Genomic DNA, 142338 nt, shown 5'->3' on the forward strand with positions numbered 1-142338 from the left:
AACTATTCCTCTGCCCCCCCCTTCGGTGAGCTGAGCCTCTGTGTGTGTGTGTGTGTATGTGTGTGTGTGTGTGTGTGTGTGTGTGTGTGATTGAAAGGGAGGGGCATGGGGTGTCTTTGGGGAATGAGGTGAGCACACTGGTGATGGGCGTGGCTTTGGAATGACACACATGAAAAGCCATCATCAATAATATTGTCAATCAAAAGAAAAGTTTTAAAATAATTTTTGTGCCAGGTATGAGTCGGTTGTGATGGGGCAACTGAAACCTCATGGGAAGGGGGGGCGTTCCCAGCTCGTCCTTCACGTCCTACCGAGGTCACAAGTTGACCCCCAAGAGCGGCTCTCTGGCACGGCCATGGCTCCAGAAGCACAAGGACTTAATGCAGAGCCCGGCAGCTTGTGGCAGAAAAGTGAATGGACTATGTGTTAATCTACGCCACCATGCCTGCCCGGAAGGGAAAGGGTGTTGCTCCCTTCCGACTTTTTCCCTCTGGAAAGCAAGATGGCGGCCACCTCAGAGCTTTTTGGAAAGCCAGGTATGAGCCGGTCGTGATGGGGCAACTGAAACCTCATGGGAAAGGGGGCGTTCCTGGCTCGTCCTTCACACCCTATTGAGGTCATGAGTTGCCCCCCACGAGCGGCTCTCCTGCATGGCCATGGCTCCAGAGCCACAGAAACCAATCTCATAGTTATCTGACTCTCAGCAGAAATACTTCCAGGCTTAATAAGTAAAATAACAGAAATCCAAAATCGCACCACCACTATCATTTGGTTCTTGTAACCAGCTGCAGAAAACAAGTTATTTCACAATGCCTTTTCAGCAGGTCTGATTTGGGCGTGTAAACTCTAAATAATAATGGTGCATCTTTTGTTGAAACAATGAATCTAATCAAAGTAGATAGAGTGTTAATTAGAATTCATCTGCCTCACGGGCATTGGGAGGGGCTGAAGGGAGGTATATTGGGGTTCTTGGTGGTGAAAAATAAGTACTGGTGCAGGGAAATGTGTTTGATGATTGCATGACTGAGATTTAAACCTGAAAGCTTCTCACGGTGATTCAATAAGTAAAGTAAGTAAGTAAAGGCCCTCCCGTTGATCGTCGATTTGCTCGAGCGGGCCCAGTAATGTCTCCATTGGAGACTTTGTTGTTACTGTGTCTGGCATATCGAATACGTCACGGGTAGCTTGCCAGGCTCTGCCGTGCGGGCGAGATACTCTCGGTAGCTTGCCGGGCTCTCCGAGAGAGGCGGAGGAATCGAACTCGGGTCGGCCATGTTGGCTGCGTGCAAGGCAGACGCCCTACCCGTTGTGGTGATTCAATTAATAATAATAAAAAAAAAAGAGTGAAAAAATTCAAAAAATCATTTGTGTGTGTGTGTGTGTGTGGCTGGAGTGACAGAACAGGGAGGAGAGCGTTTGCCTTGCACACAGACAGCGTAGGTTTCACAACTGGCATTCCATACGGCCCCCAAGCACTGCCAGGAGTGACCCTTGACCACAGAGCCAGGAGTCTGTCCTGAGCACCACTGGGTATGGCTCGAAGGTCCCCAAATTTTATTTGCGGTGATGCGGGAAGGGGTACTCAGGGGGAACAGACGTGAGGGAATGTATCGCTTCTACCAACACCCACCACTCTAAAGCCCCCTTCCCAAAACTGTGCCCCCTCTTTGCTTTTCCTATAATAGCTTCCAGTTGTCACGGTGCTGGCCCTGAGGACACGCGTCCACCATCTTCCTCCCTGCAGGTCCGTCACCCTAAAAACTTTTCCTCACCCCATCCCTTGATTGGCAGGAGTGGAACAGGACTTGCGTGGGATCCAGTTGATTGTCTCTGAGACACACAACAGTTTGCTCTCAGGGAAAAGAAGAAGTCATTCCATTCTTGTCGTGGGAGGCTCCCCCCATCATCGTCATTTTGGTTTTGGGGCCACACATGGCAGAGCTCAGGAGTTACTCCTAGCCCTGGACTCAGGAATTACTCTTTTTCTTTTCTTTTTTTGGGGGGAGGGCGGTCACACCCAGTGATGCACAGGGGTTACTTCTGGCTCTGCACTCAGGAATTACTCCTGGTGGTGCTTGGGGGAACCGTATGGGATGCTGAGAATCAAACCCGGATCAGCTGCATGCAAGGCAAACGCCCTACTCACTGTGCTATCGCTCCAATCCCATCCTCTGCCACTTTTCCCCTGCTTGACACTTTAGGTTCCTTGGCATGGAATATACATTCCTGGTTCAGTCCATTTAAATAAATCATTTGAAGCCCCATATAATAGTTATTTGCTCTGGGGACTGACAACCAAGTGGTGCTCAGGGCTGGCTCTTGGCTCTGTGCCTCAGGAATCACTCCTAGTGGGGATTGGGGGGACCCTGGGAGCTTCCGAGGATTGAACCCAGGTTGGCGCAAGCAAGGCAAGTGTTCTCCCCATTATTCTATCATTCTGCCTCCAAAGTCTCGGGATTTACAATATGGTTCATGATGGGGATTCAGGGGTGCAATGTCCCCAGATCAGCACCCCCCACAGGATGTCCCAGGATGCCCTCCACCATGTCCCAGGGGCCCCTCCACCCCCATTCTCACACTCCATCTTGCCCTTGGTAAGTTCAGTTCTGTAAACCTGTTCTCCATTCCTGTTGCCTTTGACCATTTGTTATTCCCTTACTATATTTATTTTTTTTTTCTTTTTGGGCTGGAGCGATAGCACAGCGGGTAGGGCGTTCGCCTTACAAGCGGCCAACATGGCCGACCCGAGTTCGATTCCTCCACCCCTCTCGGAGAGCCTGGCAAGCTACCGAGAGTATTCGATATGCCAGACACAGTAACAACAAAGTCTCCAATGGAGACGTTACTGGGCCCGCTCGAGCAAATCGACGATCAACGGGAGGGCCTTTACCTTTACCTTTACCTTTTGGGTCACACCCGGCAATGCACAGGGGTTACTCCTGGCTCTGCACTCAGGAACTACTCCGGGTCGGCTGTGTGCAAGGCCAACGCCCTACCTGCTGTGCCATCGCTCCATCCCCTCCTTACAATGTTTCTTTATGACCCACAGATGAGCAATCCCCCTGTGTCTGTTCCCCTCCTGATGTCACTCAGCCTGACGCTCTCAGATTCCACATGGGGATGAACGGCACCATCTCCTCTTTTCTCAGAGCTGAGTCAGATTCCACCAAGGATATAGACCACGATTTCTTCCTGCACTCCTCTGTTCTTGGACACCCGGCTTGCTTCCAGGTTTGGGTGCCATGAAGTGTTCCCATGAACACACTGTAGCACTGTCCTCCTGTTTATCTATTTGCTCAAGCGGGCACCAGTACTGTCTCCAATGTGAGACTTGTTATTGTTTTTGGCATATCAAATACATCACAGGGAGTTTGCTAGGCTTTGCCATGCGGGCATGATACTCTTGGTAGCTTGCCGGGTTCTCTGAGAGGGGCGGAGGAATTGAGGAATCGAACCCGGATCAGTCCAGGTCGGCCGCATGCAAGGCAAACGCCCTACTCACTGTGCTATTGCTCCAGCCCAGGAGCACAAAATTCATTTGGAGATCATGTTTAGGGGCCCTCCTTCAGAATATGAAGCCATCCCTGTTTGCATGTGGTAGGCGACCAACTTCATCCTCCTTTTTTGCTGGCCCTTAGGTCACAGGCTTGATTATTACACCAGTGAGTTGCTTCCCCCTGTTCCCAGGCTCCTTCTGACTTACCCTTTCTGTCTTGGATTCAGTCATACAACAAAAGATTGAATTAATTGCCTGACTATTTCATTCATTCAGGATGCTCCAGTCCTGGCTGTGTTTAAAGAACTTCCTGTTTACATTAGAAACAAGAGCCAGGAGGATTTGTCCATGGTTGGAAGCCTGCCTCAGGTGCTATGGGAGAGGGCAGTTAGGATAGAGAAGGGACCACTGTGACAATGTAGTTGGAAGTGATCACTCTGAACAAGAACTGTGTATTGAGAGTCAAGAAACCTGGCTGGCAGGCTCCACAACACCTGGAGAATTCTCCGGGCCCTGTACCAAGCCAATATCATCGGGAGGTCCCAGTTGGGGCAGGTGCTGTCTCCCTGCCTTCTCCAGATGGAATCCTGAAGACCATGAGCTTCTACAAGCATAGCTCCGGTATGTGGGCACCAGCACTATTCTTCTGAACTGTGCAACCACGTAAGCAGCCGCACGACCTTTCCTGATATGCAGAGTGAGCAATGGAAAGTAAATGAGCTAGCGTCTGTCCCTGGAAGGCAGGCTTGAATGGTGGTGAGAAAATTCGAGCAAAATATAATGCCCAACAGAAATGCATCTGGTCTTTGCATTAAACTAGGCACCATGCCTTCCCAAGAGGGGAAGGGTGTTTGTCCCTCTGCCTTTCCCCCCTGGCGGTGGTGACACGGTGGCTGCTATCTTTCAGAGCCTAATGGACAGCCAGGTATGAGACTGCAGTGACGAGGCACGTGGGGCCTCATGGCATGGGGGTTTGAACTGGCTCTGCTCCCCGCCCTGACAAGGCCCGAGTTGCCACCCATGAATGCCTCCTCCGGCTCCTGAACGACCATGATCCCACAGGCACAAAAACTGATCTCAGAATACAGCGGCTTTTGGCAATAATCCCTCTAGACTTATTACTGGGATATCAGAAATCCAAAATCATATGCTCTTCATAATCAACAATAGAAAACAAATTATCTAATGATGTCTTCTTGGCAGGCCTGATTGTTGGGGAAAATTTCAAATAATAATGGTGGGTCTTTTGTCGTAATATTGAATGTGATCAACATAGAGAGAGAGTAAAGTGGAAATCTGCCACACAGGGGGAGGGGTGGGAGGTGGGGTATACTGGGGTTCTTAGTGGTGGAAAATATGCACTGGTGAAGAGATGGGTGTTTGATCATTGTATGACTGACCAAGACTTAAACTGAAAGGCTTTGTGACTGTTTTCACGGTGATTCAATAAATAATAAAAAAGAACTATGTATTGAAAGTAGATAAAGGAACAGACATGATAACCTACTGAAATGCCTGATCATGAACAGCTTTGTATCTGTGTTCATGGTGATTCAGTAAATAGAAGAAAGGAAGAAAAGAAAGAAAGAAAGAAAGAAATGAAGGAAGGAAGGAGGAAGGAAGAGAGGAATGAAGGATGAAGGAAGGAAGAAAAGGAAAGAAAGAAAGAAAGAAAGAAAGAAAGAAAGAAAGGAAGGAAGGAGGAAGGGAGGAAGGAAGGAAGAAAAGGAAAGAAAGAGAGAAAGAAAGAAAGAAAGAAAGAAAGAAAGAAAGAAAGAACTTCCTGTTTTGCCTTAGAAGATCCCAGTGCAGGAAACTCCTACCAGACCAATTAAACTAAAGTCTCCAGTGGTTTGATCCAGGTAGAAGCATTTTTTTTTTTATTCCCCAAGGATCTTGTCTTCAACTGACATGGAGAATCATTGCTATCACCACTTCTGGAATTAAAGAAAAAATATAGACTCAATGGCTGTGATTCCCAAAGTTACAATGAGATTCCACAGGAGACAGACTTTCCATAGTGCAAAGTTTCAGTTGCCTGTGGATTTTAACTGATGATCTCAAAACAGTTGCTTCCAGCCTCCAGATTCTTTTTTTATCAGTCAAAGAGAAGACAAAACACAAAGGAAAAATTGGGCCCTGGGCTGGAGCAATTGCACAGCGGGGAGGACACTTGCCTTGTATGCTGCTGATCTGGGTTTGATCCCAGGCATGCGCTGGGTTCCCCGAGCACCCCCAAGTACAGGGTACAGAGTACAGAGTACAGAGCCAGGAGGAATCCCTGAGCATTGCCAGGTGTGTCCCCCAAACAAAACAAAACAGAGAGGCTGGAAGGATGATATAGCAGATAAGGCATTTGCCTTGCACACAGCTAACCTGGGTTCAATTCCCAGCATTCCATTGGATCTCCTGAACACCGCTGGGAATAATTCCTGAGTGCAGAGCCAAGAGTAACCCCTATGCATTGCTGGGTGTGGCCCCAACCCCCATTCCCCCAAATCACACAAGTGTATGTACTACTTGAATTTCACCACATAAAGTCCAGTTAAGAAAACTAAGTGGGGCTGGAGCGATAGTACAGCAGGGAGGGCTTTTGCCTTGCATGTGACTGACCAACCTGGGTTCGATCCCTGGCATCCCATAGGGTCCCCCGAGCACTGCCAGGAGTAATTTCTCAGTGCAGAGCCAGGACTAACCCCTGAGCACCACCAGGTGTGACCCAAAAAGTACAAAAAAATGTAGGTTTTTGTAATCCCCAGTAAGAAGCATATTGAGAATTGAATAAAGTCCGTAAAAACTGGGTGTAGATTCCAAACACAGACCTGTAGGGTATGAAACCAACGAGCTATGAGAAAGAATCAAAGCTATAGAAATGCAATTTCCACCAGGTGAAGTGACACTTAGGCTGGAGAGTGTTTGGATATCAGAGAAAACGCCCTCAAAGGGGAAAGGAAACCCAGACCCTGAACATGTCACTCTCCCTGCCAGCCCACTGAGCCACTCTCCTGGCCTGACCCCAAGATGGTATCGATAAATCAGTTCAAGCATCGTGGGAGTAGGTAATGCGGAACTCTGTGACCTTGCATTCTGGGCTCAAGTGGACCAGGAGCGGAGATCCTCTGCCCATTTCTCCCCAAGTCTCCAGTGACCCAGGGATCATGCCCATAAACCACCTCCTGCTAGCGCCAGATAATTTCATCATCAGCCACCATCCAGATCACACGGTTTTTTCTCCCCAAAGGGAGCAACATGATGCCCTCAATAGCCATACCACTGGACTCCACACCAGGCTGTTTCACTCAGGGTGCCCCAGAGGAGGGTGGGTGAGACCCCTCCCCACCCCAAGGGACCCAGCTTCGGCAACTGAAAACCTCCAGAACCCAACCGCTGCCATGCTCGAGGCTGCTCCCCACACACTCAGGCCAAGCCTCACGAATGAGTGAATGTATTCTTGGACCGTACGGCCATATTTGTGGCCATACGACACATCATAAAACACTCCCTATCCATTCTCCATGATTACCACACCACATTTGATGGGCTTCAAGTCACTGTCACCGTCACTGTCCTCCCATTGTTCATCAATTTGTTCATGCGGGCCCAGTAATGTCTCCATTGTGACTATTGTTACTGTGTTTGGCATATTGAATATGTCTTTGCCATGGGGGTGAGATACTCTCAGTAGCTTGCCGGGCTCTCCAAGAGGGGCAGAGGAATGGAACTCGAGTTGGCTATGTTGGCCACTTGCAAGGCAAACGCCCTACCAGCTGTGCTATCACTCCAGGTTCAAGTAGGAGTCAACAAATCATAAAGGTAAAGGTAAAGGTAAAGGTCCTCCCATTGATCGTCGATTTGCTCGAGCGGGCCCAGTAACGTCTCCATTGGAGACTTTGTTGTTACTGTGTCTGGCATATCAAATACTCTCGGTAGCTTGCCGGGCTCTCCGAGAGGGGCGGAGGAATCGAACTCGGGTCGGCCATGTTGGCCGCTTGTAAGGTGAACACCCTACCGCTGTGCTATCGCTCCAGGTTCAAGTAGGAGTCAACAAATCATAGAGGGAAATATATATAAATATATATGCATATATGGGCTGGAGAGATAGCACAGTGGGTAGGGCATTTGCCTTGCAAGCAGCCAACATGGCCGACCCGAGTTCCATTCCTCTGCCCCTCTCAGAGAGCCGGGCAAGCTACTGAGAGTACCTCGCCCACAGGGCAAAGCCTGGCAAGCTACCTGTGATGTATTCCACATGCCAAACACAGTAACAACTGTCACAATGGAGACGTTACTGGGTCCGCTCGAGCAAATCGATGAACAATGGGAGGACAGTGACAGTGATGCATATATACATATTTTCAGATATATATATACACATATACACACACATATATATATATATATACAAAAGCTCACATCACTCAAAATTTAATAAAATGTTAGTGATATCCTAAAGAATGTCTTAATGGTCCTGCCAAAATATAACAATCTTTACACTGTTTCCTCTATGGCTACTTTTTTTGTAGCATTTTCAGCAATTTTACATAACAGAGAATATAAAATATATTATTTCGGTTGTGCTTTGGGACAAGGCTTGGGGCTTGGGATGGAAACATTCTAAATTTGGTGGTGGGAAGGTGTAATGGTTGTGGGATTGGTGTTTGAATATTAAATGTAATCAAATATTGTGAATTACCTTATAAAATAAAAAAATGAAAAATAAAAGCATTCTGGGAGCTCAGCAAGGCCACCGAAGGAGGATTTTCAGGGATCTGCAGAACATCAGAATGGAGAAGGGCCTCCAAATGCTAACTGCCATGAAAGCTATAAGCGGCAGGCCACAGAGCTTGGGGTCCACGAAGATTGTGGATCTAAGGGGACTGCAGGGAGCCTCGTACTGGTTATAAGACAGAGCATTTGACAAGCCTGGAAAAAAAAAATGCAAGTGACGCAGAGCTGGCGAGGCAGCCTTTGAAGTGGATGGATTGGCTTCTCGTTAGGTTGTTCACAGCTGGAAACGATCTAAAAAGAGGCCAGTGTAGGCAGAGAGGAAAAGGGACAGGGGTCCCTCAGGAGAGTGTCAGAGCTGATTACACAGAGGGCAGAGGGGAGGGCGTTTGCTTTGCACACGGCTGACCCAGGTTCAATCTCCAGCACCCCATAGGGTCTTCTGGGTACTGCCAGGTGCAATTCCTGAGCACAGAGCCAGGAATCACTACTGAGCATCACCAAGTGTGCCCCTCTCCAAAAAAAAAAAAGAACAGAGCAGGGAAACCCAGGTTCAATTCCTGGAACAAAAAGCACCCTAAATACTCATGGGGGTTTCTCCCAAACTTATGTATTTTTCTTCTTTTTTGCATTTTGGGTCATACCCAGCAATGCTCAGGGGTTACCCCTGGCTCTGCACTCAGGAATTACTTCTGGTGGTGCTTGCGGGACCATATAGGATGCTGGGGATCGGACCTAGGTTGGCTGCATGCAAGGCAAATGCCTTATGCATTGTACTATCACTCCGGCCCGCAAATTAATTTTTTATTAAAAAATGTATTGAGTTAAAAAATGCACACAGTACTACCAATTTGAGTGTTTTTCTTTAAACACCCAATTAAAGAGCTTGTGTTTCCACAGTGAAAATTGGCTTCAGGCTTCATTTATCAATAATTCAAGGGTGATGGCTTTGAGGTAACTGGGTCTCACAGGGACAGACATGGGGGTTGGGGTGGGGGTGTGAGAGCAGGACGGTGATGTGTGGAGGAGCATAGACAGGTGCAGAGAAAAGTGGGGCCGCTCTGCTTAGTTGGGGTGTCATGAAGCATCTCTCCCAGAGCCCTTTGGTCCTTAAGGATTTGGAGCACTTGGGGCTTTTCGTCACATGGAAGTTCTGTCTGTTGAGGATCTCTGAGTGTTGATCCAGTGGGAAATGGAAACAGAACAATCAGCTTCTGATTGATCTAGTGGGAAATGGAGACAGAAGCATCAGCTGATGAGATCCTCGTCAGTAGGACTTGGTCTCAATAGCCAAACGCCTCCTTACTCCTTCCAGATATGCTCCCGCCCCAGCAGGGACCCTGGGCTGCCTTGGCTCTGCCGGCCCTTTCTCTCTTCCATACTCAGGCGCCAGGTCAAGCTTCTGTCCATGGTGATGCCCTCCAGGTAATGCCAGGTGCTGGTTAGCGTTCGGGAAAAGAAGGAAAGATGCAGGGGGCTGAGGCTCAGAGGTGAGGCCGCGAGGAGGGGAGCGTGTCCTGCATCTGAACCCCATGGCTGGGGCCCTCGTTCATGTATGAAAGGGCAAAACTCATTGGCTTTGGAGCAGAAATCGCCTCTTCTCAAACACAAGGCTCTGCCCGAAATCTTGGAGAGGGTGTAATTGAAAGGGGGTCTGGGCACTATTCTTGTTTTGGGTGGAGGGGATTGGACCATGCCTGGAGGTGCTCAGGCCTTACTACTGGCTCTGAGCTTAGGGATCACTCCTGGCCATGCTCAAGGAGGACTTAGGGGATGCTGGAGATTGAGCCTGGGTCGGCTTCATGAAAAGTGGATGCTTTACCCTCTGTACCATCACTCCAGCCCGCAGGACACTTTATCTTTAATTTCCCTCAAGTTTTCTTGGGTTGGAGCAATAGCACAGTGGGTAGGGCATTTGCCTTGCATGCAGCCAACCTGACTGATCCAGGTTCGATTCATCCACTCCCCTTCGGAGAGTCCGGCAAGCTACCAAGAGTATCTTGCTCACATGGCAAAGCCTGGCAAGCTCCCTGTGATGTATTCAATATGCCAAACACAGTAGCAAGTGTCACAATGGAGACGTTACTGGGCCCACTCGAGCAAATTGATAAACAACGGGAGGACAGTGACAGTGACAGTGACAAGTTTTTCTACATACACTGCCGTATAGAAGTGATTTCTTTTTTTGTTTGTTTGTTTTTTGTTTTTTGGGCCACACCCGGCAATGCACAGGGGTTACTCCTGGCTCTTGTACTCAGGAATTACTCCTGGTGATGCTCAGGGGACCATATGGGATGCTGGGAATCAAACCCGGTTAGGCCATGCGGAAGGCAAATGCCCTACCCACTGTACTATTGCTCCAGCCCCTTTTTTCTTTTTTGTGGGGGTTGTGGATGGGTTATATTATACCTGGGGATGCCTAGAGGTTGTTCCTGGTTCTGTACTCTGAAATCACTCCTGTCCATGCCTGGAGGACCAGATGGGATATGAGGGAATGGAACCCATGCTGGTTGTGTAATGTGCTATCACTCTGGGTCCTAGAAGTGATTTTCTATTATTGGTCTCTCTGGGCATGTGGACCCTGGGGAGGTGGTGAAGAGGGGGCAGCTGTTGCTTTTCTAGTAAGCTCATTGTTCTTCATAAAATAACTAAGGCTTTTTTAAATGCTATTTTTTTTCCTTTTTGGGTCACATCCAGCAATGCACAGGGGTTACTCCTGGCTCTGCACTCAGGAATTACTCCTGGAGGTTCTCAGGAGACCATATGGGGTGCCAGGGATCAAACCCTGGTTGGCCGTGTGCAAGGCAAACACCCTCCCCACTGGACTATTGCACCTGCCCAAATGGCCAGATTTTATAACAGACAGACATGAAGAGAAAATAATGAAAAGACTCAAGTCCTCTCTTTCACCCATCCCAGAATTAGGAAATACTAACATTCATTCCTCTGGATCTGTTTTGGGTCTCCTTGGTAACCTAACAGGATGAAATGCCGCTAAAGAATCCCCTCTTAAAAATTTTTTTTGGCTTTTTAGGTCATACCTGGCGATGCTCAGGGGTTACTCCTGGCTTTGCACTCAGGAATTACTCCTGAAAGTGCTTGGGGGACCCTATAGGTTGCCAGGAATTGAACCCAAGTCGACTGCATACAAGGCAAACACTAGCACTCCTGTTTCTGGCATTACTCAAGATGAATAGAGGAAAATTCCGAGCCATCATGATGGGATCTGGGCATTGCTTTGGGAATGCTAATTATGTCCTTGTGTGTGGCTGGCTATTCACTGGTCCAAGGAGGCAGCTCAGCCACCGTTTGAGATAAGGCTTACCCTGGTCTGCAGGTGGGTTCTGCATCCAAGCTTACTCTTGCCTTCCTTTAAGTATTCCCAGGGGTAAATAGGGCGATGGTATAATCTCACTTCTTGGAAAATGGCTGAGTGTTTCAGATGAGTCTGAGGCATGCGAACAGTTGGGAATCCTACTTCGTCCTGGTGATTTCAGAAGGAAATGAACCTCTTCTTTTTTGTTCTCATCACAGTACTTGGCATGAGGTGCCAAAGTGAGGGCACAATAAATATGTATGTCTGTGGGGCAGAGTGGTAGCACAGAGGGGAGGGCGTTTGCCTTGCACACGGCTGACCCGGGTTTGATCCCCGGCATCCCATATGGTCCCCCGAGCCCTGCCAGGAGTAATTCCTGAGTGCAGAGCCAGGAGTAAGCCCTGCCCATCACTGGGCATGCCCATCCCCACCATGGAGTGTGAACTTTGCTTCCTAGCAGACCCAAATCCAGTTCCTGACACCACATGGTCCTGTCTCCTAAACCCCACGAGGTGTAATACCCCCCGACCCCCAGTCAAGAGACAGTGAGATACGCAGATAAAATGTGTAAAGATTAATTTACTTTCACAGTACATGTGAAGAAACCGAACTTTCCCTTTCTTCTCAAAGCACTGGCTTTCTCGTTGCAGCTTTGGTCAGATTTCCCAGGAAAGCGTTTACTAAATCAAGGACCATCACTTTTAATTCTCAGCCTTTATAAGCAGCAACGTCTGCTGGGCTGTCTAACCACAACCAAGTTCTCATTCCTGGGATGCTGTTATTGTACCCCTAAGGGGGTGCTTGTTTTGATTCTTTTCACCCTGCCTTCCCCAGCAGGCCCGTTGGCAAGATGGAAGCCAGGAATCAAACAGACGTTTGGGGGTTCATTCTACTGGGCTTATCAGATGACCCGGACTTTCAGCCAGTCCTCTTCTGCCTCTTCCTGTCCATGTACCTGGTCACCATCACGGGGAACCTGCTCATCCTCCTAGCCGTGGTCTCAGACCCCCACCTGCACACCCCCATGTACTTCTTCCTCTCCCACCTCTCCTTCACCGACATCTGCATCAGCACCTGCACCATCCCCAAGATGCTGGCGAACATCCGTGCCCAGACACAGAGCATCACATATCTGAGCTGTCTCCTCCAGATTGGCTCCGTCTTCACTTTAGGTGCATTTGAGAACTTCCTCCTGGCCGCCATGGCCTATGACCGCTATGTGGCTATCTGCCATCCACTGAGGTACACGGCCATCATGAACCCCCGACTCTGCTGCCTGCTGGTTGGGGTCTCTCTGCTTCTGAGCATCGGGGATGCCTTGCTCCACACCCTGCTGGTGTTGCCCCTCTCCTTCTGCTCAGACTTGGAGATCCCCCACTTCTTCTGCGAATTCTCTCAGGTCATCAAGCTGGCGTGTTCTGACACTCTCACCAATAACGTCCTGTTCTATTTCATGACTTGTCTATTTGGTGTGGTCCCTGTGTCTGGCATCATTTTATCCTACACTCAGATTATCTCCTCTGTGTTGAAGATCCCATCAGTGGGGGGAAAGTTTAAGGTGTTTTCCACGTGTGGGCCTCACCTGGGAGTGGTCTTCCTGTTCTATGGGACGGCGTTTGGGGTGTACATCACCTCTGCTCTCCTGGAGTCTTCCACAAAGACAGCTGTGGCTTCTGTGATGTACATTATAGTCCCACAAATGATGAACCCCTTTATTTACAGCCTGAGAAACAAGGACATGAAGGGAGCCTTGAGGAAACTCACCAGGAGGAGAACTTTCTCGTGAGACCTTTGAGGACTTGGTTTTCAGAATTAGGGAAAGCAAAGCACTAAAAATAGGGGTGGAACTAAGGAGTTTCATTTGTTTATCACCCAATCTTCTTCTTCCCCTCCTCCTTCTAATCCTCCTCCTCCTCCTCCTCCTCCTTCTCCTCAACCTCCCCCTCCTCGTCCTCCTCTCCCCCTCCTCCTTCTTCCTTCTCCTTCTTCCTTCTTCTTCATCTTCCTCCCCATCTCTTGTTCTTTTTCTCTTCCTCCTCCTCCTTCCCCTCCAATTCTTCTTCTTGCTTCTTCTAAAACGACTAAATAATTTTATTTAACACAACAAGTTACTTTTTATTTGCTTGTTTTGGGTCACACCCAGTAATGCTCAGGGATTACTCCTGGCTCTGCACTCAGGAATTATTCCTGGCGGTGCTCGGAGGACATGTGGGATGCCCGGGGTTGAACTCAGGTCAGCCGCATGCAAGGCAGACACCCTACACACTGTACTATTGCTCTGGCCCTGACAAGTTACTTTTAGTATGAGATTGGAACCATGAGTTTACTTTTGTTGAGTTACATGATACTAGACGTATGAATTCAATGGCCAAATGCAGTTTCCATGGCTCTGGTGCCATAGAAGTAGCACCTAAAGCAGGAGTTATTCTTTTAGTCATTTTATTTTGTTAATATGCTCAGAAGATAAGGCAGAGGCTTGACACAAGTTCTTGTTAGATGTTTCTAGAGTTTAACTTCTTCCAACTACCATAGGCAGGGTAATACCAATGGGTCTCTGAAGATTGATGTGTAGTGTTATAAGATAGCTCATTTTCAATACCTCTGATAATAAACTAGATCATTCGGTGGTGAGCTAAATCCTTCTAAGAAATATTGACATCCACCATAACCAGTTTATTACATGTAAAATTTGTATGTTTCTATGATTTCACAGGACAGTCAAAGATAGGAAATCAACTCTCCTGGAGTCATATGCTCTTTGATGAGATCTCTGTGTGGGTTGACTATATTAGCTCTGAAAATCACATGGCCAACTAATGAATAAATTAATCACATCCTATTTCTCTTTATGTACTCATATTCCATGACCAAAAAAGGTGGGTATTAATTATTTGGAATTAGGATCTTTGTGGAAGATGAGCCTATCCAAAATTATTTTGGGGGAGCGAAGCAATATGTTGGGGATTGTACCTGACTTGGGTTCGTTCCCCAGTGTCTCGTATGGTCCACTGAGCACTGCCAGGGGTATTCCTGAGTGCAGAGCCAGGAGTGATGCCTGAGCATCACTGGGTGTGATCAAAAAGCTAAAAAAATACTTAGAGGGGAGTCTGAATATGGTTACTTGGATCTTTCTGAGATACAAGATACACTGATCTCTACAGGGTCAATGTAGAGATCATTGAGCCAGAAAAGATGGTAGAGTTTAACTAGGACACCTGGAGTTGCATTTGTATCGATCCCAAGATTTCATCACCAGTATTTTATTATTCTTTTAAATCTGTTGAAGTATATATGGTTGTGTATGACTTTGAGGTTAGAACATATTGATTAAATCCTCTTATATGGTGCAAATGCTTGCCATGCTGGGGTCGCCAACACCATGGTGCCACATAATTATAATCGGCTTTTGTGCTGAAAACATTTAAGATAGATTTGCTTCTCAACAGCCAATATAGAACATAGCTTTTACAACCACGTCTCTCTTTAGCTCCACTAACTTGATCATTGCATAGATCAAAGTTGTATCCTCTGGCCAACAGCCCTCAGTGATTTTCCTGGAAACCACTGTTGTGTTTTCTGTCCCCCTAAGTTGGCTGTTTCACACATTCCCTGTGTAAATCACAGCATATCAAATTTGTCTTTGTGTGTCTAACTCATTTCAAGTCATATAATACCTTTAAGCTTCATCAGGATTGTCAAAATAACAGGATTTTAGACCTTTAATGGCTGAATCATAGCCCATAACATATCATGTATGTTTTGGTTTAGTTTGTTTTGGTGCCACACCTGGCAGTGCTCAGGGCTACTCAGACCTCTGTGCTCAGGGATCACACATGGCTGGGTCCAGAGAACCCTTTGAGGTACCAGGGATTGAACCTGGGTTGCTTGCATGTAAGGCAAGTCCTATTTATCCATCCCTCAGATTTTCATTTGAATGGAAATAGATTGGTAGGAATTGGTTTTATAGTTGTTGCCTCTCTTTAGTAACTCAATAGTATGGTTTCTGGCATAAAAATAGAACTACTATAATCATTCAGTAATTCCAATGCTCTCAGTGGTCTCTTTCAAGAACACAAAGGCACTACATGAAAAGTGAACATGCCTGTGTTTATTGTGGTGTGTGGAGAGAAGTTGTGATTTCTGTGTACAATGGAATGTCATTCCTCTGTAAGAAGAGATGAAAGATTGCATTATACTACACCTGGTTAAACCTTTCTTTTCTTTTCTTTTTCTCTCTTTCTCCTTTCCCTCTTTCTTTCTTTCTTTCTTTCTTTCTTTCTTTCTTTCTTTCTTTCTTTCTTTCTTTCTTTCATTTGTGTGTGTATGTGTGTATGGGCTGGGCTGGAGTGGGCTGGAGTGATAGCACAGCGGTAGGGCGTTCGCCTTACAAGTGGCCAACATGGCCGACCCGAGTTCGATTCCTCCGCCCCTCTCGGAGAGCCCGGCAAGCTACCGAGAGTATTCGATATGCCAGACACAGTAACAACAAAGTCTCCAATGGAGACGTTACTGGGCCCGCTCGAGCAAATCGACGATCAACGGGAGGGCCTTTACCTTTTACCTTTACCTATGTGTGTATGGGAAGGGCACACCTGGTGATGATCAGGGCCTACTTCTGGCTCTGCACTCAGGAATCACTTCTGATGGTGCCCAGGGGACCCTGTAGGATGCTGGGGATTGAAGCTGGGTTGGCCACGTGCAAGGCAAATGCCCCCCAGTTGGACCATCACTCCAGCCTGGGGGCCCTGACTTAAACTTTCTCCACTCATCATCACTTCTCCCCCAAGAAATTTTTACGTGAACCTGGATTTAAAGTATTTAAGTTATAATTTAAGTATTTAAAATAGGTAAACAAGGTAAATATTTGCTAATAATAAATCACAAAGAAGTTTATTTCTTTTGGGGGAGGGGGACACACCTGACTCCTGGTGGGGTTCTGAGTACCATCTGGGCACTGCAGATCAAACCCAGGTCACTTTACAAGGCAAGAGCCTTACCCAACAAAATATTTTCAGACCCCATGGCCCCCATAAGGTTAAAAACATCCCCCCAAGGTCTCAAACTATTAAGACAATTGAATCATACCTACCAGAGGAATCGTGAAGCCTGGGAAGTTGCTTAAGTTTCTCAGGATGGTATAGCTCATGAGTGATACAGTAGCTCATATACTCAGAGGCCAGAAAAGGCCAAAGCAATCACTCCACATTAGACCTAATGCAGCTTCGCAAACTGATGGTTCTACCAGGGAATCAAGATGTTTGTCTCAAGCTGTGACACAGCCTCGCTACTGAACATGTCCTCTGCCTTCAAACTCTGCAGTTGCCTTCTCGAGGGCTGACCCACAACATGGAATCACTAACACAAGATGCTGCCTGAGGTGTTGTGTTTCTGAACACTGAGTTAAGGAAGTAAACAGCTGAAGGTGCCGGGGCAATAGCGCCACGGGCAGGGGCAGGGGGTTTGCCATGCACATAGTAGACCTGGGTTTGATGCCCAGCATCCCATGTGGTTCCCCAAGTCCAGCAGGAATGATTCTTGATCACAGAGCCAGGAGTAACCCCGGAGCTCTGTGCTGAGTGTGATGGAGAAGGAAGGAAGGAAGGAAGGAAGGAAGGAAGGAAGGAAGGAATGAAGGAAGGAAGGAAGGAAGGGAGAAAGAAGAAAGGAAATGAAGAAAGGATGGAAAGGGAAGGAAAGAAGGGAGAGGGAAGAAAGAAAGGTAAAAAAGAAAGAATGAAAAAGAGAAAGAAAGAAAGAAAGAGAGAAAGAGAGAGAAAGGAAGAAGAGAGCAACTGAAATTATGTTAAACATCTCAGAGACAGGTTAAAAACAGTTGATAATTTGCCCTGTCAATAACAACGAGGTCATTCTGTTGAGAGATTTTTCTAGAAACTTGGTGATACAGAATGACTCTTAATGCTTTGCCACATCATGGAAACTCAAGCCCAGGGCAGGCATCACCATCAGAGAATAGACCTTTTCCCGCTCAGGGGCTCCCTCATGGCCCCCTTCATGTCCTTGTTCCTCAGGCTGTAGATAAAGGGGTTCACCAGCTGTGGCACCACAATATACATCACAGAAGTGATGGCAGATGTTCTGGAAGATTCCGAGGATGCAGAGCTAATGTACACCCAAAATATCGTCCCATAGAACACAGCAACCACAGAGACGTGAGAGCTGCAGGTGGAAAAAGCTTTCGGCTTCCCCTGGGCTGAGGGCATTCTCAGAACCCAGGAGACAATCTGAGTGTAGGAGAAAATGATGCCGAGACTGGGATGCCCCCCAATATGGCAACCACCAGATAGATCAGCAGGTTATTGACAGAAGTGTCGGAGCGTGAGAGCTTGAGCAGCTGGGCAAGTTTGCATAAGAAGTGGGGAATGAGCACTTGGGAAGCGAAGGAGAGTCGCAGCATCATCAGCGTGTGGATCAGAGAGTTGGTAACGGCAATAGACATTGAGAAGACGATGAGCAGCATGCGGAGTGGCTGGTTCATGATGACCGTGTACCTCAGCGGGTGACCGATGGCCACGTAGTAGTCATAGGCCATGGCGGTCAGGAGACAGTTCTCTAAGCAGATGAAAGCAATGACAAAGATGAAAGCTCTGCATCTGGGTGCAGATGTTCACCAGCATCTTGGGGCTGGTGCATGTGCTGATGCAGATGTCGGTGAAGGAGAGGTGGGAGAGAAAGAAGTACATGGGGTGTGCAGGTGGGGGTCCGAGACCATAGCCAGGATGATGAGCAGGTTCCCTGTGATGGTGACCAGGTACATGGACAGGAAGAGGTAGAAGAGGACAGGCTGAAGGTCCAGGTCATCCGTTAATCCTAACTGGGTGTGACCAAAAAGCCAAAAAAAAAAGAATTCAAGTAACAATCAACATGACTTAACAGTATCATCATAATTTGAGATAACATGGGCAAATCTGGTGGAAAGTGAACAGATTCTGCCACATGCCAAGCATTGGGGGTCCAGGCTGAGAACCAGCCACGCGTTTATAGAATGGTGCTTGGGAACTTGCGAACAGGAGAGATTGGGGCTGGCATCCCTGCCACCCATTCCTGCCTCTCGTCTCCTCCTGGTTTCCCCTGCATGGACTGCAGGTGAGACACCTATCCTGTCACCAGGGAGCTGGGTTTTATAGTCTCTGTCTTGGCCAGATGGGATTGCACAGTGCCAGGGGGCCAGTTGGTAGGTGTGACCCCGGCCTACTGGAATTTGGAGGATCTGGGTGGAGAATGCTCAGCCCTGATCCGAGTAGGCTTGGAGATCTCAGTCCCGGGACCCGCATGCCTATGTTCCTCTGCCGGTACCTTCACGTGTGCGGAGAGTGGTCTCAGCATGGTGGTGGCTGGTTCAGGGGTTACTCCTGGCTCTGCACACAGGAATCACTCCTGGTGTGGTGCTCAGGAAACCATATTCCGGGGATCAAACTGGGGTCAGCTGCCTGAGAGGCAAACACCCTACCCACTGCTTCAGCCCCCCAGTTACTTGAATTCGTGTGGTGGCTTGTTTCATTTTCCCCTTCCTTCCCATTCCTGCATTTGATAGAGCCTTGAACAGGAGTGATGCTGGCTTCCTCTTAGCGGGGGCTGTTGAGGGCCCTGGGCACAGTGAAGAAGAGGTGAAGATGTGGAACTAGCTGACCCCCATTGAATACTCCTATTCAAACTCCAGTTCAAAGTCCCAGTCCTCTAATTCAAATTCTAAGTGTTTCCTATGACAATGGCAGAAATATGACAATAACAATTAGAAATGGTCACTCTGGACAAGAACTGAGTGTTGAAAGTAGGTAAAGGAATATACATGATAACCTTTTAGATTCTGTATTGAAACCATAATGCTTAAAAGGACAGAGAATATGTGTGTGTGAGAGAGAGATAGAGAAAGAGAGGGAGAGGGAGAGAGAGGGAGGGAGAGAAGAAAAGTGTCTGTCATAGAGGGTGCAGGGGAGCAGGAGGGAAACTGGGGACTTTGGCGGAGACGAGAGGCAGGAATGGGTGGCAGGGATGCCAGCCCCATTTTCTCTTGTTCGCAAGTTCTCTAGCACCATTCTATAAACGCGCGGCTGGTTCTCTGCCTGGACCCCCAAGGCTTGGCATGTGGCAGAATCTGTACACTGGTGAAGGGTGTTGGAACATTGTGTGACTGAAACCAATCATGAACATCTTTGTAACTGTATATCTCATGGTGATTCAATAAAAATTGAATTGAGAAAGAAAAAGAAAAAATTAAGAAAGAAAAAAAACAGATTGGCTGATATATATAATATATATACATATACAACATATATATATACAACGAAATATTATGCCTGTCAAAGGTACCGGATTTTGTTCCCTTCCTTTTCTGGTCGTCTCAAGATCATTTTAATTTTGATTCTAGTCTCTTCATGATTTTACGTTGCGTATGCATGAATAAATACTTAAAGACAAAAATCTCTACTTCTAATATATGTTAGGGAATTTGGTGTGATGATATAGTGCTAATTATTTGTTAAGGAAAATTAATAAGTTGCAATGGAATCTATCAAAACTCTCTCTCTCTCTCTCTCTCTCTCTCTCTCATCACACCCAGTGATGCTCAGAAGCTCAGGGGTTACTCCTGGCTCTGCATTCAGGAATGAATCTTGGCGGTGTTTGGAGGCCCATATGGGGTGCTGGGGATGAAATACAGGTCAGCTTCATGCAAGACAAGTCCAGATTTGTGTTTTTAAGTAACAAAAAGAATTCCAATGGTATAGGACTTGTAATTGTAGCTCCATTTACAGAAGCTTTCAGAGTGCAAAATGATGCACTTGCTGACAAAGAAATAGTGGTGCTGGCAGAGATCAAAAACAATTTTCCAAGTTAGAATAACGGTGCTTTATTCTGTGAATGAAAGAATTGAGATGATGCAAAAGCATGAGAGGGGTAGTCCACAGATAAGGAATTATTTGCTGCAATGAAAAATGGGGTGGAGCAATAGCACAGCGGGTAAGGCATTTGCCTTGCACGCAGCTGACCCAGGTTCAATTCCCAGCGTCCCATATGGTCCCCTGAGCACCACCAGGAGTAATTCCTGAGTGCATGAGCCAGGAGTAACACCTGTGCATCGCCGGGTGTGACCCAAAAAGAAAAAGAAAAGAAAATACCTACAATTGAGGGCCAGAAAGATTGTACAGTGGGTAAGGACAACCAACTATGTTCAATCCCTGGCGCCCCATGGGATCCACAAACAACTGCCAGGAGTGCTCATGAGCATGGAGTCAAGAGTCACCTCTGAGCACTGCTGGGTGTATCCCCCAAACAAACCAATGCCCCCAAACACATTTAAAAAAAAACAAAACCACATACAAGGAGAACAGAGAAGTGCCTCTATTTGATCTTGTTGATTGAAGAGAATACTGCGATGTTGCTTTTTTTTTTTCTTTTGGCGTCTCAGGTCAGGCCCGGAATTGCTCGGGGATTCCTCCTTCCTCTTCACTCAGGAATTGGTCCTGGAAGCGCTAGTGGATCTCTGTGGGATACCGGGGATCAACCCAGGTCATCTGCGTGCAGGACAAGTGCCCTCCCGCGGTTCCATCACTCTGGCCCCCTGAGGTTTTGCCTTTCTAACAAGGTTCCATTGGATGCTTTATTGGGACTCACCTGTGTCTCCCCTTCCTCCTGCTTTTTCATCAGATTTATCAGCAGTGGGGCCACCAGCAACCAGACGGGAGCTCCGGTGCTCCTCCTGTTAGGATTAACGGATGACCTGGACCTTCAGCATGTCCTCTTCTGCCTCTTCCTGTCCATGTACCTGGTCACCATCACAGGGAACCTGCTCATCATCCTGGCTATGGTCTCGGACCCCCACCTGCACACCCCATGTACTTCTTTCTCTCCCACCTCTCCTTCACCGACATCTGCATCAGCACATGCACCAGCCCCAAGATGCTGGTGAACATCTGCACCCAGATGCAGAGCTTTCATCTTTGTCATTGCTTTCATCTGCTTAGAGAACTGTCTCCTGACCGCCATGGCCTACGACCGCTACGTGGCCATCTGCCACCCGCTGAGGTACACGGTCATCATGAACCAGCCACTCCGCATGCTGCTCATCATCTTCTCATTGTCTATTGCCGTTACCAACTCTCTGATCCACACGCTGATGATGCTGCGACTCTCCTTCGCTTCCCAAGTGCTCATCCCCCACTTCTTATGCGAACTTGCCCAGCTGCTCAAGCTCTCATGCTCCGACACTTCTATCAATAACCTGCTGATCTATCTGGTGGCTACCATATTGGGGGGCATCCCAGTCTCGACATCATTTTCTCCTACACTCAGATTGTCTCCTGGGTTCTGAGAATGCCCTCAGCCCAGGGGAAGCAGAAAGCTTTTTCCACCTGCAGCTCTCACGTCTCTGTGGTTGCTGTGTTCTATGGGATGATATTTTGGGTGTACATTAGCTCTGCATCCTTGGAATCTTCCAGAACATCTGCCATCACTTCTGTGATGTATACTGTGGTGCCACCACTGGTGAACCCCTTTATCTACGGCCTGAGGAACAAGGACATGAAGGGGGCCATGAGGGAGCTCCTGAGCGGGAAAAGGTCTATTCTCTGATGGTGACGCCTGATCTGGGCTTGAGTTCCCTCATGGATGCAAAACAGTAGGAGACTCTAATACACCACCAAGTTTTAATTTTTATTTACTTATTTATTTTTGGTTTGATGAGGCTCAGAGATTATACTCTTAGTGCCATACTTAGGAATTACTCCTGGCAGTGCTTGGGGGACATATAGGATTTCAGGAATCGAATCTGGCTTCAAGAGAAGTCCATACCAGGTCTACTATGCCCCACCCCCATTGGTGTCTCATCTAGGCAGACAATGAGCAAATTTTCAATGACTCTCATTAGCATGCATCCACCTCCTAATTCACCTGATCTGTTGGATATTCTCTGAAGGTAGATTGTATTGTTTTGCTACGAATCAGTTCTTTGGGGTGGATGTATTTTTGCAGATGATCTATGTGGAGCCCCAATTGTCTTCTCTGATTTCCTATTTCTGGCCCCCCATTCTACCACAGATCTACCAGCAGCTTGTATGCCCGCAGTGAGAGTTTGTACCATCATCATCCCATAAATCAGATGAGGATGTACTAACAATTCTAATGCTTTCTCTTTTACAGGTTCATTTTTATTTATTTATTTTTAATTTTTTTTTTGTTTTTTGGGTCACACCCGGCGATGTATAGGGGTTACTCCTGTCTCTGCACTTAGGGGTTACTCCTGGCTCTACATGCAGCAATTTCTCCTGGCGGTGCTCAGGGGATCATATGGGATGCTGGGAATTGAACCCGAGTCGGCCACGTGCAAGGCAAACGCCCTACCTGCTGTGCTATCACTCCAGCCCCTACAGGTTCATTTTTAACTCCAGAAATCTTCATATATGTTTTTGGATTGGGGACCACACCTGGTGGTGCTCAGGGATTACTCCTAGTGATCTTGGGGGACCATATGGGATGCCCGGGTCAAATCTGTGTGATATTCAAGGCAAGCATTCCCCCACTGTGCTAGCTCGCGGGTCTCATAGGCAACCTCAATATTGTAACCCTAGGCCAGGGTTTATTATCACTGGATACTACTCATTCCATTGCTCATCAACACAGTGTTTTACAAAATGGCTACTTGATATGTCAACAGATATTTAATATTCACATTAAATTGGTAAAACATCAGTGAGTTGAAATCTTCAGTGTGTCCGACTGATTTCTACCCTTGCCTCTGAGCCTTATCTCACTGTCTTCCCTGTTGTGCCAATGTCATCCAGAGTTTTGTCTTGAGTTGGTCCACGAGTGACCATTACTTAAGATCCCCAGTGAGTAATTCCATGGATTCTGCTCTGGGCCTATTATGGGCTTTTCTCTTTGCTTTGGTTTTGTTTTGGGGCCACACCCAGCAATACTCAGAACTACACCTGACTCTGTATTCAGGAATCACTCCAGGTGATTGAATCACTCCAAGTGAGGCTCAAGGGATTGAACCCAAGTTGGCCAGTTGCAAGGCAAGTATACAACCCACTGTACTATCACACCAGCTCTTGGTCTATGTGTTAGAAACCGTCCAGCCCCCTGGACCCCAACTGAGGTCTTAGATCATGTGAAGAAATGATCACCATCATTTGAGAAGATGGTGAGATATTGAACTTCATCAATGAGTATCATCAAGCATCTCATATGCTCAAACATATGACTTTGTGTGTGTTCTAAGGGCTTCAGAAGTGGTTTCATCCTAGTAAGAGGGAAAGAGGAACTCTTTCAGACTGCCTGAACTGATCCATCATTGTAGAATAACAATAGTATACCCATTCTCCTCTGCCACAGAGAGCTTAGGTTTTTAGGGTGATACCCATCACAGTGTTCTGAAGCACCTCCATTCCTCTGTGTTTATTGGAATGTAGCTCTAAACATTTTAAGATGATATTGGTATGTCCTGTTTCCTTGCCACAAGGAACTCAGGTTTATTACAGTGCTCCTGTGGCACTCCCATTCCTTTGTTTATCTGTAACCACTTCTCTATGCTCTCTTCCCCAACCAGTTAATCAGCTTTTCCCCCTTATCAGACACTGTTAACTTGTAAGGTCAGATTCCTCAGAAATCTATGATTTTATATGTATGGGTGATATATTGTCTTTCTCCACTCCTTCTGTCTTTTGAATAGTTTATTTTAAAGCAATGTGCTTTTTGTATAGATACAAGAATACAGTTAATATTATGCTTTTGTAACTTGGGATTTAATTGGCTTCGAATATTATTCACTCCCGGCCATCTGCTTTCTTGACTTAAGCCTCAGTTGCCCTTAGTTCCTAGCATCCGAAAAGCAGTGTCCCGACGAGGGACTGAATGGACCCAGGGCAAGCTATGAGCTACCTGCCATCGAAATGGGCCAGGCCAAAGCATCACGATTCTTAACTCTAAGTTAAGAGCTTGATCATGGACAGATGCTGTCTGATCCAAAAGTAATAACAAGATTAGGACCCTGCTAGGGATAGGAAAGACTAATCTGGCCTGAGCACTGAGATCGAGATGACCCTAGGAAAGCAATTCTATAAGCTTAATGTACCTCTTATTGTGTTCATACAAAATGATTAATATTATGAATGCTTATATGTTTGCTGGACAAGGAGAGGAGAAACACACCCGTGGGATACCGCTCTTGGGTGGGTCATCCTGCTTAGAGAGTATCTATCGCTCCTGCATTGGGATTTAACTAGACTGTCAGAATGGGCTGTGGGATCCAGATTCCAGAGCCAGAAGGAGAACGAAGGGGAATCGAGAAGGAAAATGAAGTAGCATGGGGGAGCAAGAAGCAGGAGGAGAATCAGAGGAGAATGGAGATGGGAATGGAATAAACCGCAACTGACACAAACCAGCCTGACCCTCCTTCCTTACTTCGTCTGCCCATCGCCATTGACCTCTCTGGGGTGGGGGAAGCGGCCTGAGACTACTGAACTCGGGCAGCGGGAGAGATAGAGCTGCTGCCCCCCTTTTTGTGTTTACATACACCATCACTAATTCTGTTGAAGGGAGGGTTCTCTGGAGTTCCTCAGAGGGGGTGCCAGAGTAACTGCCAAACACCAAGCCCAGAGACAGTGACCTGATGCCCTTCCTGCAAACAAAAGCATTCGTCAGGAGCCAACTGAAGCCTGTATCAGTCCTAAGATTCACAGCAGACTGCAAAGCCATGTGTCTGCTTCCTATTTCTCCTGACTTGTTAACAAAAATTAATGTTACTCAGAACTCCCTCCCCAGAAACCTACATCAAAGACTGTCAAATAAAGATACAAATATTTACATCAAAACCTTGTCATAGCTTCACCCCCCTGCATCCATATTTCTAGAACTATCAATTTAAGTAACTACATGGGAGGACTTTTTACTCCCTCTCTGGGCACTTTTATGCCCTTTTGTGTTTTTTTTTAAAAAACGTTTTTTATAAAGTAGTTCACAATATTTGATTACATTACATATTCAAACAGCAATCTCACCACCATAAAACCTTCCCAGCACTATATTTGGGATGTTTCCACCCAATCTCCAAGCCCTGCCCCAAGGCAGAACCAAAATTATTTTGCATGGTTTGTTGTGAATAAACTGCTGAATCACTTGTCACTTAACTTCCCATTAGTCGTCGATTTGCTCGAGCGGGAGCCAGTAACGTCTCCATTTGTCCCTGTTGCGTGCTAGTGTAGCCCAATGGCATCTGTTGGCTCTGGGAACATGAAGAGCCTCAAATCGATCGTTCATGATCTTGATGAAGAAGTCTGACCATCTGGTAGGTGGGTGGCCACGCGGTCTTTTGACATCCCATGGAATCCAGTCGGTAACAGCTCTAGTCCAGCGGTCGTCTTTAAATCTCATTACGTGACCAGCCCATCTGATTTTTGACACCTTGGCAAATGAGACAGCGTCCCTGATTCTTGATCGTCGACGGATGTCGGAACTCCGGATTCTTTCTCTCATTTGAGTGAAACGTGATATTCCAAGCATAGCTCTTTCAATTCTTCTTTGGGAGACCTGAATAGCGTTCTCATCTTGTTTGCGTAGGGCCCAGGTCTCTGAGGCATATGTTAATGCAGGAAGAACAGTGGAATCAAAGAGATGTGCCTGGAGCTGGAGGTTCTTCGTCCTCTTAGCTCTTTCTTCGACGGGGTACCCTGAATGAAACAGCCAGGTGCGAGGTCTGGTGGCTTGGCTCTCCCCTTTTGTGTTTTTAGTTCACCAGTAAAGAGTGATGGGTCACACAACTCTAGATGCCCTTGCTCCACCCAGAGAGAAAAGGAACCTCAAGCCTTTGAGTTCTCTCTTCCCCTAGGGACTCCCTGTGCTGCCCTGGGTTTGCTGTGCAAAATTTCCAAGACCATGTAAAGGATAGGCCTTGATCATCCAAATTTTCTAATGGTTATTTCTAGAAGGCTTCCTGTAATGAGAACAAACATCAGAAGGTCTAGTCTAAGCACGGCTGAAGACAGATCCGCAAAACCCCAACCAGTCAGCTTAGAATTCTCCAGCACTTGGTTTGGGTGCTGAGTATTTCATCTCTCATACCCTTCCTCATGTTCAGAAAATGACACATAACCTAATAAAAGTGCCATTCTCAAGTCGAGCCATTGGCAGAAATCAATGTGTCAGGGAACGAGTACCCATTCTACCTTGAGATTTGAAACATCAGTTCAGGGTCCTGAGTTTGGCCTAGTTTGCATGTTGTCTCATAGATCATGCTTATTGCCCGCAGATGAGAGCACCTCCCAAATCCCAAAAACATACATGTGCAGCATTATCCAGGTGGAATTTCTTAAAAGGCAGTGGGGGGTCTGAAGGGATAGTACAGTGAGCAGGGCATTTGCAGGGTATTTGCCTTGCCATGCCTGAACTGCATTAGATCCCTGGCATCCTGGCATTCCACATGTCCTCCAAGCGCTGTCAGGAGTAATTTTAGAGTGTGATTTTATCTTTTCTTTCTTTCTCTTTCTCTATTTCTCATTTCTTTATTTACATCTTTCTTTCCTCTTTTTTCTTTCTTTCGGCCTTTCTTTCTTTCGTTCTTTCTTTCAAAACCTCTTGGCCCACAACTGACAGTGCTAAGGTGTACTCCTAGATCTACACTCAGAAATCACTTCTACTGTGCTCTGGGAATCTATAGTGCCAGGGATCAAATCCAGATTGTCCATGTACAAGGCAAGCACTCTCCCCCCTGTTCTATCATCTCTCCAGCTCCATTATTTCATCTTTTCTTAAAGCTGTATTCCTTTGGGCACAGAGACAGAAGGTTCTTTATCCACTCACATATTCATAGAAAATATATTTTATTGCTAAAACTGAATTTTTAAAATAAAATCTGTCATTTGTGGTGGGGGGGTAACATAGCTGTATACATGAATGCTAGGTAAAGAAAATAGATTGAAGTGTTTGCAGGTGAGGGAATGGAGGGCGTGCACCTGGTCTAACGTTGAGCCAGGGATCCACCATCATTAATTCTGTGAATCTGCAGTTTTGGTCTTTAGACCTAACCATGGATCAGACCTCATTAACATACCATCCTAATGAGGTCCTGTGGACATTGATTCCCTAGGAATGTGGAGGGTGGAGGGCATTGCCTAACAGGGACTTCCTTCATAGCTCTTGCCTCCTGAGAAGAAGCACACCTCATAGTCCACTGAGTGATGAGCCACCTGGCCAGGATCCCTTGGCCTCACTTCTCTGCCTTTGCTGAGGACACACCTGTCTTGTGTATCCTGATGTCTGATCCAGCATCCCTCCCTAGTGATGTCAACCAGGTAAATGAAATTTCCAAGTTAATAAACCCTAACACTGAAGAAGTGGATAAAAAAAATTCTTAACACTGTAATGATATCTTACTCCCTTTTCATCATTGCCATCTTATTCCCTGTCTCACGTATTTACTCCCTTACTCAGATAGATATCTTCCACTCTTCCTTGAATATCTTACCACCATTGCATTCATTCCAGCTCAATCTGTGATTTGAGTATCTTAATCCCTTACTCAGGTATTTTACTTCCGTTTCATCCATTCCATCTTACTCCCTTACTGGGTATCTGTTGGAGTACACGGAGCTTAGGTTTATCAGATTGTACCCATCACAGTGCTCCCGAGTCTCCCATTACTTTGTCTGTCTGTGACCTCTTCTATGCTCTCTTCCCCAACCAATTTGTAAGGTCTCATCCTGCTTAGACACTGAAGCTGTACTGTAAGTTAATATTGTCTTTCTCCTCTCCTTATGTCTTTTGAGCAGTTTACTTTAATGCAATGTCCTTTTGTATAGATACAGGAAGACAATTAATTAATTATTATGCTTTATAACTTAGGAATTAATTGGCTTTGGATATTATTCACTCCTGGGCATCTGCCTTCTCAACTTAAGCCTCAGTTGCCCTCACTTCCTAGCACCTCAAGGGCAGGGTCCCAACATGGGACTGGATGGAACCAGGGCAAGCCGGTAAGTTATGTGCTACCCTGGCATTGCAATGGGCCAGGCCAAGGTGCCACGATTCTTAACTATAAGTTAAGAGGTTGATCATAGGCATTATGTCATGATCCAATAGTAACGATGAGACTAGGGCCCTGCTGCTAGGAATAGGAAAGATATCTGGCCTGAGCACTGCAGTCTGAGATCGAGATGGCCCTAGGAGAGCAATTCTATAAGCTCAAAGTATTTCTTACTGTGTCCATACGAAATGATTAATATTATGTATGCTTATATGTTGGTTGGACAAGGAGAGGAGAAACGCGTCCTAGAAGCAGTTTCCTGTGTGTCCTGACTAGCTTGGATGAGATTGCTTTTTTGGAGATGTAGATTCCAAGCTCTAGCAGACTGGTCTTTGTTGTGCTAATCTAAGTGCTTATAGCTTGTGAAAAGGTGAGGCCAGGATTACTGGCCTGTGGATGTAAGGAAACAATGTATGTTTGCCGCCTCAATGTTCTTTCTGTAACTCCTTTTGATGACATCACTATATTGCACCCTTTAGAGGTACTATGATCTATATAAGGGAGATTTCAGGGCTCTCTGGGGGGACACGTGCATCAGAGAACCTGGGAAGATGGGGCTGAGGACAGAAGCGGAGAGAACAAGGGCGCACGTGCTCGAGGATTCCTGAGGCCTCCATGACATACATCTCTTTCATGTAATAAACGGCTACTAAGACCAACCAGCTTGGCCTCATTTCCTTCCTTCGCCTGACCATCGCCATCGACCTCCCTGGAGTGGGGAAACGGCCAGACCGCCGGCCGTTTATTTTTTGAGTATCTCACCCCCATTCCAGCGTGCCATCTTACTCCCTTGCTAGAATATCTTAAGCCCATTCCATCTATTTCATCTTACTCCCTTGCTGGGTATCTTACTCCTGTTCCATTCATTCCATCTTACACCCTTACTCTGGTATCTTACTTCCATCCCATCTGGGGTAAACTAGAAGGAGATGACAGGCATAAAGAATTGGAGGGATTTGGACAATCTGTCATCTTGTTGACAAGGACTTAGCTCTAAATGGTTCTCAGTCTGCTGGCCATCAAATGTCCTAGGATATGGCAGAGCCTGCTTCCTTCTGGCGTCCCTTTTCCCACAGTTGAATCCGAGCAAACATTCTAATTCTGACTTCTTGTGGTGGTTTGGGGGAAAGGTTCGTTTTCATCATTCCCCTTTATTGCTGTTCCTGGTTCTTGATTTAACAGTGTGTGTTCTTGTGTTGGGTTCTAAGAAAGACGAGAGAGAGAGAGAGAGAGAGAGAGAGAGAGAGAGAGAGAGAGAAAGAGAGGAGCTATCTGCCACTCCCAGTACTCCCATTCAATTTCAAGTATTTCCTGTAGCACGGTAGCACTGTCCTCCCGTTGTTCATTGATTTGCTCGAGCGGGCCCAATAACTTCTCCATTGTGAGACTTGTTGTTACTGTGTTTGGCATATCAATACATCACGGGTAGCTTTCCAGGCTTTGCCGTGCAGGCTAGGTACTTTCGGTAGCTTGCTGCGGTCTCCGAGAGGGGCAAAGGAATTGAACCCGGGTCCACTGGGTTGGCCGCATGCAAGGCAAATGCCTACCCTCTATGCTATCACTGCAGCCCTAAGTATTTCTTAATAGAATAAAAAATTAAAAAGATACACAAATACATTTAAAAGTTCACAGCTAAAAATAAAAACAAATTTCATGGCTTTTTGAGATATTCCAACATCAACAAATGTTGACTTGTTGATATATCAACTCCAACCATTTTTTGTCCAAAAAAAAAAAAGCAAAACTCAGAGACGGAACTGAATTTTATCCGCTTGATTTTCTGTTCTTTCCTTTGCAAAGACAAACTCTCTTGAATCTACAGTTATCTCGCAAGCTTGCTTTATTATATTTTTATTTTCACCCCTCTTCCTGCATTCCTGATGCAAGCTTGCTTTAAATAGCATATGTAGCCATAAAGATTTAGAAGATGACAATATTCTGTTTTTAATATATATCATGGTATGGAGAGGAAAACTATGACAACAATGATATCACACTCAACTCTGTAAACAAAGATGAATGAATCAGGACCAAATATACAAACATTAATTGCAAAATCACAAAATCATTCCAGTTGTAAAAGGCTTTGCATATGGGTTAGTTTGTATTAAGTTCTCCACATGCAAAAATTTTACTTTTTGGTTGGAGCAGTGTTATGAAATTGAGGGAGATGATTCCATACCTTTTCTAATGGGCACACTGCTTCTCCTGGGAAGGAAAGAAGTGAGACTGTGTAAACATAAGGGAGAAGAAAGGAACAAATTACAGATTATTTGCTGCAATGAAAAATATCTGTGATGTGAACGGTGAAATGTCTGGATTTTATAACATCATCCTAATCTCTTTATCTGTATCCTGTTCTTTTCTATAGTTTGAATAACAAATAATAAACAATCTCAATCAGAGTTTGCTTTGAAGAAACTGACAGTTCTTAATGAAGTGTCTCTTTCAGTTTCCTGTGTAACAACAGAAGTGCCACAGTGTTATAACACCTGTGAAATTTGAACAAGGTGTTCAGACAGTTCTGTGTTCATGCCAAATTTGGCAACCATTCTCTACAAGAGTGATTGAACAAACTCCTTCGTTTCCTTTTATTTGAAACATGAACTATATTTAAGTAAACTGTAAGTTGCCGATTCCTGTGGTTGTAGCACATGGCACTGGCCATAAACCAAACAGATGCTAAGTAAACATCTGACTCAATAGAAAGAGTTGGGAACCAGGGATTGTTGTATATTAACCCTAGTGTTTTAGGCTTCATTTGTGAATTGCCTCTTTTCCTTCTCCAAGAGAAGATCTTGTTAGCATCCCTAATTTAGTTAAAGTTTATCTTTAACCTTTCCTTTGTATTTTACCTCTCGTTGTCACAGTTCCCCAAGTCAGTCTTGATTACTTATAAGCCAAAACTTTCTGGTAATTCTGAACTTTGTATTTGTACAAATGTCTCCGGCCCCCGCGCCTGGCTGTCCTCACCGGTGCCCTTTGGAGGAGGCGGGTTGAGTTTCCCTCTCTGCCCTGAGCAGAGCCCCGACAGCTGAAGACCTTTAGGACCTAACCAAAGCCATGCTGAGACCACTCTCCACACACTTGGACGAGCCTCACGCATGAAGGAACCGGGAGAGGAACACAGGTGTGCGAGACCTGGGGCTAAGATCTCAAAGCCTGCTCAGTTCGGGACTGGGCCTCCTCCACCCAACTCCCTCACCTTCCAGTAGCTAGACAGTTACACCCACCAACTGCTGTGTAACCCCATCAACGGCCAGGATCCAAAGACTAACCAAGCTCCCTGAAGCGCATGGCTGCTAATGCCTCTTATTCTCTTGTTCTCGCTCTCAGAGAACCCAGCAGGCTACTGAGAGTATCATACCCACATATATGCCTGACTAGCAACACCTGTAAAGGTGATTAGAAGCTTCCCCCAAAGACTCCATCCCTCTCGGAGAGCCTGGCAAGCTACCGAGAGCATCCCACCCGCACGACAGAGCCTCGCAAGCTACTCATGGCATACTCGATATGCAAAAACAGTAACAATGAATGGTCCTCATTCCCCTGACCCTGAAGGAGCCCCCAATACGTCATCAAGCTCCACTAGCACGTGACAGGGACAAATGGAGATGTTACTGGCCCCCCTCGAGCGAATCGATGAACAACGGGGTAAAAGTGATAGTGATAGTGATAGTGATAGTATTTGTACTGCTTTGTACTTGAAGTGCTGTGCATTTGTACCTTCAATCGCTGTAGTTCCTAACATTCCAAAAGGGAAGTCCCTCGATGGGACTGGGATGGACACGGGGCAAGTGGCAAACTCTAGGAAGCATAAATGCATGGTCTTGATGGAAGCTATTATGACTTAAGAGACAGGACCCCCATGGGGAAGGGCAAGCTGAACTGGCCTGAGGACTTAGTGTGGGATTTACGGTAAAGCTTTCCTTGCCTTCAAAGCCCAGAGAACTAAGTGTTGGGATCTTTGTCTCTTACTGTGTTGATTCAAACAACTGCAAGTATTGATAACATATACAACTAGAGGGAAAGATCAAAGCAATGTAGATGCCCCCAGGAGACAGAAAGTTTCCTTGCATTAATCTCCCTAAGAGAATTTCCTATGCTAATGTCTTACCACATAAATCATCTATGTAAATTTCCAGGTGTCAATGCTCAAACACACCTAGGTACCTCAACCCCCTCAGATGTTCTATAAGCCTGTTAACAGCTCTGCATTAAACAGCCCATTTTCACCATCAGTCTGTGGTCCCTGTCTCTCTCCTTCTCTGCTGGGGAGGACTGGAGACAGCTCTCAGCCACCTAAGGGCTTCACAGCACCCACAATACTCTGTGAACTCACAGGAGTCATGTGATATGATAATAGAGGTAAAGGATCAGGAGCTGGAGCGATATTCCTGTGGGGATTGCCTTGTATGTGGCTGACTCTGGTTCGGTTCAATCCCCATCATCCATAGGGTCCCCTCCCAACGCCCTTCCAAGTCTCACCGGGAATACAGAGGCAGGAATAAACCCAGAGCATCATGGATATGCCCTCCCATCCCACAGAGGAAAATAAAATATCAGAACAGTCTTGAGTCTTTATATAAAGTCACTAATTACACGATTAGATCCTTTTCATTGAGACCCTGGATCTCAGGCAGAGTCTATCAAATTCTTACTGGAAGGAGGTTTGAACATTTCTGCATTTTAATCAGAGTGCACAGTGGGAACTTTGCAGAATGCCTGGCGCATACTTTTCTAACAAGGTACCATGGTCTCAAATGCCAAGGAGATGCTCATTCCCCCCCTCCCTTTCCTCTGACTCTTCCATCAGATTCATCAGCAGCCTTGCACCCGGAAACCTCACAGAAGCTCCCATCTTCCTGCTACTAGGATTGACAGATGACCCGGATCTGCAGCCTGTCCTCTTCTGGCTCTTCCTGACCATATACATTGTCACCATCCTGGGCAATCTGCTCATTGTCCTGGCCGTGGTCTCAGACCCCCACCTGCACACCCCCATGTACTTCTTCCTCTCCCACCTCTCCATCACTGACATCTGCATCAGCTCCTGCACCATCCCCAAGATGCTGGTGAACATCCAAACCCAGACACAGAGCATCACCTACGCATGCTGCCTGGCCCAGACCTTCTTTGTCATAGTTTTTACGAGTTTAGAAAACTGTCTCCTGGGCGTCATGGCTTATGACCGCTACGTGGCCATCTGCCACCCGCTGAGGTACACGGTCATCATGAATCAGTCTCTCTGCATGCTGCTCATTGCCCTCTCACTCTTGGGAAGTGTTGCAGTCTCCCTAATTCACACGCTGATGGTGCTGCGACTCTCCTACCCTCCTAAAGTGCTCATCTCCCACTTCTTCTGCGAACTCGCCCAGCTGCTCAAACTCACGTGCTCTGACACTTTCATCAATACCCTGATGATCTACCTGGTGGCTGCCCCTTTTGTTGGGATTCCATTCTCGGGCATCATTTTCTCCTACACTCAGATCTTCTCCTCGGTTCTGAGGATGCCCTCAGCCCAGGGGAAGCAGAAAGCTTTTTCCACCTGTGGTTCTCACTTGTCTGTGGTTCTCCTGTTCTATGTGACAACGGTGGGGATTTACATTAATTCTACAGTCGTGGAAACTTCCAGAACATCAGCCATCCCCTCGGTGATGTACCTTGTGGTGCCGCAGTTGATGAACCCCTTTATCTACAGCCTGAGGAACAAGGACATGAAGGGGGCCGTGAGGGAGCTCCTGAGTGGGAAACGGTCTATTTTCTGATGTTGAAGCCTGCTCTAGGCTTGAGTTCCCACAATGAGGTAAATCAGTAGCTCCTAGTTCATTTTTATTGATTTATTTAAGTTTAGGGTCCACACCCGATGTGGCTCAGGGGTTACTCCTGGCTCTGTGCTCAGGAATTATTTCTGGCAGTGCTCGGGGGACCATGCAGGATGCTGGGGATCGAATCTGGGTGCAAGAGAAGTCCCTACAGCTCTACTATAGCCCTGGCCCCATTGGCTTCTAGTCTAGACAAACAAGGAGCAAATTTCCATTGAACATCTGGCATAATGACTCTTGTTAGCTGCATCCACCTCTTCATTCACCTGAACTCTTAGAAAGTCTCTGAAGGCAGGATGAATTGTTTTGCTAAGAATCAGTCCTTTGAGGTGCATGGTTTATTGCAGATGATCTGGGTGGATCCCCAGTTATTCTCTTCGGTTTCCTTTTTCCAGCTCCCCATTTTACCACAGATATACCAACAGCTCGTGTGCGCGCAGTGAGAGCTTGTACCTTCGTCATCCCATAATTCAGATGAGGACACACTAGGTTTTCTCTTACACGCGTTCATTTTCATCCCAGGAATCTTCAAATCTTAAAAAATAAAAGCTCCCTATGGCATATTCAATATGCCAAAAGCAGTTACAACAAGTCTCACAATGGAGACGTTACTGATGCCCACTCGAGCAAATCAATTAGCAACGGGATGACAGTGCTACAGTGCTAATCTTCAAATATTTCATTTTATATTTTTGTTCTTGGGGCCACAGCTGGCAATGCTTAGGCCTTGTGCCTGGCAGACTTGGGGACCATATGGGATGCCCGGGGTCAAGCCTGTGTGTTGTGCCAGGCTTTCTCGCTTGTATCATTGGGAACCTCGATATTGTAACCATAGGCTCACAGTTTGTTATCATTCAGTACTACCCGTTCCCTTGCTTTTCCATAATAGCGTTTTACAAAATGGCCAATCACTATGTCAGTCGATATTTAACATTCACATTAAATTGGTAAAACTGATGGTAAAACATTAAGTTGGAATATTCTGTGTGGCTGACTGATTTCTCCCTGTGCCCCACCAACTGTACTCTACTATCCTGTCCTGTGCCAATGACACACCAGAGTTTGCCTAGAATGGATAAAGGGGTTGGTTTGATGTCCCCAGTGAGTAATAGCCTGGATTGTGCTCTTGGTCTTCATTTGTGAGGAGCTGCCCACCCCTCTGGACCTTTTACTCAGGGCTTAGGAAATGTGCAGATATGATCACCGTGGTTTGAGAAGATGGTGAGCTATTGAATTTCGTTAATGACTATCATCAAGAGTTTCATGGGCTCCAGTGATGAGCTCTTGTGTGTTCGTAGGCTTCAGAAGTGGGTTCATCCTAGTAACAGGGAAAGAGGAACTCTTTCAGACTGCCTGAGCTGATCTGCCTTCACTAATTCTGTTGGAGGGAGGGTTCTCAGGGAGTTCCTCAGAGGGGGATGCTAGAGTAACTGTCAACCCCCAAACCCAGAGACAGTGGTCATATGCCCTTCCTCCAATCAATGACAATAGAATCCTCAGGGAGCCAACTGGAGCCTGTATCTGTCCTGGGATTCAGAGCGGACTGCAAAGTCATGTGTCCACATTCTATTCCCCTGATCATAGCGTTATATAATAAAAAACTCACATTTCTCATACTTGCTGCCCAGAGACATACATTGAGATGGTCAAATAGGGATCTCAAATAAATACGTCCATAGCCCAGTGATAAGGTTCAAAAGCAGTCTTCATATTCCCCCACTTTTCTATGAGGCCTAAATTTTCAGAACTGTTGATTCATGTAACCACATGGGAGAACTTTTTACAACTTCTAGGAGCACTTTTTATGCCCTTTTATCTTTTTGTCTCACCAGTAATGAACACTTGAGCATATGATTCTAGACACCATGCCCCACTCAGAGAGAAGCAGAACCTCACGACTGTGAGGTCTCTTTCCCCCTGCAGCCTCCTGTACTGCCCCAAGTTTGCTGTGCGAAATTTTCAAGGCCTTGAACAAAACAGGCCTTGATCATCTGATATTTTCCTTTTTTTTAAAATCTTAATCCAATTTATTTATTTATTTATTTATTTAGTGAAACACCATGAGGTACAATTATAGACTTATAAATTTTTGTGCTTGGGTTTCAGTTATACAATGATCAAGTACCCATCCCTCCACCAGTGCCCATCCTCCCCCACCACGGGTCCCAGCATCCCTCCCACCCCCCGCCCCCCCCCATCTCACCCTGCCTCTGTGGCAGAGCATTCCCCCTTGTTCTCTCTCTCTTCTTTTGGGTACTGTGTTTTGCAAGAGAGGCATTGAGTGGCAATCATGTTTGGTCTATAGACTACTTTCAGCATGCTTATCCCACCCTGGGAGGATGTCCTCTCAACACCCTTTATTTGGTGCTCTCTTCTCTATCTGAGCTTCCTTTTCACCTAGCACGTGTGGCTGGCCTTCAGGTCATGGAGCAAAATTCTTGGTACTAATCTCAGCCATTCCTGGGTGTTAGTCTCCCGTTTTGTTGCTTTATGTTCCCCAGATGAATGCAATCTTTCTGTGTCTATCCCGCTCTTTCTGACTCATTTCGCTTAACATGATACTTTCCATGTAGTACCACTTGTATGTAAATTTCATAACTTCATCTTTTCTAACAGCTACATAGTACTCCATTGTGTAAATGTACCAAAGTTTCTTTAACCAGTAATCTGTTCTCGGGCACTCAGGTTTTTTCCAGATTCTGGCTATTGCAAAGCGTGCTGCAATGAACAAACAATTGCAGATGTCACTTAGACTATACCTTTTTGCCTCTCTGGGATATATTCCCAGGAGTGCTATAGCTGGGTCAAATGGGAGATCAAATTCTAATTTTTTGAGAATCATCCATGCTGTTTTCCAAAAGGGTTGGACCAGCCGGCATTCCCACCAGCAGCGAAGGAGGGTCCCTTTCTCGCCACATCCGCGCCAGCACGGGTTGCTTTTGTTCTTGTGGATGTGGGCCAGTCTCTGTGGTGTGAAATGATATCTCATTGTTGTTTTGATCTGCATCTCTCTGATGATTAGTGATGTAGAGCATTTTCTCATGTGCCTTTTAGCCATTTGGATTTCTTCTTTGAGAAAGTTTCTGTTCATTTCCTCGCCCCATTTTTTCATGGGGTTGGGTGATTTCTTCTTGTAGAGTTCAACCAGTACCTTGTATATCCTTGATATAAACCCCTTGTCGGATGTGTATTTGGTGAATATCCTTTCCCATTCTGTAGGCTGTCTTTGTATTTTGGTCACTGTTTCTTTTGAGGTGCAGAAGCTTCTTAGTTTAAGATAGTCCCATTTGTCTATCTCTGTTTTCACTTGCTCGGCCAGTGGCGTGACATTGTTGAAGATACCATTAGCTTCAATATCATGGAGAGTTTTGCCAACTTTGTCTTTAATAAACAATATGGATTCCGGTCTGATGTTGAGGTCATAAATCCATTTCGATCTTACTTTTGTGTATGGCATTAGGCAGAGATCTGAGCCCACTTTTTTGCATGTAGCCGTCCAGTTTTGCCAGCACAATTTATTAAAGAGGATTTCCCTGCTACATTTCACTTTTCTTGCCCCCTTATCGAAGATTAGATGATTATATGCTTGGGAGGAGATGTAAGTATATTCAACTCTGTTCCATTCGTCTGCAGCTCTGTCTTTGTTCCAGTACCATGCTGTTATAATTATTATTGCTTTGTAGTAGAGCTTGAAGTTAGGTAGGTTGATTCCTCCCATTTTCTTTTTCCCAAGAATTGTTTTAGCTATTCGTGGGGGCTTATTGTTCCATGTAAATTTCAGGAGTGTTTGCTCCATTTCTTTGAAGAATGTCATGGGTATCCTTATAGGGATTGCATTGAATTTGTACAGTGCTTTGGGAAGTATTGCCATTTTGACAATGTTGATTCTCCCCATCCATGAACAGGGGATATTTTTCCATTTCCTCGTGTCCTCTTTTATTTCCTGAAGTAGCGTTTTGTAGTTTTCTTTGTACAGGTCCTTTACTTCCTTAGTTAAGCTGATTCCCAGGTACTTGATTTTCTGGGACACAATTGTGAATGGGATTGTTTTCTTCATGTCACTTTCTTCTCTTTCACTATTTGCGTATAGGAAAGCCATGGATTTTTGGGTATTGATTTTATAGCCTGCCACTTTACTATACAAGCCTATTGTTTCTAGGAGTTTCTTGGTAGAGGTTTTAGGGTTCTCTAAATATAGTATCATATCATCTGCAAATAGTGAGAGCTTAATTTCCTCTTTTTCTATATGGATGCCCTTAAGATCTTTTTCTTGCCTAATCGCTATTGCAAGTACTTCCAGTATTATATTGAACAGTAGTGGAGAGAGTGGGCATCCTTGTCTTGTCCCTGACCTTAGGGGGAAGGCTCTCAGTTTTTCCCCATTGAGGATGATGTTTGCTGTAGGTTTGTGGTAGATGGCTTTAAACTAGATTGAGGAAAGTCCCCTCTATTCCCATTTTGGCAAGGGTTTTCATCATGAATGGGTGCTGGATCTTGTCAAATGCTTTCTCTGCATCTATTGATATGATCATATGATTTTTATCTTTTCTTTCGTTGATATGATGGATTATGTTGATTGATTTCTGAATGTTGAACCATCCTTGCATCCCTGAGATGAATCCCACTTGGTCATGATGTATGATCTTTTTGATGAGTTGTTGAATTCTATTGGCTAGTATTTTGTTGAGAATCTTTGCATCTGTGTTCATCAGGGATATCGGCCTGTAGTTTTCTTTTCTTGTGGTGTCTTTATTTCCTTTTGGTATTAGAGAGATATGGGCTTCATAGAAACTGTTTGGGAGAGTTTCTGTTTTTTCAATTTCCTGGAAAAGCTTGAGAAGAACTGGCAATAGGTCCTCTTTAAGTGTTTGGAAAAATTCGCTAGTAAATCCATCTGGACCTGGGCTTTTGTTTTTGGGAAGACTTTTGATTACAGTTTCAATTTCCTTGATGTGAATAGGTCTATTCAGGTACTCTATATCTTCTTGATTCAGCTTTGGGAGATGATAGGAATCCAGGAATTTATCCATTTCTTCTAGGTTCTCTTGTTTTGTGGCATACAGACTTTCAAAGTAGTCTCTGGATCATCTGATATTTTCTGATGGTTATTTCTAGAAGGCGTCCTGTAATGAGAGCAAATACCAGAAGGCCTAGTCTAAGCATGGTCGGAGACAGACTGACACCAAACCCCAACCAGTCAGCTTAGAATTCTCCAGCATGTGGTTGCTTTATTCTTCTCTTTGGGTGCAGATGTATTTCATCTCTCATATCCCTCACACGTTCATAAAATGACTCATAAGCTAATAAAAATGCTATCTCATGTCGGAGTGACTGGCTGAAATCAATCTCTCATGATTTGAAACATCAGCTTTGGGTCCTGAGTTTGGGCCTAGTTTACTTGATATCTGTTAGGCCATGCCTATTGCCACAGGTGAGACTGTCTCCAAATCCCAAAGATAAACACATTCAGTAATATTCAGGTAGAATTTCTTCAAAGGCAGTTGGGAGTGGTGGGGGGGGGGGGTGGGTAGAGAAATAGTACATCGAGGAGAGAGTTTGCAGGGCATCTCCTTTGTTTTGCCAAACCTGCATTAAATCCCCTGCATTCCCTGTGTCTCCCGAACACTACCACTAGGGGTGATTTCTGAGTGGAGAGCTAGGAGTAACCCCTGAGTATTGCCGGGTGTGACCCAAACACCTCCTCATTCCCCAAAATATCTGAGAATTTCATAAGGGGAGAGGGTTCCAAGCCTGTTCCCAGCCCCGGTTTTTATAACTGGCACCAGAAGACCTCCTGAGCATTATTAATCACAGAGAATTATTGGTCATGGCTCCTGGTGTCCCCCAAGAAGTCTCTGGGTAGTTCCGGGGATTCCTAGGCATCATGGAGTGATCCTAGTGGTCTCTGACTGATTTCACTCAGCTCAATACAATATAATACAAAAGTGATCATCCATGTCAAGAGAGGGTTTCGGCAGGGTGATACCATTTCATCGAAATACTTCAGTGCCACCCTCGAGAACATCATGCAATGACTGGAATGGGAAGGAATGGGAGTGAAGATAGATGGTCGGCAACTAGACCACCTCCGCTTTGCTGCTGACATCATTCTAATAACAGCAAACATTAGCCAAGCGACACAAATGCTGACCAACTCCGACCATGAGTGTGGAAAGGTCGAACTACAGCTGAATCTCACGAAGACAATGTTTCTGAGAAACAGTCTTGTTCTTGATGTTCCATTTGCTCTCAATGGAAAGAACATCTCCGAATGCAACAGTTATGTGTACCTAGGTCGAGAAGTCAACATGATGAATGATCTGGCACCTGAGTTGCGCAGGAGGAAGAGAGTGTCTTAGAAGGCCTTCAAGAGTGTTGAAGAAATAGCTAAGAGGACGAAGAACCTCTGATCCTGGCACATCTCTTCGATTCCACTGTTCTTCCTGCATTAACATATGCCTCTGAGACCTGGGCCCTACAAAAACAGGATGAGAACACTGTACGGGTCTCCCAAAGAGGAATCGAAAGAGCTACGCTTTCAGCATCATGCTTTACTCAAATGAGAGAAAGAATCTGGAGTTCCGACCTCCATCGACGATCAAGAATCAGGGACGCTGTCTCCTTTGCCAAGGTGTCGAAAATCAGATGGACTGGACATATAATGAGATTTGGAGATGACCGCTGGACTAGAGCCATTACCGACTGCACTCCACGGGACGTCAAAAGATCGCGTGGCTGCCCACCTACGACATGGTCCGACTTCTTCGTCAAGATCCTGAACGATCAGTTTGAGTCTCTTTGTGTTTCTAGAACAAGCAAACAGCATTGGGCTACAGTAGCACGCAACAGCGGCGAATGGAGACATTACTGGCACCCTCTCAAGCAAATCGATGAGTAACAAGATGTCAAGTGATCAAGTGAAGTGAAGTGATCAATACAACAAACATAGAAACCAGCTCTACTGCAGCAAGGAGTATGACTCCATCTTTTCCATATTTGTTTTTAAAATAGTTTTTGGCCCACTCCTGCAAATCTCAGGTCTGATTCCTTACTCTGCACCCAGGAAGATTACTCCAAGTGGTTCCCAAGAGACCATATGGGTTGCTTGGAATCGAACCTAGATAGATGACATGCAAGGAAAGTGTGCTCCCTGCTGTCCTATCACTCTCTGTCCCCCTGATTTCATCTTTTCTTAAAGCTGACTAGTATTCTGCTATATATATATATATATATATATATATATATATATACAGTAGGTTCTTTATCCACTCATCCATTCTTAGGAAAAAATGTTATATTATTACATTTATTTTTTTAAATCTAGAATTAGTCGGGGATGTAAGAGATGTGTACATGAATCCAAGGCATGGAAATTGGAGTGGAGTGTTCGCAGGTGAGGGTAGTGGAGGGTGTGCACCTGGTCTAATGTGGGGCCAGGGATCAGCCATCATTAATTCTGTGAATCTGCAGTTTTGGTCTTTCAGCTCTAACGCATGGATCAGACCTCATTAACATACCTTCTTAATGAGGTCCTGTGGACACTGATTCCCTAGGAACGCAGAGGGTGGAGGGTGTTCACCTGCCAGAGGCTTCCTTCATAGCTCTTTCCTCTTGAGAAGAAGCACACCTCACAGTCCACTCAATGATGAGCTACCTGGCCGAGATCCCTTGGCCTCACTGTGTCCCTGCCTTTGCTGAGGACGCACCTGTCCTGTGTATCCTGGTGTCTGATCCAGCATCCCTCCCCAGTAATGTCAACCAGGTAGATGAAATTTCCAAGTCTCCAATGGAGACGTTACTGGGCCCGCTCGAGCAAATGAATTTCTAACACTTTAGTGATGTCTTACTTCTTTTCCAGCCATGCCATCTTACTCCCTGACTTGGGTATCTTGCTCCCATCATATTATTTCATCTTACTGCTGACCCGGGTTTCTTACTTCTTGACTTGAGTATTTTACTCCCATCCATTCCATCTTAGTCTCTGACTTGGGTATATTACTCCCATTCCTTCCATGCCATCTTACTCCATTACTCCAGTGTCTTGTTCCCGTTCCATGCATTCCATATTACCCCTTACTCAGGTATTTTACTTCCTTTCCACCCCAGGAAAGCCAGAAGGAGATGATGGATATAAAAGGGTGGTAGGGATTTTGGACCAACTGTCATCGTTTTACAAAGATGATCTGTAACTGGTTCTCAGTCTCTGCTGACCAAATGTCTTAGGATATGGCAGAACCTACTTCCTTCTGGCTTCCCTTTCTCCACAGGGCAACTTTGAGCAAACATTTTGAGTCTGACTTCTTTTGTGGTTTGGGGGAAGGGCTTGTTTTCATTTTTCCCTTTTATTGCTGCTCCTGGTTCTTGATATAGCAATGTGTGTTCTTGTGTTGGTTTCTGAGAGAGAGAGAGAAAGAGAGAGAGAGAGAGAAGAAGGGTGAGAGAGAATGAAAGCAAGTTGACTTCCGAGTTCTTTATTATATTCCAGATTTTTCCTAGTAGAATAAAAGGTGTCGAAAAATATATTTAAAAGTTAACACCTAAAAATAAATAAAACCTCATGCCTTCCTTTTGATATATTCCAACATCAACAAAGGTTGGCATGTTGATATATCAACTCAAACTTTTTTTTCTCAAAAAAATGTACAAAGCAAAACTAAGAGAAGGAAATGGATTTTATTCCCTGAATTTTCTGTTCTTTTCTTCTCGAAGACAAAACTCCCTTGAACTTACTATTATCTCGCAAGATTGCTTTAAGTAGCCTGTGTAGCCATAAAGATATAGAAGATCTTTTAATTCTACCTTTAATATATATCATGGAATGGAGAGGGAAACTAAGATGCAATGATATCATGCACAACTCTGTAAATAAAGATGAATGAATCAGCACCAAGTATACATACATTAATTGTTAAATCACAAAAACAAAATCATTCCAATTGTAAAAGGTTTTGCTAATTCAGTATCCGAGCATTAAGATCGAGTACTTGTAAAAACAATATGATAACCACCTATGGTATAAAATAATAGATGTTAGTATCAAAAAGAGGGCTTACAAATGAAATGGTTATGGTTCAAACTATTATGTAAACTCTGACTACAATTTTAGTTATTATAAAAACCATGTGATTAAACATAACTTTGAACTATATATTTCATAGCTTGCCATTCGTCTTCCAAATTAGTTAGTGACTTTATTTTGGAATAGGACCAAAGAAAGAAATCAATTATCACTGGAGTTATAATTCATGTTTATTCTGAAAACTGTTTTATTGAAAAGGCAATGTACATGACTAATTTACTGATTCTACCAATGTCGGTAAAGTTTTGTGTCTTTTTAAAAAAATTTCACTTAAACCTAATACCTAATGAAATTGATGTAAATGAACTAAAAAAACTCAAAGGTTTTGCTTATGGGTTCATTTGTATTAAGCTTTCAACATGCAAAAATTTTACTTTTTTAATGCAGCAGTGTTATGATATTGAGGAACAACATTCATATTTTTTGAGCTAGCACATTGATTCTCTTGGGAAGTAAATCACTTTGACTGTGTAAACATCAGAGAGAAGAAATTTATAAACACCAGATTATTTGCCATATTTGCCATAATAAAAATATCTATGATGGGGGCTGGAGCGATAGCACAGCAGGTAGGGCGTTTGCTTTGCATGCGGCTGACCCGGGTTCAATTCCCAGCATCCCATATGGTCCCCTGAGCACCACCAGGAGTGATTCCTGAGTGAAGAGCCAGGAGTAACCCCTGTGTATCTCTGGGTGTGACCCAAAAAGCAAAAAAAATCTATGATGATCTCTTGATCACTTGCTATCCCGTTACTCATTGATTTGTTCGAGTGGGTGCCAGTAACATCTCCATTTGTCCCTGTTGTGTGCTATTTTAGCCCAATGGCGTCTACTTGCTCCACGAACATGAAGAGCCTTAAGTCATTTGTTCAGGGTCTTGACAAAGAAGTCTATCTCGTAGGTGGGCGGCCACAAGTTCTTTTGCCATCATGTGGAATTCAGTCAGTAACAGCTCTAGTCCAGTGGCCATCTTCAAATCGCATTACATGTTCAGCCCATCTGATTTTTGATGCCTTGGCAAATGAGAAAGTGTCCCTGATTTTCGATTGTCAATGGAGGTCGGAACTCCAGATTCCTTCTCTCACTTGAGTGAAGCATGATACTCCAAGCATAGCTCTTTCGATTCCTCTTTGGGTGACCCGAATAGCATTCTCATCCTGTTTTCATAGGGCCCAGGACTCTGAGGCATATGTTAGTGCAGGGAGAACGGTGGAGTCAAGGAGATATGCCTGCAGTTGGAGGTTCTTCATCCTCTTAGCTATTTCTTCGACTCTCCTGAAGGCATTCCATGCTGCTCTCTTCCTCCTGCTCAGCTCAGGTGTCAAGTCATTCGTCATGTTGACTTCTTGACCTAGGTACACATAACTGCTGTATTCGAAGATGCCTGGGCAGGGCAAAGCCAGAGGAAACTCTGGTGAAGGTCTGTAGCAGTCCTGATGTGCAAATCTATGATGAAAGAAGTAGAATTTCTGGATTTTTTTAATGTCATCAGGGGAATTACTAAATTCTTTATTGTCACCCTGTACTTTTATGTCACTGAGTAATGAATAATAAAAATCCCCAAATTAGAATTTACTTTGAAGAACTAGACAGTTCCTGATCAAGCACCACTGACAATTTCCTGAGTGACAGCAGAAGTGCCAAGCATATATAGCACCTGTAAAATTTTGACAAGGTCTTCAGATAGTTTGGAGTTCATGGCAAATTTGGGAAATGCTCTACAAAAGGGATTGAACAAAATGCTTCATTTTCTTTGATGTGAGATGGAAATTATATCTCAGCAAACTGTACTGTTTTCGATTCCTATGGTCTTAGCACATGGCATTAGGATTAGAACCAAGAGGTGATAAATAAGTACCTGAGCCAATTAAAAGAATTGAGGACCAGGAGTCATGTGATGTTATAGGAGAGGTAAAAGATCAAGGGCTGATGCTACAGTCCCGTGGGGAGAGCTTTTGCCTTGCATGCGGCTGATGCAGTTTTATTTCCCAACAAACTACAGGATCCCCCTCATAATCTCAAGGAGTGATCCCTGAGTGCAGAGCCAGGGTACCACTTGGTGTAGTCTACACTCAGAAAAAAAATCAGAAAAATTTGAACCTTCACATATGAACTGAGTCACTAATGATACAGTGAAATCCTTTTTATTGAGACCCTAGATTTAAGGCAGATACATCAAATTCTATAAAATTCTCACCGGAGGGAGGTTCGAATATACTAAATCAGAGTGCATGGTTAGAACTCTGCAGAATGCCTGGTGCATACATTCTAACAAGGTACCTGGGCTCTAATGCTAAGGAGATTCTAATTTCCCCTCCCTCTCCCTGACTCAGATTCACCAGCAGCCTTGCACCTGGAAACCTCACAGAAGCTCCCATCTTCCTCCTACTAGGACTAACAGATGATCCGGAGCTGCAGCCCATCCTCTTCTGGCTCTTCCTGACCATGTACATTGTCACCATCCTGGGCAATCTGCTCATTGTCCTGGCCGTGGTCTCGGACCCCCACCTGCACACCCCCATGTACTTCTTCCTCTCCCACCTCTCCTTCACCGACATCTGCATCAGCACCTGCACCATCCCCAAGATGCTGGGGAACATCCGCACCCAGACACAGAGCATCACTTATGTTGGCTGCATGGTCCAGACTTTCTTTGTCATGGTTTTAACTACTTTGGAAAACTATATCCTGGCCTCCATGGCTTACGACCGCTATGTGGCCATCTGCCACCCACTGAGGTACACGGTCATCATGAACCAGCTTCTCTGCGCGCTGCTCATTGTGCTCTCACTGTTGACAAACGTTTCAGTCTCTGGGCTACACGCGCTGATGGCGCTGCGACTCTGCTTCCCTTCGAAAGTGCTCGTCCCCCATTTCTTCTGCGAATTTGCCCAGCTGCTCAAACTCTCCAGCTCCGACACCTTCATCAATAACCTGCTGATCTACCTGGTGGCTGCCATATTTGGAGGCATTCCCGTTTCGGGCATCGTTTTCTCCTATACTCAGATTATCTCCTCGGTTCTGAGGATGCCCTCGGCCCAGGGGAAGCAGAAAGCCTTTTCCACCTGTGGTTCTCACTTGTCTGTGGTTTCCTTGTTCTATGGGACAGCGTTTGGGGTTTACATTACTTCTCCACTTGTGGAATCTTCCAGAGCATCTGCTATCCCCTCAGTGATGTACATTGTGGTGCCACAGCTGATGAACCCCTTTATCTACAGCCTGAGGAACAAGGACATGATGGGGGCCGTGAGGAGGCTCCTGAGTGGAAAACGGTCTATTCTCTGAGGGTGACGCCTGCTCCGGCCTGAGTTCCCACACTGAAGTAAAACAGTAGGAGCCTTAAGACCCACCAAGTTTTCTTTTTTGTTTATTTATTTAGCCTTAGGGTCTGTACCTGATGAGGCTCAGGGGTTACTCCTGGCTCTGTGCTCAGGAATTATTTATGGCAGGGCTCTAGGGACCATGTAGGATGCTGGGGATCGATCTCGGGTGCAAGAGAAGTTCCGAAAGCTCTACTTTAGCCCCAGCCCCATTGGCTTCTACTCTAGACAACTGAGGAGCAAATTTTCCATGGACTATCTGGTATAATGACTCTCATTAGCATGCATCCAAGTCCTAATTCACCTGAGCTCTTGGATATTCTCTGAAAGTAGGATGAATTGTTTTGCTAAGAATCAATCCTTTCAGCCGCACACGCGAGAGGAAAAGGCAGCTCATATAGAGAAGGGAGCGCCAAATAAAGGGTGTTGGGAGGTTCCTCTCAGGATGGGAAATGCGTGATGAGAGTAGACTATAGACCGAACAAGATTGCCACTCAATGTCTCTTTTGCAAACCACAGCACTCAAAAGGAGATAGATAACAAAAGGGAATGCCCTGCCACAGAGGTAGGGTGGGATGGGCAGATGGGGGATGGGAGGGATACTGGGACTGGTGGTGGTGGAGAATGGGCACTGATGGAGGGATGGGTATTCGATCATTGTATAACTGAAACCCAAGCACAAAAAATTGTAAGTCTACAACTGTACCTCATGGTCTTTCACTAATAAAAATTTAAGAAAAAAAAAAAGAATCAGTAGTCCTTTCAGGTGGTGGTCTTTTGCAGATGATCAGGGTGGGTCCCCAATTGTCCTCTCTGGTTTCCTCTTTCCAGGGCCCCCCATTCTACCACAGATATACCAACAGCTTGTGTGCCTGTAGTGAGAGCTCGTACCCTCGTCATCCCATAATTCAGATGAGGACACACTAACAATTCTATGCTTTCTCTTACGCGGGTTCATTTTCACCCCGGAAATCTTCAAATACTTTATTTTACTTTTTCGTTCTTGGGGTAACACCGTGCCTGCTTAGAGCTTGCTCCTGGCAGACTTGGGGACTATATGGGATTCCCGGGGTCAAAGCTGTGTGATGTGCAAGGCAAGAGCCCTCCTACTGTGCTTTCTTGCTGGTCTCATCCATAACCTCAATATTGTAACCATAGCACAGGGTTTGTTATCATTCAGTACTACCAATCCCCTTGCGTTTCCACAATAGCGTTTTAGAAAATGGCTAATCAACATGTCAATCAATATTTCATATTCACATTAAATTGGTAAAACATCAATGAGTTGAAATCTTCTGTGTGTCTGACTGATTCCTCTCTGTGCCCCCAGCTGTCCTGTCCTGTGCCAGTGACACACCAGAGTTTGCCTAGAATGGATAAAGGGGCTGATTTGATGTCCCCAGTGAGTAATTGCCTGGATTGTGCTCTTGGTCTGTTATGTTTTAGGACCCTCTACCCCCTGGATCCTTACTCAGGTCTTAGATCATGTGATGAAATGATCGCCGTGGTTTGAGAAGGTGCTGAGGTATTGAACTTCATTAGTGAGTATCATCAATAGTCTCATATGTTCAAACATAGGACTTCGTGTGTGTTCTAAGGGCGTCAGAGGTTGGTAAATCCTAGTAACAGGGAAAGAGAAACTCTTTCACACTGCAAGAGCTGATTTGCCATCACTAATTCTGTTGGAGGGGGGGTTCTCAGGGAGCTCCTCAGAGGGAGTGCCAGCATAAATGTCAAACACCAAGCCCAGAGACAGTGGCAGAATGCCTTTCCTGCAATCGATGACAATAGAATCCTCAGGGAGCCAACTGGAGCCTGTCTGTGTCCTGGAGTTCAGAGCAGACTGCAAAGGGATGTGTCCACATTCTCTTTCCCCTGATCTTAGCATTACATAATACATAACTCATGTTTCTCACAACTTACTGCCCAGAGACATGCATTGAGATGCTCAAATAATGATCGCAAATAAATACGTCCATAGCCCAGTGACAAGGTTCAAAAGCAGTTTTCATATTCCCCCCTCCCCTATGAGCCCTTTTTTCCAGAATTGTTGATTGAAGTAAACACATGGGAGAGCTTTTTGCTACCTCTGGAAGCACTTTCTATGCCCTTCCATGTGTTTTGATTCACCAGTAAAGAACACTGAGCACACGACTCTAGCTTCCACGCCCCACCCAGAGAGAAGCAGAACTTCAAGACTGCCAGATCTCTCTCCCCCTGGCCTCTTTGTACTGCCCTTGTACCCTCTCCCGTGATGAAATCCTCAGCCCAGTTGCCTTTTCTGGGGCAAGGGGGTGTTTGGGTCAGACCTCGTAATACTTGGGTTATTCCTGACTCTGAACTCAAAAATTACTCCTGATGGCAGTGCTCGGGAGGCACAGGGGTTGCAGGGAATCGAATTCAAAGCAAGGGGAAGATGCCCTGCAAACTTCCTACTCGCTATGCTATACCTCTGGCCCCCATTGCCTTTTAAGAAATTCTACCGAATATTACTGCACGTGTGTGTCTTTGGGATTAGGAAGATGGTCTCACCTGTGGCAATAGGCATGATCTAGCAGATAACATGCAAACCAGACCCAAATTCAGAACCCTAAGCTGATGTTTCAAATCTCCAGGTAGAATGGGTATTCATCTAATGAGACGTTGATTTCTGCCAATCACTTCAACATGAGAGTAGTGTTTTTATTAAGTTATGAGTCATTTTCTGAACATGAGGAAGGGTAAAAGTAAAGTAAAGTAAAGGCCCTTCCCTTGATCATCGATTTGCTCGAGCGGGCCCAGTAACGTCTCCGTTGGAGACTTTGTTGTTACTGTGTCTGGCATATCGAATACGTCACAGGGAGCTTGCCAGGCTCTGCCCTGCGGGCGAGATACTCTCAGTAGCTTGCCGGGCTCTCCGAGACCGGCAGAGGAATCAAACTCGGGTCGGCCATGTTGGCTGCGTGCAAGACAAACGCCCTACCGCTGAGAGATGAAATTCAGGGTATCCAAACAGTAGAATAAAGCAACCAAATGCTGGAGAATTCTTTTATTTATTTATTTATTTATTTATTTTAAATAGTGAAACATCATGAGGTACTGTAGTAGACTTACAAACTTTCATATTTGGGTTTCAGTTATACAATGATCGAGTGCCCATCCCTCCACCAGTGCCCATTCTCCACCACCAATGTTTAAAGTAGCCCCCCCCCTCCATCCCACCCCGGCTCGGTGGCAAGGCATTCCCTTTTGCTCTCTCTTTCCTTTAGGGTGTTGTGGAGTGGCCATCGTGTTCGGTCTACAGTCTACTTTCAGCACACATCTCACATCCTGAGCGAATCTTCCAAACACCCTTTACTTGGTGTTCCCTTCTCTATCTGAGCTGCCTTTCCCTCCAGCATGTGCTGCCAGCATCCAAGCTGTGCAGCAGACCTCCTGGTACTAATCTCAACTATTCTTGGGTTTTGTCTCCCATTCTGTTACTTTATATTCCCCAGATGAGTGCAGTCTTTCTGTCTGTTCCTCTCTTTCTGGCTCATTTCACTTAGAATGATACTTTCCATGTAGAACCACTTGTATGTAAATTTCATGACTTCATCTTTTCTAACAGCTGAATAATGCTGGAGAATTCTAGGCTGAAAGGTTGGGTTTGATGTCGATCTCTCTCCAACCGTGCTCAGACTAGACCTTCTGGTGTTTGCTCTCATTACAGGATGCCTTCTAGAAATAACCATTAGAAAATATCAGATGATCAAGGCCTGTTTTTTTCCAGCGCCTTGGAAATTTTGCACAGCAAACCCAGGGCACAGACAGGCTCCAGTTGGCTCCCTGAGGATTCTATTGTCATCGATTGCAGGAAAGGCATTCGGCCACTGTCTCCGGGCTTGATGTTTGACATTTATGCTGGCATCCCCTCTGAGGAACTCCCTGAGAATCCTCCCTCCAACAGAATTAGTGATGGCAAATCAGCTCATGCAGTGTGAAAGAGTTTCTCTTTCCCTGTTACTAGGATTTACCGACCTCTGACACCCTTAGAACACACATGATGTCCTATGTTTGAGCATATGAGACTATTGATGATACTCACTAATGAAGTTCAATATCTAAGCACCTTCTCAAACCACGGTGATCATTTCTTCACATGATCTATGACCTGAGTAATGATCCAGGGGGTGGAGGGTGGAGGGTCCTAAAACATAACAGACCGAGAGTACAATCCAGGCAATTACTCACTGGGGACATCAAATCAGCCCCTTTATCCATTCTAGGCAAACTCTGGTGTGTCACTGGCACAGGACAGGACAGTTGGGGGCACAGGGAGGAATCAGTCAGACACAAAGAAGATTTCAGCTCATTGATGTTTTACCAATTTAATGTGAGTTCAGAGACTCTCCAAGAGTTCAGGTGAATTAGGAGGTGGATGCAGCTAACAAGAGTCATTATGCCAGATGTTCAATGGAAATTTGCTCCTTGTTTGTCTAGACTAGAAGCCAATGGGGCCAGGGCTATAGTAGAGCTGTAGGGACTTCTCTTGCACCCAGATTCGATCCCCAGCATCCTGCATGGTCCCCCCAAGCACTGCCAGAAATAATTCCTGAGCACAGAGCCAGGAGTAACCCCTGAACCTCTTCAGGTGCAGACCCTAAACCTAAATAAATCAAAAAAATTAAACTAGGTGCTACTGTTTTACGTCATTGTGGGAAATCAAGCCCAGAGCAGGCGTCACCCTCAGAGAATAGGCCTTTTCCCGCTCAGGAGCCCCCTCACGGCCCCTTTCATGTCCTTGTTCCTCAGGCTGTAGATAAAGGGGTTCATCAGCTGCGGCACCACAAGGTACATCACCGAGGGGATGGAAGATATTCTGGAAGTTTCCACGACTGTAGAATTAATGTAAATCCCCAACGTTGTCCCATAGAACAAGAGAACCACAGACAAGTGAGAACCACAGGTGGAAAAAGCTTTCTGCTTCCCCTGGGCTGAGGGCATTCTCAGAACCGAGGAGAAGATCTGAGTGTAGGAGAAAATGATGCCCGAGAATGGAATCCCAGCAAAAGTGGCAGCCACCAGGTAGATCATCAGGGTATTGATGAAAGTGTCAGAGCACGTGAGTTTGAGCAGCTGGGCGAGTTCGCAGAAAAAGTGGGAGATGAGCACTTTAGAAGGGTAGGAGAGTCGCAGCACCATCAGCGTGTGAATTAGGGAGACTGCAACACTTCCCAAGAGTGAGAGGGCAATGAGCAGCATGCAGAGAGACTGATTCATGATGACCGTGTACCTCAGCGGGTGGCAGATGGCCACGTAGCGGTCATAAGCCATGACGCCCAGGAGACAGTTTTCTAAACTCGTAAAAACTATGACAAAGAAGGTCTGGGCCAGGCAGCACGCGTAGGTGATGCTCTGTGTCTGTGTTTGGATATTCACCAGCATCTTGGGGATGGTGCAGGAGCTGATGCAGATGTCAGTGATGGAGAGGTGGGAGAGAAAGAAGTACATGGGGGTGTGCAGGTGGGGGTCTGAGACCACGGCCAGGACAATGAGCAGATTGCCCAGGATGGTGACAATGTACATGGTCAGGAAGAGCCAGAAGAGGACGGGCTGCAGATCCGGGTCATCTGTCAATCCTAGTAGCAGGAAGATGGGAGCTTCTGTGAGGTTTCCGGGTGCAAGGCTGCTGATGAATCTGATGGAAGAGTCAGAGGAAAGGGAGGGGGGGAATGAGCATCTCCTTGGCATTCGAGACCATGGTACCTTGTTAGAAAAGTATGCGCCAGGCATTCTGCAGAGTTCCCACTGTGCACTCTGATTAAAATGCAGAAATGTTCAAACCTCCTTCCAGTAAGAATTTGATGGACTCTGCCTGAGATCCAGGGTCTCAATGAAAAGGATCTAATCGTGTAATTAGTGACTTTATATAAAGACTCAAGACTGTTCTGATATTTTATTTTCCTCTGTGGGATGGGAGGGCATATCCATGATGCTCTGGGTTTATTCCTGCCTCTGTATTCCCGGTGAGACTTGGAAGGGCGTTGGGAGGGGACCCTATGGATGATGGGGATTGAACCGAACCAGAGTCAGCCACATACAAGGCAATCCCCACAGGAATATCGCTCCAGCTCCTGATCCTTTACCTCTATTATCATATCACATGACTCCTGTGAGTTCACAGAGTATTGTGGGTGCTGTGAAGCCCTTAGGTGGCTGAGAGCTGTCTCCAGTCCTCCCCAGCAGAGAAGGAGAGAGACAGGGACCACAGACTGATGGTGAAAATGGGCTGTTTAATGCAGAGCTGTTAACAGGCTTATAGAACATCTGAGGGGGTTGAGGTACCTAGGTGTGTTTGAGCATTGACACCTGGAAATTTACATAGATGATTTATGTGGGAAGACATTAGCATAGAAAATTCTCTTGGGGAGATTAATGCAAGGAAACACTCTGTCTCCTGAGGACATCTACATTGCTTTGATCTTTCCCTCTAGTTGTATATGTTATCAATACTTGCAGTTGTTTGATTCAACACAGTAAGAGACAAAGATCCCAACACTTAGTTCTCTGGGCTTTGAAGGCAAGGAAAGCTTTACCGTAAATCTCACACTAAGTCCTCAGGCCAGTTCTGCTTGCCCTTCCCCATGGGGGTCCTGTCTCTAAAGTCATAATAGCGTCCATCAAGACCATGCATTTATGCTTCCTAGAGTTTTCCACTTGCCCCGTGTCCATCCCAGTCCCATTGAGGGACTTCCCTTTTGGAATGTTAGGAACTACAGCAATTGAAGGCAGAGTCAAGTAACTATGACCGATGCCTAGGAGTAGATATATTTCAGAGTCAATCAACTCCCTAATAATAGAAGCATAGCATTAATTAATAAACAACGTGTTTAAGCAAAGAACATTGCCCTCTAGCAAAATATAAAAAGGCTATAGAGGAAATAGAAAAGCAGGTACAAATGCACAGCACTTCAAGTACAAAACAGTACAAATACTATAAGTATCACTATCACTATCACCCCATTGTTCATCGATTCACTCTAGCGGGCCCAGTAATGTCTCCATTCATCCCTGTCACATGCTAGTGAGCCCGATGACATGTTGGAAGCTAATTGGGGAATGAGGACCAATCATTGTTACTGTTTTTGGCATATCAAGTATGCCACGGGTAGCTTGCCAGGCTCTGTCGTGCGGGTGGGATACTCTCGGTAGCTTGCCAGGCTCTCTGAGAGGGATGGAGGCTTTGGGGGCAGCCTCTAATCACATTTACAGGTGTTTCTAGTCAGGCATATATGCGGGTATGATACTCTCAGTAGCCTGCCGGGTTCTTTGAGAGCGAGAACTAGAGAATAAGAGGCATTAGCGGCAGCGTGATTCCAGGAGCTTGGTTTGATAGTCTCTGGATTCTGGCCGTTGATGGGGGTATACGGCAGTTAGTGGGTGTAACTATCTAGCTACAGGAAGATGGGGGAGCTGGAGGAGACCTGGTGCCGAACCAAGCAGGCTTGAAGATCTTAGCCCCGGGTCCCGCACACCTGTGTTCCTCTGCCGGTTCCTTCATGTGTGAGGCTCGTCCAAGTGTGTGGAGAGTAGTCTCAGCATGGCTTTGGCTGGGTCCCGGAGGTCTTCAGCTGTCAGGGCTTTACTCGGGGCAGAGAGGGAAACTCAACCTGCCCTCCTCCATGGGGCCCTGGTGAAGACAGCCAGGCGGTGGGGGCAAAAGACATTTGTACAAATACAAAGTTCAAAATTGCCAGAAAGTTTTGGCTTATAAGTAATCAAGACTGACTTGGGGAACTGTGAGAATGAGAGGTAAAATACAAAGGAAAGGTTAAAGATAAACTTTAACTAAATTAGGGATGCTAGCAAGAGCTTCTCTGGGAGGAGGAAAAGAGGCAATTCACTGATGAAGCCTAAAACACTAGGGTTAATATACAACAATCCCTGGTTCCCAACTCTTTCTGTTGAGTCAGATGTTTACTTAGCACCTGTTTGGTTTATGGCCAGTGCTATGTGCTACGACCACAGAAATCGAAAACTTACAGTTTACTTAAATATAGTTCATGTTTCAAATAAAAGGAAATGAAGGAATTTGTTCAATCACTCTTGTAGAGCTTGGTTGCCAAATTTGGCATGAACTCAGAACTGTCTGAACACCTTGTTCAAATTTCACAGGTGTTATATCACTGTGGCACTTCTGTTGTTACTCAGGAAACTGAAAGAGACACTTCGTCATGAACTGTCAGTTTCTTCAAAGCAAACTCTAATTGAGATTGTTTATTATTTGTTATTCAAACTACAGAAAAGAACAGGATGCAGATAAAGAGATTAGGATGACGTTATAAAATCCAGACATTTCACCGTTCACATCACAGATATTTTTTATTGCAGCAAATAATCTGTAATTTGTTCCTTTCTTCTCCCTTATGTTTACACAGTCTCACTTCTTTCCTTCCCAGGAGAAGCAGTGTGCTAATTAGAAAAGGTGTGGAATCATCTCCCTCAATATCATAACTCTGCTCCATTCAAAAAGTAAAATTTTTGCATATGGAGAACTTAATACAAACTAACCCATATGCAAAACCTTTTACAACTGGAATGATTTTGTGATTTAGCAATTAATGTTTGTATATTTGGTTTTGATTCATTCATCTTTGTTTACAGAGTTGTGTGCGATAAAATTGTTATAGTTTCCCTCTCCATACCATGATATATATTAAAAATAGAATATTGTCATCTTCTAAATCTTTATGGCTACACATGCTATTTAAAGCAAGCTTGCATCAGGAATGCAGGAAGAGGGGTGAAAATAAAAAAATAATAAAGCAAGCTTGCAAGATAACTGTAGGTTCAAGAGAGTTTGTCTTTGCAAAGGAAAGAACAGAAAATCAAGCAGATAAAATTCAGTTCCTTCTCTGAGTTTTGCTTGTTTTTTTTTTGGACAAAAAAAAGGTTGGAGTTGATATATCAACAAGTCAACATTTGTTGATGTTGGAATATCTCAAAAAGCCAAGAGATTTGTTTTTATTTTTAGGTGTGAATTTTTAAATATATTTTATGTCTTTTTAATTTTTTATTCTATTAGTAAATACTTAGGGCTGGAGTGATAGCACAGAGGGTAGGGCATTTGCCTTGCATGTGGCTAACCCAGTGGACCCGGGTTCAATTCCTTTGCCCCTCTCGGAGACCGCAGCAAGCTACCGAAAGTATCTAGCTTGCACGGCAAAGCCTGGCAAGCTACCCGTGACGTATTGGTATGCCAAACACAGTAACAACAAGTCTCACAATGGAGAAGTTATTGGGCCCGCTCGAGCAAATCAATGAACAACGGGAGGACAGTGGTACAGTGCTACAGGAAATACTTGAAATTGAGTGGGAGTACTGGGAGTAGCAGATAGCTCCTCTCTCTCTCTCTCTCTCTCTCTCTCTCTCTCTCTCTCTCGTCTTTCTTAGAACCCAACACAAGAACACACACTGTTAAATCAAGAACCAGGAACAGCAATAAAAGGGAATGCTGAAAATAAACCTTTCCCCCAAACCACCACAAGAAATCAGAATTAGAATGTTTGCTCGGATTCAACTGGGGGAAAAGGGACGCCAGAAGGAAGCAGGCTCTGCCATATCCTAGGACATTTGATGGCCAGCAGACTGAGAACCATTTAGAGCTAAGTCCTTGTCAACAAGATGACAGATTGTTCAAATCCCTCTGATTCTTTATGCCTGTCATCTCCTTCTAGTTTACCCCAGATGGGATGGAAGTAAGATACCAGAGTAAGGGTGTAAGATGGAATGAATGGAACAGGAGTAAGATACCCAGCAAGGGAGTAAGATGAAATAGATGGAATGGGCTTAAGATATTCTAGCAAGGGAGTAAGATGGCACGCTGGAATGGGGGTGAGATACTCAGGTAAAAGAGTAAGATACCCAGTAAGGGAGTAAGATGGAATGGATGAAACGAAGTAAAATACCTGAGTAAAGGATTAAGATACTCAAATCACAGATTGAGCTGGAATGAATGCAATGGTGGTAAGATATTCAAGGAAGAGTGGAAGATATCTATCTGAGTAAGGGAGTAAATACCTGAGACAGGGAATAAGATGGCAATGTGAAAAGGGAGTAAGAGATCATTACAGTGTTAACAATCTTTTTACCCACTTCTTCAGTGTTGGGGTTTATTAACTTGGAAATTTCATTTACCTGGTTGACATCACTAGGGAGGGATGCTGGATCAGACATCAGGATACACAAGACAGGTGTATCCTCAGCAAAGGCAGAGAAGAATTGAGGCCAAGCTATCCTGGCCAGGTGGCTCATCATTGAGTGGACTGTGAGGTGTGCTTCTTCTCAGGAGGCAAGAGCTATGAAGGAAGCCTCTGTTAGGGGAACGCCCTCCACCCTCCACGTTCCTAGGGAATCAATGTCCACAGGACCTCATTAGGATGGTATGTTAATGAGGTCTGATCCCTGGGTTAGGCCTGAAAGACCAAAACTGCAGATTCACAAAATTAATGATGGTGGATCCCTAGCCCCACGTTAGAGCAGATGGATACCCTCCACTCCCTCACCTGCAAACACTTCAATCTATTTTCTATACCTTGCATTCATGTATACAGATATCTTACCCCCACCACAAATGACATATTTTCTTTTAAAAATTCAGTTTTAGCAATAAAATATATTTTCGATGAATATATGAGTGGATAAAGAACCTTCTGTCTCTGTGCCCAAAGGAATACAGCTTTAAGAAAAGATGAAATAATGGAGCTGGAGAGATGATAGAACACGAGGGAGGGTGCTTGCCTTGTACATGGACAATCTGGATTTGATCCCTGGCACTATAGATTCCCGGAGTACAGGTAGAAGTGATTTCTGAGTGCAGAGCTAGGAGTACCCCTGAGCACTGCCAGTTGTGGGTCAAAGAGTTTTTAGAAAGAAAGAAAGAAAGAAAGAATGAATGAATGAAGAAAAAGTGGAACGAAAGATGTAAATAAAGAAAATAAGAAATAAAGAGAGAAAGAGAAAAAAAGAAAAGATAAAATCACACTCTTTGCTGTAATTGAGATGGTTTCTAATTTTCCTGTACCAAGCTGAAATAAATCAGAGACCCTACGGTCACCCCTATGGATGCCAAGGACTGCTGAAAGTATCCAGGGACTTCTTAAGACACTCCAGGGGACATGGCTTGTGATCCTTAGAAAGTCTTCTAGTTCCAGGGATCAAACCAGAGCTGGGAGCATCCTGGCACCCTCTCCCCTTACCCATTCAATCCCATTGTCCTTTTATTTTCTTTTTTGCTTTTTAGGTCACACCCACAGTGCTCAGTGGTTACTCCTGGCTCTGCACTCAAAAATTACTCCTGACGCGCTTGGAGAACCATGTGGAATGCCAGGATGCCAGGGATCTAATGCAGTTCAGGCATGGCAAGGCAAATACCCTGCAAATGCCCTGCTCACTGTACTATCCCTTCAGACCCCCCACTGCCTTTTAAGAAATTCCACCTGGATAATGCTGCACATGTATGTTTTTGGGATTTGGGAGGTGCTCTCATCTGTGGGCAATAAGCATGATCTATGAGACAACATGCAAACTAGGCCAAACTCAGGACCCTGAACTGATGTTTCAAATCTCAAGGTAGAATGGGTACTCGTTCCCTGACACATTGATTTCTGCCAATGGCTCGACTTGAGAATGGCACTTTTATTAGGTTATGTGTCATTTTCTGAACATGAGGAAGGGTATGAGAGATGAAATACTCAGCACCCAAACCAAGTGCTGGAGAATTCTAAGCTGACTGGTTGGGGTTTTGCGGATCTGTCTTCAGCCGTGCTTAGACTAGACCTTCTGATGTTTGTTCTCATTACAGGAAGCCTTCTAGAAATAACCATTAGAAAACTTGGATGATCAAGGCCTATCCTTTACATGGTCTTGGAAATTTTGCACAGCAAACCCAGGGCAGCACAGGGAGTCCCTAGGGGAAGAGAGAACTCAAAGGCTTGAGGTTCCTTTTCTCTCTGGGTGGAGCACGGGCATCTAGAGTTGTGTGACCCATCACTCTTTACTGGTGAACTAAAAACACAAAAGGGGAGAGCCAAGCTACCAGACCTCGCACCTGGCTGTTTCATTCAGGGTACCACGTAGGAGGGCAGGTGAGGCCCCTCACCGTCCCAAGGGTTCCAGCACGGCAGCCAAAAAGTTCTAGAACTCAACTGCCGCCATGCTCACAGTTGCTCTCCACACGCTAGTCAAGCATCACCCACAAGTGAACTTTCTCTTGGACTGTGAGGCCACATTTGCGACTGCGCAACATGTCATACCTCACACCACTAATGTTCCAAGAGTGGCACACCATATTTAGTGGGGCTTAAAGTAGAAGGCAACCAATCTTAGAGGGAAGCATATTTTTACATATATGTGTATACAAACACACACACATACACACACATATATATGGGCTGGAGCGATAGCACAGCAGTAGGGCATTTGCCTTGCATGAGGTCGATCGGAGTTCAATTCCTCTTCCCCTCTCAGAGAGCCCGGCAAGCTACAGATTGTATCTCGCCCGCATGGCAAAGCCTGGCAAGCTACCCGTGATGTATTCGATATGTCAAAAACAATAACAACAAGTTTCACAATGTTTCTGGGCCCACTCGAGCAAATCAATGAATAATGGGAGAACAGTGCTACAGTATATATATATATATATATATATATATATATATATAGAGAGAGAGAGAGAGAGAGAGAGAAGCATACAAAATTCAATCTTCAACAACATATTAGTAATCTCCTATAGAAGGGCTTCATGGCCCCTGGGTGAAATACAACCATCTTTACACACTTTCCTGTAAGGAAACATTTTTGCATCACTTTCAGCAGTTTATTCATAACAAACCATGCAAAATAATTTTGGTTCTGCCTTGGGTCAGGGCTTGGAGATCGGGTGGAAACATCCCAAATATAGTGCTGGGAAGGTTTTATGGTGGTGAGATTGCTGTTTGAATATGTAATGTAATCAAATATTGTGAACTACTTTATAAAAATGTTTTTTAAAAAACACGAAAGCGCATAAAAGTGCCCCGAGAGGTAGTAAAAAGTCCTCCCACGTAGTAACTTAGACTGATAGTTCTAGAAATAAGGATGCAGGGGGGTGAAGCTATCACAAGGTTTTGAACCTTGTCACTAAGCTATCGATGTATATATTTTTATCTTTATTTGACAGTCTTTGATGTAGGTATCTGGGGAGGGAGTTCTGAGTAACATTAATTTCTGTGTTATAGAAAGTTAACAAGTCAGGGGAAATAGAAAGCAGACACATGGCTTTGCAGTCTGTTGTGAATCTTAGGACTGATACAGGCTCCAGTGGCTCCCTAAGGAATGTTTTTGTCTTTGCATGAAGGGCATCGGGTCACTGTCTCTTGGCTTGGTGTTTGACAGTTACTCTGAGGAACACCCCTCTGAGGAACTCCCTGAGAACCCTCCCTTCAACAAAATTAGTGATGGTGTGTGTAAACACAAAAAGGGGGGCAGCAGCTCTATCTCTCCTGCTGCCCGAGTTCAGTAGTCTCAGGACGCTTCCCCCATCCCAGAGAGGTCAATGGCGATGGGCAGACGAAGGAAGGAAGGAGGGCCAGGCTGGTTTGTGTCAGTTGCAGTTTAATCCATTGCCATCTCTATTCTCCTCTGATTCTCCTCCTGCTTCTTGCTCCCCCATGCTATTTCATTCTCCTTCTCGATTCCCCTTCATTCTCCATCTGGATCCCACAGCCCACTCTGACAGTCTAGTTAAATCCCAATGCATGAGGGACAGATACTCTCTCAGCAGGACGACCAACCCAAGAGCGGTATCCCATGGGTGTGTTTCTCCTCTCCTTGTCCAACAAACATATAAGCATTCATAATATTAATCATTTTGTATGGACACAGTAAGAGATACAGTAAGCTTATAGAATTGCTTTCCTGGGGTCATTTCGATCTCGGACTACAGTGCTCAGGCCAGATTAGTCTTTCCTATTCCTAGCAGAGTTCTAATCTTGTTGTTACTTTTGGATCAGACAGCATCTGTCCATGATCAAGCTCTTAACTTAGAGTTAAGAATCGTGGTGCTTTGGCCTGGCCCATTTCTATGGCAGGTAGCTCACAGCTTGCCCTGGGTCCATTCAGTCCCTCGTTGGGACCCTGCTTTTCGGTTGCTAAGAACTAAGGGCAACTGAAGCTTAAGTCGAGAAAGCAGATGGCCATGAGTGAATAATATTCGAAGCCAATTAAATCCCAGGTTACAAGCGGGTAGGGCGTTTGCCTTGCACGCAGCCAACGTGGCCGACCCAGGTTCGATTCCTCTGCCCCTCTTGGAGAGCCCGGCAAGCTACCGAGAGTATCTTGCCCGCATGGCAAAGCCTGGCAACCTACCCGTGACGTATTCAATATGCCAAACACAGTAACAACAAGTCTCATGATAGAGACGTTACTGGACCTGCTCAAGCAAATAGATGAACAACAGGAGGACCGTGACCGTGACCGTGAATATTAACTGTCTTCTTGTATCTATACAAAAAGCACATTGCTTTAAAATAAACTATTCAAAAGACAGGAGTGGAGAAAGATAATATTTCACTCATACATATAAAATCACAGATTTCTTTAACAAAATCGATAAGCCCCTACAAAACTCACAAAGAAAGGGAGAGAGAAAACCCTAATAAACCGAATCAGAAATGAAAAGGGGGTCATTACAACAGAAACTACAGAAATTCAAAGGATCCTCAGGGAGTACTTTGAAAAGCTTTATGCCACAGAACATCAAAACCTCGAGGAAATGGATAAATTCCTAGACTCCTACAGACTCCCAAGGCTGAACCAAGAAGACCTGGAATACCTGAACAGACCTATCACCATCAAGGAAATTGAAATGGTAATAAAAAGTCTCCCCAAGCACAAAAGCCCTGGCCCGGATGGATTCACCAGTGAATTCTTCCAAATCTTTAAAGAAGACTTACTCCCAATCCTCTTTAAGCTTTTCCATGAAATTGAAATATCAAATACACTTCCGAACAGTTTCTATGAAGCAAATATCACACTGATACCAAAAGCAGACAGAGATAACACAAAGAAAGAGAACTACAGGCCGATATCCCTGATGAACACAGATGCAAAGATCCTCAACAAACTACTAGCAAATAGAATCCAACTACTCATCAAAAAGATCATACACCATGACCAAGTAGGATTCATCCCAGGGATGCAAGGATGGTTCAACATTCGGAAATCAATCAACATAATCCATCATATCAACAAAAGAAAAGATAAAAAGCATATGATCATATCAATAGATGCAGAGAAAGCATTTGACAAGATCCAGCACCCCTTTATGATGAAAACCCTAGCCAAAATGGGCATAGAGGGGGACTTTCCTCAACATAGTTAAAGCCATCTACCACAAGCCTACAGCAAGCATCATCCTCAATGGGGAAAAACTGAGAGCCTTCCCTCTAAGATCAGGGACGAGACAAGGATGCCCACTCTCTCCACTGCTGTTCAATATAGTACTGGAAGTACTTGCAATAGCAATTAGGCAAGAAAAAGACATTAAGGGCATTCAGGTAGGAAAGGAAGAAATAAAGCTCTCACTATTCGCAGATGATATGATACTATACTTAGAGAACCAAATAACCTCCACAAAAAAACTCCTAGAAACAATAGACTTGTATAGTAAAGTTGCAGGTTATAAAATCAATACCCAAAAGTCCATGGCTTTCCTATACGCAAACAGTGAGAGAGAGGAAAGCTATATGAAAAAATCAATCCTGTTCACAATTGTGCCCCAGAAAATCAAGTACCTAGGAATCAGCTTAACTAAGGAAGTAAAGGACCTGTACAAAGAAAACTACAAAACGCTACTTCAGGAAATAAAAGAGGACATGAGGAAATGGAAAGACATCCCCTGCTCATGGGTCGGAAGAATTAACATTGTCAAAATGGCAATACTACCGAAAGCACTGTACAAATTCAATGCAATTCCTATAAGGATACCCATGACATTCTTCAAAGAAATGGAGAAAACACTCCTGAAATTTATATGGAACAATAAACCCCCACGAATAGCTAAATCAATTCTGGGGAAAAAGAAAATGGGAGGAATCAACCTCCCTAACTTCAAACTTTACTACAAAGCGGTAATAATCAAAACAGCATGGTACTGGAACAAAGGCAGAACTGCAGACCAATGGAACAGAGTTGAATACACTGACATCTCCCCCCAATCATATGATCATCTAATCTTTGATAAAGGTGCAAGAAATGTGAAGTGGAGTAAGGAAAGCCTCTTTAACAAATTGGGCTGGCATCACTGGACGGCTACATGCAAAAAAATGGGCTCAGAACTCTGCCTAACACCATGTACAAAGGTAAGATCAAAATGGATTAAAGACCTCAACATCAGACCAGAAACCATAAGATACATTGAAGACAAAGTTGGCAAAACCCTCCATGACATTGAGTCTAATGGTATGTTCAAAGATGACACGCCACTGGCTGAGCAAGTGAAAACAGAGATAGATAAATGGGACTATCTTAAACTAAGAAGCTTCTATACCTCCAAAGAAACAGTGACCAAAATACAAAGACAGTCTACAGAATGGGAAAGAATATTCGCCGAATACACATCTGACAAGGGGTTGATATCAAGGATATACAAAATACTGGTTGAACTCCACAAGAAGAAAACATCCAACCCCATCCAAAAATGGGGCAATGAAATGAACAGAAACTTTCTCAAAGAAGAAATCCGAATGGCAAAAAAGCACATGAGAAAATGCTCTACATCATTAATCATCAGGGAGATGCAGATCAAAACCACAATGAGATACCATCTCACACCTCAGAGACTGGCCCACATCCAAAAGAACAAAAGCAACCGTTGCTGGCGAGGATGTGGCGAGAAAGGGACACTCCTTCACTGTTGGTGGGAATGCCGACTGGTTCAGCCCTTTTGGAAAACAGTATGGACGTTCCTCAAAAAATTAGAAATTGAGCTCCCATTTGACCCAGCGATACCACTCCTGGGAATATATCCCAGAGAGGCAAAAATGTGTAGCCGAAGTGACATCTGCACTTGTTTGTTCATTGCAGCACTCTTTACAGTAGCCAGAAACTGGAAGAGACCTGAGTGCCCAAGAACAGATGACTGGTTAAAGAAACTTTGGTACATCTACACAATGGAGTACTATGTGGCTCTTAGAAAAGATGAAGTCATGAACTTTACATACAAGTGGTACAATATGGAAAGTATCATGCTAAGTGAAATGAGTCAGAAAGAGAGGGATAGACATAGAAAGATAGCATTCATCTGGGGGATATAAAATAATAAAATATGAGATTAATACCCAAGAATAGCTGAGAGCAACACCAGGAGAATTACTCCATAACTTAGAGGCCAGCTGGGTATTCTAGGGGAAAGGACAATTCAGATAGAAAGGGGAACACCAAGTGGAGGGTGTTTGGATCCTCCCAGGAGGGGAGATGCAGGTTGAAAGTAGACTGGACTGAACATGTTCGCCACTCAATGCCTCTTTGGCTGATCACAACACCCAGGAGGAGAGAGAAAACAAGAGGGAATGCCCTGCCACAGTGGCAGGGGGGGATGGGGGGGTGGGAGGATGGGGGGAGGGATATTATCCTGGTGGTGGAAAATGGGCACTGGTGGAGGGATGGGTATTTGATCGTGGTATGACCGAGATCCAAGCACAAAAATTTGTAAATCTACAACTGTACCTCATGGTGTTTCACTAATAAAAAAATAATAAAAAATAATAAAAATAAAAAAATAATAAAAAAATTTAAAAAAACAAAAAAAAATCACAGATTTCTGAGGAATCTGACCTTACAAGTTAACAGTGTCTGATTAGGGGGGAAAAGCCGATTAACTGGTTGGGGAAGAGAGCATAGAGAAGTGGTTACAGATAAACAAATGAATGGGAGTGCCACAGGAGCACTGTAATAAACCTGAGTTCCTTGTGGCAAGGAAACAGGACATACCAATATCATCTTAAAATGTTTAGAGCTACATTCCAATAAACACAGAGGAATGGAGGTGCTTCAGGAGTACTGTGATGGGTATTACCCTAAAAGCCTAAGCTCTCTGTGGCAGAGGAGAATGGGTATACTATTGTTATTCTACAATGATGGATCAGCTCAGACAGTCTGAAAGAGTTCCTCTTTCCCTCTTACTAGGATGAAACCACTTCTGAAGCCCTTAGAACACACACAAAGTCATATGTTTGAGCATATGAGATGCTTGATGATACTCATTGATGAAGTTCAATATCTCACCATCTTCTCAAATGATGGTGATCATTTCTTCACATGATCTAAGGCCTGAGTAGGGGTCCAGGGGGCTGGACGGTTTCTCACACATAGACCAAGAGCTGGTGTGATAGTACAGTGGGTAGTATATTTGCCTTGCAACTGGCCAACATGGATTCAATCCCCTGAGCCTCACTTGGAGTGACTTAATCACCTGGAGTGATTCCTGAATACAGAGCCAGGTGTAGTTCTGAGTATTGCTGGGTGTGACCCCAAAACAAAACCAAAGCAAAGAGAAAAGCCCATAATAGGCCCAGAGCACAATCCAGGGAATTACTCACTGGGGATCTTTTTTTTTGTTTTTTTTTTTCTTTTAAATCTTTTTTTTTTTTTTATTTATTGAATCACTGTGGGAAAGGTTACAAAGCTTTCAGGTTTAGGTCTCAGTCATGCAAATATCAAACACATTTCCCTTTACCAATACTTATTTTTTACCCTGAAGAACCCCAATAAAACCCCACCCCCCACCCCTCCCTGTCCCTGTGAGGCAGATGAATTCTAGTTAACACTCTATCTGCTTTGATTAGATTCATTGTTTCAATAAGATTCACCACTATTATTTAGAGTTTACCCCCCCCAATCAGACATGCTGAAAAAGCATTGTGAAGTGATTTGCTTTCTACAGCTGGGTTCAAGAATTAAATGTTGGTTTTGGATTTCTGCTATTTTACCTATTGACCCTGGAAGTATTTCTACTGAAAGTCAGATAGTTAAGAAATTGGTTTCTGTGTTCTGGAGTCGTGGCCGTGCTGGAGAGCCACTCGTGGGGGGCAACCGGTGGCCTCGGTAGGGCGTGAAGGGCGGAGCGAAACGCCCCCCTTCCCATGAGGTTTTAGTCACCCCCACACTCCTGGCTCATACCTGCTGTCCACAAGGCTCCCATGTGGCTGCCATCTTTCTTTCCAGAGAGGAGAGGGCGAATGGGGCAACACCCTTTCCCCTCCGGCAGACTTGATGGGCTGGATCAATGCATAGTCCGTTCACTTTTCTGCTCCAAGCTGCTGGGTTCTGCATTAAGTCCTTGTGCTTCTGGGGCCATGGCCGTGCTGGAGAGCCGCTCGCGGGGGGTGACTGGTGACCTCGGTAGGGCGTGAAGGACGGACCGGAACGCCCCCGACCCATGAGGTTTTAGTCGCCCCCACTCCCCCGGCTCATACCTGCTGTCCACAAGGCCCCCATGTGGCCGCCATCTTTCTTTCCAGAGGGAGGAGGGCGGAAGGGAGCAACACCCTTTCCCCTCTGGGCAGAAATGATTGCCTGGATTAACGCATAGTCCTTTCACTTTTCTGCTCCAAGCTGCTGGGTTCTGCATTAGGTCATTGTGCTTCTGGGGCTGTGGCCGTGCTGGAGAGCCGCTCGTGGGGGGCAACTGGTGACCTCGGTAGGGCGTGAAGGACGGACCGGAACGCCCCCCTTCCCATGAGGTTTTAGTCGCCCCCACACCCCCGGCTCATACCTGCTGTCCACAAGGCTCCCATGTGGCCGCCATCTTTCTTTCCAGAGAGGAGAGGGCGAATGGGGCAACACCCTTTCCCCTCCGGCAGACTTGATGGCCTGGATCAACGCATAGTCCGTTCACTTTTCTGCTCCAAGCTGCTGGGTTCTGCATTAAGTGCTTCTGGGGCCGTGGCTGTGCTGGAGAGCCGCTTGTGGGGGGCAACTGGTGACCTCGGTAGGGCGTGAAGGACGGACCGGAACGCCCCCCGACCTCACTGGGGATCTTAAGTCATAGTTACTTGTGGACCAACTCAAGACAAAACTCTGGGTGACATTGGCACAACAGGGAAGACAGTGAGATAAGGCTCAGGGGCATGGGTAGAAATCAGTCAGACACAATCAAGATTTCAACTCGCTGATGTTTTACCAATTTAATGTGAATATTAAATATCTGTTGACATATCAGTAGCCATTTTGTAAAATGCTGTGTTGATGAGCAATAGAATGCGTAGTATCCAGTGATAATAAACCCTGACCTAGGGTTATAATATTGAGGTTACCAATGAGAACAGTGAGATAGCACAGTGGGGGGATGCTTGCCTTGAACATCACACAGATTTGACCCGGGCATCCCATATGGTCCCCCAAGATCTCTAGGAGTAATCCCTGAGCACCACCAGGTGTGGTCCCCAAACCAAAAATATATATGAAGATTTCTGGAGTTAAAAATTAACCTGTAAAAGAGAAAACATAAAATTGTTAGTGTGTCCTCATCTGAATTATGAGATGACGAGGGTACAAACTCTCACTGCAGGCATATGAGCTGCTGGTGGATCTGTGGTAGAATGAAGGGCCCAGAAAGAGGATATCAGAGAAGACAATTGGGGATTCACCCAGATCATCTGCAAAAATACATCCACCTCAAAGGACTGATTCTTAGCAAAACAATTCATCCTGCCTTCAGAGAATATCCAACAGTTCAGGTGTATTAGGAGGTGAATCTCATCAGCATGGGAAATTTGCTCATTGTCTGTCTAGATGAGACACCAATGGTGGTGGGGCATAGTAGACCTGGTATGGACTTCTCTTGAACCCAGATTTGATTTCTGAAATCCTATATTTCCCCCAAGCACTGCCCGGAGTAATTCCTAAGCATGGCACCAAGAGTATAACCTCTGAGCCGCATCAAACCATAAATAAATAAATAAATAAATAAATAAAAATTAAAACGTGGTGGTGTATTAGAGTCTCCTACTGTTTTGCGTCCATGAGGGAAATCAAGCCCAGAGAAGGCATCACCATCAGAGAATAGACCGTTTGCCACTCAGGAGCCCCCTCACGGCCCCCTTCACGTCCTTGTTCCTCAGGCTGTAGATAAAGGGGTTCATCAGCTGTGGCACCACAATGTACATCACTGAGGGGATGGCAGATGTTCTGGAAGATTCCATGACTGTAGAACTAATATAAACCCCAAACGCCGTCCCATAGAACAAGGAAACTATGGACAAGTGAGAGCCACAGGTGGAAAAAGCTTTCTGCTTCCCCTGAGCTGAGGGCATCCTCAGAACCGAGGAGACAATCTGAGTGTAGGAGAAAATGATGCCCGAGAATGGAATCGCAGCAAAAGTGCCAGCCACTAGGTAGATCAGCAGGGTATTGATGAAACTGTCTGAGCACGAGAGTTTGAGCAGTTGGGCGAGTTCACAGAAGAAGTGGGGGACCAGCACCTTCAAAGGGAAGCAGAGTCTCAGAGCCATCAGCGCGTGTAGCCCGGAGTTTGAAACACTTGCCAACAGCGAGAGGGCAATGAGCAGCGTGCAGCGGGGCTGGTTCATGATGACCGTGTACCTCAGTGGGTGGCAGATGGCCACGTAGCGGTCATAAGCCATGATGCCCAGGAGACAGTTTTCTAAACTAGTAAAAATCATGACAAAGAATGTCTGGGTCATGCAGCCAACATAAGTGATGCTCTGTTTCTGGGAGCGGATGTTCTCCAGCATCTTGGGGATGGTGCAGGTGCTGAAGCAGATGTCAGTGAAGGAGAGGTGGGAGAGGAAGAAGTACATGGGGTTGTGCAGGTGGGAGTCTGAGACCACGGCCAGGATGATGAGCAAGTTCCCCAGGAGGGTGATCAGGTACACGGTCAGGAAAAGGCAGAATATGATGGGTTGCAGCTCTGGGTCATCTGTTAGTCCTAGTAGGAGGAAGATGGGAGTTTCTGTGACGTTTCTGGATGCAAGGCTGCTGGTGAATCTGAGTCAGGAAAAGGGAGGGGAAAATGAGCATCTCCTTAGCATTGTTAGAAATGTATGCCCCAAGAATTCTGCAGAGTTCCAACTGTGCACCTGTTTAAAATATAGCATAATTGAATCTCCCTCTGGTGAGAATTTCACAGAAGTTGATGGACTGTGCCTGAGATCCTGGATCTCAAAGAAGGGATCTAACTGTGACATTCGTGACTTCAAATGAAGGTGCAAGTCTATTCTGATTGTGTGTGTGTGTGTGTGTGTGTGTGTGTGTGTAGTGGGAAGTCCCACCCAGTGATGCTCTAGGTTTTACTCCTGGCTCTGTACTCAGGGATCACTCCTGGTGATGCTCAGGGACACATTGTCGGATCTGGGGAATGAAGCTGGATCAGTCAGTCGCATATAAGCAAGAGCCCTCCCCATAGGACTATAGCACCAGTCCCTGATCTTTTACCGCTATTAAAGTATCACATGACTCCTGGTCTTCAATTCTTTCTATTACCTCAGATATTTATCACCTCTTTGGTTCTTAGGCCTGGTGTCATGTCTAAAACCATAAGAATCAGAAATGGTACAGTTTACTGAGATATATTACCCATCTAAATCAAAGAAAATGAAGCATTTTGTTCAATTCCTTTTGTAGAGCATGGTTCCCTAATTTATTATGAACTCCAAACTATCTGAAGACCTTGTCCAAATTTCACAGGTGCTGTATCACCTTGGCACTGCTGCTGTCACTCTGGCAGCGAAAGTGATGCTTTATCATGAGCTATCTAGTTCTGCAAAGCAAATTCTAATTTGGAGATTTTTATTATTTGATACTCAAGTGACATAAAAGTACAGAATGACAATAAAGAGATTAGTTACTCCTCAAACGACATTAAAAAATTTATACATTTTACTTTACTCAACGTAGGTATTTTGATTATGGCAAATAATCTGGTGTTTGTAAATTTCTTCTCTCTGATGTTTACACAGTCAAAATTATTTACTTCCCAAGAGAACCAATGTGCTAATTAAAAATATATGGCTGATTTTCCTTAATATCATAATACTGCTTCATCAAAAAAGTAAAATTTTTGCATGTTGAAAGCTTAATACAAATGAACCCATAAGCAAAGCCTTTTACAACTGGAGTGATTTTGTTTTTGTGACTTAACAATTAATGTCTGTCTGAGAACAGACAACTGGTTAAAGAAACTTTGGTACATCTACACAATGGACTACTATGCAGCTGTAAAGAAAGATGAAATCACAAAATTTGCTTATAAGTGGATGGTCATGGAGAGTATCATAAGTGAAATGAGTCAGAAAGAGAGGGACAGACATAGAATTACTGCATTCATTTGTGGAATATAAAATAACATAATATGACACTGACACCCAAGGACAGTAGACACAAGGGCCAGGAATATTTGCTCCATAGTTGGAAGCCTGCTTCATGAGGTGCAGAAGAAGGCAGCTGATATAGAGAAGGGATTACTAAATCAATGATGGCTGGAGTAAACGTTCGGGATGGGAGATGTGTACTGAAAGTAGATAGAGGACCAAACATGATAGCCTCTCATTATCTATTTTGTAAACCATAATTCCCAAAAGTAGAGAGAGAGAGTCACTGTCACTGTCACTGTCCTCCTGTTGTTCATCGATTTGCTCGAGTGGGCCCAGTAACGTCTCCATTGGAGACTTTGTTGTTACTATGTTTGGCATATCGATACATCACGGCTAACTTGCCAGGCTCTGCCGTGCGGGCGAGATACTCTCGGTAGCTTGCGGGGCTCTCCGAGAGGGGCGGAGGAATCGAACTCGGGTCGGCCATGTTGGCCTTGTGCAAGGCAAAAGCCCTACCGCTGTGCTTGGGGGAAATTGTCTGCTCTAGAGGCAGGGGGAGGGTTGAAAAGGGGGGCTAATACTGGGGACATTGGTGGTAGAGAATGTGCACTGGTGGAGGGATGGGTGTTCAATCATTGTATAACTGAAACTCAAACATGAAAGTTTTGTAACTGTATCTCACGGTGATTTGATTAAAAAAAAAGAATTTTTCTCAATTGACTACAAATATAAAAAAAGTCTGTATATTAATGTCTGTAAACTTAGTCCTGATTCTTTAATCTTTATTTACAGAGTTGTGCATGATATCATTGCATCATATTTTCTCCTCTCTATTCCATGATATATATTAAAAGTAGAAGATTCATCTCCTAAATCTTTGTGGCCTCACATTCTATGCAAAGCAAACTTGCCTCAAGTAAGCAGGGGGAGGGGAAAAATAAAAAATAATAAAGCAAGTTTGCGAGATAAAAATAGGTTCAAGAGAGTTTGTCTTTGCAAAGGAAACAACAGAAAATCCAGGAAATAAAATTCAGTTCCTTCTCTGAGTTTTGCTTTGTAAGTTTTTGAGGCAAAAAGGTTGGAGTTGATGTCAACATTTGTTGATGTTGGAATATATCGAAAGACAGGCATGAGATTTTATATCTTTTTAGGCATATTTTAGGCGTGAACTTTTAAATATTTTTTCTGTCTCCTTTGTTCTACTAGGAAAAACTTGTAATTGAATAAGAGTACTAGGAAGTCAGCTAACTTTCATTCTCTCTCTCTCCTACCTCTCTCTTTACCTCCCTCCTTCTCTCTCTCTCTCTCTCTCTCTCTCTCTCTCTCTCTCTCTCTCTTTCTAACCCAACACAGGAACACACACTGGTATACCAAGAACCAGGAACAACAATAAAAGGGAAAAATGGAAAAAAGAAAAAGGTAAAAAAAACCCACACCACCACAAGAATTCAGAACCAAAATGTTTGCTCGTAGTCACCCTGTGGAGAAAGGGCAGCCAGAAGGAAGTGGGTTCTGCCATATCCTAAGATGTTTGTGGCCAGCCAACTGAGAACCAGTTACAGATAAGTCCTGTCAACAAGATGACAGTTTGTCCAAAAATCCTTTCAATCTTTTATGCCTGTCATCTCTTTCTCATTTACCTTTGGTGGAATGGGAGTAAGATACTCCAGTAAAGGAATAAGATGGCATGCTAGAATGTGAGTAAGATACTTACTTAGGTAAAGGCATAAGATAGCCAGTGAGGGAGTTAGATGGAATGGATGAAACGGGAGTAAGAATGGAGTCACGGAGTAAGATGGCATGGATGGAACAGGATAAGATATCACTACAGGGTTAGGGATTGATTTTTACCCACCCTTTCAGTGTTCGATATTTATTAACTTGGAAATTTTATGTACCTGGTTGACATCACTTGGGAGGGATGCTGGATCAGACACCAGGATACGCAGGACAGGTGTGTCCTCAGCAAAGGCAGAGAAGCAGCAAGGGAAAGGGATCCCGGCCAGGTGGCTCATCATTGAGTGGACTGTGAGGTGTGCTTCTTCTCAGGAGGCAAGAGCTATGAAGGAAGCTTCTGGCAGGCAAACACCCTCTACCCTCTGCGTTTCTAGGGAATCAATGTCCACAGGACCTCATTAGGATGGTATATTAATGAGTCTGATCCCTGGGTTTAGGCCTGAAAAACCAAAACTGCAGATTCTCTGCAATTAATGATGGTGGATCCCTGGCCCCACGTTAGACCAGGTGCATGCCCTCCACTCCCCTCACCTGCAAACACTCCAATCTATTATCTATACCTTGCATTCATGTATATAGATACCTTACCGCCCCCACCCCTACAAATGACAAATTTTCTCTTAAAAATTCAGTTTTAGCAATAAAATTTTTTTCTATGAATGTATGAGTGGATAAAGAACCTGCTGTCTATGTGCCCAACAGAATACAGCTTTAAGAAAAGATGAAATTATGGGAATGGAGAGATGATAGAACAGTGTGGAAGGTGCTTGCCTTGCACGTGGTCAATCTGGGTTTGATTCCTGGCACTATAGGCTCCCAGAGCACTGGTAAGAGTGACTTCTGAGTGCAGAGCCAGGCATACCCCTGAGCACTGCCAATTGTGAAACAAAGAGTTTTTGGAAGGAAGGAAGGAAGGAAGGAAGGAAGGAAGGAAGGAAGGAAGGAAGGAAGAAAGGAAGGAGAGGGAAGGAGGGAGGGAGGAAGGAGGGAGGGAGGAAGGAAGGAAGGAAGGAAGGAAGGAAGGAAGGAAGGAAGGAGGAAGGAAGGAATGTAGGAATGAAAGAGAGAAAGCAAGCAAGCAAGAAAGAAAGAAAAGATGAAATCATACTTTTGGCTACAACTGAGATGGTTTCTAAGTTTCCTGTATCAAGCTGTGAGAAATCGGTCAGACACCCCAGGATCACCCCTGTAATGCTAAGGACCCCTCAAACTACCCAGGGACTTCTTGGGTGACTCCAGGGGCCATGGCCAGTGATGCTCACTCAGGAAGTCTTCTGGTTCCAGGGATCAAACCAGAGCTGGGAGCATCCTGGTACTGTCTCCCCTTACTAACTCTTCAGTTCTATTTTTTTTAAGCTTTTTGAGTCAAATCCAGCAATGCTTCCGGGTTACTCCTGGCTCTGCACTCAGAAATTACTCTTGGCAGTGCTGGGGGACCATATGGATGCCGAGGATCTAATGCAGTTCGGGCATGGTAAAGCAAATACCCTGCAAATGCCCTACTCACTGTATTATCCCTCCAGACCCCCCATTGCCTTTTAAGAAATTTCACCTGGATAATGCTGCACAGGTATGTTCTGGGGATATGGGAGATGCTCTCACCTGTAGGCAATAGGCATGATCTAGCAGATAACAAGCAAACTAGGCCCAGTTCTCAGGACCCTTTAAATCTCGGGGTGGAATGGGTACTCGTTCCATGAGACATCGATTTCTGCCAAAGTCTCCAAATGAGAGTATCATTTTTATTAGGTTATGTGTCATTTTCTGAACATGAGGAAGGGTATGAGAGATGAAATACTTGGCACCCAAACAGAAGAATGGAGCAACCATGTGTTGGAGGATTCTAAGCTGACTGGTTGGAGTTTTGTGGATCTGTCTTCAGCCATGCTTAGACTAGACCTTCTGGTGTTTGCTTTCATTACAGGAAGGCTTCTAGATGTAACCATCAGAAAATTTTGATGATCAAGGCCTATCCTTAACAGGTCTTGAAAATTTTGCACAGCAAACCCAGTACAGCACAGGGAGGCCCCAGGGGGAGAGAGAATTTGAAGGCTTGAGGTTCTTTTCTCTCAGGGTGGATCACGGGCATCTAGAGTCATGTGATTCATCACTCTTTACTGGTGAATTTAAAACACAAAAGGGGATATCCATGCCGCCAGACCCCAAGGCAGGCTGTTTTATTCAGGGTAATGGAGGAGGGTGGATGAGGCCCTCCCCACCCCAAGGGACCCAGCCCTGGCACTTCTCCTGGACAACGCATCCACATTTGCGGCCACACAACATGTCATACCTCACACAACTTATATTCCAAGAGTAGCGTACCATATTTGGTGATGCATAAAGTAGAAGGCAACCAATCTTAGAGGGAAATAAATTTTTACAGATATATAAATATATATGCATAAGAAGCTCAATCTTCAACAACATATTAATGATCTCTTATAGAAGGGCTTAATTGCCCCTGGGTGAAATACAACCATCTTCACACACTTTCCTCTAAGGAAACTTTTTGGATCACTTTCAGCAGTTTTTTTATACCAAGCAATAAAAAATGAATTTCAGTTCTGCTTTGGTGCAGGGGTTAGGGATCAGGTGGAACCATCCCAAATATGGTGGTGGGAAGGTGTTAGGGTGCTGGGATTGGTGTTTGAATTTTAAATGTAATCAAACCTTGTGAACTAATTTATAAAAATTTAAAATTAAAAAAAAAACACAAAAGGGCATAAAAGTGTCCCAAGAGGCAGTAAAAAAAGTTTTCCCACGTGGATACTTAAATCAATAGTCAGAGAAACAAGGGATGGTGGAGGTGGGGGGCTATAACAAGGTTTTGAACCTTGTCACTGAGCTATCGATATATATATTTGCATCTTTTTTTGACAGTCTTTGACATAGGTTTCTGGGGAGGGAGTTCTGAGGTAACATTAATCTTAATGCAGACATATCCCTTTGCAGTCCTCTGTGAATCCCTGGACAGACACAGAATCCAGTTGGCTCCCTGAAGATTCTATTGTCATTGATAGCAGGAAGGGCCTCAAGTCACTGTCTCTGGGCTCGGTGTTTGACAGTTACTCTGGCACCCAACCACCAAAGGAACTCCCTGAAAACCCTCCCTCCAACAGAATTAGTGACGGCAGATCAACTTAGGCAGTCTAAAAGGGTTCCTCTTTCCCTATTACTATGATTTACCAAGCTCTGAAGCCATTAGAACACACATAAAGTCCTATGTTTGAGCATATGAGACTCTTGATGATACTCACTGATAAAGTTCAATATCTCACCATCTCCTCAACCACAGTGATCAATTCTTCACATGATCTAAGACCTGCTAAGGGGTCCCGGGGGCTGGACAGCTCCTCACACATAATAGACTAAGAGCTGATGTGATAGTACAGCGGGTAGTGTATTTGCCTTGCACGTGGCCAACACACGTTCAGTCCCCTGAGCATCACCTGGAGGGATTCCTGAATATAGAGCCAGGAGTAAGTCCTGAGGATTTCTCGGTGTGACCCCAAAACAAAATGAAGACAAAAAGAAAAGCCCATAACAGACCCAGAGCACAATCCAGGTAATTATTCACTGGGGACATTGAGTCATGGTGGATTGGTCCATTCTAGACAAAAGTCTGGGTGTCATTGGCACAACAGGAAAGACAGTGAGATAAGACTCAGGGGCATGGGTAGAAATCAGTCGGACACACAGAAGATTTCAGCTCACTGATGTTTTACCAATTTAATGTGAATATTAAATATACATTGACATATCAAGTAACCATTTTGTGAAACGCTATGTGGATGAGCAATGGAATAAGTAGTATTCAATGATAACAAACCTATGGTTACAATATTTAGGTTACCAATGAGACCAGCAGGATAGCACAGTGGGAGGATCCTTGTCTTGCACATCACACAGGTTTGACCCCTGGCATCCCATATTCCCCCCCACACATTCACCAGGAGTAATTCCTGAGCACTACCAGGTCTGGTCCACACACCAAAAATGATCACGATCACAATCATCCTGTTGTTCGTCGACTGCATCGAGCAGGCCCCAGTAACGTCTCCTTTGCCCTAGCCCTGAGATTTTAAAAAGCGCCATATCCAAGGCTCTTTCAGGGTTAGGAGAATGAGACCCATCCTTGTTACTGGTATTTGGCATATTGGGTATGCCACGGGGAGTTTGCCAGACTCTGCTGTGTGGGCAGGTTACATACAGTAGCCTGCCAGGTTGTCTAAAGTAAGAATAAGATAATAAGACACCAACAACATATATGAATATTTATGGGGTGAAATGAACTTATATAAGAGAAAGCACAAAATTGTTAGTGTGTCCTCATCTGAATTATAGGAGGAAGAGGGTACAAGCTCTCACTGTAGGCACATGAACTGTTGATATATCTGTGGTAGATATATCACCTCTGTTTCTGAGAGGGCCCAGAAATAGGAAACCAGAGAGGACAATTGAGGGTCCACACAGATCATCTGCAAAAAACACCCACCTCAAAGGACTGATTCTTAGTAAAACAACTCATCCTGCCTTTAGAGAATATCCAACAGTTCAGGTGAATTAGGAGGTGGATGCATGCTAATGAGAGTCATGGGAAATTTGCTCATTGTCTCTCTAGATGAGACAACAATGGGGGTGGGGCATAGTAGACCTGGTATGGACTTCTCTTGAAGCCAGATTCAATTCCTGAAATCCTATATGTCCCCCAAGCACAACCAAGGTTAATTCCTAAGCATAACGCAGGAGTATAAACCCTGAGTCTCATCAAACCTATACAAATAAATAAAAATGAAAACCTGGTGGTATGTTAGAATCTCTTACTGTTTTGCCTTCATGAAGAAACTCAAGCCCAGAGCAAGCATCACCATCAGAGAATAGACCGTTTCCCACTCAGGAGTCCTCTCACGGCCCCCTTCATGTCTTTGTTCCTCAGGCTGTAGATAAAGGGGTTCACCAGCTGTGGCACCACAACATACATCACTGAGGGGATGGCAGATGTTCTGGAAGATTCCATGACTGTAGAACTAATGTAAACCCCGAACGCCATCCCATAGAACAAGGAAACTATGGACAAGTGAGAGCCGCAGGTGAAAAAAGCTTTCTGCTTCCCCTGGGCTGAGGATATCCTCAGAACCGAGGAGACGATCCAAATGTAAGAGAAAATGATGCCCGAGATTGAAAATCCTGCAGAAGTGACTTCCACCAGGTAGAACAAACAGTAGGTTATTAATGAAAGTGTCGGAGCACGAGAGTTTGAGCAGCTGGGCGAATTCACAGAAGAAGTGGGGGCAAGCACTTTCGAAGGGAAACAGAGTGGCAGCAACATCAGCACATGTAGCCCAGACAACGCAACACTTGTTAATGAGAGAGCAATGAGCAGTGCACAGAGCGGCTGGTTTATGATGACCATATACCTAAGTAGATGGCAGATGGCCACGTAGCGGTCAAAAGCCATGATGCCCAGGAGACAGTTTTCTAGACTAATAAAAACCATGACAAAGAAGGTCTGGACCATGCAACCGACATAAGTGATGCTCTGTGTCTGGGAGCGGATGTTCTCCAGCATCTTGGGGATTGTGCAGATGCTGATGCAGATGTCAGTGAAGGAGAGGTGGGAGAGGAAGAAGTACATGGAGTTGTGCAGGCGGGGGTCTGAGAGCACAGCCAGGACAATGAGCTGATTCCCCAGGAGGGTGACCAGGTACACAGTCAGGAAGAAGCAGAAGATGACGGGCTGTAGCTCTGGGTCATCTGTTAGTCCAAGTAGGAAGAAGATTGGAGCTTTTGTGAGGTTTCTGGGTGCAAGGTTGCTGGTGAATCTGAGTCAAGTGAAAGGGAGGGGGGAAGTGAGCATCTCCTTAGCATTAGAGTCCATGGTACCTTGATAGAACATTATGCACCAGGATTCTGCAGTGCTCCAACCCTGTACTCTGATTAAAATTGAGTACATTGGACCTCCTTCCAATAAGATTTTTATAGAATTATAGACTGTGCTTGAGACCCAGAGCCTCAATGAAAAAAGATCTAATTGTGTCATGTGTGACTTTATCTAAAGGTGCAAGTCTGTTTTTTTTTTTTCCTGTTGAGTGGAAGTTCCCACCCAGTGATGACCTGGGTTTACTCCTGGCTCTGCACTTGGGGATCACTCCTGGTGATGCTCAAGGGGACCCTGTGGGATGTTGGGGAATGAAACCGGGTCATCCACGTGCAAGGCAAGAGCCCTCCCCATAGGACTATCACTCCAGCCCCTTATGTTTCACCTCTCCTATAACATCCCATGACTTCTGGCCCTCAATTCTTTCTATTTGCTCAGATATTTATTTATCACCTCTTTGGTTCTACACTCAGTGCCATGTGCTAAGACCATAGGAATCAATAACATTAGAGTTTACTGAGATGTATTTCCCATCTCAAATTAAGGAAAATGAAACATTTTGTTCATTCTCTTTTGTAGAGCATGGTTCATAGTTCATGGTTCCCAAATTTACCATGAACTCCAAACTGTCTGAAGACCTTGCCCAAATTTCACAGATGCTATATCACAGGTTGTGGGAAGCCAAGAGCCCTCTCATAGACCCTGGCCGTGGTGCCAATGTTAGGAACTGCTTGGGACAGACATTGGTGACAGTCTCCCAGGGCTTCCTGACCTCAGTAGATGCCTAATCTATAGCAAATAACATCAGGCTGACAGTTATCTTATCTGGCCTTATCTATAGTAACCTCCAGGATGCATCTACTGCCCTAAGACCCTTTGATATGCAAATGTAAAGCTCAGGATGCACCTACTGCCATAGGACCCTTTGATGTACAAATGTCTACCTTGAATGTTAGGTAAACCTCTAGTTGCTGACCTTACCATATATGGTTATATTGCTTCTGCTCCTGACTGAGCTGCCCGGACCCTATATAAACAGCCTGTATCCTTCAACAAAGCCTGTCCCTTTTTCTCTCTGTTTCTAAACTGTACTCTGTCTCTTGTGTCTCGTGTTCATTCGGTTGGTCCCTCCTTGCACCATTGGATCAATCCTCGGGCCACCTCCGCGGGGCGGAGAGTGGTTACTGGGGCCCCCTGCAACAGGTGTGGCAATTCTGCTGTCACTAGGGCAACATAAAAGTGATGCTTTATCATAAATTGTCTAGTTCTTCAAAGAAAATTCTAATTTGGGGAATTTTTATTTGTTACTCAAGTTACATAAAAGTACAGGATGATAATAAAAAGTACAGGATGACAATAAAGAGATTAGTTGCTTCCCAGATGATATTAAATAATCCAGACATATTGCTTTTCTCATCATAGATCACTTGATCACTTGATCCCCTGTTATTCATCTATTTACTCGAGCGGGTGCCAGTAACGTCTCCATTCATCCCTGTTGTGTTCTAGCGTAGCCCAATGTCATCTTTTCGTTCTAGGAACATGCAGAGCCTCAAACCGATCATTCAGGGTCTTGACGAAGAAGTCTGACCATCTTGTAGGTGGGCGTCCACGTGATCTTTTGATGTCCCGTGGAATCCAGTCAGTAATGGCTCTAGTCCAGCAGTTGTCTGTAAACCTCATTACGTGTCCAGCCCATCTGATTTTCTGATGCCTTGGCAAATGAAACAGCGTCCCTGATTCTTGAGCATTGATGGAGATCATAACTCCGGATTCTATCTCTCATTTGAGTGAAGTGTGATATTCCAAGTATAGCTCTTTTGATTCCTCTTTGAGAGACCCGAATAGCGTTCTCATCCTGTTTTCGTAGGGCCTAGGTCTCTGAGGCATATGTTAATGCAGGAAGAACAGTGGAATCGAAGAGATGTGCTCGTAGCTGGAGGTTCTTTGTCCTCTTAGTTATTTCTTCAACACTCTTGAAGGCATTCCAAGCTGCTCTCTTCCTCCTGTGTAACTCAGGTGCCAGGTCATTCATCATGTTGATTTCTCAACCTACGTATATATAACTGTTGCATTCGGAGATGGTGGTTCCGTTGAGAGCGAATGGAGCATCAGGAATGAGGCTGTTTCTCATAAACACTGTCTTTGTAAGATTCAGCTGTAGTCTGACCTTTCCACACTCACGGTCGAAGTCGGTCAGCATTTGTGCCACTTGGCTGATGTTTGGTGTTATTAGAACGATGTCATCAGCAAAGCGGAGGTGGTGTAGTTGCCGACCATCTATCTTCACTCCGATTTCTTCCCACTCCAGTTGTCGCATGATGTTCTTGAGGGTGGCACTGAAGAGTTTTGGTGAAATGGTATCACCCTGCCGAACCCCTCTCTTGACATGGATGATTACTTCTTTGTAGAATGGTGAGATCCTGGTAGTGAATCCATAATAGAGCTCACAAAGGATCCTGATGTATTGAGTTTGTACGCCCTGATTGACTAGGGCTTCAATGACCGCTTTCGTCTCAACAGAATCAAAGACCTTCTTTAAAACAATGAACGTTAGACAGAGCGGCATCTTGAACTCCTGAGAAACCTCAATGAGCTTAGTAATTGTGTGGATATGGTTGATGGTATTGAATCCTTTTCGGAATCTGGCTTGTTCACATGGTTGTCCTTCATCTAGTGTTCTGCTAATCCTATTCAGGATGACTCGAGTGAACAGTTTGTAGATTATAGACAATAGGCAGATTGGGCGATAGTTGCCAATGTCATGGATATCTCCCTTCTTATATAGTAGTACAGTCTTGCTGGTTTTCCACTGGGATGGAACCTTGCATTCAGACAGGTAGCGTGTGAAGAGTCGAGTCAGTGTATTGATGAGTACTGATGGTAAGTTCTTCAGGTGTTCAGATCTGATCTTGTCTGGGCCAGGTGCTCTTTGTTTCTTTACCGACGAGATGGTGTGTTGAATTTTGGAAGGGAGAACATTGGGAACGATATATCCATCGTGCAGAATGTGGTAGGTGGGCAAGTGGACGTGGCTATTAAAGAGATCTGAGTAGAAGTCATGAATAATCTTCTCCATTGCCCTTCTGGAAGATGTGATAGATCCATCAGGATGTCGGAGGGCAGTCATCTTGGTCTTGTAGTTGGTGAAGGACAGGCAGGCATTACGAATGCTTTTCCCGGCTTCTGCCGCATCTACCAGCACCACTGTTCTCCTGTCTTTGAATTCATCCTTGATGGCTTCTCTGCATTGTTTTGCCAGCTCGGACGTTCGTTGGCGGTTGCCTGAGGCATGTGCCAAGCCACGTTGGCAAATAAGTTCAAGAGTGTTCGAAGAAAGGCGGTTTTTTTGTGGTTATCTCTCTCTCTTGGCATTCCTCGCACAATCATGAAGGTGCTGAATCATTCGATCGTATTCCTCATAAATGTTGTCAATGACGGCATCTTCCCATGTTGCCGCAACAGAGCCAAAGAGCTCCCAGTTGGTGGTCATTCTGGGAATTCTCTTCTTAAACTTTGCATTCTTTTTTCCTTATTCTGTGAAGTAGAATTTTGCACGAAGAAGACGGTGGTCCGATCCCGTTTGGAATTTTGGGACAGCAGCAACATCGGTTAGGCAAAACTGCTGATTGAATATGATGTGGTCTATTTCATTGTGGAACTGTCCACCAGGAGACTCCCATGTCCAACGTTTAGATTCAGCGTTTTGGAACTGTGAGTTACCATGGAAGGTCTTGGTTGACATGATGAACCCAGACAGTCTCTCACCCTATTCGTTCCATTCTAGGCCATGGGTCCCGATGTGAAGTTCATCGGCTGATCTTCTTGGTCCTATCTTGGCATTAAAATCACCGACAATGATCTTGTAGAAGCTGTGATCTTCTTTATAGAACTTCTCCAGCTCCATGTAGAACTTCTCAATTTCTCTTTCACCATAATTGGATGTTGGTGCATAGACAACAAAGATAGAATCTGCCGGCAGTGAGCCACATCTATTCAAGTGTAATCGTCCAATTTGGGTTGTTAGGCATTCGAATGAATCAATGCTCATGGCTAAGTTTGTGTTGACAAGGATACCGACACCACCGACACCTCTTTTGTCACATGTTCTAAGGAACAGTTCTTCTCCAGTGTCGAAAACGGCGTGATGTGATTGATGTCTTCTCATTTCGGTCATACCAATGATATTTTTTATTATGGCAAATTATCTGGTGTTTGTAAATTTCTTCTCTCTGATATTTACACAGTGAAAGTTATTTACTTCCCAAGAGAATCAATGTGCTAATTAAAAGTATATGGCTGATGTCCCTCAGTATCATAACACTCTCCATTAAAAAAGTAAAATTTTTGCATGTTGAAAATTTAATACAAACAAACCCATAAGCACAGCCCTTTACAACTGAAATGATTTTGTGATTTAACAATTAATGTTCATATACATGTTCCTGATTCATTCATCTTTATTTACAGAGTTGTGCATGATATCATTGCATTGTAGTTTCCCTCTCCATTCCATGATATATATTAAAAGTAGAAGATTTTTATCCTCTAAATCTTTAAGGCTACACATGCTATTTAAAGAAAGCTTGCATCAGGAATGTGGAGGGAGGGGAAAATAAAAAAAATAATAAAACAAGCTTGCCAGATAACAGTAGGTTCAAAAGAGTTTGTCCTTGTGAAGGAAAGAATAGAAAATCAAGGGAATAAAATCCAGTTCCTTCTCTGAGTTTTGCTTTGTAATTTTTTTTTGAGAAAAAGAGGTTGGAGTTGATATATCAACATGTCAATCTTTATTGATGTTGGAATATTTCAAAGGCAGGCATGAGATTTTATTTATTTTTAGGCATTAACTTTTAAATATATTTTTCCATATCTTTTATTCTACTAGGAAAAATCTGGAACTGAATAAGAGTACTGGGAAGCCAGCTAGCCTTCTGTCTCTCTCTCTCCCTACCTCTCTCTCTTTCTCTCTCTCTCTCTCTTTCTCTCTCTCTCTCTCTCTCTCCCTCTCTGCAATCCAACACAGGAACACACACTGGTATATCAAGAACCAGGAGCACCAATAAAAGGGAAAAATGAAAACAAGCCCCAGCCCCAAACCTCCACAAGAAGTCAGAATCAAAATATTTGCTCAGAGTTTCCCTGTGGAGAAAGGACAGCCAGAAGAAACTATATTCTGCCATTTCCTAAGACATTTGGTGGCCAGCAACTAAGAACCAGCTACAGATAAGTCCTTGTCAACAAGACCACAGTTGGTCCCAAATCCCTGCCGCCATTTTATGTCTTTCATCTTCTGGATTTCCTGGGATGGAAAGGAAGTAAGATATCTGAGTAAGGGAGTAATATAGACTTCATGGCATAGGAGAAAGATGCTAGAGTTATGGAGTAAGATACTCTAGTAAGGGAATAAGATGGCATGGAAGAAATGGGAATAATATACCCAAGTCAGGGACTAAGTGGAATGTATAGAATGAGAGTAAAATACTCAAGTAAGAGTGTAAGATACCTGAGTCAGAGAGTAAGATGAAATAATAGGCTGGGAGTAAGATACCAGAGTAAGGAAGTTAGATGGAATGGATGGAATGGGATTAAGATACCCAAGTCAGGGAGTAAGATGTCATGACTGAAACAGGAGTAAGACATCACTAAAGTGTCAGAAATTTGTTAACTTGGAAATTTCATTTACCTGGTTGACATCAATGGGGAAGGATACTGGATCAAACACCAGGATACGTGGGACAGGTACGTCCTCAGCAAAAGCAGAGAAGCAGCGAGGCCAAAGGATCCCAGCCAGGTGGCTCATCACTGAGTGGACTGTGAGGTGTGCTTCTTCTTGGGAGGCAAGAGCTATGAAGGAAGCCTCTGGAAGGCGAACACCCTCCACCCTCTGCGTTCCTAGGGAATCAATGCCCACAGGAACTCATTAGGATGGTATGTTAATGAGTCTGATCCTTGGGTTAGGCACCCCTGAAAGACCAAAACTGCAGATTCACAGAATTAATGATGGTGGATCCCTGGCCCCATATTATCCACTCCCCTCCTCTGTTAACACTCCCATATATTTTCTATACCTGCATTCATGTATATGGATACATCCCCCCCACCTCCACAAATTAAAGATTTTTTTAAAAGTTCAGTTTTAGTAATAATTTTTTTCTAAGTATAGCACAGCGGGTAGGATGTTCGCCTTACAAGCGGCCAACATGGCCGACCCGAGTTCGATTCCTCCGCCCCTCTTGGAGAGCCCGGCAAGCTACCGAGAGTATTCGATATGCCAGACACAGTAACAGCAAAGTCTCCAATGGAGACGTTACTGGGCCCGCTCGAGCAAATCGACGATCAACGGGAGGGCCTTTACCTTTACCTTTATATATGAATGAGTAAAGAATGTGCTGTCTCTTTGCCCAACAGAACACAGCTTTAAGAAAAGATAAAATCATGGGGCTAGAGAGATGATAGAAAAGCGGGAGGGTGCTTGCCTTGCACGTGCCAGTTGTGGGCCAAAAACTTTTTGGAAGGAAATAAAGAAGAAAAAAAGGAAAGAAAGAAAGAAAGAAAGAAAGAAAGAAAGAAAGAAAGAAAGAGAGGGAGAGAGAGGGAGGGAGGAACAGAGGGAGAGAAGGAGGGAGGCAGAGAGGGAGGGAGAGAGGGGGAAAGGAAAGGAAGGAAGATGAGAGAAAGAGAACGAGAGAAAGAAAGAAAAGATGAAATCATACTCTTGGCTGCTTATTGAGTTGGTTTCTGAGTTTCCTGTACCAAGCTGAGAGAAATCAATCAGAGACCCCAGGATCACCCCTCTGATGCCAAGGACCCTGAAACTACTCAGGGACTTCTTGGATGACTCCTGGGGCCATGGCCAGTGATGCTCAGGAAGTCTTCTGGTTAGGGATCAAACCAGAGCTGGGAGCATCCTGGTACCCACTCCCCTTACTAAATCCTCAGTCTCATTTTCCTTCTTTTTTTTCTTTTTGCATCACATCCAGCAATGCTCAGGGGTTACTTCTGGCATAGCACTCCTGGCAGTGTTCAGTGGACCATGTGGGATGCCAGGGTGCCAGGGATCTCATGAAGTTTGGGCATGGCAAGGCAAATACCCTGCAAATGCTCTACTCACTGTACTATCCTTCTACCCCCCACCCCCATTTTCTTTTAAGAAATTCCACCTAGATAATGTGGCACATGTATGTTTTTGGGATTTGGGAGACGCTCTCACCTGTGGGCAATAGGCATGATCTAGCAGATAACATGCAAAATAGGCCCAAACTCAGGACCCTGAACTGATGTTTCAAATCTCAAGGTAGAATGGGTACTCGTTCCATGAGACGTTGATTTCTGCCAATGGCTCCGACACGAGAGTAGCATTTTTATTAGGTCATGTGTCATTTTCTGAACATGAGGAGTGGATGATAGAGGAAATACACGGCCCCCAACAGAAGAATGGAGCAACCGTGTGTTGGAGAATTCTAAGCTGACTGGTTGGGGTTTTATGGATCTGTCTTCAGCCGTGCTTAGACTAGACCTTCTGGTGTTTGCTTTCATTACAGGAAGCCTTCTAGAAATAACCATCAGAAAATATCAGATGATCTAGGACTGTTTTTCCAGGGTCTTCAAAATTTTGCACAGAGAAGTACAGTAGAACCCAGGGAAAGAAAGACCGCGCAGCCTTGAGATTCTGTTTCTCTCTGGGTGATGCGTGGCGTCTAAAGTTGTGTGCTTAGTATTCTTTACTGGTGAATCAAAAACACGAAAGAGCATAAAAAGTATTCCTAGAGGTAGTAAAAAGTTCTCCCATGTGGTTACTTAAATCAACAGTTCTGGAAATAAGGGCTCATAAGGGAGGGGTGAATATGAGTCTGGTTTTGAATCTTGTCACTGGGCTATCGACATTTAATTGAGATCTTTTTTCCCTTTTCTTTAAAAAAATGACTCACAGTGATATACAGTTACAAAGCTTCCATGTTTGACATTAAGTCATGCAATGTTAGAATACCCATCCTTCCAACAGTGCACATTTTCACCACCAATGTCCTCAGTATCCCCACCCCACAATCCCAGCCCTCCTTCTGTCTCTACTATGACAGACAATTTCCCCCATACTCTCTCTCTACTTTGGGGCATTATGGCTTGCAATATAGATACTGAGAGGCCATCACGTTTGGTCTTTTATATACTTTCAGCAGACGTGAGATCTTTATTTGACCATCTTGATGTACGTCTCTGGGCAGCAAGTTCCGAGTAACATGAGTTTTGTATTATATGGTGCCAAGATTAGGGGATAGAATGTGGACACATCCCTTTGCAGTTTGCTCTGAATCCCAGTGATACAGGCTCCAGTTGGCTCCATGAGGATTCTATTGTCATTGATTGGAGGAAGGGCATCTGGCCACTGTGTCTAGGCTTGGGGTTTGACAGTTACTCTGGCATCCCCCTCTGAGGAGCTCCCTGAGAACCCTCCCTCCAACAGAATTAGTGATGGCAGATCAGCTCAGGCAGTGTGAAAGAGTTTCTCTTTCTCTGTTACTAGGATGAACCCACTTCTGAAGCCCTTAGCACATACACAAACTCATGTTTGAGCATATGAGACTCTTGATGATACTCACTGATGAAGTTCAATATATCACCATCTTCTCAAACCACGGCGGTCATTTCTTCATATGATCTAAGGCCTGAGTATGGGTCATGGGGGTGGAGGGCTCCTCACGCATAATAGACCAGGAGCTAGTGTGATAGTACAGTGGGTAGTGTATTTGCCTTTCACGTGGCCAACACAAGTTCAACCCCCTGAGCTTTACCTAGAGTGATTCCTGAATATAGAGCCAGAAGTAAACCCTGAGTATTGCTGGGTGTGATCCCAAAACAAAACAAAACCAAAAAAAAAACCATAACAGACCCAGAGCACAATCCAGGGAATTACTCACTGGGGACCTTGAGTCATGGTTGACTGGTCCATTCTAGGCAAAACTCTGGGTGTCATTGGCACAACAGGAAGGACAGTGAGATAAGGCTCTGGGGCACAGGTAAAAATCAATGGAACACACAGATTACAGCTCACTGATGTTTTGCCAATTTAATGTGAATATTAAATATCCATCAACATATCAAGTAGACATTTTGTAAAACGCTGTGTGGATGAGCAAAGGAATAGTATCCAATGATAACAAACCTTGGGCCTATGGTTACAATATTGAGGTTGCTGATGAGACCAGCGAGATAGCACAGTTGGAGGATGCTTGCCTTGTGTCCTCACATCACACGGGGTTGACCCTAAGTATCCCATATGGTCCCCCCAAGCTCATCAGGAGTAGTCTCTGAGCACTACCAGGTCTGGTCCACAAACCAAAAACAAATGGAAGAACTCTGGGGTGAAAATGAACCTGTAAAAGAGAAAGCACAAAATTGCTAGTGTTTCCTCATCTGAATTATGGGATGACGAGGGTACCAGCTCTCACTGTGGGCACATGAGCTGCTGGTATATCTGTGGTAGAATGGGGGAACCAGAAAGAAGAAACCAGAGAGGACAATTGGGGGTCCACCCAGATCATCTGCAAAAATACATCTACCTCAAAGGACTGATTCTTAGCAAAAAAAAATCATTCTACCTTTAGAGAATATCCAACAGATCAGGTGAATTAGGAGGTGGATGCATGCTATTGAGTCATGGGAAATTTGCTCATTGTCTGTCTAGATGAGACAACAGTGTATGTTGGGCAATAGTAGACTTGGTATAGACTTCTCTTGCACCCAGATTTGATCCCTGAAATCCTATATATCTCCCAAGCACAGTCAGGAGTAATTCCTAAGCATAGTGCAAGAGTATAACCCCTGAGTCTCATCAAACCCGAAAAAAAATGAATAAAAATTAAAACGTGGTGGTGTATTAGTCTCCTACTGTTTTGCCTTCATGAAGGAACTCAAGCCTGGAGCAGGCATCACCATCAGAGAATAGACCGTTTCCCACTCAGGAGCCCCCTCATAGCCCCCTTCATGTCCTTGTTCCTCAGGCTGTAGATAAAAGGGTTCATCAGCTGCGGCACCACAATGTACATCACTGAGGGGACGGCAGATGTTCTGGAAGATTCCATGACTGTAGAACTAATGTAAACCCCGAACGCCGTCCCATAGAATAAGGAAACTATGGACAAGTGAGAGCCACAGGTGGAAAAAGCTTTTTGTTTTCCCTGGGCAGAGGGCATTCTCAGAACCGAGGAGACGATTCTAGTGTAGGAGAAAATGATGCCTGAGATTGGAATCCCAGCAAAAGCAGCAGCCACCAGGTAAATTAGTAGGTTGTTAATGAAAGTGTCGGAGCATGAGAGTTTGAGCAACTGGGCGAGTTCGCAGAAGAAGTGAGGGACCAGCACTTTCGAAGAGAAGCAGAGTCGCAGTGCCATCAGCGCGTGTAGCCCGGAGACCGCAATGCTTGTCAAAAGCGAGAGGGCAATGAGCAGCGTGCAGCGGGGCTGGTTCATGATGACCGTGTACCTCAGCGGGTGGCAGATGGCCACGTAGCGATCATAAGCCATGGCACCCAGGAGACAGTTTTCTAAACTAGTAAAAACCATGACAAAGAAGGTTTGGACCATGCAGCCAACATAAGTGATGCTCTGTGTCTGGGCGCAGATGTTCTCAAGCATCTTGGGGATGGTGCAGGTGCTGATGCAGATGTCGGTGAAAGAGAGGTGGGAGAGGAAGAAGTACATGGGGTTGTGCAGGTGGGGGTCTGAGACCACAGCCAGGACAATGAGCAGGTTCCCCAGGAGGGTGACCAGGTACACAGTCAGGAAGAGGCAGAAGATGACGGGCTGTAGCTCTGGGTCATCTGTTAGTCCTAGCAGAAGGAAGGTGGGAGCTTCTGTGAGGTTTCCGGGTGCAAGGCTGCTGATGAATCTGATGGAAGAGTCAGGGAAAAGGGAGGGGGAAATGAGCGGCTCCTTGGCATTAGAGTCCATGGCACCTTGTTAGAAATTTATACGCCAAAGGTAAAGGCCCTCCCGTTGATCGTCGATTTGCTCGAGCGGGCCCAGTAATGTCTCCATTGGAGACTTTTGTTGTTACTGTGTCTGGCATATCGAATACTCTCGGTAGCTTGCTGGGCTCTCCGAGAGGGGCGGAGGAATCAAACTCGGGTCGGCCATGTTGGCCGCTTGTAAGGCGAACACCCTACCACTGTGCTATCGCTCCAGCCCAAAGAAAAAATAAATAAAATGTTTACGATGGGCATTCTGCAAAGTTGCAACTGTGCACCTTGATTAAAAAACAGTTATATTTGACCATCCCTCCAGTGAGAATTTCATAGACACCATCTGAGACCCAGAGTCTCAATGAAAGGAATCTAACTGTGTCAGAGATTTCATATGAGTATGCTAGTCTGTTCCGACCTGTTCCACACCAGCTCCTGATCTTTTACTTCCTAGGAGAGGTAAACATGACATGATTCCTGGTCCTCAACTCTTTCTATTGCCTCAGAAGTTTATTTATCACCTGTTTGTTTCACTGCCCAGTGCCATGAGCTAAGACCACAGGAATCAAAAACATTAGTTCACATTCTTCGGATAAAAGGAAATGAAGGAGTTTGTTCAATCACTCTTGTAGAGCATGGTTGCCAAATCTGGCATGGACTCAGAACCCGCTGAACATCTTGCCCAAATTTCACAGGTGCTATATCACTGTGGCACTTCTGTTGTCACTCACGCAATGAAGTGATGCTTTAGCATGAACTATATGATTCTTCAAAGGAAACTCTAATTTGAGGTTGAATGACCTAATCACTAGATTGATTTTTGAGGTAATGTCATCTGGCTCAAACTCTATGAAAAACAATCTGGAAATTTCTCAACAAATTGAGTGGACCTTCTATATGATCCAGCAATATCACTTCTTGGCATCTACATCCCAAACACAAAAATATTAATTTGATAGAATATATGCACCTCTATGTTCATTTTAGCCCTTCCATACTATAGCCAAGTTATGGAAACAACCCAAATTTCCAACAATGGAAGAGTGAATCAAGATGGTGTGGTATATATACAGAATGGAATACTATGCAGTTGTAAAAATGAACAAAAAGAATGCAACTTTTCATAACTGGAATAGAACTGAAAGGGAGTGAAATGAGGCGTCAGAGAAGTGAATGAAGTGAGGCGTCATGGAGGGGTCTCTTGTACATGGAATTTAAAGACACACAGTAAGGGAGCAACAAATGGCCAAAGGCTATAGAACTGGAGAACTGGTTCAAAACAGAGCTGAAGGAAAAGGTGAAAGAGAAGATTCTTCAGGACCTTGGTGGAATATTCTGGTGGCAGATTTGGTGTGGAAATGATGCATGCATGAAACCATCCTTAACAGCATCGTAAATCACAGTCCCTCAATAAATATTAGAAAATGATCATAAAACTGATCTTTGATCAATCTCTGGAAATATCCTGGAAGCATCTGATTCCCATTTCATAATGTCCTTTCTACAGGATATTTTCTTTCATACTGAGCACCATCCCACATATGTTGACCCTATTAACCCTGACAAGCCACATCCACCTCGTCATGAAGCATCCCATCATGTGTTAAAGACACTGAGTGTCCATCTCTGGGTACCATCTGGACTGGAGCATGGTTGAAAATGATTTTATGCTTAAAATCCACAGGACTCTTCTGTGAAAATGTTACTGCACTGTGTCAGCAATCTGGAAGCAATGGTGTGTCTCATCCTGAGGGAATTCATCCCCATGGGAGGGTACTTTGCAAAACAGCTAAATGAGAGGGAAAACAAGGGTATATTCTGGCTCTTAAGAAGCAGAAAATAGATCTTCCATCCATGCTGGAAGAGAGAAATGGTAGTACACAACCATGACATAAGAATCCAGGTGTACTCTTGTAATATCCCTTGAGTTTATCCCAATCCATTAAGAGCTGGAACTTCCTCTCCTAAAAGTTTTCCTAGAAATGACCATGAGAACTTAATCATTCAAGATTTTGCTTTAAGCTCAAAAACTCTCATTTTCAGAGAGATCAACCCTTGTTTGGAAAATCTTGAAGACTGTTGTTGTCTACAAAATCTAGGGTTCACATTTGTGTAATGGGACTTCCTAAAATTCACGAGGATTAACAACTGAAAATGAATAGAGAAAAATGACCGAGTACTGTTTACAGGAACAGAGTGCTGATATTTTTTACTCTGTGTGTGTGTGTTTGTGTGTGTTTTCTATCATGAAATGTGAAACCTGGCATTTTTTTTCTCTCCTGAAGAGGGCCTATGGCTCTCATCCTAGAGCAGGATGAGAAAATAATAGGAACAATGGGAAGCTTTCTTAGCATAATAACTGCAATTTTAGTAAACAGTTTATGAATTCTGGAGAGTATCATGCTAAGTGAAATGAGTCAGAAAGAGAAGGACAAACAGAACGACTACACTCATTTGTGGAGTATAAAACAACATAACATGAGGCTGACACCTAAGGATAATAGATACACGGGACAGGTAGATTGCTCCATAGCTGGAAGCCTGCCTCATGAGCAAAGGGGAGAAGGCAGCTGGAATAGAGAAGGGATCACTAAGAAAATGATGGCTTGAGGAACTGGTCGGGATGGGACATGTGTGCAGAAAGTAGATAAAAGACCAAACATGATAACCTCTCAGTATCTGTATTGCAAACCATAATGACCAAAAGTAGAGAGAGAGTACGGAGAATATTATCTGCCATGGAGACAGGGGGAGGGTGAGAAAGGCCGGGGGGTGGGCGATATCAGGGATATTGGTGGTGGGGAATGTGCACTGGTGGAGGGATGGGTGTTTGATCATTGTGTGATTGTAACCCAAACATGAAAGCTTGTAACTATCTCATGGTGATTCAATAAAATTTTAAAAATATAGTTTATGAATTCTACCTCCATCAGTAAATTTTATATTAGAGAAAACTAGTGAGAGAAGGAAACAGCAGTAATATTATTATTATTATTATTGTTGTTGTTGTTGTTGTTGTTATTCATTTATCACAGACATATGGTGAAATATACAGCAACTCAAATAAATAACAACCTTCCCCAGCCAAATAGTAAATTACATACAAGAATCAAAATAAATAATGAAAGTCTATAGGAGAAAAGCATTAATTGATGAAAAATCTACAGTATAAGCACTCCTACTTTTTTCTCTGCATAGATATGTCTGTTTTTATTATTTGGAAGCCTGCCTCATGATGGGCTGGAGCGATAGCACAGCGGTAGGGCGGTCGCCTTACAAGCGGCCAACATGGCCGACCCGAGTTCGATTCCTTCACCCCTCTCGGAGAGCCCGGCAAGCTACCGAGAATATTCGATATGCCAAACACAGTAACAACAAAGTCTCCAATGGAGACGTTACTGGGCCCGCTCGAGCAAATCGATGATCAACGGGAGGGCCTTTACCTTTACCTTTACCTGCCTCATGATAGAAAAGTACAGGACAATATAGAGAATAGGTACTCCCCAGTCATCATAAAATTCAAACATTTTACTGTTTTCATCACAGATATATTTTATTGCAGCATGATCTGGTATTTGTGAATGTCTTCTCTCTTATGTTTATACAACCTCAGTTATTTTCTTTCCAGGAGAATCAAAGCACCACAAGAAGTCAGAACCAAAATGTTTGCTCAGAGTCTCCCTGTGGAGAAAGGGCAGCCAGAAAGAAGTAAGTTCTGCCATATCCTAAGACATTTGGTGGCCAGCAGACTGAAAACCAGTTGTAAGTCACTTGGTCCGAAATCCCTGCAACCCTTTTATATTTGTCATCATCTTCTGGCTTCCCCTGGGTGGAATGGGATTAAGATACCCGAGTAAGGGAGTAAAATACCTGAATAAGGGATTAAAATGCCTGAGTAAGGAAGTAAGATGGAATGGATAGAATGGGAGTAAGATATCCAAGAAAGGGAGTAAGATGGAGTAGATAGAAGGTAGTAAAATACTCAAGTCAGCGAGTAAGATACCCAAGTCAGGGAGTAAGATGGCATGGATGGAACAGGAGTAAGACATCACTAAAGTGTTAGCTATTTATTAACTTGGAAATTTCATATACCTGGTTGACATCATTGGGGAGGGATGCTGTATCGGACACCAGGATCTGCAAGACAGGTGCGTCCTCAGCAAAGGCAGAGAAGCATCGAGGGAAAGGAATCCCGGCCAGGTAGCTCATCATTGAGTGGACGGTGAGATGGGCTTCCTCTCAGGAGGCAAGAGCTATGAAGGAAGCCTCTGGTAAGCGAACAACTTCCACCCTCTGAGTTCCTAGGGAATCAATGCCCTCAGGAACTTATTAGGATGGTATGTTAATGATTCTGATCCCTGGGTTAGGCACCCCTGAAAGACTGAAACTGTAGATTCACAGAATTAATGAATGTGGATCCATAGCCCCATGTTAGACCAGGTGCATGCCATCCACGCCCCTCACCTGGGAACACTCCACTCCATTTTCCATGCCTTGCATTCATGTGCACAGGTCCCTTCCCCACCCACCCCCACAAATGACAGATTTTCTTTCTAAAAAAAATCAATGTAGCAATAAAAATATTTTTTCTAAGAATGGAGGAGTGGATAAAGAACTTACTGTCTATATACACAACAGAATAGTACTCAGCTTTAAGGAAAGATGAAACCGTGGGGCTGGGGCGAGAGCCCAGCAGGGAAGGTGCTTGCCACCCACATGGCTGACCCAAGTTCAATATCCAGCATCCCAGAGGGTCCCCCAAGGCTGCCAGGAGTAAACCCTAAGCACTGCCAGGTGTGGTTCCAAAAACAAAACAAAAATAAAATATATAAAGATTTCTGGGGTGGGGGCTGGAGCGATAACACAGCAGGTAGGGCGTTTGCCTTGCACGCAGCCAACATGGCCAACACAGGTTCGATTCCCAGCATCCCATGCGGTCCCCTGAGCACCGCCAGGAGCAATTCCTGAGTGCATGAGCCAGGAGTAACGCCTGAGCATAGCCGGGTGGACCCAAAAAGAAAAAAAAAAAGATTTCTGGGGTGAAAAATGCATTGGGCAACTAAAAAAGTTGATGTCTTCAGGTTTGTAATCACAATTTCTTTCTGTTAAATGCGAGATTCTTGGGTCATATGCGGCAATGCTCTGGAGTTACGCCTGGTTCTATGCTCAGGACTTACTTTTGGTGGTACTCGGGGGACCATATGAAACGGCAGGTCGGGTGCGTGAAAACCAAGCACTTTGCCCACTGTGCCATCTCTCCAGTCCCTGTAGCACTGCAGCACTGTCCTCTCGTTTGTTCATCGATTTTCTCGAGCGGGCCAGTAACGTCTCCATTGTGAGACTCGTTGTTACTGTAAAAAAACTTTTTTTGTTTTTAATTACACACATAGGTCTGGAGCGATAATACAGTGGGAGGGCATTTGTCTTTGTACACAGCTGACCTGGCTTCAATCCCCAGAATCCCATAGGGCCCCCGGGGCACCACAATGTGACTCAAAATAGCGTCAAATGGCCCAAAAACCAAACAAACAAAAGAATCTCCAAGAGGATCATCTTGAATACGGCTTGAGACACCCTCCCTTTATAAACAAAAGATGGCCAGTATATACCACAAATATTGTGAGCTAACTAACTTATAAAATAAAAAAAATTAAGGAAGGAAGGAAGGAAGGAAGGAAGAAAGAAAGAAAGAAAGAAAGAAAGAAAGAAAGAAAGAAAGAAAGAAAGAAAAAAGTTTGAACTCCATGAGCTGGGGGAGAAGGCAGCTGGGATAGAGATAGATCACCAAGTCAGTGATGTTTGGAGGGATCGTTCGGAATGGGAGATGTGTGCTGAAAGTAGATAAAGGACCAACTGTGATGGCCTCTCAGTATCTATATTGCAAACCATAATGTCCAAAAGTAGAGAGAGAGTATGGGGGAAATTGTCTGCCATAGAGGCAGGGGGAGGGCTGAGATGTGGGGGAGGATATTGGGGACATTGGTGGTGGAAAATGTGCATTGGTGGAGGGATGGGTATTCAATCATTGTATGACTGAAGGGCTGGAGCAATAGCATAGTGGTAGGGCATTTGCCTTACAAGTGGCCAACATGGCCGACCCGAGTTCGATTCCTCTGCCCCTCTCGGAGAGCCCAGCAAGATACCGAGAGTATCTTGCCCGCACGGCAGAGCCTGGCAAACTACCCATGACGTATTCAATATGCCAAACACAGTAACAACAAGTCTCACAATGGAGACATTACTGGGCCCGCTCGAGCAAATCGATGAATAACGGGAAGACCGTGACCATGACCGTATGACTGAAACTCGAACACGAAAGCTTTGTAACTGTATCTCACGGTGATTTAATTTAAAAAAAATTAAAAAGACTGAGCTCTGGGATGTAAGGGAGAAGGCAACCAATCTCAGTGAACACTCATAAACACATCAGGCTTACCCTAGAAGACATCTTAGTAATCTCTTCTACCAGGGCTTAAGGACTCCACAGTGAGAAACAATAATCTTCATCAACTTTCTTCTTAGGAAACTTTTTTTTTATCATTCTGCTAGCAAATTGTTGATAACAAGCAACATAAAATAAATTACTGAGAGTCTGCTATGGGGGAAAGCTTAAGGAGTGTCTGAGAAAACTAGAGACAACGGTGGAGAGATGGTGTCATGGTGGTGGGGTGGATGTTAAAATAGTGAATGCCTGTTACAAATCATGAACAACTTTGGAAACCACTGCATTTATATAAAACGATAGGGTAAATTTTACTAATGTAGATGTTACCTACTCCATATAAACTCCAAAATATATTAACACAAAACTGCTTTTTAAAAAGCCAAAAAACATGAAATGAAAGAAAATCTGGGCTCTGGGGTCAGAGCGACAGGACAGCAGGGAGGGCACTTGCCTTGCAGCCGGCCAACCCGAGTTCAATCCCCAAGCATCTCTAGGAATAACCCCTGAGCATCACTGGGTTTGACCCAAACATTGAAAAACAATTAAAAAGGGAAGAAATCTGAGTTCCAGTCACCTGAACCATTCTGTGTGACTCCAACACAATTTGCTCTTCGATTGAATTCTGGACAGGAGCTGGAACTGCTTTTATGCTGCATGCTGTTTAGGGTTTTCCACTAAGTTGTTCAGGGAATAAATATAGACATTTCCTGCATGTCAAAAAATAAACAGCTGATTCAGCAGTCTGTTGTGTCAATTTCCCACAAGATTGAAGGAATTGGCCTCTGGCTCTGGTTATTTAAACATGCTGGTTATTTTATAAGAAAAACCATAACAAGGGAATCACTGAAGTATGTGTCTGGAGCCCCAAAGGGCCCAGAGCCAGATAAACAGATAATTTAAAGGTAGCAAGAAAGCACCAGCTCCGCTCCACTGCAAAACTGCCGGCAAACGTGAGAGCAATGTTTTTTTCTTTTTGGGTCACACCTGGCGATGCTCAGGGGTTCCTCCTGGCTCTGCACTCAGGAATTACCCCTGGCAGTGCTCAGGGAACCATATGGAATTCTGGGAAATCGAACCAGGGTTGACCATGTGCAAGGCAAATGCCCTACCACTGTGCTATCGCTCCAGCCCCCAGAGCAATTTTTTAAAAGACAAAAATACATCATGTTTTAGTCAAAGCAGTTATCTTCTCAGATGGAAATTGCTCTGGCCACGCAAGATGAAAGGCAAGAGGCAGAAATGAGACACAGAAATATACAAACGCTCCAAGAAGGACCACAGCCCAACAGGAAGAACTTGGGTGTAGAAAGTTTCCGTGAATGAACTTCCTTCAAGGCACTTGTCAGAAAAACAAGCTTCCAGGGATGAACCAAGATGACTAAGTGATCCGTTTTCAAGACAGGGCGAGTGGGGTTGATGTCTCCTTGGGATGTGCCACACTTGAGATGCGTTTTCGATGCCACCTTCTGAGCCAGGAAAAGGTCTGCCTGGAGGAGGAAGCTCAGGTGCCTGCTACTATTTTTCATAGGAAAACTGGCAGCAGAGGTCACAGGCAAACTATAAAATAAAACACTGATTGGAGGTCACAGGCGGGTTGTAGTCCTGGTATCCCTCAAGGTTCAATTTCCAAAGCTCCTCATTAACCCAAAACTTTTACTTATTGCCGCTGAGATCCTAAGGGTGGTACCAAGCCGTTAAAAAAATAAATAAATAAATCCAGGGCTGGAGCGATCCGTCAGTGGGGAGGGCGTTTGGCTGACCCAGGTTTGATCTCCGGCATCCCATTTAGGGTCCCCCAATCACTGCCAGGAGTAATTCCTGAGTGCAGAGCCAGGAGTAATGAGTGAGTATCTCAGGGTGTGACCCCAAAAACAAAAACGAGAGACAGACAGAGATACAGACAGACAGACAGACAGACAGACAGACAAACAGAGAGCAGCTTTCTCCAGAGGAGGAAAAGGCAGATAATGGTCTTGGGGGAAGATCAGACATGATTTCTTCAAACTGCCCCGGTCTGCGCTTCTCTGGTCCTTGCGCGTTTTCATCATGAACTGAGAGTCTCCTGAAGCTTCTTCTTTTCTGAGGAGCCCAGCCTTCTCCTGGGGGGGGGGGGGGGGGAGGGAGGCCATGCCTCAGTTTCTCCATCTGGGAGATATCTCAATTTCTGCTCTCCGAGAGAGCTCAGGATTTGCATCTCAAAGGGATGCGTTCCTCACGCCCTTGAACCACTTCAGGATCAGGCAATTCTGTTTCCCAAAATCTCATTCCCAGGGCCCCCTCCCTTTCCCACCGTCTGTCCGCCCACAACAGCAGTTTGAGGCAAAGAATTCAAATATACCCTTAAAAAAATATCCCCATATTTACTCATTCTCTTTATTTGTATTCACCACGATATACACAGTTCCCACATCTCATCACCATCCTCGTGTGTGGGGGGGGATTCACCCTGAAAGTCACCCCCCCAAAGTGGGTGACAAAGAAAGGAACAGAACAGGCAGGAGGTGAGCCTAGATGCTTCCCCACCCTCCGGGGACAGTTTGGGCCCATTTATTTCATTTTGGGTGACCCATTCCATTCTGCTCTGGAGTTACTCAGGGGACCATATGGGATGCCAGGGATCGAACCCAGGTTGGCTTGTGCTATCACTCCAGCCCCCAACATCCTCCATAAGCACAAAGGCTGGAGTAGTGAGATGGTGGGGGCCCCAGGGTGCTAAGCAACCACCAAGACCCTTTACTGCACAGCACTGAACCAAGCCCTGGAGAGTCCCTGTTTCGTTCCAGCAGGAAAACGTTTTGTCAGGCTGTCCTGGTCTAAACTAAGTGAATCTTGTTTTATCCTGGTGCTCTCTCCAGCTCTTTTTCCCCCTGGCTTTTGGGCCACTCCCAATGATGCTCAGGGCTCTGCCCTCAGGAATCACTCCTGGCGGACTCAGAAGAGCCCTATGGGATGCTGGGGATAGAACCCGGGTCAGCCACAAGCAAGGCAAACACTCTCCCGCTGTGTTTGTCACTTTGGGCCCTGGAATAAACACTTTTTTAAGACTTTTATTTTCTTTTGGGGTCACACTCGGCGATGCACAGGGGCTTACTCTTGGCTCTGCTCTCAGGAATTACTGCTGGTGGTGCTCAGGGGACCATACGGGATGCTGGGAATTGAACCCAGGTTGGCCGCATGCAAGGCTAATGCCCTACCAGCTGTTTTATCACTCTGGCCCCTGGAATAAACATTTTTGAACAAGAATATGTCTCTCATATTTGCTGCAGTGCCTCTTACAATCAGGCTTGCTCTTCACGGGGAAAAACATGGGTGGATCAAGATTAAGTATTCCCTTACCCAACAGCAGACACAAATGGCCACTGAGCAGTTTTACAGATGGCCCCAAACTCAGCGGTCATCTTCCCTAGAGACATGTAGCACTGTAGCATTGTCCTCCCCTGTTTATCGATTTGCTTGATTGGGCGCTGGTAATGTCTCCATTGTGAGACTTGATGTTACTGCTTTTTTTTTTTTGATGTTACTGTTTTTGGCATATCAAATACACCATGGGGAGCTTGCCAGGCTCTGCCGTGTGGGCAGGATACTCTTGGTATCTTGCCAGGCTCTCTGAGAGGGATGAAGGAATCGAACCCGGGTCTGCCACGTGCAAGGCAAATGCCCTACCCACTGTGCTACCGACATGTAGAAGAATTGGAAATGACTAAAGGAATTAAGGACTGCCCTAAGCTTCACCTGGGGGTGGCCCCAAAACAAAGAAAAGTGTCCGAGATTGCAATGAGTTTCATGAAGTCCCCACAACATCCCTTCGTCCTGGGGTTGTAGATGAAGGATTTGGCATTGAGAGCCGGGGGGGGCGGGGGGAGGGCGGGTAGAGGAACTCATGGATATCCTTAAGGTGGTCCCATTAGAACATCATCTTTTTTTTTTGCTTTTTGGGTCACACCCAGCAATTCACAGGGGTTGCTCCTGGCTCTGCACTCAGGAATTACTCCTGGTGGTGTTCGGGGGACCATATGGGACGCTGGGAATTGAACCCGGGGCGGCCGCATGCAAGGTAAATGCTCTACCCGCTGTGCTATCGCTCCAGCCCCTAGAACACCATTTGAGGTGAGACCCACAGGTGGAAATGCTTTGAATACTGGTGCCCTGGGGTGAGAGAAAAGCAGTGACTTGTCTAATATGAGCGCCTGAGACACTAATATTAATGCCCCACAGGCCTTGATGCAAGGCAGAGAGCGGAAGCATTCTTTTCCCTCCCAGTCGCTGGCAGCTGGCTCTATGGAAGCTGTCCCAAAGGACCTATCACACATTCCTGCAAACGCCAGAACTCATCTGAGCTGGAGCAAGTTTGCAATGTCCCCAGGTCATGAGTTCTATCCCCAGGCTAGGGCTCCCTGCCCTCTAAACTTAGAGAAGATGGGTGATCATCAGGCAGGTGGACATACAGATACCCTGAAAGGTCTTCACTCCACAGAAAATCCCCACTGACCTAAGGTTTATCTTAGTAACACAGGGGGCTGGAGCAATAGCACAGTGGGGAGGGCGTTTGCCTTGCATGTGGCCAACCCGGGTTGGATTCCAAGCATTCTATAGGGTCCCCTGAGCACTGCCAGGAGTAATTCCTAAGTGCAGAGCCAGGAGTAACCCCTGTGCGTCGCTGAGTGTGACCAAAAAAGCAATAACAACAAAAAAATTAAATTAAAAAAATTCACTGAACTATCTGAGCAACATGAAAAGGCCCTCATTTAACCAGACACCTCTGGGAATCAAATGGGGTGGGGTGACAGTCCTCTGAGGCTTTGTTTGATCAGATACACAAAGACGTCAGTTTCCTATACCCCTCCCCTAAAACAAAGCCACACTTAGTCCTATATGAAGTTCTTCCCTAAACTGGGGAGTTTTGGGGGGTTTCTTTCTCTTTTTATCAAACTCTTCCATCACTTAATCACTTAATCACTTAACTTCCCGTTAGTCGTCGATTTGCTCGAGCGGGCGCCAGTAACATCTCCATTTATCCCTGTCGCGTGCTAGTGTAGCCCAGTGGCATCTGTTTGCTCCGGGAACATGAAGGGCCTCAAACCAATCGTTCATGATCTTGACGAAGAAGTCTGACCATCTGGTAGGTGGGCGGCCACGCAGTCTTTTGACATCCCGTGGAATCCAGTCGGTAACAGCTCTAGTCCAGCGGTCGTCTTTAAACCTCATTACGTGACCAGCCCATCTGATTTTTGACACCTTGGCAAATGAGACAGCGTCCCTGATTCTTGATCGTCGACGGATGTCAGAACTCCGGATTCTTTCTCTCATTTGAGTGAAACGTGATATTCCAAGCATAGCTCTTTCAATTCTTCTTTGGGAGACCTGAATAGCGTTCTCATCCTGTTTGCGTAGGGCCCAGGTCTCTGAGGCATATGTTAATGCAGGAAGAACAGTGGAATCAAAGAGATGTGCCCGGAGCCGGAGGTTCTTCGTCCTCTTAGCTATTTCTTCGACGTTCTTGAAGGCGTTCCAAGCCGCTCTCTTCCTCCTGCACAGCTCGGGTGCCAGGTCATTTGTCATGTTGACCTCTCGACCTAGGTACACATAGCTGTTGCATTCGGAGATGGTCGTTCCGTTGAGAGCGAATGGGGCGTCAGGAACGAGGCTGTTTCTCATAAACATTGTCTTTGTAAGATTCAGCTGTAGTCCTACCTTTCCACACTCACGGTCAAAGTCGGCCAGCATTTGTGCCGCTTGGCTGATGTTTGGTGTTATTAAAACAATGTCATCAGCAAAGCGCAGGTGGTGTAGTTGCCTACCATCTATCTTCACTCCCATTCCTTCCCATTCCAGTCGTCGCATGATGTTCTCGAGGGTGGTACTGAAGAGTTTCAGTGAAATGGTATCACCCTGCTGCACCCCTCTCTTGACATCAACGATCACTTCTTTGTAGAATGGTGAGATCCTGGTAGTGAATCAGCAATACAGCTCACGGAGGATCCTGATGTATTGGGCTTGAATGCCCTGATTGGCCAGGCCTTCAATGACCGCTTCTGTCTCAACAGAATCAAAGGCCTTCTTTAAATCAATGAACGTTAAACAGAGTGGCATCTTGAACTCCCGAGAAACCTCAATGAGCTTGACAATCAATGACATTGGCAACTATCGCCCGATCTGCCTATTGTCTGTCATCTACAAGTTGTTCACTCGAGTCATCCTAAATAGGATTGGCAGAACACTAGATGAAGGACAACCATGCGAGCAAGCCGGGTTCCACAAAGGATTCAGCACCATCGACCATATCCACACGATAACCAAACTCTTCCATAGATTTCTTCTTTTTTTTCTTTCTGGTTTACTTCTGGCTCTGCGCTCAGGAATTACTCCTGGCAGTGCTCCGGGGACCCTATAGGATGCTGGGAACCGAACCCGGGTCAGCTGCGTGCAAGGCAAACGCCTACCACTGTGCTATCGCTCCAGCCTCTTGTCTCTCCTCTTGCTCCCTTAAAAATACCCCAGAAGTGGAGGTGGGAAGAAACCCTAAGGCTTAGTTGTTTTTACACATCTCAGAAATCATTCATATTTTTTAGACATTTTGATCCGGCCTCAAAACCCCTGGTTCTCAGAAAGGAGGTGACTAGTGATTCCCGCCTTCTCGCAAGTGTTCCCCCAAACGCCAGAGTTTGGACGGGGTGGGATTATGGCTCTCTACGCTGTGGAGCTGCAGTCCCAGATTTGACCACTAGATGCCAGCAGCTCCCTGCCCAAATTCACCCCAACGTTGCACGCTCCAATCTCCAGCTGTAAAGCATTGAATTGCAGGAAGATAAGGTGTCTCAGAGTGTACTAGCCCCAGCTGTGCTTCACTTCGCACTAGGGTAGTGCTGGGACAATATTAAACTTCACCTGTGCTGTTGCGCGAGCAGGATAGAGAATTCCCCCACCTACGCCCCCTTCCCGTCCCTCCCACTCCCCCCACTGCCCGCTCCCACACACACCGGTTTTTTTTTTTGCATTGTGTGTACTGGAAATACCTGACTTCAAATACCTTCACTAATCTCTACATCTGGGTGACACGCTGACATAAAGGAATCTCCTTAATTTCTCCATTCCCGTTTGCTTTTGACAACTACCCAAAATACAGGAAACGAGGGTCAGGGCTGGAGCTCCGTGGTAGAAAACACTTTTCTCTCACGTATGAGGGCCTGAGAGGAAACTTGGAAAAAATAAAACTTGTGCAGCCGCAAAACGGACAAACGCAGACGCTAATTTGCTGCTGCTGCTCTTCCAATTATACTGCAGTTCTCGCTAATTCGGCACTCTGTATGGAATATTGCTAAGACAGTACATTTTGTCCCCGAGCTGGATGTAAAGCAGAGCCTCTCAAAGAACCAGAAATTGGGGCCGGAGTGATAGTAGAAAGGGTAGGGCGTTTGCCTTGCACGTGGCCGACCCGTGTTCAATTCCCAGAATCCCTATAGTCCCCCGGAATCCCATATGGTCTCCCAAGCACCTCCAGGAGTAATTCCTGAGTGCAGAGCCAGGCGTAACCCCTGAGCATCGCTGGGTGTGACCCAAAAAGCAGAGAAAAAAAAGGAACCAGAAACTGGGTGACTTTTGCAGCCCCCGCCACGCTGCCTACCTCCCCCACCCATCCTAGGACGCCGGGAACCGAGCGCCCCTCTCTCGATGTAGGAACTACATTTCCCAGAATCCCGCCCTCCCAGAACTTCCGGTCTCGAAATCTCACGACATCGGGAAGGCGGAAGTGAGGCGGAAGCCATTATTCTCGGGAGGCGACCACTGCGGGGACGGCTCATGGGCAGCGCGGGGCCAGTCCTGAGTGTGTCCGAGGCCCCCCAGGGCGAGAGAGATCGTCCTAGGAACTTTCCTTCGCTTTGGAACCCCGATTCTGCCGCCAGTCTTGTAAGCCCCACCTAGTGCCCTGCACCACCAGCCCCTCTGGGGGACCCGGGAGGATCCTGGGTGGACGCGGTGATGGACAGGGCGTGAAAGTGGGGGTCCGAGCACAGGCTTTAGGACTGGGGGGTGGGGTGGGTCCTGAGATCTGGTGGCGGAAAAAGCAAACCCCAGCGTGATTCTTGGGGTTTGAGGAACTGACCAGCGCGCCCCAAGGACCCCCCCTCCACCGCCCCCCCGAGCGCCTCCAGCGACACGTTTAATTTAAATATTTTATGCTTGTGCAAGTCCGTTTGCCAAAAAGTTCTGCGTGCTGCTTTTTGTTTTGTTTTTATTCTCTCCCTCCACTTTCCCCCTCCCCCCCCACCCCCCCCAGTTGAATCCAGATCGAATTTCTGAGCATGTTGGCATTGAAATGACTCTAAGGGTTATTTGAATGAGGGCTGCGTGCAGCTTCTTGAATGCCTTTCAAGAACAGTTTGGAAATTCTGCAAAAATGTGTGGTGGCAGAGGATGAGGAAGGGGGGATTTCAATGTAATATTTAGTCATAGAAATTTGACTTTTTGGCGCTCCGAAACCCCAGTGGTTTGGTTTATCAGTGCCTGCATCCTACAACCTTGTTGTAAGCGCGCATCCTCTTAAGTTTTCTTCTGGGGGTTTTGATGTGGGTCCCAGACACTTCCATCTGTGTAGAATGAGCACGTGTTTATTTTTTACTTTTGCTGCATGCATCAGTATTTGCATTTCTTGTCCTTGCTGGAAAGGTTGGGGACTTCAGGAAGTGTGGATTGGAGTTTGGGTGGTGAGCATTGAGGCTTCCCTTCCCTTCAGGCAAATTTAATGCTTGCTGGATGATTGAGGATAGTGATATTTTATGGGGTTGGCCACACCCAGTGATGCTCAGGGCTTGTGTCTGGCTCTGCCCTCGGTGATCACTCCTGGCAGGCTCAGGGGACCCAGTGGGATGCCCCGCATCCAACTCAAGCCCCCTGCAAGGCAAGTGCCTTACCTTCTGTACTGTCACTCCAGCCCGCTGTGATAATGATTTCTAGAGGCAGTATTTATTAAGAGGAAGGAAGCGTTCTTTTCCTAAATGAAATTTTCCTGTGGGAAACAGCTGTGGGCTTTTAATCCACACCCCTCCCCCCAGTTTGTATCTGAGTGCTAGAATTTGCAACAGTGTTAAAAATCAAGTTTCACCCAGACCGAGTTCCTACTCCAGGCCCATCATCAGCGTCTCAGGATCCCCCTGCAGGCCCCCTCTCAATGCCGGGCCTGTCATTCCCCGATACTGCTACGTAGTATCCACCAATGAGAGATCTTGTCCTCCTCAGAGGATGGCCCCATTCTCTCTCGTCATCCCCCCCCACCCCCGCAGTGAAGTACACACGTCTTCACTGCTTCCTCATGGACAAGTGGCCCATTGTGGGCACAGACCAGAAAGTCTTTGTCCACACATTCGTGCTTGGACCCTTGGGTCGAGTCCAGATCTAGGCTGCTGGGAACAAGAGCTGCAGTCAGGGCCGGCACTGATGGCGCTCAGAGATAACGTTGTGTGCCGCAGGGTAGCTGCCAAGAAGCCATGCTCGCTTGGTCCCACAGAAGCTCGGCTCCTGATTTGTGGCGCCTCCTCCACACTGTTTGCTGTCTTTTACTGTTGGGGCAGAAACAAAAGAGCAGGAGCCTCCTGCCAGCCAGGCTTGGGGTCCTTTCTCCCCACCCCCATGCCAGCAACCTGCTTTTCTACTCTCATTGTGATTGATTTGCATTTTCGTGCCCATAAGTGAAGAAGAGCAGGGGGTTTTGTTTGTTTTTGACTTTTTGGGGTGCCACCTGCGATGCTTGGGTTGCTCCTGACTCTGCACTCAGGAATCAGTCCTGGCAGTGCTCAGGGGACCATATGGGATGCTGGAGATCGAACCCAGGGTCGACCGTGTGCAAGGCAAACGCCCTCCCTGCTGGACTCTTGCTCCAGCCCCCAAGAGTGTTTTTTCTTTTTTTTCCAAGTACCTAGTACTTGGAAAAGTCTGCATGTCTTCTTAGGGGCTTCACTGTACAATTCTCCCTGTCTCTCTGTATTTATTTATTTAGTTTTGTTTTGGGGGGAAGAAGGCACACTTGGCAGTGCTCAGGGCTGACTCCTGGCTCTATGCTCGGGAATCACTCCAGGCAGGGCTCCAAGGACCCTGTGTGGTGCTGGGGATGGAACCTGGGTCGGCCGTGTCTGAGGCAAATGCCTACCCCACTCTCCTCTCTTGGGCCCCAGTTTTTGATGGGTAGGGGTGGTGGTTCGAGGTATTAGTTTTGTGGGCACTTTAAAGATTCAGGGAAGGGATCCTTGTGGATTTCTCTTCGGGAGTTGCTGGGATCCGTTCATTCCTGGGTGTTCTTGTCGCCCTGACAGCTGGCAGCTTCCTCTGTCAGTGCAGTGGCTCCTGGCTTGAGAGCTCAGATTCCCCGGGTGTGCGGGAGGGCCAGAAGCAGAGCAAGGATGGCCGATGATGTTTTCTTGCTGTTTCTGTCTCCTTGGCTCAGACGTCAGCGTGACGACTCTCAGGAACGCCTGGGCTGCCCCTTGGTGCCAGCTCGTCTGCGTGTCCCCATGATGGCGGCACTGGGTCTGCCACCCCCGGCCGGTAAGTGTTGGACTTGGGTCACTCCCCAGGCTCTCCAGGCCCCCTCATTGTTGGGGAAGGAGAGTCAGCGGGGCCTGGCAGAGAAGCATGGACAGATGGGCAGGCCTAACTCCTGGCCTTTGGGAGGGTGGTTGAGGGAGGGAGGGCTGTGATTGTGGGGTACGGAGTGACCGTTCAGGGGGGACCTGCCCTGCGCTGTCCAGGTCTAGGGATCTGGGCTCAGCACTTCGAGTCGTGACCCTCTGGCAGGGAAGATTTATCACTTCCCTGCCAGTGTCGCCATTGATTTGCGTTTCCCTGCCCATAAGTGAAGAAGAGCAGGTTTTTATGTTTGTTGTTGGCCTTTTGGGTTTTTCGCCATGTTTCCTGGCCTTGAGTGGACCTTGGCCACACTGACTTGTAAAGTTGTGCATGTGAGAGAGAATCGGGTGTCACTACAGCGGGTGGGGCTGTTATCTGTCAACCAAGGGTCCCCCAGACTTCGAGTCTCCCGGATCTTCTCTCCCCCAGCTCCGCCCACCCAGGCCCCCGCCTGGATCCGGAAGACAGAAATTCCGCTTCCTTCCGGAGACCTTTCCTGCCCCCAGGACGGCGAGCTATTTGCTTGCAGCGGCCCGGAGCCCCCAAAGCCAACCAGCTTTGGCTCCCAGGTACGCCAGGGTCTCGGGGTTCCCCGCCGGTGGCCATGCCCGACCCCCTACCCCCACCTCTCAGTATCACACCTTAGAATTCTTCCACCTCTTCAGTCTGGTCGATGCTGGATCGGAGCCAGCAGATGCCCCCACATCAGGGACGCATGGCCAGAAGTGGTTCCTGTACCAGGGCCTTCTTGCGAAACGCAGTTGCAAATGCTCAGCCAGCCCAGTAATAGAAGCCGGACTTGGTCTCACATCCGGAGCCCCAGAGGACGTTGGGTCACGCCCGGGGTGGGGGCACTGCCTGGGGCTCAGCCTGTGCGCTGTCGATCAGCTGGCCTCAGCCTCCCCCGCAGCCTGCTTGCTCACTGCCCTTGCGGCCCCCTCCCCTTCCAGGGAGCCCTGACTTTCCAGGATGTGGCCGTGGACTTTACTGATAAGGAGTGGCCCTTGCTGGACTCAGCCCAGAGGAAGCTCTACAAGGACGTGATGCTGGAGAACTACAGCAACCTCGCCTCCGTGGGTACGGCCACGCGGTGCCTCCCGCTGCCAAAATGGGGGTTTGGAAGATGGTCGTAAGCGGGCTGACCCTGGCTTGTCTCCGGGGTGCCCGGTGCTCCCCAGTTTGGGGAGATGTTGGGGTCTGCAGGTCCTACCGTTCTCATTCCCTGAAGCTTCGCGCAGCTCCTAACTTGCCCACAGCCACCCACACTGGGGCCAGAGCCCTAGTCTAGTGGGAAAGGTGCTGGCCTTATACTTGACTGACCTGGGTTCGATCTCAGGCATCTCGTATGGTCCCTCGAGCACCCCCAGGAGTGATCCCTGAGGTGGCTCAAAAACAACCAAAGAACTTCCATGCTGTCTGCTGTTCTGCTCCTGAGTGGGGCTCATCCGCCTGCCTGACCCACCCTCCCGGTCTGCGCCCCCACATGTAGGGTACCACCTGGGCAAGCCCAGCCTCATCTCACACTTGGAGCAGGAGGAGGAGCCGAGACCCAAGGAGCAGGGGGCTCAGCCCGGCGCCCGTCCGGGTAAGACACCCCCGCGGGCAGCAGGAAGAGCTTCAGGGGAGCCACCGTGGGGCTGGGCATGATCAAAGTGGCTACGCCTGGGCACCGGTCCTGGGCATCCTGCTCCTCTGTCAATGTGACAGGTCCCTCGCACCCCCGTCGCCACTGGCTCTCAGCGGCCTGGTTTGAAGAATTCCTTCCTGGTGTGAATTGACAGATCCCTCTGTCCTTGTCGCGGGCTGTCTGTCCATCTGTCGCTGCTTTCAGGGACAGGAACAGAGCTGCCCAGTGTTCCTGGTCATGCCCTTAGCCCCCTCTTTCCCATGGCCCAGAGAAAAGTCAGTAATTTCCCCGCATCTGTTTCAGATTGGGGGCCCCCCTCCAAGTCCCGCTGGGCCCTTCTCATGGAGGACATTTTCGGGAAGGAGACCCCTGGCGCTGTGGAGGAGGTGAGGATGGGGGGGACTGCAGAGAGGGGGCAGCTGCAGATCCGGGGTGGTGGGTGGCCGTCCCCAGCACAGCCCTGACCTCTGCCCGCACACTGACTGTTTTCTGCTTTGAGGAGGAAATTCTCAGGCTGGGTGTCAGCTGTTGGGTGCGGGGGCTCAACTATTTCCCCCTCGTGTTTTGTTGGGGGCCCACATCCGGCGATGCTGAGGGCTCACTCCTGGCTGTGCTCAGAGATCGCTCTAGGATGTTGGAGATCGGACCCTGGGCGACTGCGAGCCTGGCAGGTCCCAGCCCAGTACCAGCCCTAGGCTCGGATCCCTTTTAGCAGTTCAGACTGCTCCCAGGGACAGGCTGTTCGTAGGTCCCGCTGCAGGCATCTCTCGGGGTCCCAGCAGGGAGCCGCTGGCCAGTGGCTTCCGCAGCCCCCACCCGCATCTCTGCCTCCGCAGGCCGGCGCCACTCCAGGGGGGCTGCCCGGCAGCTACGCCCCGCTGTTGGGGGCCCTGGGCCCGAGCCCCGACCGCCCTCCGACCGCCGCCCCCCAGCGCCCGGGCCAGGACACGGACCTCAAGCCCCCGCCGGGCCGCAAGATGCACGAGTGCCAGCAGTGCCGCAAGGCCTTCACCACCAGCGCCTCCCTCACCCGCCACCGGCGCATCCACACGGGCGAGAAGCCGTACGCGTGCGGGGCCTGCGGCAAGGCCTTCAACGACCCGTCGGCGCTGCGCAGCCACGCGCGCACGCACCTGGCCGAGAAGCCGTTCGCCTGCGGCCAGTGCGCGCAGGCCTTCCGCACACTGTCGGCGCTGCGCATCCACACGCGCGTGCACACGGGCGAGCGGCCCTACCGCTGCGAGCAGTGCGGCAAGGCCTACGGCCGCAGCTGCCACCTGGTGGCCCACCGGCGCAGCCACACGGGCGAGCGGCCCTACGCCTGCCGCGACTGCGGCAAGGCCTTCCAGCACCCGTCGCACCTCAAGGAGCACGCGCGCAACCACACGGGCGAGAAGCCCTACGCGTGCGGCCAGTGCGGCCAGGCGTTCCGCTGGAAGTCCAACTTCAACCTGCACCGCAAGAACCACGCGGCGCCGCGGACCTACGCGTGCCGCGACTGCGGCAAGGCCTTCGGCGACCCGCGCGCCCGGCGGCGCCACATGCGCGCGCACAGCGTCAAGAAGCCCGTGGAGTGCCCGCAGTGCGGCAAGGCCTTCCGCAACCAGTCGGTGCTGAAGACGCACATGAACTCGCACACGGGCGAGCGGCCCTTCGCCTGCGAGCTGTGCGGCAAGGCCTTCGGCGCCAGCTCCAACCTCACGGCGCACCGCAAGATCCACAGCCGCGAGCGGCGCTACGAGTGCGCAGCCTGCGGCAAGGTCTTCGGCGACCACCTGGCCCGCCGGCGCCACATGAGCGCGCACCTGGCCAAGCCGCGCGTGGAGTGCGGCCAGTGCGGCAAGGCCTTCCGCAACCAGTCCACGCTGCGCACGCACATGCGCAGCCACACGGGCGAGAAGCCCTACGCGTGCGAGCACTGCGGCAAGGCCTTCAGCATCGGCTCCAACCTCACGGTGCACCGGCGTATCCACACGGGCGAGAAGCCCTACGCCTGCCCGGCCTGCGGCAAGGCCTTCAGCGACCACTCCTCGCTGCGCAGCCACATCAAGACCCACCGCGGCGAGAAGCTCTACGTGGCCCCCAAGCGGCTGCAGTGAGGGGGCCGCTGGGCCAGGGGCGAGGGGCCGGGGCGCGGATGCCGCCCGGACCACCGGACGGGAGACGCTCCCTGCCCTCCTGCCCTGCAGGGTGATATCCCGGGGTCCGTGCCCAGCCCCGCCCCCACTGAGGCCCGGAAACCTTCCCCCCTCGGGCCCTACCTGGAAATGGGGGTTCCTCCCCGGTTGTGGGTCTTACTTAGGGTCCAGAAGGGACAAAAGGAACGAACTCCCCAGGAGACGGCCTGGCTCAGTTCGGGGTGGGGGTCCCGCTGCCCTAAACTTCTCCCGGGAAGAGGAACTCCAGGTCTGCATGGCGGGAACAAGGGGGAATGGTGCCCACTGCCGCCCACCCGTGTCTGTGCCTGGAAAGCCAGGAGTAAGTGGGGACAGTTTATTTTTGAAACAGAGAGAGAGAGAGAGTGTGTGTGTGTGTGTGTGTGTTGGTGGGCCCCAAAGCCAGGCGGTTCTAGCCACGCCCACGGGGACAGTTTATTTTTGAAGCAAAGTCCTAGAAAGAGTGTGTGTGGGGTGGTGCCTGTCTCTCTCTCTCGGGTGTCCCAACGCCAGACAGTTCTACCCACACCCGCTGCAGAACCTCATGCCCTGGAGGTTCTCTGGGGCCATCCCCAATATGGGGATCAAGGTGGGGGACCGGTTTTGGCTTCCCGGGGATCCCTTCCTGGTGTCCACACATTGGCTGGGAGGGGGAGACAGTGTTCCTGGCCGGTGGTTGGAAAACATGGTGCCACTAACACCCATCCGGAGAGCCTGTCCCCTCTCCTCCGGCCACCAAAAGCCTCTTCTGCGGCTCACGCGAGTTTTCATGCCCCAGATGTGCCCGTGGGGACTCACTTCTGATTTGTCTGGCGCCCAGGATGCGCCCCCGGTGGGAGTTGGCTCTGGAGGATGGTGTGGACTCGCGCCTACCGGGCCCTGGCCACAGCGCCGGACCTCACAGGCACGTCTGTACATAGCATTTTCCCGCCACCTCGGCCTGCACCCTTGGCTATCGCCTGTCCCTACCACTTCCTGAGGTGCAGTGGGTGTGCTCTGAGCACCCAAGGGTGATGTTGGTGCCTGCCGGTGAGGGGCCCTGACCAGGCAACCCCTGAGGACTTGTTCACCCTCTCCCCCAGGCCACCTTCACGAAGAATCTCGTCTTCCAGTCATGAGAAGCTAGAGTTTTGCTGGCTAGAAAGGAGTGCTGATTTTTTTTTTTTTTTTTTTTTTTTTTTACCTGCGTGCATGTGTGGTGCCTGGGATGAACTCCATGGCCTCACACGCGGCAAGTGCTCAGCTGCTGAGTTAGACCCAGATCCCAGGGTGCTCATCTCTATAAGGTAGCTGGCAAACATGCCCCCCCCTCATCCCGCAGACACCCCCAGCCTGGTCAGGGGCAAGCAGGTGTTTGTCTGGTTGTGAAGCATCTCAGGGGGTGGGGGCGTATTGGGGAGAAGAATCTGTTACATTGATTACCCTACATGCTTTTTGCTTGCACCCCTCTGCCCCTCGGGGGAAATCCTCTCCCTGACGGTCCTGTAGGTCCTGTGACGCCCCACTCCAAGGACATGAGTCATGGGCAATAGGAGATGGGGGAGGAGGTGCAGAAAGGCAGTTGTCCCCAGCCATGGCCAGCAGCCATCCCGAGCGGCTGGCTGCACTCGTTTCTCTGTGCGGTTGCTTCTCCCAGACTTCCTCTTAACGTGAGAAATAATAAAAGTCCGTTCCTGCTCTGGCGCTCGCTGTCTCTGGATGCTTTAGTCGATGCTGGGGGGGGGGGGGGGTTGTCTCTGTACCCAGGTCGGTTCTGTCGATGCACCTGATCATCAGTGAGAGGAGATTCGTGCTCTGCTGCATTTGTGGCTATTAGCTCATAATTTTACTTATAAATATACTTTGGGGGGAGGTGCCACACCCAGTGGTGCTCAGGGGTCACTCCTGGCAGGGCTGGGGGTTGGCAACCTGTGGATTGCCGGGGATTGAGTCACAGTCTGCTGTATGCAAGGCCAGTACCCGCTATACCATCTCTCTGGCCCCATTTTTTTTTTTTTGTCAAACTTTTCAAAAAAATTTTTTTTCCTTGTAAAATTTTTTAAGGTTTTTATTTATTTTTTTTAAGATTTGGACAAGAATGATAGTATAATGGGGAAGGAGCTTGCCTTGCACTCTGCTGGGAGGTTTGACCCCAGCACCACATACAGCCCTCTGAGCACTGCTGGGTGTGGCCTGTAACCAAAAGAGAGTATATTGACCTTGCAGTGAGTCTGGAACCCGGATTGATGGAAGGTGTCGGGACCTCAGGTGGAGACCCTTCTTCTCCCCAGAGAAGCATCCCTGGCCCTGAAGCCTTGAGGAAGGATGCAGACCTGTCCGCGGGGCTCAGGACACACCCGCCAGCATTTACTTCCTAGTCTTACCTGACTTACCAGGATTGACCCAAACCAGGGTTTTCTCACTGTAGAAACTACCATGAGTTTTTGGGCTGGAGAGATTCCAGCAGGGTTTAAGACACGGCTGACCCAGGTTTCGTTACTAGAACCCCATAAGGTTCCCTGAGCCTCACCAGGAGTGATCCCTGAGCACAGAGTCAGGAGTCAACCCTGAGAGTCTCTGGGTGTGTGAACCCTCCCCGACCCCCACCAAAAAAAAAAAGAAAAATGTGTTTCCTGATTGTTTTCTTCTCCAAATCCTCGGCACAGGTTATGAGGTGCCCCCCACCCCACCTTTTGCAAAACACGTGGTAAATAAAATCATAGTTGACAGCAATCAGAAAGAGGCAACCCCAGTGATGGTTTCCAGACAATGTGTGCCAGCCAGGATGGGGCAGAGAGCACGGGACAGACTTGGCAGGATCAAGAAGCACCAATGAGATGGAGGAGAGGCCTCTGGGGGGCTTTGCACCAAGAGCACTGGGGCCTGTCCCAGGCACCACAGAGCCCCGCACACACCATTGCCTGCCTCCCCGTCCCCCGGATAAATAAGTTGCACCAAGAACTTGCACACAGCTGCCACCATTACTCAGACGCGCTTGTTTCCCCCTCCAGGCTCACAGGGGGCTGGACCCTTGACATAAAGTTCGGGCCCTTTGCCTTAGCAGAGAGAAAACCTTCAGGTATGCTGCTGCCTCAAGTGTGCCCTGGGGGTCAGGAATTGGGGGTTAGGAGTTGCTCCCCGGGAAGGAAAACACTTCTGGGTCACGCATCCATCCACCACCTTCCCCCCATGCCCTGCAATCATCCCACCCATTCCAATCACTGGGCACCAGCCCTTCTGCAGAAGAGTTTCCGCAGGGCCCCCTTAATGTCCCTGTTCCTCAGGCTGTAGATGAAGGGGTTCAGCATGGGGGTGACCACCGTGTACATCACCGAGGCCACCGACCCCTTTCTGGAAGGGTGGGCCGTCCCAGATGTGAGGTAGACGCCCAGGCCAGCACCATAGAACAGGGAGATGATGGCCAGGTGGGAGCTACAGGTGGAGAAGGCCTTGTACTTGCCCTGGGCCGAGGCGATGCCCAGGATGGAGGAGATGATTTTCGTGTAAGAGTAGAGGATGCCAATCAGGGGGATGACGCCCATGAGGCCCGTGATGAAGTACTGCACAATGTCATTGATGAAGGTGTCGTTACAGGCCAACTTGAGGAGCTGGGCAAGCTCACAGAAGAAGTGCGGGATTTCCACGTCTCTGCAGAAAGACAGCCTGAGCGCCAGCAGGCTCTGGAACACAAAGTAGGCCAGGCAGAATAACCAGGAGGCCAGCAGTAGCAGGCCACAGAGCCGGGGGTTCATGATGACCGTGTAGTGCAGGGGGTGGCAGATGGCCACGAAGCGGTCATAGGCCATGATGGTCAGCAACAGGTCATCCAGGCCCGCAAAGATCATGAAGAAGAACATCTGCGCCAGGCAGCCCTCGTAGCTGATGGTCCTGTCGTGCGTCTGCAGGTTGGCCAGCATCTTGGGGACGGTGGTGGAGGTGAAGCAGATGTCGGTGAGGGACAGGTTGGAGAGGAAGAAGTACATGGGCGTGTGCAGGTGGGGGTCCGAGAGGATGGCCGCGATGATGAGCAGGTTGCCCGTGATGCAGACCACGTACATGTAGAGGAAGAGGCCGAACAGCAGAGGCTGCAGGTCCGAGTCTTCGGAAAGTCCCAGAAGGATGAATTTTACAGTGCCCGTGTGGTTCTCGGCTTCCATAGGACTGGTAGGAGGCAAGAATCAGGCAGGATGATGACGTGACGGAAGTACGCAATTTCTCCCCACAGCCCCTAAAGCCTTGTATTTATCTAAGGGTTTATATTTTCTTTGCAGAATTTTTTGTTTTAATCTCTCTTCAGTAACCCTCTCTCTCTCCCCACAACTGCTACCGTTCCTGCATCTGAAAGACCCCGTCCTCCAAGGCCAGATGGCACGATGGAGAGGGTTTTTGCCTTGTGCATGGATGAGCTGGGTTCAATCCCTGGCACCCCAGAGGGTCCCCTGAGCCCCGCCAAGAGGGATCCCTGAGCACAGAGCCAAAAGTCAGCCCTGAGCACTGCCAGGTGCGGCCAAATAATTGACTTCATAGCTGGTCTCCCAGAGGCCCCTGGGGATGTGTAGGCATCCGCTTCTGGGACATTCAGAACCCAACGACACTTCCATGCCCTCCATCGCTTTGCAGAATCTTGAAGCGATTTTCTGGCTCCAGTGACTTACTCAGAAAAATATTGTCTGAAGATTTCATAGGTGAGAAGTTGAGAGATGAAACCAAAGGGAAGTAACCGCAGAAATAAGTCAGGGTTCTCGGGCCAAAAAGAAACAATGGGAGGGGCCAGAGGGGTAGTCTGGTAGGGAGGGCGTTGGCTTTGCATGCATCCGACCCGGGTTCAATTCCCAGCATCATATAGGGTCCTCCGAGCACCACCAGGAGTAACCCCTGAGCATCGCTGGGTGCGACCCAAAAAGACAAACCCACAAAAAAACAAAAACCAGGAGGGGGTGCTGGAGTGATAGTACAGCAGGGAGGGCACTTGCCTCACCCAGCTTTGTTCCCTAGCACTCCATGGAGTCCCTGAAGCCCACCAGGAGTGACCCCCGAGTGGGTTTGTGACCCTGAACATCGCTGGGGGTGGCCCCCAAACCAAAAGGGAGTAAGAAAGCGGGATAGGGTGTGTGTGTGTGTGTGTGTGTGTGAGTGACTGTATGTGTGAGTGTGTGTGTGAGTGTGTGAATGTGTGTGTGCATTTCTTTTCTTTTTTTTATTGGTTTGGGGGGACATATCTGAAATGAAAGAACAGGATGTGTGTGTGTGTGTGTGAGTGTGTGCAGACATTTTATTATTTTGGTTTGGGGGTCATATCCAGTGGCTCTTGGGGGACTGTGCAGTGCTGGAAACTGAACCCAGAACGTCCCCCGTTACCCCCACCAGCAGAAAGAAATCAATTCTACGGGCTGGCATCACCCTCACCCTGAGACAGACACAGCTGAAGAGAAGCAGGTGGTCTGTGGGGGACTCAGGGGACCCGACAGGCTCTTGCAGGTTGAGCCCAAAGATCTGAGATTCAGGGAGCCCAGGGGTGTCACTCCACTCTAGCAGATGGAGAAGAAACCCATTTCCTGACCCACAGCGCGACTCTCTCCTGCTCAGCCTTTGGGTCTATTTGAGTCATCTGCTGATTAGACAAGACCCACCTAAACTGGGGGAGCCATGCCCGCTAATTCAGTTTCCCATGGGAATCTCACCCACATATGTTCATCTCACACTGGGGGGCCACACCTGATTGTGCTCAGTGCTTTACTCCTGCCTCTGTGCTCAGGGATCACTCCTGGCTTACTCGGGCAGGCTTGTTCCCCTCTCCAGGCTCACAGGGGCCTGCACCCTTGGGTCGTTTGCCTCAGCAGAGAGAAAACCTTCAGGCACGCTGCTACCTCAAGTGTGCCCCTGGGTGTCAGGAATTGGGGGTTAGGAATTGGTTCCCCAGAAAAAAAAATGAGCACATCCGGTTCACGCATCTACCACCTTCCCCCATGCCCTGTAATTATCCCATCTGTCCCGATCACTGGGCACCAGCCCTTCTGCAGAAGAGTCTCTGCAGGGCCCTCTTCATGTCCCAGTTCCTCAGGCTGTAGAGGGAGGGGTTCAGCATGGGGGTGACCACCGTGTACATCACCGAGGCCACCGACCGCTTTCTGGAAGGGTGGGCCATCCCAGACGTGAGGTAGACGCCCAGGCCAGCACCATAGAATAGAGAGATGGTGGACAGGAGCCCTCTCTGCTCTCCCATCTCTCCCCCATCCCCAAGACATTCTTCTCATTCAGCGCTGATCATCTGCAAGGGCCCATATGCACAGTGCTAACCAACGCCTCCAGCAAGGAGCGTGGACTGAAGGATGTCCAGACCCCCGCTAAAACACAGAGATGTCACAATGGGTGGGACAGCAAATTCCTTGTTTTGTTCAGACATCAGTGAATTAGGAACAAAGTGGGGGTAGATCAGGAGCATTTTACCCTAACAGGGACATCCTGGGGCAACTTCTCAAAGCTCTGAATTTAAGTTTCCTGAGCTGACTCATGGCTCTGCACTCAGGAATTACTCAGAGGATCACAGGTGGAGCCAGGGATCAAACCCTGGTTGGTCATATTCAAGGCAAGCACCCTCCCCACTGTCCCATCACTCCAGCCCCCTCAGACTTTCTTTTCTCTGAGACAGACTGAGTTCCAGCCCAGTACAGATGGAGATAGGATTTTATTCCCTCACCTGAGTGGGCTGGAGCGATAGCACAGCAGGTAGGGCGTCTGCCTTGCACGGAGCCAACATGGCCGACCCAAGTTCGATTCCTCCGCCCCTCTCGGAGAGCCCGGCAAGCTACCGAGAGTATTCGATATGCCAGACACAGTAACAACAAAGTCTCCAATGGAGACGTTACAGGGCCCGCTCGAGCAAATTGATGATCAACGGGAGGGCCTTTACTTACTTTACACCTGAGTCCAATAAAGATGATCCCCAGATGTTTGGAAGTGGGGACCAGCTCCTGCACCCCCAAAGTGAGGACAGCCGGAGTCTCAGGCACAGTGTGGGGCTGTCAGGATGCCCGTATCACAAGAGCCTCCTCCCAACAATCCATCTGATGGTCCCCAGGGCCACACTAAAACGGGTCCATTGAAGTCTCTGGATTCTGCCCCCCACCCTTTTTCCAGAAAAGGGGTAGTTGCGGGTAGTTGCCCCTATGTGGGCCGTCTCTGTGACTCAGTGGTAGATGCAGGGCAGATGAGGCAAGGGTAAAAACATTCTAGAAGGGAGAGCTGGGAGGAAAGAGGTGGGGGAATGTGCAAACAGGAAGACTGAGGGAGGGGCAGCCAGGACACAAGGAAGCAAGGGAAGCCCGTGAGACGGAGAGAAGAAAATGCAGGCACAGTGAAACTCCGACAGCCCTGGCCAGAGCCGGGGACTTTCATTGCGTTTGTCTGATTTTGCTCGCAAGGTGGGGGATGGAATTGGCAGCCTCACATAGGTGAGGCAAGTGCTCTAACCACTGAGCCACCTCCCCGACCCCAGCTCTTATGAGGACTTTATGCATTTTCCTCTCTCGACATCCTTGTCTGTGTGCCCAGAAATCCTGTAAATAACAGTTTTTCCCCCCTCTTACCTCTTGGCCACGGCACTCTCTGAGACCTTACTAGAGCATCAGGATAAGATTTCTGATTTCTGGGGCCTCTGATCTCGGCTGTCCCCAATGGAGGGCAGATTAGAACAGGGGTGCAGGGAGGCAGTGCTTAGAATAAAGTGGGCCTGGCCCCCAGGGTCTCTCCTCCTGGTCCAGGATAGGTGAGGCAGAGAAAAGGAGCTCAAGGGTTTTGTGGGGGGCCAAATCCCCTCGCTTCTCATTAAGCAAATTGCTGTTTGGGTTGTTTCTGGGGAGCCATGTTCCCCACTTGGAGGCTCAGGGGAGCGATCATGGCACAGGTCAGCCCCCTGGGAGCTGCGCATGTTCCCCCCCTCCCTCCTCAGGATCTTTGGCACCAGCCCCCAGCCCTCACCAGTCCCAAACTCCACGGGACATTTTATCCCTAATCCATAATTCATTGTCCCTTTGGTGACAATGTCCCTTTGGACCCTCAGCACCGCCAACTTCCCTGAAGAGAAATATCACCAGCTTTGCAGATCTTTCCCTCCTCTAAGGGTTTAGGAATATTTTTGGACATGTTTCTTGATAGTCTAAACCAAGTCTACTTTTAAAATAAATTGTATTTATTTATTTATTTTTAGTTTGGGGGCCACACCCAGCGGTGCTCAAGGTTGACTCCTGGCTCTGTGCTCAGGGATCACTCCTGGTGGGCTCAGGGGATCAGCGATCAAGGATCAGGATCAGGGATGCAGGAGACTGAGCCCAGGTTGACTGCATGCAAGGCAAGGTAGTATCACTTGGACCCCTTAAAAAATTATAATAGTTCAGGTAATAGGGTGATAATGGTATTGGAGGACCTGGTATTGATGGGCAAAGTTCTGGTTTCCAAGGGGCCGGGACCCGCCCCTTACATCACTTCCAGTCTGACCCTCGTCCCAGCCTGCCCCTCTCCCCATTATTTGTTGATTGACAGTTATGGGCTTGGGGTCAACTGTTGCCTCCCTGAGCACTAACCCTGAGCTCCAACCCTCCATCTAAGCTCTTGTGTTATTTCCAGGCAACCTAATCAGTTGTTCTTCCCCCGACCTCTCAGTTCTGCCCTTACAGGCAGAACTGGGGCCGTTTTTTTGGATTCTCATCTGCTGAAACTGCATGCTCTTGTCTGTCCCTCCAGATGCCACAGATGAGTGACTGCCTCCTGCACTAGTCCCTCTGCTCAGCCAAGTTGCTAGGAAATGCTTGGCTTTCTTTTTTTATTTCTTTTTTTTTTATTACAAGTGGGGGCTCCCATGGCAGTGCTCAGGGCTTACTCCTATCTCTGTACTCAGGACTTACTTCTGGCTCCTGGCACAGGGGACCAGAAGAGACACCAGTGATCCTGCCTGGGTTGACCGTGTGTGCGGCCGTAGCCCCGCTGTATCAACTCTGGCTCTATAAACTCTCAGACTTAGATATGATTTGTGTGTGTGTGTGTGTGTGTGTGTGTGTGTGTTTGGTCAGGGCTTTCTTGCACATGACCCCTTTACATCCACAAAATGCAGCGTGGGTGACATGGCTGGACATGACTGTGAAAATGGGCTTACAAGAAGTCCTCAGGTGTGTGACCCTCTGGGGTTCAGGTTAATTAGGGATCCATGCTCTTCAGGAACTATGTCAGTGGTCAGTTATTTTTGTCATGCTCCACATTCATTTAAGGGGCCCCATAGCAGGGTGTGAGTCAGATGTTACTAGAGTAACGTGACCGGAATCTTCATCAGTGATTTGCAACTGCCCATCTATGGATCAGTGGTGCTGGTCAACAGGTGTAGACGGGTTGAAAACCACAGTCTATACTGCTTGAGTTAGAACCACCGGTCCACGGACCAGCAGGCAGCTGAGGCTCTGGTCCACAGGTGTATAAAAGGTGGTAGAACGTTGGATGGCATTTTATGGTTCTGCCGACTTCCCCTCTCAGGAAAATAAAATTGCTCAAGCCCCCCCCCCCCCCGAAGGTGGAGGATAAAGAAACCTCACGAGGGAATGGACAGTTGGTCCGATGAGAACAAAGTTTTGTGATTTGGTGACAGATAAGGGGTTCTCAATGGGATGGGACTTGCAGTGGGGGTGAGGAGGAAGAGATAGATAGGGAGAAAGAAAAAATTGCTTTAAGGAACTGGTAGATAGATTTGAGGCCTCACTTGCATGCCAGGTATGTGCTCCACCCCAGAGACATGGCCCAGAGACATGGCCTTGTTCCTGAGGACAGACTCCCGGGAAGGCAGGAGGGGTGTAAAGATCTGGGGGGGGGGAGGGGGGCAGGAGGGGTTGGGGGGGAGCCAGGACAGGAGACAGGAAGTGGCCAGGTTTGGCTTTTATTTCAAGTCTGCTGCCTCCGTGGGTTAGCCACACTTTCAACCCCTTCCATTAGAAACAACAATGAGTTTCCAAATACAGTTGCTTATCCAAATCCTCAGGGTAAGTAACCAATGTCACCCCTAAAAAAGTTCAGGGCCAGAGAGATAGTACAGGAGGAGGGACGACATTTGGCTTGCATGCAGTGACCTGGTTTCAAACCCCGGTACCCCATAGTGTCCATTGAGTAACAGCAGGAGAGATCCCTGAGTGCAGGAATAAGCCCTGAGCACTGCCAAGTGTAGCAGAGAGAAAGGAAGGAAGGAAGGAAGGAAGGAAGGAAGGAAGGAAGGAAGGAAGGAAGGAAGGAAGGAAGAGGAGAAAGAAGGGGAAGGAAGGAAGGAAGGAAGGAAGGAAGGAAGGAAGGAAGGAAGGAAGGAAGGAAGGAGGGAGGGAGGGAGGGACTCAGTAAAATTGGATGGGCTGTATAGGGCTAGTTCCTTCAATTTCTTTAAAGCAAGTAAGAGGAAATGAAATGTTATATGCCTGCTAAGGGGGCAGGCTGGGGAGTGGGAGGGAGCCTGGGGACATTGGTGGGTGGTGGGAAGAGGCCGTGGGTGGTGGGATGGGTGTGAAACATAGCCTGCCTGAAATACTCTCCTATGAACAACTTTGAAAATTATGGTGTCTTCATGAAAATGACTCTAAAAGAATAACAATAATAAACAAAAATAAGCACAGCAATAAATAAAACTGGATGGGGCTCAGGACATCATTCCTGAGTACCGCTACCACCCCTGGAAAAGACCTGGATAAAGCATCACCCCGAGGCTCAGAGCCAAGACAGCACTGGGTGGGCGCAGAGACACGAGCAGCGCCGAGGATGCCCCAAGACCCTTCCTTTGCCTGCACGAGGAGCCCTGGGGTCCAGCCCCAGCACTGCCGGCTGAGGCCCCCCTGGTGAGAGCCAAAGCCACGTGCAAACAGCTGGGACGTCCCTCTGATCGCCTTGTCTGCCCGACTCTTCCACCGCATGCTCTCGCCCCCCCTGCGGCTGAGGCAAGTTCGTCCCCTTGAAATAGGGCACGAGCAGGAGCCGCTAAAGTCGGGCCGTTTAGTTTCCTCAGGAGAGAACGAGCCTCCCGGCACAGACCTATCCGCACGGGTGGGGGCAAGGAGACAGTCGCTCCCCCCGGAAGGAAGTGACAATCACTTCCGGATCACGCAGCCAGTCAGCAGTGACGAGCACTTCCGGGTCCTTCGTCCAGCGGCGAGCGCTTCCGGGTCACACGTCCAGCGGCCCCACCTGCCCCCACGGCCTGCAACCATCCCACCCGCCCCGGTCACTGGGCACCAGCCGCTCTGCAGAAGAGTTTCTGCAGGGCCCCCTTCATGTCCCGGTTCCTCAGGCTGTAGATGAAGGGGTTCAGCATGGGGGCAACCACCGTGTACATCACCGAGGCCACCGACCCCTTTCTGGACGGGCGGGCCGTCCCAGATGTGAGGTAGACGCCCAGGCCGGCGCCGTAGAACAGGGAGATGATGGCCAGGTGGGAGCTACAGGTGGAGAAGGCCTTGTACTTGCCCCGGGCTGAGGCGATGCCCAGGATGGAGGAGATGATTTTCGTGTAAGAGTAGAGGATGCCGATCAGGGGGATGACACCCAGCAGGCCGGTGACGAAATACTGCACGATGTTATTGGCGAGGGTGTCGTTGCAGGCCAGCTTGAGGAGCTGGGCGAGCTCGCAGAAGAAGTGCGGGATTTCCACGTCTCCGCAGAAAGCGACCCGGAGCATCAGCAGGCTCTGCAGGAAAGAGTAGAGCAGACAGACGAGCCAGCAGCCCAGCAGCAGCAAGCCACAGAGCCGGAGGTTCATGATGACCGTGTAGTGCAGGGGGTGGCAGATGGCCACGAAGCGGTCATAGGCCATGACGGTCAGCAACAGGTCATCCAGGCCCGCAAAGATCATGAAGAAGAACATCTGCGCCAGGCAGCCCTCGTAGCTGATGGTCCTGTCGTGCGTCTGCAGGTTGGCCAGCATCTTGGGGACGGTGGTGGAGGTGAAGCAGATGTCGGTGAGGGACAGGTTGGAGAGGAAGAAGTACATGGGCGTGTGCAGGTGGGGGTCCGAGAGGATGGCCGCGATGATGAGCAGGTTGCCCGTGATGCAGACCACGTACATGTAGAGGAAGAGGCCGAACAGCAGAGGCTGCAGGTCCGAGTCTTCGGAAAGTCCCAGAAGGATGAAGGTTGCGATGCCCGTGCGGTTTTCAGCAGACATGGCCAATTATAACAGATGCCCAGTAGGAGACGCAAATGAGGCAAATAGAAGGGGGAAGGACATGAAGGGGAAATCTGGTAGACCCGCGGAGTGACGGCGCAGGAACCTTCCCTTCCAGTCCCGAGGCTCCTGGCGTGCTTTGCAGGCGAGTTGACGCCCTGGATGAGACACACAATCTCCCCTGAGAATCCACTCTCCCCTGAACTGCCCTCCCTCCTGCATGAAAAACTACTTCTTCGGTGGCACTGACAATGAGAGCTGCAATCGATCCTCTGGACCAGAACTGAGTGCTGAAAGGAAGTAAAGGGATATGCATGAGACCCTTTCTGTTATGGCCCTGCAAACCACAGTGCCAGAAAGGAAAATGAGAGAGACAGAGAGAGAGAAAGACAGAGAGACAGAGAGAGAGAGAGAGAAGTAAAGTGTGTGTGCCCATAGAGACAGGCTGGGTGGGGGGAGGAGTAGCGGGAGGGAAACTAGGGACAGTGGAGGAGGGAAATGTGCCCTGGTGAAGGGGCTGGTGTTGGAACACTGTATGCGTGAGACTCAACATGAACACTCTGTAACTGCATCTCACGGTGATTCAATCAAGAAAAAAAGAGGGGCTGGAATGATAGCACAGCGGTTAGAGCGTTTGCCTTGCACCAGCTTACCCGGGTTCGATTCCCAGCATCCCATTTGGTTCCCTGAGCACTGCCAGGAGTAATTCCTGAGTGCAAGAGTGCAAAGCCAGGAGTAACCCCCTGTGCATCACCAAGGGTGACCCAAAAAGGAAAAAAAAAAAGACACCCCTTTCCCAGTTCCGACTCCATGGGCAAGAGTGTGTGTGTGTGGAAGTGGGGGAACTGTCTCTTTGGCATCATTTCTAACCCATGTACAACTCTTTTGAGCATCACATAAGAAGTGACCGGTGCCCTTCTGGATTGATTTCTGCCCTCTTGCTGCTCATTTTGCACCCCACCCCACCCCACCCAAGAAAGTGGAGAAGGAGGCAGATCATTGGGACTTTGAGAACTGAGCGCCATGTCTGTGTCCAAGCACGGGATTATCTGTCTGCAGCTGGATTCTGAGGAGGGTGTGAGAACATGCACTCAGCTATTTCTCCACTCACTCTATTCCGGGGCCAGAGCCACAGCACAGCAAGGAGGGCACTGGCCTTGCACGCAGCCAGCCTGGGTTGGATCCCAACATCCCAGAGGGTCCCCTGAGCACCACCAGGAGTGATCCCTGAATGCAGAGCCAGGAGGAAGTCCTGAGCATTGCATGGTGTGACCCCCAAACCAAAAAATAATGATTTTTCTATTATTGTCCCAATTGACTCCTCTGCTTCCATTTTAAAGAAAGTTTCAGTGTCTTCTTTGCCTTTCCATGTGTTCAGGCAGTCAGGACCTCAGTGAGTGAATTTCAGGGAGAGACAGAAAACCAGGGGCTGGAGCAATAGGAGAGCGGGAAGGGTATTTGCCTTGCACATGTCCAACCCGGGTTCGATCCCTGACATCCCACAGGGTTCCCTGAGCACCACCAGTAGTAATTCCTGAGTGCAGAGCCAGGAATAACCCTCTGGGTATCGCCGGTGTGACCCAAAAAGACAAACAAACAAACAGAAAATCAGAAAGCAATCAAAACAAGAGATGGAAAAAAATAAACAAAACAAGAAATGTTTAGAGAGACCAGATATATCTACTTTCCCCCAACCACCCAAAAAAGAACAGTTTATTGTTTGCTCAGAAGCCTGCCACCAAGAGGCCTTGGAAAGCAGAGAAATACTCTGAGACTAAAATCCCTTCTTTTATTCCTTTTTCTCTCTTTCTTTTTAATTAAAAATCTTATCGTAGAATGTTCCAACATCCATCCCTTCACCAATGTATATTTCTCACCACCAATGTCCCCAGTTTCCCTCCCCCCTTTTATAATAATAATAATAATAATTATTATTATTATTATTCCACTGTCCACAGTCCTCCCTTTGTTCATCGATTTGCTCAAGCAGGCACCAGTAACGTCTCCATTGTGAGTCTTGTTGTTACTGTTTTTGGCATATTGAATACGCCACAGGTAGCTTGCCAGGCACTCTGAGAGAGACAGAGGAATGGAAACTGCGTCAGCCGCATGCAGGGCAAATGCCCTACCGCTGTGCTATTGCTCTAGCCCATTATTATTATTATTATTTGATTTTTGGCTTTTGTGCCACACCGGGTGGTGTGCAGGGCTGACTCCTGGTTCTGCACCTGGGGGTGACTTCTGGTGGTGCTCAGGGAATCCTATGGGGTGCTGGGTATTGAACACTGCTTGGCCATGTGCAGGGTAAGTGTCCGCCCCACTGTGCTATTACACCGGCCCCAAGACTAAAAGTCCTTCTCCCTGACAGCCTCTAGCAATTATTCGCAGTTCAGACTGAACCAGCTGGAAGGCAAACCCAATATGCAGAGCTTTCTAGACTCTCGGGGGGGGGGGGGGGGGGGATGTTCAAGTGAGAGGAAGTAGGGCCAGAGTGATACGACAGAGGGTAGGGTGCTTGCCTTGCATGTGTCTGACCAGGTTCGATCCCCAACACCCCATACGGTCTCCTGAGCCCCGCCAAGAGTAGTTCCTGAGTGCAGAGCCAGGAGTAACCCCTGAACATCGCCCCCCTCTCCACAAAAAAAAAAGTGAGGCAAGAAAGTGAAGAAGGGGAAGCCTAAAACCTGAGAGATAAGGAGGCAAAAGGACACACCCGGATGGAGGGAAGAGAACAAAAGACCCTCTGTAGCTGGGAGACTCAGTGCAAAGTCATGGACTTTCATGAGGCTTTTTGTTTCATGGTTTCAGAGATTAAATCTGCAGCTTCTCCCAGGCAAGGCAAGTGCTCTAACCACTGAGCCACCTTCCCGGCCCCAGCTCTTATTAGGATTTAATACACTTTCCTCTCTTGACATCCCTGTCTGTGTGCCCAGAAAGCCTCTAAATAAAAGTTTTCCCCCCTCTTACCTCTTGGCCACGATACTCTCTGAGACCATACTAGGACATCAGGACGAGATTTCTGATTTCTGGAGCCTCCAATCTCGACTGTCCCCAATAGAGGACAGATAAGAACAGCAGTGCAGAGAGATAGAGCTTAGAACTCAGCAGGCCTGGCCCCCAGGGCCTCTCCTCCTGGCCCGGGATAGGTGAAGCCGAGAGAAGGGGCTCAGGGGGATTCTTGGGGAGTGGGGATGTGAATCCTCTCGCTTCTCATTAAGCAAATTGTTGTTTGGGTTGTTTCTGGGGAGCCATGTTCCCCACTTGGAGGCTCAGGGGAGCAATCGTGGCACAGATCAGCCCCCTGGGAGCCACTCCCTCCTCAGGGTCTTTGGAACACCCCCCCTGCCACACACACACACACACACACACACACACACATATCCTTGGGACATTTCCTTCCTAAAGCAATTCCTCCTTCTTGGAGTGAGGCCCCAGGACATTGAGCTTCTCTTTGGAAATCTAGGCCTGAAGGTTCCCTTCCACTGCTGCGCTAGGGCCAATCAAATCAGAGATACGACACATGACAGGAAAGAAAGAGTTTTAGAAGGAGAGTGATAGCCCAGCAGGGAGGGCACTTGTCTTATACACAGCTGACCCGGGTTTGATCCCCTGCTCCCAGGGTTACCCAAGCACCACCAGGAATAATTTCTGAATGCAGAGGCAGGAGTCAGCCCTGAGCATCATCAGGTATGGCCCCCAAACAAAACCAAAAACAACCAAAAAAATTGCAGCCTGTCCACATGTTGAAAGATGCTGGACTCATGGCTAAAAACAAACATCTTGACTTCCATAGTCTCAAAAAGGAGTTTTTATTTTATATTTTGGTTTGGGGGCCACACCCAGAGATGCTCAGGGCTTAGTCCTGGCTCTGCACTCAGGAATCATTCCTGCTGGGACTCAGGGGACCCTAAGGGGTGCCAGGTCAGCTGTGTACAAGGCAAGCGCCCTCCCCACTGGACTGTCTCTCCAGCCTCATGAATCTCCCCCTTCTGGAGCTGTATTAGTGCATATGAGAGAACCCCAATCTGAGATGGGTTTGGGGTGATAAGAAGTCTACCTTTCAGTTAATTTCATCAATGGCCACGACCCAGAGACTTCTCTCTCAGAAGAGAGCATAAAACAACTCGCCATAGCCATACCGCTGGATCCCACTCCAGGTTGTTTCATTCAGGGCACCCCAGAGTGGGGTGGGTGAGGCCCCACCCCAAGGACCCAATCCCGGCAGCCAAAAACCTCCAGCACTCAACTGCTGCCATGCTCACAGCCGCTCTCCACATGCCCAAGCCGAGTCTCACCCACTAGTGAAAGTTTTCCTGATCGCTCACACCTCACACCACTCATATTCCAAGAGTAGCACTCCACATTTGATGGGGTTCAAAGTAGAAGGCAACCAATCTTAAAGGGAAATATAGTTTTACATATAGATATATAGTTATACAAGCCCACAAGACTCAACCTTTAACCACATGTTAGTGATGTCTTATAGAAGGGCTTAATGGCCCCTGGGTAAAATCCAACAATCTTCACATACCTTCCTCTATGGAAATTTTTTGGGAGCATTTTCAGCAATTTTTATAACAAACAATACAAAATAAGTTATTTTGGTTCTGCTTTGGGGGAGGGGTTGGGGTTCAGGATAGAAACATTCGAAATATGGTGGTGGGAAGGTGTAATGGTGGTGGGATTGGTGTTCAAATATTAAATGTAATCAAATATGTGAAAATTAATTTAAAAAAGAGGTCTACCTTTCCAGGAGGACTGGTCCAAGGTTAGACACTTGCCACAAGTGGTGGTGGATGCAGAAATGGCAATAACACAAAGAAGGGACCACTGTGACAATGATCGTTGGAAATGATCACTCTGGACAAGAACTGAGTGCTGAAAGGAGGTAAAGGGATATGCATGTTAACATTTCAGTACCTATATTGAAAACCATAATGTCCAAAAGGAGACAGACAGACAGACAGACAGACAGAGACAGAGAGAGAAAGAGCGTCTGCCATAGAGGCAGGCTGGGGGGTGGGAAGCAGGAGGGAATCTGGGGACATTGGTGGTGGGAAATTTGCACTGGTGAAGGGATGGGGGTTGGAACATTGTATGACTGAAACCCAATCATGAACAACTCTGTAACTGTGCATCTCACTGGGATCCAAATAAAAAAATAAAACAGACCTAATATATAAGGCATAGGGTAAATAAAGACACTATTATAAGAACTAAAAGAAAAAGAAGAGGTCAGAGCGATAGCACAGTGGGGAAGGCATTTGCCTTGCACACGACTGACCTGGGTTAGATTCCCGACATCCATATGGTCTCCCAAACTCTGCCGGGAGTGATTCCTGAGTGCAGAGCCAGGAGTGATCCCTGAGCATCACTGGGTGTGACTTAAAAAGTCAAAAAAAGAAAAAAATATGAAGAAGAAGGAGGAGAAAGAGGAGGAGGAGGAGGAACGACTATGTTCTCAGTTTCTAGCACTTAAATGAAAGTCTGTTTTCTCCCTTTCACATCAAGCTCTGAAGTCAGTGACCTTTGAACAGAGAATGTCCAAGTTTGGTCGAGTTTGAGGTCAAACTCACTAAAGAAAGTTCACAGTCTTCTGCGATGTGACAGCCCTGGACAATCATTTCATTGAAAAAGGAGGTGCCTTTGAGGCAGCTTACCCCCAAACCTCCCTGACTGAGCCCAGATGAATCCATCAAGGAAAGCTAAATCTCAGCAGCATAAGATCATGGAGAAAGTCCCATGTCTTTCCAAGGCTGCTCTACCACCAGGTCCAAACCAAGGACCAATTCAAGAGACAGGATGAAGGTGAGCAAGACTTTGACTCAAATGCACACAACCTAAGAAGTGGTGAACTTCCTGTCTTCAAAAAATGCCATTTTCCAGGACTGGAGTGGTGGTACAGCAAGTAGGGAGTTTGCCTTGCATGCGGCCAACAGAGGTTCGATCCCCAGCATTTCACAGAGTCCCTGGAGCACTGCCAGAGCACCTGACACAAGGCCAGGAGTAAGCCCCAAGTACCACCGGCTATAGCCCACAAAACAAAGAACCAAAAATAATAATGATGAACTTTTAAAATTCCATTTTCCCCTAGGAATTAGCTTAACTAAGGAAGTAAAGGACCTGTACAAAGAAAACTACAAAACACTACTTCAGGAAATAAAAAAGGACACAAGGAAATGGAAAGATATCCCCTGCTCATGGATTGGGAGAATTAACGTTGTCAAAATGGCAATACTTCCCAAAGCATTATACAAATTCAATGTGATCCCTATAATGATACCCGTGACATTCTTCAAAGAAATGGAGCAAACACTCCTGAAATTCATATGGAACAATAAGCCCCCACGAATAGCTAAAGCAATTCTTGGGAAAAAGAAAATGGGAGGAATCAACTTCCCTAACTTCAAACTCTACTACAAAGCAGTAATAATTAAAACAGCATGGTACTGGAACAAAGGCAGAACTGTAGACCAATGGAACAGGGTTGAATATACTAACATCTCCCCCCAAACATATGACCATCTTATCTTTGACAAGGGAGCAAGAAATGTGAAGTGGAGCAAGGAAAGCCTCTTAAACAAATTGTGATGGCAAAACTGGACGGCTACATGCAAAAAAGTGGGCTTAGATCTCTGCCTAACACCATGTACAAAAATAAGATCAAAATGGATTAAAGACCTCAACATCAGACCGGAATCCATAAGGTACATTGAAGACAAGTTGACAAAACCCTCATGACATTGAAGCTAATGGTATCTTCAAAGATGTCACACCCCTGACCAAGCAAGTGAAAACAGAGATAGAGAAATGGGACTATCTTAAACTAAGAAGCTTCTGCACCTCAAAAGAAACAGTGACCAAAATACAAAGACAGTCCACAGAATGGGAAGGGATATTCGCCCAATACACATCCGACAAGAGGTTGATATCAAGGATATACAAAGTACTGGTTGAACTCCACAAGATGAAAACATCCAACCCCTTCAAAAAATGGGCGATGCAATGAACGAAATGAAACTTTCTCAAAGAAGAAATCCGAATGGCTAAAAGGCACATGAGAAAATGCTCTACATCATTAATCATCAGGGAGATGCAGATCAAAACAACAATGAGATACCATTTCACACCACAGAGACTGGCCCACATCCAAAAGAACAAAAGAACCGGTGTTGGCGCAGATGTGGCGAGAAAGGGACCCTCCTTCATTGCTGGTGGGAATGCTGAATGGTTCAGCCCTTTTGGAAAAAATATGGATGATTCTCAAAAAATTAGAAATTGAGCTCCCATTTGACCCAGCAATACCACTCCTGGGAATATATCCCAGAGAGGCAAAAAAAGTATAGTCGAAGTGACGTCTGCACTTTTTTTGTTCATTGCAGCACTGTTTACAATAGCTAGAATCTGGAAAAAACCTGAGTGCCCGAGAACAGATGACTGGTTAAAGAAACTTTGGTACATCTACACAACAGAGTACTATGTATCTGTTAGAAAAGATGAAGTCATGAAATTTACATACAAGTGGTACTACATGGAAAGTATCATGCTAAGTGAAATGAGTCAGAAAAAGAGGGACAGACATAGAAAGATTGCATTCATCTGGGGAACATAAAATAACAAAATAGGAGACTAATGCCCAAGAATAGCCGAGATAAGTACCAGGAGGTTTACTCTATGGCTTGGAGGCCAGCCGCACATGCTAGGGGAAAAGGCAGCTCAGATAGAGAAGGGAGCACCAAATAAATGGTGTTGGGAGGATCCTCCCAGGATGGGAGATGCGTGCTGAGAGTAGACTATAGAATGAACATGATTGCCACTCAATGCCTCTTTTGCAAACCACAGCACCCAAAAGGAGAGAGAGAACAAAAGGGAATGCCCTGCCACAGAGGCAGGGTGGGATGGGGATGGGGGTGGGGGTGGGAGGGATACTGGGATCAATGGTGGTGGAGAATGGGCACTGGTGGAGGAATGGGTATTCGATCATTGTATAACTGAAATCAAAGCACAAAAAGTTGTAAGTCTACAACTGTGCCTCATGGTGTTTAACTAATAAAAATTAAAAAATAAAATAAATAAAATTCAATTTCCCTCACAGATAGGGGTATTGGGGATCAATTAGAACTTGTGCAAGTTAGAAGGAAATTAGCGTTGTGGGTAGGGGAGAAAGGCATCCTGGCTGTTGGCAATCCGGGATGGAGTGAGATGGAGGCCATTCATGGGTGAATCTTTTTTTATTATTATATTTTAAATCTTATTTTATGTTTGCTTTTTGGGTCACACACAGCAATGCTTAGGAATTATCCCTGACTCTGAGCTCAGGAATTACTTCTGGCGGTGCATGGGAACCATATGGGATGCCAGGGGAATTGAACCCGGAACGGCTGCGTGCAAGGCAAACACCCTCCCCTCAGTACTATTGCTCCAACCCGCCATGGGTGAATCTTTAGATAATGATGGTCTGTGCCTTGTAAAACTTGAAGCAAGTGTGGCTAGACAACCATCCATCGCTGGAGAATTCATGATAATCTTTTCCAGAGGATGTGATATTTGCTGTTTCCCCCTTCATCCATAATGGACCTGGTTGAACATGAAACATACAATGTATGAGAGCATCTCTTAGGAGTGGCAGAGAGGGCAGTGGTCAAGAGGAACATGAGCTATTAGGAAGTGTGTGTGTGTGTGTGTGTGTGTGTGTGTGTGTGTGTGTAGCAAGATGGAATCTGGAATGCTTGTTCTCTTATAGATCTTTCATGAAGTATTCCTTGGGCTTAACTTGATTGATCAGGACGACTCTGGGTCAAACAGGTTCTATCAACTTTGGAAACCATCTGTTCAGAGTCATTTACGCTTATTCTCCTGCTGTGCTATGTTCTTTTAAATGGTTGTCATCAGTGTCTGAAGACACAAAGCACCAAGGAATTCATCTTCCCAAAATGAGAATATCAGAGAAGAAAGGAGAAGGATTAAGTTAAAGAAGGTGAATCTGGAAAGTTTTTTCAATAAATGGTGTTGGGGCCAAAGAAATAGTTCAGTGAGTAGGTTATTATTCTTGTACACAGCCGACCCAGTTTCAATCCCTAGAGTCCCATATGGTCCCATTAGCACCGCCCAGAGTAATTCCTGAGTGCAGAGCCAGGAGTCACCCCTGAGCACCTCTGGGTGTGATCCAAAAAAGCAAATAATAATAGTAAGAACAACAATAATAATAACAATAATAAAATGGTGTTGAGAAAACCAAATAATGAAAATATGCCTCTATTTGTTGTTGTTGTTTTGGGATCACATCCAGCAATGCTCAGGAATTACTCCTGGAAGTGTTTGGGGACATATGGGATGCCAGGGATCAAACCTAGGTTAGCCACATGCAAGGCAAGTGCCCTCCCCGCTGTGATATCTATCCAGCCCTGAAAATATATCTCTATTCGGCACAACACAAACTCAAGATGGATCAAAGACCTGGATATAAGAAGATCTGAGACACTAGTTACAGAGGATATAATGCATGGGACAAACTCTTCACCATCAACCTCAGCACCATCTTAGTGATCCATCTCCCAAGGGAAAAAGAACCAAAGTAAAAAAAAATAGGACTCATCAAATTTTAAAACACTTTTTCAAAGCCCTTGCTCTCTCTTGAGCATGTATTTCCCTTTTTCTCACCCCTCACATCTAAGTAAATTCTTTCAAGTAAAAACTACGTTGCTTCACACACACACACACACACACACACTCTCTCTCTCTATATATATATATATATATATATATGTTGCTTTCTTGGGGAAGTCATGGGCTAGAGTGATAGCACAGCAGTAAGGCGTTTGCCTTGTGCGCAGCCAGCCCCGCCGACCCTGGTTCGATTCCTCTGCCCCTCTCGGAGAGCTCGGCAAGCTACCGAGAGTATCTCGCCTGCACAGCAAAGCCTGGGAAGCTACCTGTGATGTATTCAATATGCCAAACACAGTAACAAGTCTCAAAATGGAGACATTACTGGGCCCGTTCGAGCAAATCTATGAACAAAGGGAGGACAGTGTTTGTTTGGGGAGGTCACACCTGACTACTCCTGGCTCTGCACTCAGGAATTACTCCTGGCAGTGCTTGGGGAACCATATGGGATGCTGGGGATTGAACAGGATCAGCCATGACCAAGGTAAACACCCTTCCCACTGTGCTATGGCTCCAGCCAAAAAATTAAAATTTAAAAAAGCTTCAAGCACAGAGAAATAAATGTTGAAAAGGAAAAGACAGCCTCCTATTGAGAGAGAGAGAGAGAGGAGTGGGAAGAGAGAGAGAGGAGAGAGAGAGAGAAGGAAAAGTATCTGCCACAGAGACAGGCTGAGGTTGTGGGGTGGCAGGTGGAAAGGAAACTGGGGACATTGGTATTGGTGACGAGAAATATGCACTGGTGAAAGAACCGGTGTTGGAACATTGTATGACTAAAACCCAATCATGAACAACTTTGTCATATGTAGCTCACAGTCACTTGATCACTTGATATCCTGTAACTCATTGATTTGCTTGAGCGGGCGCCAGTAACGCCTCCATTTGTCCCTGTCGCATGCTAATGTAGCCCAATAGCATCTGCTCACTCCAGGGATACGAAGAGCCTCAAACTGTTTGTTCAGGGACTTGACGAAGAAGTCTGACCATCTCGTAGGTGAGGGGCCAAGCGTTCTTTTGATGTCCCGTGGAATCCAGTCGGTAATGGCTCTAGTCCAGTGGTCGTCTTCAAATCGCATTACGAGTCCAGCCCATCTGATTTTTGACACCTTGGCAAACGAGAAAGCGTCCCTGATTCTTGATCGTCAACGGAGGTCGGAACTCCAGATTCTTTCTCTCACTTGAGTGAAGTGTGATATTCCAAGCTTAGCTCTTTTGATTCCTCTTTGGGAGACCCAAATAGCGTTCTCATCCAGGATGAGAACACTATTCAGATCTTACAGTCATTCAACTAAAATTTTTTTTGCTCTTTTTGGGTCACACCTGGTGATGCACAGGGGTTACTCCTGGCTCTACACTTAGGAATTACTCCTGGCGGTGCTCAGGGGACCATATGGGATACTGGGAATCGAACCCGGGTCCGCCGTGTGCAAGGCAAATGTCCTACCTGCTGTGCCATTGTTCCAGCCCCTCAACTAAAAGATTTTTTTAATTAAAAAATTCCCTCATAGAACAAAAGGGAATGCCCTGCCACAGAGGCAGGGTGGAATGGGGGGGATGGGGGGTGGGAGGGATACTGAGACCCGTGGTGGTGGAAAATGGGCACTAGTGGAGGAATGGGTATTTGATCATCGTATAACTGAAACTCAAACATAAAAATTTGTAAGTCTACAACTGTACCTCATAGTGTTTCATTAATAAAAATTTTTTAAAAATTAAAATTTTTAAATTCTCTCATAGTAAGAGGAAGAAAATTTTAACTTTTTATTATTATTAACAGAGAAAAGAGTGATTCTTTGGGGGAATTTAATTTTGCCTTTATGACTTATGACTTATATGTGGTTGATTTTCTCCTTTGAGATATTACAAAAACTTTATAACCAGACTATGACACATCTTCATCAAGTATTTTATGCATTTTTGACTTTCTGCAGTATATTTTATGCATCAATTTTACTTCTGGTTCAAATTTGTATCATGTAATCTTTTAGACAACATAATTATGTTTCTTGATTAAAAAAAGAGTGTCTCAATCCTGTCCAAAATGATCATTTGCAACTATTATTCTCATTCTGGTCCCTTCTCTATCCTAACTTTGACTGAAACTCAATCTTGAACTGTGTATCTCACCGTGATTCAATTTTAAAAATAAATAAATTTTAAATAAATAAAATATGAAATATCACCTTAAAATGGTGTCTGGGAAGCGTTCAGCATAAGAGAAGGAACACATGGAGGGTGCGGGATCCCGGAGGAAAAAAAAAAAAGAAAAAACAGGTTCCAAAAAGAGCCAAGAGCACCGGCAAGTTCCAGATGGAGTAGGTGCCGCATCCCGCCTCCCCCAGATGGAACCCCGGTGACCAGAAGCCTCTACAAACACAGCTCAAGTATGCGGGAACGAGGACTTTTTCTCAAAACCGCGCGGCCGCATAAGCGGCCGCGCGACATCTCTCTATATACAAAGTGATCAATGAGAAGTAAACGACCCAATCTTTCTCCCTGAAAATCAGAGTTAAGTTTGGAGCACGGCCACAGCCCCAGAAACACAAGGACTTAATGCAGAACCCAGCAGCTTAGAGCAGAAAAGTGAACGGACGATGAGTTAACCCAGGCCATCATTTCTGCCCAGAGGGGAAAGGATGTTGCCTCATTCGCCCTCTCTTCTCTGGAAAGAAGGATGGCGGCCGCATGGGAGCCTTGTGGACAGCAGGTATGAGCCGGGGGTGTGGGGGGCGACTAAAACCTCACGAGAAGGGGGGCGTTCCGGTCCGTCCTTCACGCCCTACCAAGGTCAACAGTTGCCCCCCACGAGCGGCTCCCCAGCACAGCCACAGTCCCAGAAGCACAAGGACTTAATGCAGAACCCGGCAGCTTGGAGCAGAAAAGTGAAAGGACTATGCGTTAATCCAGGTCATCAAGTCTGCCGGAGGGGAAAGGGTGTTGCACCATTCGCCCTCTCTTCTCTGGAAAGAAGGATGGCGGCCGCATGGGAGCCTTGTGGACAGCAGGTATGAGCCGGGGGTGTGGGGGCGACTAAAACCTCATGGTTCGTCCTTCACGCCCTACCGAGGTCACCAGTTGCCCCCCACGAGCGGCTCTCCAGCACGGCCACAGCCCCAGAAGCACAAGGGCTTAATGCAGAACCCAGCAGCTTGGAGCAGAAAAGTGAAAGGACTATGCGTTAATCCAGGCAATCATTTCTGCCCAGAGGGGAAAGGGTGTTGCTCCCTTCCGCCCTCCTCCCTCTGGAAAGAAAGATGGCGGCCACATGGGAGCCTTGTGGACAGCAGGTATGAGCCGGGGGTGTGGGGGCGACTAAAACCTCATGGGAAGGGGGGCGTTCCGGTCCGTCCTTCACGCCCTACCGAGGTCACCAGTCGCCCCCCACGAGCGGCTCTCCAGCACAGCCACGGCCCCAGAAGCACAAGGACTTAATGCAGAACCCAGCAGCTTGGAGCAGAAAAGTGAACGGACTATGCATTGATCCAGGCCATCAAGTCTGCCAGAGGGGAAAGGGTGTTGCCCCATTCACCCTCTCCTCTCTGGAAAGAAAGATGGCGGCCACATGGGAGCCTTGTGGACAGCAGGTATGAGCCGGGAGTGTGGGGGCGACTAAAACCTCATGGGAAGGGGGGGCGTTCCGGTCCGTCCTTCACGCCCTACCGAGGTCACCAGTCGCCCTCCACGAGCGGCTCTCCAGCACAGCCACGGCCCCAGAAGCACAAGGACTTAATGCAGAACCCAGCAGCTTGGAGCAGAAAAGTGAACGGACTATGCATTGATCCAGGCCATCAAGTCTGCCAGAGGGGAAAGGGTGTTGCCCCATTCGCCCTCTCCTCTCTGGAAAGAAAGATGGCGGCCACATGGGAGCCTTGTGGACAGCAGGTATGAGCCGGGAGTGTGGGGGCGACTAAAACCTCATGGGAAGGGGGGCGTTTCGCTCCGCCCTTCACGCCCTACCGAGGCCACCGGTTGCCCCCCGCGAGCGGCTCTCCAGCACGGCCACGACTCCAGAACACAGAAACCAATTTCTTAACTATCTGACTTTCAGTAGAAATACTTCCAGGGTCAATAGGTAAAATAGCAGAAATCCAAAACCAACATTTAATTCTTGAACCCAGCTGTAGAAAGCAAATCACTTCACAATGCTTTTTCAGCATGTCTGATTGGGGGGGGGGTAAACTCTAAATAATAGTGGTGAATCTTTTATTGAAACAATGAATCTAATCAAAGCAGATAGAGTGTTAACTAGAATTCATCTGCCTCACAGGGACGGGGAGGGGTGGGGGGTGGGATTTTATTGGGGTTCTTCATGGTAAAAAATAAGTATTGGTAAAGGGAAATGTGTTTGATATTTGCATGACTGAGACATAAACCTGAAAGCTTTGTAACCTTTCCCACAGTGATTCAATAAATAAATAAAAAAAAAAGTAAAATAAAATAAAACTTTGGGCCTCTCTGGCTCCTGACCGAGTTGCTGAACAGCCATGATCCCAGAGACTCAGAAACAAATCTCAAAATGCAGTGGCTTTTGGCAGAAATCCCTCCAGATTTAATTATTAAAATTTCAGAATTCCAAAACTCATGGCCACATCATATACTATTCGTAATCAGCAATAGAAAACAAAGTATCTAACATTGCCTTTTCAGCAGAAATAAGTGTTGGGGGAAATCTCAAATAACAATGGTGGGGCTGGTATCGAAATATAGAATGTAAGCGGAGTAGAGAGAGAATAATGTGGACATCATCTGCCACACAGGGGGAGGGTATGGGATGGGGAGTAAACTGGGTTTTTGGTGATGGGAAATGGGCACTAGTGAAGGGACAGGTGTTTCATTATTGTATGACCGACTCTTAAACTCGAAAGCTTTGTAACTGTTCTCACGGTGATTCAATTAATTAATTAATTAAATTAAGCTTTTAAAGAAAAAAAAATGGTGTCTGAAGTAAAAAAAAGATAGCCTCTTGAAGGAAAAAAACATTTTTTATTTTGGGGTCACACCCAGCAATGCATAAGGGTTACTCCTGGCTCTGCACTTAGGAATTACTCCTGGCAGTGCTGGGGGGACCATATGGGATGCTGGGAATTGAACCCTGGTCTGCCGCATGTAGGGCAAATGCCCTACCTGCTGTACTATCACTCCAGCCCTAGGAAATAAACATTTGCATCTTGTATATCAAAGGGTTAACATCAGAAATACAGAAAATATTCATAAAACAATGTTACAGAGAGGACCCTGAGCAGGGAGGGTGTTGGCAGCTGACCTGGGTACTATTCCCAGCATCCTGTATGGTCTCTCAAGCACCACCAGGAGTAGTAATTCCTGAGTGCAGAGCCAGGAGTAACCCCTCAATATCACTGGGTGTGACCCTCCCCCCAAAAAAGCAAAAAAAAATGTTATAAAGAACTTGAATTGTTGAAATGGACAGAAAGTTCCAATTTCTTCTGTTCTTAACATTGGGAAAGATCACCCTGATTTTCTAATCTTCTTTACCCTCTATATGCCAATGTTCACATTATTCGTATGAATTGCTACAATTTCCAATGTCATGGCCATGGTGCCTACTTCCATTTGTTCCACTAAAATAAAGCTCATCATTCTTTGGGATGACTCCAAACTTTGGGGATGTTTAACCTATTCCAGCTCCTTGATTTCCAGACCATTCGTTCCCTCTTCAACCCCTCATCTTGGAGGCTTTCTACATTGGTCACAATGGCACTCTCTAATATCTGCAGCTATACCCTAGAATTCTCTGCGACACCCCTAATCTTCCAAATACTTGATCCCTTTTCCATATCCCTCCCCGTGGCGGCTGCATTGTCTTCTTTGAGTTAATGAAATACTTCCCCTGGGAGGGTTACGGGGAGAACAACTCTTATCTTTGACATTAAGCCATGTGAGGATGAAGCAAGAATTGGCTGTTGTTTGAGACCACAGAGAATTTTGGAAAGGAAGCCAAGGGAACTTTTGGTTTTTTAAATCTCCAGCAAGATGACTGAGTTGGCTGCCCATGTTGCAAGGGACCAAATTGAAGAATAATTGGGAGCCAGAAATTTGTCTCTCTCCAATGGCCGCCTTCAGGGAAATAAGAAGTGGTAGAAAGTTTTGTCTCTATTCTTCTTCTACCCAAGGGAACATAATTGTTTTAAGGAGTAGAATTTAAAAAAAAAATGGAACAATTTCTTTAATGAGCCACCCTGAGAATTCAATCTCCAGTACTCTGGAAACTTCCAACAACCTCCCAGTACGGCCAAGGCCAAGCTAATTGGGTCTCTCCCCAGATGCCAATAATGAATGTGCACTTCTGAATCTCTCCTCTGCTACTTTCTAGCAGTGAGGTGAAATCACTGACAGAGCGAGAACCAAGACCACCAGAAATTTCCACTGCCGTCTGAGAGACCTTGTGAAGACAGAGTTGGAGAGAGAGTGGGAGAGAAACTTGTAAAGACCTTGTAATGCGAGGGATGCACAAGATCAAAGTTTCTCACAGCTCTCTCGGGAGCTTGTTAAGTGCCAAATCCTTGGCCGTGATCCCAGATACACAATGAAACTCCAGGGTCAGCCTCTATCCTTTGTGTTTAATAAGCCACATGGGTGGATCTTATACGTGGCTAATTTTTTTTAAGACAACGGCCTTCTGGGGTTTTTTTTTTCAACTTTGCAGGACTAGCCCAAAACCAAGATAAATCAATAAATAAGATATAGCCTCATTTGTCTGCCTTCATTTCCCAACCAGCTCACGTAAACACTGCCATCTTCGGCACTGGGCATTAAGATGATCAAATACTTTTTAAAAAACAAATAGTTGTTTATGATTGGGTTTCAGTCATATAATATATAATGTTCCAACACCCGTTTCACCAGTGTACATTTCCCACCACCGAATACATTTTTTATTAACATTGAACTTGCAATTTTCTGGTTTGTATATTTAAGAAACTAATGTAAATAGATTTTCTAAAATTGTGTTTATCCAGATTTCTGGGACAAGCATTATATATTTAATGCCACTGAACCACATACTTCAAGTCTTCCATTTTAAGTCATTCATTTTTTTTATGTAGGAGTACTGCTATTTATTCAGCCACTGATTAGGCTGATTGAATTGGGGATGAACTCCATCTTCCTTTTTTTTCATTTTTATAATTTTATTTATTGAATCACCGTGAGAGCAGTTACAAAGCTTTCAGGTTTAAGTCTCGGTCATACAGTGAAACACCCGTACCTTCACCAGTGCCCATTCTCCACCCCCAAAAACCCCAGTATACCTCCATCCCACACCCTCCCCCTACCTGTGGGGCAGATGATTTCCACATTACTCTCTCTCTACTTTGTTTACATTCAATATTTTGACACCAGATCTACCATTATTATTTGGGATTTTACCCCAACACTCAGATCTGCTGAAAAGGCAACAGTAGACAATTTGTTTTCTATTGCTGGTTATAAATAACATATGATGTCGCGTGGCTGCAGTAGTGGCTGTGCAATTTTGAAATTCTGAATTTTTTTTTTTTGCTTTTTGGGTCACACCCGGCAATGCACAGGGGTTACTCCTGGCTCTTCACTCAGGAATTACCCTTGGCAGTGCTCAAGGTACCATATGGGATACTGGGAATCGAACCCAGGTCGGCCGCAAACAAAGCAAATGCTTTAACCGCTGAGCTATCGCTCCAGCCCCTAAATTCCAAAATTTTAACGATTAAATCTGGAGGAATTTCTGCCAAAACCTGCTGGGTTCCAAGATTTGTTCCCGAGTCTTTTGGATCATGGCCGTTAAGCAGCTTGATCAGGAGCCAGAGAGGCTGTTCGTGGGTGGCGACTCAGGGTCTTGTTGGGATGGGGAGGAAAGGGACGGCTCCACCCCCATCCCATGAGGCCCCAAGTATCTTGTCACTGAGGGCCCAAACCTGACTGTCCAATGGTCTCTGGTGGATAGCAGCCACTGAGCCTCCAAGGGAGAGCAGGAGGAGGGGCAGCACCCTTTCCCCCTGGGGTGACCCAGCGACAGTAACCTACTCAGGATCTGGACACATTTTTGCCAAAAGCCGCTGGGTTTTAAGATTTGTTTCTGAGTCTCTGGGATCATAGTCATTAAGCAGCTTGATCAGGAGCCACTAGGCCTTTTGTGGGCAGCGACTCAGGGTCTCTTGGGACATGGAGGAAAGGGTTGACTCCATCCCCATCCCGTGAGGCCCTACGTGTCTCGTCACTGAGGGCACAAACCTGACTATCTGGTGGCCTCTGGAGGATGATGGCTACCAGGCCGCCAGGGGGAACAGGCCAAGGCACAAAACCTATTCCCACCTGGGGTGGCCCACCTACTACAGGGACCCGGATGCATTTCTGCCAAAAGCCATTGGGTTTCGAGATTTGTTTCTAAGTTTCTGGGATCATGGCCATTAAGCAGTTCAATCAGGAACCAGAGAGGCCATGCCTCCAATTATATAACTGAGCTGGAGGTAGTTTGTGGGTGTGTCTCCCACATACCTAACTTTTGGCATTTACATTCCTGGTAAACTTTGTCCCAAGTTTTTGGGGTCTGGTCAAAGGCACCGCAGCAATTTGGGGGTATCTGGAAGTCTGAAGGCGCCATGAGTCTGCTGATGCACTCGCCTCACAGGTACAGACTGACCTGCTGGTGGCACCATACCCCCAAGTCACTCATATTTTATTTTATTTATTTTTATTTTTTTGCTTTTTAGGTCACACCTGGTGTTGCACAGGGGTTACTACTGGCTCTTCACTCAGGAATTACTCCTGGCAGTGCTTTAAGGACCATATGGGATGCTGGGAATTGAACCGCATGCAAGGCAAGGAATTGGCCGCGTGCAAGGCAAATGCCCTACACGCTGTGCTATCACTCCAGCCCCAAGTCACTCATATTTTAGAACAGTTCAGTATCTATTTCCCTTTTGTTCTCTTGGCTGGGGGCTGCACTCACAGGAAATACTCTCAGTTGGGTGCTCGGAGGTCACTGCCACCAGCTCTTGGGGGTTCCTGTCTACTATTGAAGAGCCATGACAAAATCTAGTTTTCGAGGATTTCAACAAATTTCTTTTTGGACATCAGCCTGGAGACATCTACAAACTCTTAAACTAGAACTCCCATATGATGTAGCAATCCCAAATTCTTGGTGAATTTTTATTCTAAGAACACAAAACCAGACACTCAAAATAAATTTTTAAAAAACATGAATTCAAAAACTTCTACTCAAGATTAGAAAAATTCAAAAAATCTTAATTTAGCAATCCCAAATTCTTGGTAAATTTTCACCTCATGACAAAAAAAAAACATGAATTTGAAACATTTTAATCATCAAGATCTGCAGACAACAAGTGCCCTAGGATACATGAGTAGATAAAGAAAATGTGGACTGGGACCAGAAAGATAGTATAGTGGGTAGGGAATTTGCCTTGCACATGGCTGATCTACGTTCGATTTCTGGCATCCCATATGGTCCTCAAGAACCACCAGGAGTAATTCCTGAGTGCAGAACCAGGAGTAACCCCTAAGCATTGCTGGATGTGATCCCCCCCCCTCAAAAAAAAAAAAGATTTCTGGCATCCCATAGGGTCCCCTGAGCACCGCCAGGAGTGATTCCTGAGTGCAGAGTCAGGAGTAACCCTTAAACACCACCAGGTATGACCTAAAAAACAACAACAACCAAATTTAGAATGATTAATGCAATAACTCTGCAACGATAAAATATTTCTATACTATTTTAAATGATGATGTCTCCATTAAAGTAATTTTTTTGGCTTTTTTTTGGGTCACACCCGGCAATGCACAAGGGTTACTCCTGGCTCTGCACTCAAGAGTTACTCCTGGCGGTGCTCAGGGGACCATATGGGATGCTGGGAATCGAACCCGGGTCAGTTGCGTGCAAGGCAAACGCCCTACCCGCTGTGCTATCTCTCCAGCCTCCTAAAGTAATTTTTTAACTACTGCTACTACTAATTTTATATCTACTGCTTTGGAACTCCAGGGCATGGAAAACTTGCAGTTCAGTTATGTGCGATTTGGGTGGGTGGTTATGGGGATTCTGAGGGGGAGTGAGATGCTATCTTTCCCCACTGTCTGCACCCTCCAGGGCTTCCCACGAGGGTGTGCTCAAGAGGGGAGCAATATGGGGGTTCTGGGTCTATACTACAGCCGGTCTGCAACCACCACACTGACCCAAGGGGTGGAAGAATGTTGTAAAAGTATCTGGAGACATGACATAGAGCTGCAGGGAGGGCGCTGGCCTTGCACACAGCCTACATGGGTTCAATCTCCAGCACCCATAGGGTCCCCTGAGCACAGCAAGAAATGACCCTTGAGTGCAGAGCCAGGAGTCAGCCCTGAGCCCTGCTGTGTGGGACCCAAAAACAAACCCCAAGTCCCCAAAAACACTTTCTATGAACTCTATTTATATATTATAGTTTTCGATTTGGGGCCAACCCCAGCAGTGCTCAGGTCTTACTCCTGGTCCCACGCTCAGAGATCACTCCTGGTGGGATTTGGGGGACCCTATGGGGTATTGGGGATCAAACCCAGGTCAGCCGCGAGCAAGGCAAACGCCCTCCCTGCTGTCCTCTCTCTCCAGGCCCCATTGCCGTGACAATATCAACCCTTCCACATGCCCCTCTTCAATGTTTGTCCTGTTTGGTCTGTTTCTTTGCAGAGCTGAAGCTTAAATTCTGGTCCCTGTGCAAGGCACGCACCCTACCCCCCGCTCTCCTCCCCCCACACCCATGCTGTCTTGCAGAGTCCTCTTATAGACACAAATGTACCCCTTAATCATGAGTGTGGTGTAGCTATATACATTATAGACTTCCCAATTTTCGTGCTGTTTAAATTTTGCCACCTTTCCCATTCTTTCTTTTTAAGGCTTTGGAGTCACACCTGGCAATGTTCAGGGGTTACTCCTGGCTCTGCACTCAGGAATTACTCCTGACACTGCTCAGGGGACCATATGGGATGCTGGGGATCG

The 142338-nt window shown here is 46.7% G+C and overlaps 9 protein-coding genes and 3 pseudogenes across 9 annotated transcripts; 5 read left to right on the plus strand and 7 right to left on the minus strand.

Annotated features, from left to right (window-relative positions):
- The first annotated feature begins 12387 nt into the window (after positions 1–12387).
- On the plus strand, positions 12388–13323 carry LOC130028870 (olfactory receptor 7G2-like). The gene has a single exon (XM_056119712.1). It carries the CDS (start codon positions 12388–12390, stop codon positions 13321–13323), a length of 936 nt encoding a protein of 311 aa, XP_055975687.1.
- A 4177-nt stretch (positions 13324–17500) lies between these two features.
- LOC130028871 (olfactory receptor 7G2-like) lies at positions 17501–18597 on the minus strand (annotated as a pseudogene).
- A 33-nt stretch (positions 18598–18630) lies between these two features.
- On the plus strand, positions 18631–22124 carry LOC130028872 (olfactory receptor 7G2-like; annotated as a pseudogene).
- A 5703-nt stretch (positions 22125–27827) lies between these two features.
- LOC130028873 (olfactory receptor 7G2-like) lies at positions 27828–34337 on the plus strand. Its single transcript, XM_056119713.1, has 2 exons — positions 27828–27838; positions 33386–34337. The coding sequence occupies exons 1-2, from the start codon at positions 27828–27830 to the stop codon at positions 34335–34337; spliced, it is 963 nt and encodes a 320-aa protein (XP_055975688.1).
- A 9306-nt stretch (positions 34338–43643) lies between these two features.
- Positions 43644–58026, minus strand: LOC130028874 (olfactory receptor 7G2-like). The gene is made up of 3 exons (XM_056119714.1): positions 58013–58026; positions 51530–52452; positions 43644–43708 (listed from the first exon to the last, which is right to left on the minus strand). The coding sequence occupies exons 1-3, from the start codon at positions 58024–58026 to the stop codon at positions 43644–43646; spliced, it is 1002 nt and encodes a 333-aa protein (XP_055975689.1).
- Positions 44296–46758, plus strand: LOC130028782 (olfactory receptor 7G1-like). Its single transcript, XM_056119630.1, has 2 exons — positions 44296–44333; positions 45807–46758. The coding sequence occupies exons 1-2, from the start codon at positions 44296–44298 to the stop codon at positions 46756–46758; spliced, it is 990 nt and encodes a 329-aa protein (XP_055975605.1).
- Positions 58027–67353: 9327 nt separating the features above from the next.
- On the minus strand, positions 67354–73482 carry LOC130028875 (olfactory receptor 7G1-like). Its single transcript, XM_056119715.1, has 4 exons — positions 73466–73482; positions 67873–68801; positions 67442–67506; positions 67354–67383 (listed from the first exon to the last, which is right to left on the minus strand). The coding sequence occupies exons 1-4, from the start codon at positions 73480–73482 to the stop codon at positions 67354–67356; spliced, it is 1041 nt and encodes a 346-aa protein (XP_055975690.1).
- A 3251-nt stretch (positions 73483–76733) lies between these two features.
- On the minus strand, positions 76734–84971 carry LOC130028877 (olfactory receptor 7G1-like; annotated as a pseudogene).
- A 2705-nt stretch (positions 84972–87676) lies between these two features.
- LOC130028878 (olfactory receptor 7G2-like) lies at positions 87677–88690 on the minus strand. Its single transcript, XM_056119716.1, has one exon. It carries the CDS (start codon positions 88688–88690, stop codon positions 87677–87679), a length of 1014 nt encoding a protein of 337 aa, XP_055975691.1.
- A 14203-nt stretch (positions 88691–102893) lies between these two features.
- On the plus strand, positions 102894–109527 carry LOC130028920 (zinc finger protein 317-like). The gene is made up of 7 exons (XM_056119757.1): positions 102894–103051; positions 105582–105682; positions 106193–106332; positions 106714–106840; positions 107253–107348; positions 107694–107829; positions 108259–109527. Exons 2-7 carry the CDS (start codon positions 105649–105651, stop codon positions 109487–109489), a joined length of 1764 nt encoding a protein of 587 aa, XP_055975732.1. The 5' UTR covers positions 102894–103051; positions 105582–105648; the 3' UTR covers positions 109490–109527.
- A 3216-nt stretch (positions 109528–112743) lies between these two features.
- LOC130028879 (olfactory receptor 7A17-like) lies at positions 112744–113728 on the minus strand. The gene has a single exon (XM_056119717.1). The coding sequence runs from the start codon at positions 113680–113682 to the stop codon at positions 112744–112746; it is 939 nt and encodes a 312-aa protein (XP_055975692.1). The 5' UTR covers positions 113683–113728.
- Positions 113729–120764: 7036 nt separating this feature from the next.
- LOC130028880 (olfactory receptor 7D4-like) lies at positions 120765–121703 on the minus strand. Its single transcript, XM_056119718.1, has one exon. The coding sequence runs from the start codon at positions 121701–121703 to the stop codon at positions 120765–120767; it is 939 nt and encodes a 312-aa protein (XP_055975693.1).
- Between the last annotated feature and the right edge of the window lie 20635 nt (positions 121704–142338).

The sequence above is a fragment of the Sorex fumeus genome, unplaced genomic scaffold (genome assembly GCF_029834395.1).
Source record: "Sorex fumeus unplaced genomic scaffold, SorFum_2.1 ptg000041l, whole genome shotgun sequence".
Taxonomy (NCBI): domain Eukaryota; kingdom Metazoa; phylum Chordata; class Mammalia; order Eulipotyphla; family Soricidae; genus Sorex; species Sorex fumeus.

Excerpts from the sequence above, each read along its gene's own strand:
- LOC130028879 (XM_056119717.1), bottom strand. The coding sequence starts at position 113,682 with ATGGAAGCCGAGAACCACACGGGCACTGTAAAATTCATCCTTCTGGGA.
- LOC130028782 (XM_056119630.1), top strand. The coding sequence starts at position 44,296 with ATGGCGTCTACTTGCTCCACGAACATGAAGAGCCTTAA. Across the intron at positions 44,334-45,806 it reads ACGAACATGAAGAGCCTTAA|ATTCACCAGCAGCCTTGCAC; the intron begins GTCATTTGTTCA and ends TCCCTGACTCAG.
- LOC130028870 (XM_056119712.1), top strand. The coding sequence starts at position 12,388 with ATGGAAGCCAGGAATCAAACAGACGTTTGGGGGTTCATTCTACTGGGC.
- LOC130028875 (XM_056119715.1), bottom strand. Across the intron at positions 67,507-67,872 it reads GGCCGTGAGGGGGCTCCTGA|GCAGGATGAATTGTTTTGCT; the intron begins GTGGCAAACGGT and ends TATTCTCTGAAG. Across the intron at positions 67,384-67,441 it reads TATTTTTGCAGATGATCTGG|ATCCACCAGCAGCTCATATG; the intron begins GTGAATCCCCAA and ends ATTCTACCACAG.
- LOC130028920 (XM_056119757.1), top strand. The coding sequence starts at position 105,649 with ATGATGGCGGCACTGGGTCTGCCACCCCCGGCCG. Across the intron at positions 106,841-107,252 it reads CAGCAACCTCGCCTCCGTGG|GGTACCACCTGGGCAAGCCC; the intron begins GTACGGCCACGC and ends CCCCACATGTAG. Across the intron at positions 107,830-108,258 it reads CTGCAGATCCGGGGTGGTGG|CTACGCCCCGCTGTTGGGGG; the intron begins GTGGCCGTCCCC and ends GCTGCCCGGCAG.
- LOC130028878 (XM_056119716.1), bottom strand. The coding sequence starts at position 88,690 with ATGGACTCTAATGCCAAGGAGCCGCTCATTTCCCCCTCCCTTTTCCCT.
- LOC130028880 (XM_056119718.1), bottom strand. The coding sequence starts at position 121,703 with ATGTCTGCTGAAAACCGCACGGGCATCGCAACCTTCATCCTTCTGGGA.
- LOC130028874 (XM_056119714.1), bottom strand. Across the intron at positions 43,709-51,529 it reads GAAAGGGGCCGTGAGGGGGC|ACATTGGTAGAATCAGTAAA; the intron begins TCCTGAGCGGGA and ends AAAACTTTACCG.